The sequence below is a fragment of the Malaclemys terrapin genome, chromosome 9 (genome assembly GCF_027887155.1).
Source record: "Malaclemys terrapin pileata isolate rMalTer1 chromosome 9, rMalTer1.hap1, whole genome shotgun sequence".
NCBI lineage: Eukaryota > Metazoa > Chordata > Testudines > Emydidae > Malaclemys > Malaclemys terrapin.
In genome coordinates, this window is record NC_071513.1 from 90,132,329 (window position 1) to 90,276,507 (window position 144,179).

Genomic DNA, 144,179 nt, shown 5'->3' on the forward strand with positions numbered 1-144,179 from the left:
GGCCCATGCTCCCCCCAGATTCTGACTCTTCATCCAGGTCTCCATGTTTGTCTCATAATGGAAGGAAAGAGGAGCTGCATTGTATGTGTGGGGGAAGTAAGGAGGGGGTCTCTTTGGTGGAGGAGAAGCATCTCTGTGAGGAGGGCCCTGGAAGGGCTTCTGGGTACTTGTTGCCATGGGCAGTGGGGAGGGAGATGGGCTTTGTTTAGGAGTCAGAGGGAAGGTCACTGGGTGGGGAGGCTCTCTATGGTGAAGTAGGAATAGGCTCTCTGTGAAACAATGAGGGTCTTTGTGAAGGTGGACTGTCTGGAAGGAAACACCTGGGGGAAGGTCTCCCTGGGGGTGTGGATGAAGCTGTTGCTGGGAAGTGGGAGATCTGTGAGGTGAGTCTCTGGGTGGGGGAGGGTTGAGAGCTTCTCCGTGGGGTGAGGGGCCTCTGAGTGAGGATAGGGCTTGCTGTGGGAGAAGGGGGTCTCTGTGGAGGGAGGGGCTCACTGAGCAGTGGGAGGGCTGGGGTCTCTGGGTGAGGTGCTCTGGGAGCGAGGGGGCAGAAGGCCACTCTGGGGGATCGATTGACTGTGTGGCAGGAACCCCTTAGAGAGCCGTGAGGCATGAAGAGTCCCTGTGGGATGGGGGTTCCTCATAGTAAGGGGTGGGGCCTCTGGGGGGAGCATGGGGCTTTCTCATGGAAGGGGTGGGGGCTCTGCGAAGGAGGGGGAGGGTGCCTGGGCGAGCCTGGGGGTCTCGGAAGGGGGTGTGGTCCCTGTGAGGGGCAGGGGGGAACTTTCTGGGAAGGGGCGGGGTCACTCACGGAGGGGGGCTGGGTCTCTTTGAAGGAGGGGGGTAATCCGTGGCCCCTCACGGAAGTGGGGTGGGCCCTGGAGGAGCGTGGGGTTCTCTCAGGGAAGGGCCCAGGGGTCACGGAAGGGGGCGGGGGGTGCGTGTGGGGAAAGCGCTGCGCACTGGGACGGGAGCGCTCCGTGTGGAGACGAGGGAGGAGGGTCTCGCTACCTGACACCAGCTTTTCGCTGGGGGGGGGGAGGGGGAGCCGCTCGCAGCCGCCGCGGCGCTACCCCAGACAGTAGGCGGGGCTGGAGGCGGGGGCGCGCGCCCGCCGGGTTGGTGCCCGCGCGCCGCCGTCTCCGCAGTGAGGTCACGGGTGGGCGGTGCGTGCGCGGCTTCTGCTCCACTGTTGGGGTGTCGGAGACCCCACGATGCAGGGTGAGCAGCCGGGCGGCGGGGTGAGGGGACCTGCTACCGACGCGGCGGGCAGAGCGCCCCCGGGGGGGCGGGAGGGGGGCTAGGGGGAGTGCGCGCGGCGGAGAGGGGGAGGGGAGGTTAGTCGTGAGAGGGGTAGGAGTGTCTGGGGGGAAGGGGGCAAATCCAGGGGACTGTGTGGAGAGGAGCTGATTATGCCTGCGCTGGGGGAGTGTCTGTGGGGGATGGGGGTTTAGTCCATAGGCGTCTGTGGGGGAGGGAGCATTATCCCTAAGCTGGGGGAGTGTCTGTGGGGGATGGGGCTTAGTGGGGGAGGGAGGGGTGTTATTTCGTGGTCGGGTGTGCGTTCGGGGGAGGGGGACCCCATCAGGAGGGGGGGGTCATAATGTGGGGAGTGGCTGAATGAAGGGAATTATTCCTGGCTGGGAAGGGTGGGTTGTGTGTGTGTCCTGGGGGTGGGGTTGTAAAGAGTTGGGTGGTGGGGTTTGTGTGTGGATGGGGCCGAGGAGAAGTTGTGTGTGTGACGTGTGCCGCTGAGAGGTGGGAATCAGGGGGCTACACGAGAATTGTCAGTGGGTTGGAAGAGTCAGTGGTAGGTTTGAATGCGGGATCACTTCAGTATTTGGGGTGTCCGTGGAAGGAAGGAGGAAAGGGTAAATCCTGTGTTTGATGGAGTCCAGTCAGAGGAGAGCCTGGGTAATGGTTGAGTGAGTGATGTAGACTGAGGTGGAGGTGAGTCATGGGCGGGAGGGGCAGGCTAGTCTGGGTGGAGTGTGAGAGAGACGGGATGGTGGTGAGTGTTGGGGTTATTCCAGGAAGGGTCAGTGTGTCAGAGGAAAGCATGGGGGAGGGGACGTTAATCTCAGGGAAAATATAGCGCATGTGAGCTGTGGAAAATCACATAATAAGTATAGAGGTTGGCTGAGAGGAAGCAGTAGTGGTGAGTGTTGCATGGCGTCTGGTGTGGGAAAGGGTCTAGGCTGTTTCAGTTTAGTTATGTTGGATTTGTTTGGATGTAAAAAGTGTGAGAATTGAGGTTGGGCGAAAATACCTTCATTTCACGAACATATTCAAGGAAAGAGGGGCTGGCTAGTTGTCCCCTTTCCCTGTGTTAATCTTCTTTTATTTTGCAGTGCATGGAAGAGAGATGTGGTAATTCCTTTTTTTCTGGATTCTGTCCCTGGGCTTTATAGAGCATTGAATGGGGTGAGGGAATAGGTGATTCCCCTCTGTGTCCCCTTTGCCACATGTTTGCAGCACTCTGAGTTACATTGTTGCTGCAAGATTTATGCAGCTGCCATAATAGGGTTTATGATTTTAAATCAAAGCTCTCTCCAAATTAGTTAGTTATTTAGGGAATGTATTCCTACTTTACTATATTGAATCCATTTCAAAATTGAGAGACCGTTTTAGATAAAGATTGTACTCTTCAAATAAATTAGAATGATGATTACTGATCTTTTCTTCTTTTTACAGGTTATATAAAAGGATTGACAGAGATTTGTATTACTGGCCCCAAAAATGAATCTTGCTGATGGCCTGGATCTTATTTTCATTGCCAATAAGTTGGGGTTGGAAAACTGATACATGCTAGGGTAATTTTTACTGATGCTGACACTATAGGGATGTTTAGTTTCCACCAGCAACCCCGGATCAGCCTTTAATTTGTGGATTTATCACTGAATTACTATAATAAATTTCTCCACCACTGGAGGTGTGATTTAAATTTGGCTGCACAATAAATAAATAAAGCGACTAAGCTCTGTGCTGGATCCTGTGAGTTGAAAGGGATGTGCTGCATAAGTATACATACAACTGAAATTAACTTTTGGAAGATTTGCATTAACACCAGCACTGCTCAGTGAGAACAAGTGATAATTTTTGTATTTTAATACTTAAATGCAAGCATATAAGAAAAGCTAATATGTTTTTTAAAAGAAAAACTTAATCAATACCAGACTTTTTTTGCACCAAACCCCAATTTTTCTACTAGATTAATTCATTGGAATGATCTATAAATAATGGTGTAGGGGTATGAAATTATACCCTTTTGTATGTACATTGTGCTGTCCATTTAATAAAAGAGAACTGAACAAATATTTTTAAACCCAAAATAAAACTTTTGTTAACCCTTCCACCCTTGAATTTGATGCTGCTATATGCAGAACGGATTACATTTGTAGCTCTTGAGGTCTAAGGATTAAATCCTCACTTTAAGGAGGTGGCACAACATTTGCTGGGTGTGAGAGAATTAAAATAATTGGAAATTGGCGTGTTTTTAAGAAAAACAAAACAAACACACAACTAGGAAGATGCACATTTCAAATTTATTTATTTAAAATTCTGCAGTTCAGTGATGGAAAGTCCACAAACAGATTTCTCTGTAAGTCCAGGTTCTGAGCAAAAAGAGAGTGAGGTCCAAGAAGATGGCAGTCCACCAGTAAAAAAAGTAATGACAGAGAAGCATGTAAATAGCAAAGTACAAGCTGTAGTAAATAAGTTGCCAACAATAAAGAAGGAAAATGTGGATGAATATGAAGAAACTCCCATGGAGTCTGATGGAGAAAATGCCAAACCAAACAGTACTACATTATCGGAGTCTTTAAATTTAAATCCTGGTTTGCAACACACATTGGCACAGTTCCATTTAAGCAGCCAGAGTTCACTGGGTGGACCAGCAGCTTTTTCAGCTCGTTATTCCCAGGAAAGCATGTCACCCACTGTCTTCGTGCCTCTTCCATCACCACAGATACTTCCTAGTCCACTGCTCATTCCTTCAGACAGTTCCACTGAGCTCACTCAGAGTATACTAGAGGGAGAATCTATTTCTTGTTTTAAAGTTGGAGGGGAAAAGAGACTCTGTTTGCCTCAAGTGTTGAATTCAGTGCTCCGAGACTTTTCACTACAGCAAATTAATACAGTGTGCGATGAACTGTATATATACTGCTCGAGGTGCACTTCTGACCAGCTTCATATCCTAAAGGTTTTGGGAATCCTTCCGTTTAATGCCCCATCCTGTGGGTTGATCACACTGACTGATGCTCAAAGACTATGCAATGCTTTACTACGTCCTCGCACTTTTCCTCAAAATGGCACTCTGCTTCCTGCAAAAAACACATTGGTCCAATTGAAAGAGACTGGCAGTGCCTTTGAAGTAGAGCATGAATGCTTGGGCAAGTGCCAAGGTTTGTTTGCACCTCAATTTTATCTTCAGCCGGATGCTCCGTGTATCCAGTGTTTGGAGTGCTATGGAATGTTTTCACCCCAGACATTTGTGATGCATTCGCATAGATCTCCTGACAAGAGGACCTGCCACTGGGGCTTTGAATCAGCCAAATGGCATTGTTATCTTCATGTTAACCAAAAATATTTAGGCACTTCAGAGGAGAGAAAACTGAAGCATCTTTTGGAGGAAATGAAGGAGAAGTTTAGCATGAAAAATCAGAAGAGAATTCAATCCAAAGTAAGTTAAACTACCCTTGAAAAACTTGTGGATCAAAGATGAAATATTTATTTTTAGAAGTATGTTCATTTTTATCAATATGAATAGGTATCAGACCAAGTATAAGTTAAGTCCACTATAAATCTTCAACACAGATAATACAAAGCAGTAGTGAATATTCCTTTTGTGTTGGAGTTTTTATGGTGGTAGAAAACTTGCCAAAAAACATTTAGTCTAAAAGCTAGGTTTCTTTTTTTTTTAAACTGGCAAAAGCTAGGAACTTTAGAACCATCATGGAAACACTGTGCAACTTTTCTCATTTCAATTATCAATTTTGTGTGATATTCTATGTAGTGTGCGCGCCAAGGCTAAGCAAAGCAGGAGGGAGCCTAAGAATGGAGCGTCAGCTTTAATTCTGTTTTTGTCAGTTAAAGCGAGTTTATTAGCTTGCCAAACACCTGGTAGCATGCCATGATTTTTCAATTCATGTAATGGTACATTGATAAGATACTATTTAGAAATGGAAGACTCTGGTAATGTGTTTTCTTTTTTTTTTTTTTTTCTCATTAAACAGGTTATATATAATATAGATATGCCATACATGTTTTTTTAAGCACTCTAACTAACAGTTCTTTATGCTAGCAGATTGAGATACTATGGAGGGACTTGTAATAAAAATATGCAAATAGTATTGCTATAAATCTCTATATTGCTTCACAAACATAAAGCTTGTCCATGCCCAAAGAGCTCATAATCTGAAAAATAAGACAAATATTAGCCAAAACATTAAATAGTCCTAGTGAAGGAATTATTAGTGCTTGAATAAGTGGGTTATAAGAGATTTGGAGGAGAAGTGAGGGTAAGTGATGGGTGAAGACAGGAGATTGTTTTGAAGCACTGATTGCCTTGATGTTTGTGTGCAACTACATCTCTACCCTGATATAATGCGGTCCGATATAACGTGAATTCGGATATAACACAGTAAAGCAGCGCTCCAGGGGACGGGGCTGCTTTACCTCGTTATATCCGAATTCATGTTACTGCAAGCGGTTCGTCTGCGCCTCCCCTGTTACTTGCTGCGGCCCTCTCCGGGGCCTCCCACCCCAGCTCACCTCCACTCCGCCGCTTCCCACGAGTGCGCCGCAGCTCCGCTTCTTCCCCCTCCCTCCCAGGCTTGCCGTGCCAATCAGCTGTTTTGCACAGCAAGCTTGGGAGGGAGGAGAAGCAGAGCTGAGCAGCGTGCTCGTGGGAGGAGGAGGAGGAGGAGCAGGCGGAGCGGAGGTGAGCTGGAATGGGAAGTGGTTCCTCTGTGCTCCCCCCTTTACTTGCTGCGGCCCCCCGGCCCCAGCTTACCTCCACTCCGCCTCCTCCCGCGAGCGAGCGCGCCGCCGCTGCTCTGCTCTCCCCCCTCCCCCCATTCCAGGCTTGCCAGGCCAAACAGCTGATTGGCTTGGCAAGCTTGGGTTGGGGGGAGAAGCTGGGGCGGGGAGCAGTAAAAGTGGTTTCTCTCCCTATCCTGATGTAACGCGGTCTCACCTATAACACAGTGAGATTTTTTGGCTCCCGAGGACCGCATTATATCGGGGTAGAGGTGTATTAATTTTTCTGTAGGGAGAGTTTAAACTTTGAGGTTTTGAAATGCTTCCCTCTTCCTGTTGGGTTACATTGTGTTCTTTGAAGCATTTACCTGTCTACTTTCAAGCTACAGGCCTGATCACACACCCATTAAAATGGGTGCAAGTTTTTCCATCCAATTTAATGGGAGCAGCAGCTGACCATGAACGTTACTGGTAGTTGGCACCCCTTGGAATCAAGTCCTGAGAAACCATCAGTATAGGGACCCAGGGGCTGCCCACTTTACAACAATAATGTGAAAGTTATTCATAGGCCCATAGAGAATTTTGACATTTTAACATTATAGCATGCCTTTAGCACATCCTCCTTCCACGCATACAATTATTACTAGTGTGCACAGATGTTCATAGTATGGTTGCTGGTGTGCTTGCTCCTAGAATGATTAACTACTACATCGCTCTATCATTGCAGTGCCACACACTGGTATAGCAGCTGCAAAAGTACAAATATTCTTTCTGTGCTTTCTACCTCTCAGTGACAGTTTTGACAGTCTAAAGCACTGGCTCTGTCACTTCTCAAGCTGGTTGTATGCAGGCCCAAAAGTAACAAGGGCAATGTTCAGGTGGTCTCTGCTGGGTCTAGTCCATGAAACCCACCAGCTCAGAGCAGGTCTGAGGGCAGCAGCGGTAGTATTAAGTTTGTGTTGTCTTTTCTTGTTCACCCTTGCAGAACTCTTCTCCCCCTCCCCCCAGCAAAGGAGGACATGGAAATAGAATGATAAATACAATTTTATGATAATTTTGGACTGCCCCACTCCTATTTCTTGCTGCTAAAGGGAAACAAAAGAGAATGAAACATAAGGCACCTGCAGAACAGGAAAACAATAACACAAATTCAATTTTAAAAATTACTGAATAAAGAATTGAAAGTAATAAAATCAAGCTCCTTGAGCACTGTCACTTCCAGACCCCTAGTTGCCTGCCTCTTTTTTTTTTTTTTTTTTTGAAGTTTTCACTCTCCAGATTAATTCCCCTCACAATACAAGTATGCTTTGATCTCACCTATCTTAAAAAATAAAACACCCTTGACCCAAATGGTTTCACCGGCATTATTTCCCTTTTCCCCTTCACCTCCAAGCTAATTGAATTGACTGTCTACAGTTGATGTATTGACTTTCTCTCATTCAGCTCAGTTCTTGACTCTCAACAATCCAATTTCCATTCCATTGAAACTGCTCTCACTAAACTCTCTAATGATCTATTCAATGGCACGTCTACACTACAAGTGCTGCAGTAGCACAGCTGCGGTACAGCAGGTATGGTGCTGTAGCATAGATACTTGCTATAGCAATGGAAGGGGCCCTCCAAGATATATATTGGTACCAGTGCTGTTCAGCATAAATGATCTGGAAAAGGGGAAGAACAGTGAGGTGGTAAAATTTGCAGGTAATACAAAAAAATATTCAAGATTGATAAGTCAAAAGCTGACTGTAAAGAGTTACAAAGAGATCCCACTAAATTGGGTGACAAAAGGGCGGATGAAATTCAATGTTGATAAATGCAAAGTAATACACATCAGAAAAAATAATCCTAGCTATACATACAAAATGTTGAGCTCTAAATTAGCTGTTATCACTCATCAAAGAGATCTTGCAGTCATTGTGGATAGGTCCCTGAAAAGATCTGCTAAATGTGCAGTGGAAGTCAAGAAAGCTAACAGAATGTTAGGAAAGGGGTAGATAATAAGACAGAAAATATCATAATGCCACTACATAAATCCATGGTACACCCACTCCTTATATGTTGCTTGCAGTTTTGGTCCCCCATCTCAAAAAAGATATATTAGAAGTGGAAAAGTTTCAGAGATGAGCAATGAAAATGATTAGGGTATGGAACAGTTTCAATGTGAGGAGGGAGAAAAAAGACTGGGACGGTTCATCATAGAAAAGAGACAACTAAGGGGAGGTATGATAGAGGTCTATAAAATTATGAATGGTATGGAGAAAGTGATTAGGGACGTGTTATTTACCCTTTCACATAACACATGAAGTAGTGGTTGTCCAATGAAATTAATACAATTAAAAAAAAAAAGGAAATATTTCTTCACACAGTGTACAGTCAACTTGTGGAACTCATTGCAATGGGATGTTGTGAAGTCCAAAAGTATAACGGTTCAAAAAAGAATTAGATAAGTTAGTGGAGGATAGGTCCATCAGTGGCTATTAACCAAGATGGTCAGGAATGCAACCCCATGTTCCAGGTGTCCTTCAACCTCCAACTGCCACTGACCACTATCAGAGACAGGTTATTGGGCTAGATGGATCATTGGTCTGACCCAGTATGCCTGTTCTTCTGTTCATATGTAATCAAAACTGAGCTGGCATCTCCCCCAAACCATTACCTTCCTTTCCTTTCACGAAGGCCCAGGTAGCCTGAATGTCATCACAGCCCTATCTCTGGACCCACATATATAGGCAGTGTCTAAATCTTGCCGCTTTTTATGTACCAGTTCAAAGATCTAACAACTGTCTGTTCAGGCTGCTTAAACTCTTGCCCTGATCACTGTGATCTCCTCCTCCCTGGCCTTGACTGCTGCAGTCGTCTTCTCACCCACCCCCACTTTGGTCTCCCTTTAGTTTATTCAGAATGCTGGTAGGATCATTTTAGTAGAACATTGCTCTGACCACCCGACCTCTACCTCTTTGCATCCCTCCATTGATTATGCTTCTGATGAAGGATTTTAAATGTAAAGACTATTTAACCCCACCTTACCTAGATCTATTATCTTATATTGTTGACCTTCACCTTTGCTCTGTCCATGATCTCTGTTTTGATTGCCTTCTAGTCTGCTTTTCCCACAAGTGCCACCACACTGCTCAGTAGGTATGGGGAAAACTCCCAGTCACAATCTACAGTCAACAGTTTTTCTTTTGAATCTCTCCTTAAATCCTACCTCTGCAGTAGTTCTTAAAAACAAACCAACAAAAAACAACCAACCAACCAAAACCAAAAACCAAAAAAACCCCATACAAAACCCCTGTCAGCTGATAGTGGCTAAGCAGGTTATGAGCTGAAACCACTACCTACTATGCTCATTTAACTGATACCTTGTCTTCTCACTCCATTACATCACCATTTGTCTTTCATTCACGTGTTATGTCTTGTCTTACCTTGTGAGCTTTTTTGGGACAGAAAGGGTCTGAGTTACTTGTTTGTTCAGTACCTACCACAGTGATCTTCAGATCCCTGACTGAGGCCCTAGATGCTACCATGATACAAATATAAATACATTTCTTCATTTTATATTCATACTTTTATTAAGTTTTTGGCAATGACTTTTTTTTTTTTTTTTTTTTTTTTTTTAGAAAAGAGCCTGGAAGCATTTGTTTTATGTAAAAATGATTTTTATATAGCCTTTACAAACATGAGTAAAATGAGGTCAAATTTTAGGCTTACCAGCTTTGATAATGTCTTTTTATGTATAGTATATTTAAATATCTGTTAACTACTTAAAATCTGTGATTTGGTTGGAAATGCTTATATGTGCATATGCAGTCTATATTTAAATAGACACTTTCCCTCAGGGGCTGAAAATGTTATTAATAGTTTGGTTTAGAATGGCTGGACCTGGACAGTGAGTGAGAGAAAATGTTTTTAGGAAAACATTTCAATTATATATTTAAATGTATCTGCCAGAGGCTTTACCAAGTAACATTTTCATTGTATTTGGAATAATTCAGTTGTGAAATAGACACCGAAGGAGAACATGTGCATTAAAAAAACTGGTCTGATAGTATAGTAATGTATAACATAATTGTATAAAAGGTCATCTGTAAGTTAAAACATCTGATATAAAAGATAGAGATAATGTAATCCAGAAATGATAAAAGTAAAAATCATACTGTACAATAGCCATTATATAAGTAGAAGAATGAATATAAAGTATTTAAATTATCAGAATGACCTCACTAATAGACTGGAATCCAGCTTCTCAGGCCATTTGTGTGGAAGTTATGTGTTCTCTGTATTTCAAATCCTTTACATTTAAGGTAGTATTTATTGTCTTAAAAGCTTTTACCATTCTGGGACCTAGCTCCTTTGGGGCCTACATCTTCCCAGTGTCCTGTCCTGAGTTCAGTAGGGGGCATTCTTGATTTTAGTTCCTAAGATTGAACTTGGTAGACTGAAGATTCTGATTGGAAGGTTGTTGGCTACGAACTTGCTCTCTGTCACGGTCTGTTAGAGTTCAAGTTTGACTCTATAGGGTGAAGTGCAAGGTACGCTTATCTAATCAGGTATTCTCTCAACAGCTAAGGATGTAGTTATGAGAACTTATTTTTGGAATTCCTACTGCAAGGTTGTTATATACTGGTAGATATATGTGTGCACACTTTTAAAATTTTTTTTCATAGGTGTTAAAATATGTGTGTTGTTCATGTGTGTATCAGACTCTCTTGTGGTAATATTACTGCTTTTTGCACAGTGGAGCATTGAATATTGCCAGAAATTGATAAGGAATGTTTGCCAGGCTCCTTATTCTTGAAACAAAATGAACAAGAATTTCTATTCAAATATGAAATGAGGAAGCCTTTTAAGATGTCATTCCATAGCAATATCTAAAGTATGTCAGTATTTCAAGATAACAATGTTGTGTCATGTTATTGTGGTGAATCTGTCCCTCCTCTATAAACAGAAATCTATGACTCGTAAAATCCCCTAGTGTGTGATTGGAGTAATTTGCTGCTGCTTGTTTTTTTTTGTAGACTTCATTTTGCAATGAAGTATGTGACAACTGTGTAAAGTGAGGTGAACATTTCATTGTAGCATGGGCCCTGTCCTTGCCCCCATTAGCAGTCCTGGGTTCTACTTCCCTTTACTACATATAATTATAGTATGCTTCTGGCAGAAATTTGGAAAGCCTATGAAATCTTTGTATGGATTTTTAAGGAGTTTTCCAATGCAGTTCAGTATGAAGACTAGGCTCAGGGATAAAGTGCATATTACTACTTTTTCCCTCTTGCTTTCTAGATATAGCTAATATAGATATTGTTAAAGTTGAATTTATGTGTAACACAATACATTTCTAAAATAAATAAGCAGCATCTTTCTTTTTAATCAAGAAGTTAATATCTGTAGTTTTAAGGTATATATTTGCAGTGTAGACACCCATTCTGTCTTTTTGCATGCCATATTTCAATCTAAGAGTTATCAGTTACTGAGATGCCGTACTTGAAAAGTAATCCATTTGTGTTGTGTCTCTGAGCCAATTTTAAACTAGCATAGGTGAAAGTTCTATGTTTATATTTAATGCAGTTTCATCTTTACCCACAGTTAGATGGGACAAATTAGAGGTCATGCAGCTTTCCTTGCCCCACATTGCTGCTCTTCATTGGCCTATATTTCCTTTCTCCTCTCTCTGTTCCTCCATCCCCATCTGGCTTATGCTGCCCAGCTTGAAATAAAATGAGTTTATTGTATAAATGCCATTAATAATTGAATAACATTTTTACTAACTCTTTAGCAAAGCTGACTGGTTAGAAGTTGAAAAATGAGTAAAAACAACCCTAAATTGGTTTTATTTCTTTATTTTTATTTCAGGCAGATCCTCAGGAAAGCCTAGAATTGCAGCAATGGTATCCAGTTATAAAGCATGAAGCAGACCCTGTTACTCAATCACATTCATTCGTCCATCCCAGGTAACTGAACATCTTCTACAGAAATGTGTATGTTCAGTATAATAGTTCTTTAATGATTCAAAGATTATTTTAGGTTTTAAAATGTAATTATAACTTTACTTGTTAACTGAAATTTTATGGGAAAATTGCAGCATATTGCACAAGGATAAGTTAAGTCTACTGGATTTTTTTAGTGTAAGGTAGTGAAGTTGTCATGCTTAGTGCTAATAAACAAATGATTTATTTGTTTATTAATAATAACTTTGTTTTGCTTAATAGAGATGTTTGAGCATTGTTGAACTGGAAAAAATTGGAAAGTGCAATTACACTGAGTCACTTTTCAAAGTAAAAATGGCTTTGTGGTGGATGCTAAATTCTAATCTCTCTGTAACTTAATGTGTGTGTAGAAAGCCACACACCTCATTAATGCCATAATTGAAACATAATTTTCATATATAACTAGGACCAACTCTTTCCATAGTTTGTGTTCTACATTGAAGCAAGGTGGGACCTCCCCCTTCTGATGACATGTCTGTAAAATGCTGACTACTGCAGTTGATTAGTTGGTTTCCTGATTTCACAAACCAAGCACATTTCTTCAGTATAGCACTCACTTCATCCCTATAGCAGTCAGAAAAACAGTGTTTTTTCTTTGAGTATGTGTCAGTGTGGATTCCACTGTAAGTGCATGTGTGCCTCATGTGCGTGAGATAAGATTCCTTTGAATAGCCATGTTTATGGGGGCCACTCATGCACATCAATGCTCTTCCCCTCTGTCAGACACACTGTGTTATGGCTAGGTGAGGAGCTTTGCAGTGGTTGCCTCTTTTCATGGTAGACTAATCTGTCAGGTTCAAACCCTGCTTGTCCTGTGATGGCCTCATCCCACTTATGGATGGACACAGTCTATGCCTTTCCCACTTGGGAGAGAGCAACATCACAGACAGGTGCTCTATGTGCTGGTCTTTCCCCTCAAGGATTCACAAGTCCAGTGACGCTCGGCTCAGGTTACATCTGTTAGAGCAGTCCATGCAGGTCACTTATGACCCAGAGGAGATGCTAATGGCTCAACCTGAGCCAAAGAAATAATCTGCTAGCATTCCTCAAGCAGACACCATAATCTGGGGTTTCGAAAAGAAGAATACATTGAAGAAGGAGCCAAGAACATTGGTACTGATAACTTCAACGATGATGACTTCTACACCAACTACCTCGGGACCAACTCTGACAAGTTCAGCATGTGTGCCACTAACACCAAAGGGAGACTCTGAAAGGCAAGGCTGGATGGAGTGCAAACACTGTGCAAGCACCACATCGGACCACCTCACAAAAAGGACTCAAAACCCTACTTCTCCAAAGGTAAAGCTTCCAAATTTCTATGGCTCCCAAATTAGAGAAGAAAAGCCAGTCAACTGATGTAGCAAGTGGTAAGGAAGTCCTGGTGCTGGCCTCACCATTGACCTTAGGACTGGTAGCCAAACCTGTCAAGGGTTTGAGCTATACCTAAATGGAGGAACTGGAGACATCCACTGCTCCTAACAGCGACCAGCGCAGGCTCTCCTAGCACTTGGATCATGCCACTCTACAGCCCCACTGTTTGAGGAAGTATACTCCATTTACAAATCATTCTTGCCGATGTTGTATAGAGATCTCTCTCCCCTACTATTGGAGAGTGGCCCTAGGAAGAGTTCTGAAGGCCACCAATTCTGGGCCCCACCTCCAGCAAGCCATGAATGGCATTGGGACGACCATCCTTAACCTGGCCAGCACCCTTGTAGCGTGTCACCGAGGCCATTCTGGCTGTACTGGGGACCAGTGTCAGATACGTTCCGGAGCAGACGTCTCTCTCATACATTGAGGCAAAGGACATCTTACTTCCCAGTAGCATCATTAGCCAGGCAACTCACTCCAGAACCAGAGTGACAACTGAGGGACAGCAACAATCTCACTCTCCACCTAAGGAATCATTTCTGTCATCATATAAAGCAGTAGCACAGCAGTCAACTTTGAAGCTTTTTGGGACCTTCTGTCCCAGATCACAGAGATCCTGGACATTGAAACCACAGTCATCCAGGGGAAGTCCCACAAACTTTTTTATATACTGAGCTCTACAATTCCATCCAGGATCACTTACCTTTCAAAGAGGGTATAGCTGAGCTGGCAAAGGGACTTTGGCAAACACTGTCTACTTTTCGTCCCACATCTAAATGAGTGGAAAAGAGATACAAGGTGCCCCCAAACGGCTTTGAATCTTTCTATGCCCACCCAAACACAGGGCACAAAGGATACACCTAAAGGTAAAGACCCTAAGAAACTGGAATGCTCTGGGTTCGAAGTATACTCTTTTGCCTCACTGCAGTTCCAGGTTGCGAACTACCAGGCCCTGTTTGCAAAATAACTTCCTCACCTGGGAAGGGGTCACTCCCTTCCTAAGATCCCCAGGAGAATAGGGAAGAACTAAAAAAATCAAGTATCAGAGGGGTAGCCATGTTAGTTTAGATCTGTAAAAAGCAACAGAGGGTCCTGTGGCACCTTTAAGACTAACAAATATATTGGAGCATAAGCTTTCGTGGGTGAATGCCCACTTCGTCAGACGCATGTAATGGAAGTTTCCAGAGGCAGGTATAAATATACAGGCAAGAATCAGTATGGAGATAACGAGGTTAATTCAGTCAGGGAGGGTGAGGTCCTCTGCTAGCAGTTGAGGTGTGAACACCAAGGGAGGAGAAACTGCTTCTATAGTTGGATAGCCATTAACAGTCTTTGTTTAATCCTGATCTGATGGTATCAAATTTGCAAATGAACTGAAGCTCAGCAGTTTCTCTTTGGAGTCTGGTCCTGAAGTTTTTTTGCTGTAAGATGTAAGAAAAACAACATCACTTGCCTCATAACCTAAGTCATGCAGAACGCAATGCCATCCACAGCCTCAGAAACAACCCTGACATTATAATCAAAGAGGCTGATAAAGGAGGTGCTGTTGTCATCATGAACAGGTCTGACTACCAGAAGGAGGCTGCCAGACAACGCTCCAATACCAAATTCTACAGGCCGCTTTCCTCAGATCCCACTGAGGAATATACTAAGAAACTGCACCATCTACTCAGGACACTCCCTACACTAACACAGGAACAAATCAACATACCCTTAGAGCCCCGACCGGGGTTATTCTATCTACCTCCCAAGATCCACAAACCTGGAAATCCTGGACGCCCCATCATCTCTGGAATTGGCACTCTCACTGAAGGACTATCCGGATATGTGGACTCTCTGCTCAGACTCTATGTCACCAGCACTCCCAGCTATCTCCATGACACCATTGATTTCCTGAGAAAACTACAATGCATTGGTGACCTCCCAGAAAACACCATCCTAGCCACCATGGGTGTGGAGGCTCTCTACACAAACATCCCACACACAGATGGAATACAAGCTGTCAGGAACAGTATACCTGATGATGACACAGCACAACTTGTTGCTGAGCTCTGTGACTTTATCCTCACGCACAATTATTTCAAATTTGGTGACAATATATACCTCCAGACCAGTGGCACCGCCATGGTCACCCGCATAGCCCCACAATATGCCAACATTTTTATGGCTGACCTGGAACAATGCTTCCTCACCTCTCGTCCACTCATGCCCCTTCTCTACCTATGCTACATTGATGACATCTTCATCATCTGGACCCAGGGGAAGGAGACCCTGGAAGAATTCCACCACGATTTCAACAGCTTCCACCCCACCATCAAACTCAGCCTGGACCAATCTACACAGGAGGTCCACTTCCTAGACACCACAGTACAAATAAGCGATGGTCACATTAACCCTATACCGAAAACCCACCGACCGCTACGCCTACCTTCATGCCTCCAGCTTCCACCCTGGACACACCATACGATCCATCATCTACAGCCAAGCGCTGAGGTACAACGCATCTGCTCCAACCCCTCAGACAGAGACCAACACCTACAAGATCTTCACCAAGCATTCTCAAAACTACGATACCCACACAAGGAAATAAGGAAACAAATCAACAGAGCCAGACATGTACCCAGAAGCCTCCTGTTAGAAGACAAGCCCAAGAAAGAAACCAACAGAACTCCACTGGCCATCACCTACAGTCCTCAGCTTAAACCTCTCCAACACATCATCAGTGATCTACAACCCATCCTGGACAATGATCCCTCGCTTTCACAGACCTTGGGAGGCAGGCCAGTCCTCGCCCACAGACAACCCGCCAACCTTAAGCATATTCTCACCAGCAACCATGCACTGAACCATAACAACTCTAACTCAGGAACCAATCCATGCAACAAACCTCAATGCCAACTCTGCCCACATATCTACACCAGCAACACCATCACAGGAGCTAACCAGATCAACTACAACATCACCAGTTCATTCACCTGCACGTCCACCAATGTTATATATGCCATCATGTGCCAGCAATGCCCCTCTGCTATGTACATTGGCCAAACTGGACAGTCACCATGTAAGAGGATAAATGGACACAAGTCAGATATCAGGAATGGCAATATACAAAAACCTGTAGGAGAACACTTCAACCTCCCTGGCCACACAATAGCAGCTGTAAAGGTAGCCATCTTTCAGCAAAAAAACTTCAGGACGAGACTCCAAAGAGAAACTGCTGAGCTCCAGTTCATTTGCAAATTTGACACCATCAGATCAGGATTAAACAAAGACTGTGAATGGCTATCCAACTACAGAAGCAGTTTCTCCTCCCTTGGTGTTCACACCTCAGCTATTAGCAGAGGAACTCACCCTACCTGATTGAACTAACCTTTTATCTCTATAGTGATTCTTGCCTGCATATTTATACCTGCCTCTGGAAACTTCCATTACATGTGTCTGATGAAGTGGGCATTCACCCACGAAAGCTTATGCTCCAGTACATTTGTTAGTCTTAAAGGTGCCACAGGACCCTCTGTTGCTTTAAAAAAAAAATCAGTTAAGGGTCAAATGGTTGCTGGAATGGCATTGCAAGTGGCCATGGACACAGCTGATATCAGCATGGGGTGGGAGATCGATGGCCATGGCCATCATGATGAGGCGGTCCTCATGGCTTCTAGCATCCAGTGTACCTAAAGAGGTGTAAACTACCATAGGGAATATGCCTTTTAAAGGGTTGGAGCTCTTGAGTCACAGAACAAAGTGCTCCCTTTATCTGCGGTCCTTAGGGATTTAAACCCTGGCTCCCTCTTGAAAAACATAAATATCAGCCCCAGAAGTAGAGGACGCTGTACTATTCTTAAGCTTGACAACCTGAGTGCCTGCCAAGAGATACCTACCTACTCCAAGAGATGCCCATTGTCAACCTCTTTAGTCACACATCTGGCAGTCGTAGAGACAGCAGGTTTGATAGGAGTGTCGAGAATGACACTGGAGCCAATCCAGAGCTTGTTACTACCTTTGGGGACCCCTTGCGACTGGGCGTGGGATGCTATAACAGCCAACAAATGGGTGCTAGATATCATCACCCAAGGCTACCACATCCATTTCTACTCCTTGCCTCCACCCACCTTTCTTCCCCATCCCTCTGCAGGGACCCTTCTTGCGAGAAACTGGTACAAAAATAAGTGTCGTCGTTGTTTGTCTAGGAGCCACAAAGCTAAGTTTCCTGTAACTGTGCAGCTGCACAGCAGGCTATAAAGGGCTGTGCAGGCGAGGAGAGGCGCCCCTCCTCTGGCCCAGCCTAGGCCCATCGGAACTGCTGAGGCTGGGGAAGAGAAGCCCCTCCCCCAGGCCCGCTGGAGCTTCTGGGGAGAGGAGCCTCTCCCCCAGCCCAGCCCAGGCCCGCCAGAGCTGCCCGGAGGGAGGAGCCCCTCACCCGGCCCAGCCCAGCCCAGGCCCGCCAGAACTGCCGGGGTGAGGAGCACCTCACCTGGCCCAACCCCGGCCCACCGGAACTGCCCTGGCTGGGGAGAGGAGCCCGCACGCCAATCCCCTCATCTCCGGCCCTACCCCAGAGTCTGCACCCCCAGCCAGAGCCCTCACCCCCCTGCACCCCAACTCTCTGCCCCAGCCCTGAGCCCCCTCCACCTCCCTGAACACCTCGGCCCCACCTTCACCACACATAACCTCCATATTGGTGCACATAACAAAATTCATTTCTCACATGGACGTAAAAAATTAGAGGGAATACTGCCACGGAGGTACCACTTCTAGGATATAGGAGAAGAGGTTTCTACTCCCAATATTTTCATATCCCAAAGAAGAAAAGGGGTTGGTCTTTGTTCAGGATCCAGAGATCTAGAATTGAACAAATACATACATGGCCTCATATGCAAGATGGTAACACTTACCTCCGTCGTTCCATCTCTTCATGCGCTTTATTGGTTCATGGCTTTTGACTTACAGGACATGTACTTTCACATAGCCATCAGCCTGGCACACAGAAACTACTTAAGGTTCACAGTAGGGCCAGATCTCTACTAATACAAACTACTGCCATTCTGACTCAGCCTAACAGTGGTAGTGGCCAGGCGTGAAAGTAGAAATAGGGACTTACAGGTACGGGGCTGGGTTGGGGCGGGGGGGCCTTGAGTGGAAGGGGTGGTGATGGGGGTCAGAGCCAGTCCCGGCCTGCCCTGTACTGGTAAGTGCCTTCCCCTCCCCCGCCGGGGTAGCAGTGGCAGCCAAGGGCTCCGGCAGAAGTTTTGCCGGGCCCTGGGCTCGGTTACCGCTACCATCCTGGGCCCTTTAAACCGCTGCCGGAGTCCCCAGCTGCTGCTGCTACCCCAGGGCTCCGGCAGCGGGGCTCCAGGGACTATTTAAAGGGCCCAGGGCAGTAGAGGCAGCGGGAGCCATGGCCCTTTAAATAACCCCTGGAGCCCCACTGCTACCCCAGGGCTCCAGCAGCGGGGCTCTGGCGGTAATTTAAAGGGCCTGGGGCTCCAGCCGCTGCTGGGAGCCCCAGGCCCTTTAAATTGCTGCCTGGGGAAGCTGGGCCGCCCCAGTACGGCGCACCGGCTCTTGCCGGTATGCCATACCGGGGTGTACCAGCTTACTTTCACCTCTGGTAGTGGCGCACCAAGAAGACGGGTCATCCAAGTCTATCCTTATCTGGACTATTGGCTGATCAGAGACAGGTCCCAGCAGGAGATGATGCTAAACCTCAAATATGCACTCTCTGTTTGCTCAGATGAGCCTCCTAGTGAACTATTGAAAAATCATCTCATATTCTGTCACAGATGATAGTGTTCATGGAAATTATGGTCAATTACAGGTAAGAGAGAGTGCATCTTCTCGAGGACAGATTCCTGTCATTGCAATTACTACTACTCAAGATAAAAATCAAGCTTGGCTACAATGATACTGGCCTGCCATGGAGGGTTGGGCCATATGTCAACATGCACATACACGACGCTGCTTGTCTGACTACTTCTGTGGCTTCTATAACTCTGGCTTTTGTCAGTCTACTCTTTGGTGATATGCTGGATGGACAGGAAGATGGTGTTGCCATCTCATGTTGTTGCAGAACTAGGATGGTTGCTAGAACTCAGCAGAGGCTAGGGACCCCTCCCACACTCCAAACCCCTCGGCCCCACTCTTGCCACACATCACCTCCATATTGGTGCACATAACAAAATTCATTCCGCACATGGATATAAAAAATTAGAGGGAACATTGCACAGGACCTAATAGTTAAGATTGGTGGGAAGAAGTTTTCTTCTGAACTGAAAATATAATCATTTAATTATGATTCTTCGAAACTGTATGACTATAATGCTTTCCTTCTGTCTTTTTGCTGTCATCTAAGATGTGAATTCTTTCTGTGAAAAAATATATTTGCTGTGTGACTTATTGTATTGGTGATTAAATATAAATTTCTTTTTGGTACTGAATGAAGTAGGCTCTCAAAAATAATTTTCAGAGAAGAAATGACCCTTTTAACATCCCAGTTAGTTAACTGAGTAAGGAATATGATTAATCTCCGAGTGCAACTGCTGATTTCACCTTGGTAATGTTCTCTAACAACTTATTACAGTGACATACTGTTAATGAAAGAGTTGTAAGAGTTCTAAGGTGTCCTGTAACAATCTAGAGACTCTGAACCCAGTTTTTAAAAGAAGAATCTTTAATGGATGTCCATATCCAACATTTGAATCCTCAGATTAATACTTGAGAAACTAAAATGGTCATTTAACATGCATAAGTGCCTTTATATTTTTAATTTTATTTTTTGCATCCAAATGAGGAATTTGTATGTCATGTTAAAGCAATCAATTGAAAATTGGATTCCTCCACTTGATTTGGTTCTGAAGAGCCTAGATTATGTAATGACTGCATAAAGATTCAGTAGATAGCTATGCTTTCTATTATACAAGAACAATTTAAAAAGGGAAAATAAGAACGGCCATACTAGGTCAGACCAAGGGTCCATCTAGCCCAGTATCCCGTCTTCCAACAGCGGCCAATGCCAGGTGCCCCAGAGGGACTGAACAGAACAAGTGATCTATTCCTTGTCGCCCATTCCCAGCTTCTGGCAAACAGAGGCTAGGGACACCATCCCTGCCCATCCTGGCTAATAGCCATTGATGGACCTATCCTCCATGAATTTATCTAGTTCTTTTTTGAACCCTGTTTATAGTCTTGGCCTTTACAACATCCTCTGGCATTCATTTATTTTTTTTCTTGCAAATTTTTTATACTTCTAAAACATTTGATATTTGAAATCATCTTAAATATAACTTACTGCTGCTTTAATTCACTTCTGTTAAATCATAGTTTTTCTTGTTAATTTTGCTATTCTACTCTTTCAGCTATTACCTTTACATGTGTGATAAAGTGGTTGCTCCAAATGTATCCCTTACATTGCAATGTAAAGAAGCTACAAAAACAGCAGTCAAGATTTCAGAAGTAATTAAATCTTTACCTGGACAGTCACAGAAACAAGTCAATAGTGTTAAACACAAAAAAGCTGCCTCCTATCCAGAGCTCTCTCTTGAAGAGCAGGAAAAAATCGACTTAAAAACTAGCACAGAACTGCATAAAAGTGTGGGTGAGTAGATAATGAAATTTGAAACTTGCTTTCATGTTCTTTCAGTTTTTATACCCAATAATATCTATTTTAGTAAAGATGAAAGGTAAGCCAATTTTGTAATTTTCATATATTACTTCATTCTTTTTCAACATTCTTATGCATTTTACATAATCTTATAGGTTGCTTTGTATTTTTGCAATCTGGAATTTCAACGAACAAATTTCCACAAGTGTTTTGCTACCTTTTTGTCTTTTAAAGATCCACCCTTGTCAACTAATTCTACAAGAAGAGGGAAATCTGAACATGTCACTTCCAAAGCCACTGCAGAATCTAACCAGGTTGAAGTAGGCAATGGTGCACAAACCTCATCCCCAACTCCTATCAAGGACATCAATTGTGAAGATGACAAGGGAAGAATTATGGAGGAAGTAATGAAAACCTACCTTAAACAGCAAGAAAAACTGAATACTATTTTACAAAAGAAACAGCAGCTTCAAATGGTATGGTACCAACCTTTGATTTTATCACCAGAAAACTGTTGTTCCTGTTAGCTTGTTGGTCCTAGAATCAGTACTACTATTAAAAATAAAGCACAAGAGATACTTCATATTAGGAACATTCACTATATTGTCTTTCTAATGTAAGTTATGTTAACATTTTCAGTATAAACTATAAAACCATTTTTAATGGATTTTACTGAGTTTCAGATCTTGGTACATGTGTTTTGCCAAGATCACCCCTTGGGAGAAAAAAACCCCACATGCTTCACTTTCTAATTAATTTTTGGTGCTTATATATTTCTTTCAATGTGCATTACATATTTTAATAGAATTCTTGAAGTATAATTGTCAAAATCCACTTTTTAACCAAAATAATCCATAGGTCCTATATGTTGTTAATTTGTAGGTTTGGAGGCTAAATACTCAACTAGTATATGACCTTAATAATTAAAGTATAGCTTAATAGCTGACTGTATTCAAACCCTGTGTTTTTTCTATCACATGTCAGGTAGTTTAAGATCTTGCTGCTATCTAAACCATTACCGGAATAGAAACTTCCTTCCTTTGTCTAATATTGTTTTACTAGCAGTTGACATAATTTACTCTACATTTAACCATTTCAAATGAGCTGCAAGTTGCTAGCTACTTGAACAATAATTATTTGACTCTGTTTTGAGTAAAATTTAAGATCACCTCTCACATACTGTCAGATCATGTCTTAGGCTTTTGACCTATTAAGTAAAATTAACAAAAGGGAAGAATTCTTAATGGATAAAACTATACTTTGAGTTTATATCTGTGGTAGAAAAATTGAGGGGGTTTGGTCACTAGAAAAATCTCAACCTTCTACTAGCTATCATTGGCATTTAGGATTGACAGATAACAAAAGCTTTGCCTTTTATCTTTGCATGTGGTACAATATGGTACACTTACTTTTGAAATAATATAGCAATGCTGCATTCATTGATAGCTAAGATTTAATTCAGCAATAATAAAATGTCATTTCCAGAGTAGTGTAATAAGAACATAAGAAAGGCCATACCGGGTCAGACCAAAGGTCCATCTAGCCCAGTATCCTGTCTACCGACAGTGGCCAATGCCAGGTGCCCCAGAGGGAGTGAACCTAACAGGCAATGATCAAGTGATCTCTCTCCTGCCATCCATCTCCCTCTTCTTTAATATATTTTTAAAACACAGTTCAGGTACTGTACTTAAATTTCCTTTTCTTACAGGATATTTCTGTTGTTAACTAGAATTAAACAGCATTGGCATTACAAAAATAGTTACCTAATATTCTTGCTAAAGTTGTATTCACACAATTTTTATGCATGCACATTACATTTGTATACCAAATTTTACTCTAGGCCTTATGTACGTGAAAATATAATTTAATAGTAAATGAGACTGAAATTCAGCCCACTGCAGAGGTTAAGGGCTTGCATGGTGCCCAAGGCTTTGTGCAGACCCTCTGCAGTGGGGTGAATTTCATGCTTATTTAGTTTAGTATAAAATAAAGTTTTGTTGTTTGTATATACCTGAAGTTTGCATCTACATATGCACAAGGACCTTTTCTCTACTTGAGTCCCTCTTAAACCCTGCAATAAAGTTTAGCGCTGTCAATGGTGTATAGGTCCTGTTGACACTGTGGTAATCTTTACTCTGAGTGAATAAATATTAGCACTGATCCTGCAACTGGTTCAGTGTGTGCAGATCCTTGGTCCTACATGGAGTAAATTGCAAGTTCTGGGCTTAAGTAACTTCACTGTGTTAACTCTCTAGTTCAGTTAGCAGGTAAATACATTCTCCACAGCCATCTTCGCAGAATTACAGATGAAGGCCACAAAGAACCTTTATGATCACTTAGTCTGACAAAACATTGAACTTCACCCAGTAATTCCTGCCTTAAAGCCAATAATTTATGACTGAACTAGACCATATCTTTTAAGAAAACATCAAATCTTGATTTAAAGACTTAATGTAATGGAGAAAGCACACATTTGATAAGATGTTCCAGTGGTTAAGTAATTTCATTGTTTTTTCCTTAAAAGTGCATTATTTCCAGTTTGAATTTTTCTAGCTTGAACTTCTAGACTTTGGATCTTGTTATGCCTTTGCCTGCTAGATTAAAGAGCTCATTAGTACCAGGAGTCTTCTCCCTTTGTGTAGGAACTTACAGATAGTGATCAAGTAGCCTCTTAACCCTTACTTCAATAAAATAGATTGAGCTCTTTAAGAGATTGAGTCTCCCTCTGTAAAGCATGTCCGCCAAACCTTAAATTATTCTTGTAGCAATTCTCTGAACTTTTTTCAATTTTCAACGTCATCTCAAAGTGTGAACATCAAAACTGAACACACTGTTCAGCAGTAGTCCCACCCAGGCCATATAAAGAGATAATGACATCTTTTAATTTCTATTCGATATTCCTCTTTATACAGCCAAAAGGATTTTGTTAGCCTTTTACCAATGCATAACAATCGAAGCTCATGTCAGTTAGTTATCTACCCTGACCCCTAAATCCTTTTCAATGTCACTGCTTTCCAGGATACAGTCCCCCCCCCCCCCCATCCAGTAAATATGGCCTACATTCTTCCATCCTGGATGTAAGATCTTGCATTTGGCTGTATTAAAACTCAAGTTGTATGTTGTGCCTAGAATACCAAGTAATCTAGAGCAGTGCTTCTCAAAGTCAGGCCGCCACTTGTTCAGGGAAAGCCCCTGGCGGTCCGGGCCGGTTTGTTTACCTGCCGCGTCCGCAGGTTCGGCCGATCGCGGCTTCCACTGGCTGCGGTTTGCCGCTCCAGGCCAATGGAGGCTGCGGGAAGGGCGGCTAGCACATCCCTCGGTCCGTGCCACTTCCCGCAGCTTCCATTGGCCTGGGACAGCAAACCGCGGCCAGTGGGAGCCGCGATCGGCCGAACCTGTGGACGCGGCAGGTAAACAAACCAGCCCGGAGCACCAGGGTCTTCCCTGAACAAGCGGCAGACTGGCTTTGAGAAGCACTGATCTAGAGTGTTCTGTATAAATGATGTCATTTATGTCACTCCACCAATCTTTGTGCCGTTTGCAAACTCTATCAGCAGTGATTTTATCTTTCTTCCAGATCTTTAACAAAAATATATACTGAATAGTATAGTGCTAAGAATTAATCCCTGTAGAACCCTAGTAAAAACATGCCACTCATTGATGATTTCCTACTAACAATTGTGTTTTGACATCTGTCAGCCAGTTTTTAATCCATTTAATATGTGCTATAGTGATTTTTATAATGCTTGTTTTTTAATTAGAATGTGTGTTAATTTTAATCTTGATTTTTTTTCTTCAGCACCAAGAGTTAAAAAATAAACATTTGTCAAAAACTGTTGAATAGTGTTTCAAACCCCAGTAGGGTACAATCACTTCTCAGTAGGCAAGTCTCTCTTTTCAGGTGGATTGAGCACAGAATTCAGCAAAGGATTGAGTTGCTCTAGGTCATTGTTCATCTGTTATGATTTTGGTCTAGATTTTTGTGAAATTTATTCCAGGATTATTCATTTGTGGCTAAAAACACTGCAGTTGATTGTCCTGGGCTCCTCTTTGGCCTATATACTTTCTGTTCCTTTGTGCTCCAAACCATCAACTTTTCTGTTCAGTTGGTTGTGGTTTGGCTGATCCCATAAGATTTTTTACCACCATATGATAGCTTTTGAAATTTTGACTCTGATTCCATGCACCACAATATAGTTTTTCACCAGTCCTTCCCTCTAATGCCACATTTTGATAAATGTTTGATTTTTATAATGAGCACCAGCACCAGGTACAAGACTTGTTTCAGAGTTGCAGGGAAGTTTTATGGTTCAATGTTTAGGGCACCAGACTTGGAGTCAGGAGGTTTGGGTTCTGTCATCAGCTCTTTTACTGTCTCACTGTTACTTTGTGCAAGTCAGTTTACTTTTCCATATTTCAGTTTTTATATCTGTAAAATCAAGAAAAATGATAGTTATCTACCTTCGTAAAGTGCGTTGAGATCTGTGGATGAAAGATGCTACGTGTTGGTATTTAAACAAAAAAAAACTTTTTGTGAAAGTATAAATATTATTTTCCTCTTTGGTTCCATGTAGTACTTTAGTTTTCAGTTAACCACTTTTGCCAGCTTCAAATATGTTTATATTTACTGTTTAGGCTGCTTACAAGGATTTCCCTTTTATAGTAACTTTTTAACTAAATATTCCAGCTAGGTTTGTCTGTTTTTCCCCTTGCAGCAGAAAAATATGTCTCCCCTTGAAAGTATATTGTCATCACCAGTTTGGCTCTGCTTCTTTGTTAAACTCAAATCAAGGACAAATTAATTTAAATACAGAAGATTTCTTTCCCTTCTATTTGTGGTAGCAGAGACCTCTGCAGCTCTCCATAGCTAGCCTTAAAACCCTCTCTTCCATAGATACTTACCAGAGAAATTGTAGTACAAGGACTGAATTGAAGAAAAAGCTAAATATAATTATCGTAAGCGCTGATCACAAACTAACCTCTGCCCACTTGAGTCCTCAAAGCAAGATGCTACTTACATCAAATTGTTCATATCTTCATAATGTGATTCTCTCTCTTTCATGCATGCTTTGCATGCATTTATGTCAGTTGATCGGTGTCTTTGTTTCATGTGTTCTTTGACCAGCAATAAAGTAGTTAATTCCATTTTAACATTGGTATAATTAACTTCAGAATCAACACAACTGAGGTAAAATGGGACAACTCACGCCTCCCAAAGCTGCTATTTCAGGCTGCCTGCAGACTCTGGTATATATCATTAGTTTGATTACACCTGATTCAAAGACTTAGCTTTCATTTAAAAAAATATTAAAACTGCAGAGGAAAAGATGGCAATATCCAGAAAAAATACTGATTTGCTAAGTTGCCACAAGCCAGCCTGTTTTGATCTCTGCATTTTCATATAAAAGAACAAATGTAATGTTCTTATTATTTTAATTGGTTTACAAAATGAAATGGCTGCTCACATAGGTTCACTTTTGCGACCAGTGAGTTGGTTTCTGGAAGCTCTGGGTGTTTGACAATACCATTTTGTTATATTGCATAATTACTACAGAATTCAACACTCCTATTTACACAGCAGCAAAGTGGACAATCTGTTTGTTTCTTCTCAGTATTTCCAGATACCCATTTAAATTAATAGAAACAATGATTTTGATTGTAGTGATTTTAGAATCACTCTGTGTATAATCCTCATCCTTTCTTGACAGGAAGTGGAAATGTTAAGTAACTCTAAAGTTATGAAGGAACTAACTGAGGAGCAGCAGAATTTACAGAAAGAACTTGAATCTTTGCAAACTGAACATGCTCAAAGAATGGAAGAATTTTATGTTGAGCAGAGAGACTTGGAGAAAAAACTGGAACAGGTGATGAGGCAAAAGTGTACCTGTGACTCCAATTTAGAAAAGGACAAAGAAGCTGAATATGCAGCACAGGTAAGGAAAAAAATATTGTTTGAAATCTGTCTTGTGTTTTGTACAGCACTGTGACGGGTTGGATCACAGAAACCCCCTTGGGAGCTGCCACCCGATGTGCAAAGACTACCCCTGCTCCTGTTTTCCCTGCCAGCTCAGGACTCCAGCACCCTGTCTTGCTGAGCCAGACACTCCCGTCTGGCTCCAGACACAGACCCAGGGTCCGAATCACTTGTCCCAAAGCTGCAAGTTTACCTGAAAACAGCTCGTAGTAGCGTGCTTGTCTTTAGCACTCAGATGCCCAATTCCCAATGGGGTCTAAACCCAGATAAATCCGTTTTACCCTGTATAAAGCTTATGCAGGGCAAACTCATAAATTGTTCGCCCTCTATAACACTGATAGAGAGATATGCACAGTTGTTTGCTCCCCCAGGTATTAATACATACTCTGAGTAAATTACTAAATAAAAAGTGATTTTATTAAATACAGACAGTAGGATTTAAGTGGTTCAAAGTAGTAACAGACAGAACAAAGTAAGTCACCAAGCAAAATAAAATAAAATGCGCAAATCTATGCCTAATCAAACTAAATACAGATAATCTCACCCTCAGAGAGGCTTCAGTAAGTTTTTCTCAGACTGGACATCTTCCAGGCCTGGGCACAATCCTTTCCCCTGGTACAGCTCTTGTTGCAGCTCAGGTGGTAGCTAGGGGATTCTTCATGATGGCTCCTCTCCCTCTCTTTTCTCTTCCCCCCTTTATATATCTTTTGCATAAGGCGGGAACTCTTTGTCTCTCTGGGTTTCCACCCCCCCTCACTGGAAAAGCACCAGGTTAAAGATGGATTCCAGTTCAGGTGACATGATCACATGTCACTGCAAGACTTCATTACTCACTTGCCAGCACACACATATACAGGAAGACTCACAGGTAAATACAGCCATCTGCAGACAATGGGAGTCATCAAGATTCCAAACCATCATTAATGGTCCACACTTTACACAATTACAATAGGCCCTCAGAGTTACATTTTATATTTCTAGTTTTAGATACAAGAGTGGTACATTTATACAAATCAGATGATCATACTCAGTAGATTATAAGCTTTGTAATGATACCTTACAAGAGACCTTTTGCATGAAGCATATCCCAGTTACGTTACATTCACTTACCGTATTTTTTCTAAAACCAGCTCAGTTACATTATATTGACTTATTATCAAGTTTTTATAAAACCATATAGACTGCACAACGTCACAAGCACCACCTAGTTAATTATGAAATTTCCAAGTAAAGTTAACTGTACTAGGCTGTTGCTAGCTCAGCATCTCTCCTTAGAGGTTATGCAGTTCTCTTCTTTTTGGGGATGCCTGCATTAAACCGTACCACAGTAATTTAATAAAAACAAAACTTTTTAAAAATGAGGAGAAAATGCAATTAAAACAAAAATGGTTTGCTTAATACATTTAGATTTGCACTTGTAAACTAAAGAAAATAAAATATTCTCATTTTTAGCTGTAGAGAAAAAAATGCTTATATTTCTTGAAAGCAACCCCTTCTCTGGCCACACTTTGGTTAGACTGACAGCTTCCCTTGGTGTCAGAGTCCACTACAGTATCAGGTGAGGCCACCTCTACTTTTCATAGAAGCATTTGATTAAGAGTCCTTTTGGAGAGGAAGGCCACAGTCTGGGTTCCTCATCCCATGATTGTCTCCCGATTCATTACCTCTGGAAGTTCCCCCAGCTTTCCTGTCTCCAAGATTGCTATGTCAAAAGCTGTGGTGACTTTCACTTCTTTAGACTACATAACTTTTAATCTATATCATTGTTCTTTTCTATAGGAGTTAGCGTCTGTCATTCTGCTAGATACATCAGCAGGTAGCATGGATTCTGACTCTTCTAAATATTTTGTTTATTAATTTTGCTTACCATGAAACTTAAATTATTTTAGGTCTCAGTCCTTCTGTCATAGAGATCTAGTCATCCTAATTATTTAAAAACAAATTCTAGAACCCCAAATCAATAAGCTTTGTGGTCAACTCATCAATAAAATTATATTATATTTCCCTTTCTATACTTAAAGTACCACAAGATGAAAAGCAGCTACTGGCTTGTCACGTAGTCCCCGGGCGATGCTCTGGAACTGCTCCCTACGAAGCCAGTCAGGACTCTGGTGAAGTCTCCTCTCTGTGAGCAGACTGTCTTCAGGGCAAGAAGCTCACATGGCTTCACCTTCCTGGGGCTGACCTTGGAGCATTCAGCATTCTCTGCCCCTCCGTGCGCTTCCCACAGCGAGTCCGCCCAGGCGGGGTCCTGGGGAAGCCAGAGGGTCCTGCACCCCCACTTCACAGTCAGACGTGACTCTTAGCCAGTCAGTAAAACGGAGGTTTATTAGATGACAGGAACATCTAAAACAGAGCTTGTAGGTACAGAGAACAGGACCCCTCAGCCAGGTCCATTTTGGGGGGCAGTGAGCCAGACAACCACATCTGCACTTCACTCCACAGTCCCCAGCCAGCTCCAAACTAACTCACCCTCCAGCCCCTCCTCCTCTGGGCTTTGTCCCTTTCCCGGGCCAGGAAGTCACCTGATTCCTTTGTTCTCCAACACTGTTAGCTATCTCCTTGCAGTGGGTAAGGGCCCAGGCCATTAGTTGCCAGGAGACAGAGTGTCGGCCATTTAGATGCACTGGCCCTTTGGTCTGCAACAATTACACCCCCTTATCCCACCACTTAGCGACTTAAGAAATGCATAGGGGAAACTGAGGCACCACTACAGTATTCAGAGGAAACATTAAGAACAGTCCCACTTCGTCACATGGCTGAATGAAAAAGTATTTGGTTTAGGATCAGAAATCCTTTCTGTTGAGCTTAATTTCATGACATTCTGCTCAGTAGGATTCCTAACCTCTGCTGTCAGAAATAATCCTTTCTGTGTGTAGTCCGATTTACTAAACATCTGGTACAAGCCCCATTACTGCAGAAAACAGCATATTCTGACTTACGAAGATAATTATGTTCAATGTGTTTTTTGTATAGTGTACATTCTTTGGAGGGCACAAGCAGTAAATTATTCTCCAAAGGGTTTTTAAAAAAGTTAGATTTATGAGGGTAATCACATTTCTTTCACATAAAGTCCCAATTGTTTAGCTGTGTGGTTCAACTGGACAGTATAGCTTATTCAAGTGTTTTTCTCTAATTATTTCTGTTACTAGCAATTGATTTTGGCCATACCTGTCAGCATCAATCACAGCCACACCTGAGTGAAATATGATTCTTTTGAACAGTGATTTCTTCAGAGGCTGGATGTAGCATTCCAGAGATCCTCAGTTCACTGTTTCTATCATAGAAAGCATCTGCAGGCTCTGCTCTCTACCTCAGAGAGCTTTAAATTGTGAGAAATGCCGCTCTGCTGGGAAGCCAAGAAAAAGCAGACTTCAGAGCTAAACTGGATCACTGTTCTTCCTGCTGGACCAGCCTGAGGGTGTGGTGGGTGGAAGTCCCTTCTTCCTGGCTCCCTCAGTGAGTATAGCAAAATGGTCTAGTCTAATCTGCCATTTTACCACACTTGCCACCAGTTCCCTACAAAGTATGGTGGAGCAGTTTAGCCAGTGTCACTAGCCTGCCAACGGATCCTTCCAAATGGCTGGAATCCTGCAAGAAAGTGCAATCAGAGGCTCTCTTCCTGGCTCCTGCACTGCATACATCACAGTGGCATTATGCATATTATTTCATTGCACCGGTTACCTGCTCTCCACAGAAGCACAGTAGTAGAGTCAAGGAGTCCATGCTAACAGCCTGTCACTGTCAAAGGACCATCTAATTGGCCTCGATCATGAAGAAAGAGGTCAGTACTAAAGGAAAAAGTGCCCCAAATGTGGCTTGGTTCTAAATGCAAAGCAATTGGGTCTACCTGTGCCTGGCACACTTCAGAAAAAGTAGAAAATGTTTACGCCTGTGTAAGTGTCCAGCTATCTGAATCTCCTACTTTGCTAATCCTATTCTCCTTTATCCCTCCAAGACATTTTAGTCTGGGTGGGCTACCCATAGCTGTAGAGGTAGATGAGTTCTCCAGATTTCATAAGGCCCTTTTGCTATAGATAAATGATTGGATTATCAATATACATGAGTCACATAGGGAGCTGGAGTATAAGACTGCTTATTTGACTGCTTAAGGTACCCTTCTGAGAAAGCTGGCTGAGCTCCCACCAAAAAAAAAAAAAAAATCAGCAGGCTTCTCCAGTTCCCACTTCTCTCCTAAAAAGAGTTTTGTGGAAGGAGAGGAATGGAGGGGAGGAAAAATCTAGACTAAGACACTTGAATCCATGATAATTCCTTTTGGGGGGAAAAGGAGTTTGAATGTAAGAGACACTATAACCAAAACCCAAATAAATGTTATATTTATATTACAATTCTCTACTAGATGGCTTCAATATTTGATTTATTTCTCTCATTTCTCCTCTTTGTTTTTACTGCATTGGGCTTAATGTCACTTTTCAAAAATGCATCCATATCTGCTGTCCCCACCACCTTCTTAAAAAAGAACTGGGAGACTTAGGGATAAATTAGTTCAGTTCAGACTTGGGAAATCTTTTCAAACCAGTTTAGACTCATTAGGACACAGTGGATACATTTTCCTTTGTTCTTAAAATTTGAGCTCTTAGAGCCACCATCCGGCCAAAATTATGGTGCAAATGCTTGGTGTATGTATTTGTACAATTTTATCTGTACCTATGGATACTAAAGAGCTGCTTCAGAAAGTTTTGGTTTTACAGGCACTTGGTCTCATAGTCTCAGCAGAGTGGTCTTATTTGCTTCAGATATATTCCCTGTACTACTAGAAAAGAGAGAAATAGAAGAAATTTTAAAACATACTACATGTAAAGGTAATTTAATTCCAAGCCTTTAAAAAGCTGATTGGAAAATCATCTGGAAAATCCCTTGGGAAACCTATAGGAGTCCTCCAAACATCATAATTTGCTTCCAAAATGTAGGTCAGATATGTATATAAAACCCCTGCATAGGAATTAGACACGCTCCAGTGGCTGAAATGGATAATGAAACATTCGCCCTTTTAATGGTCCTTAAACCAATGGGGCAAACTTGTACATTTTTTTCTCCTTCTGAGTTGGTTCCACCTCAGAGAGATACACAATAGAAATTATATTAAAAAGTGGTACTTCATGGAAATTCAAGAGGTTTCTCCTCTTTTCTACTTTTTTGTCTTGTATATTAGCAGAGTTGCTTTTATATATAAATCTTTCCTTATCCAAGATCTTTAAGACATGCTGAACTGAATTTTCTGAAGTGACTGATGATTTTGGGTGCCTTAAAATTTGGATGCCTAACTTGCAATGTCTTAAAGGAGCCTGATTTTCAGAGGATGGGTGTTTAGCATTTTCTGATAATCAGGCTCCTTAAGGTATCTCAGGTTAGGTATCCATGAGTTAGAGCCCTGTATAAATCACATTTTTTTAAAATAGTGAATTCACAACAGTGTGAATGGCAAAGTATTGAATTTCCCAGAGTTTGCATTAAATGAGTTTTACAAATGCATTTAGTCAGTTTCAAGGATAGAATTAATTTTACAAGTGAGTTTAATCAATTCATTCTGTCCATGAAATTGACTAAATTTAGTTGTGAAACTTATCCTTGAAATTGACTAATATTCACAATTTGGGGGAATTTTTACAATTTTTGTGCTCTCTGAAATCATGATTTATGCAGGGCCCTACCTATAATCAGTAGTCACTTTTGATAATTTAGGCCATTAGCCACAATCCCTTTACTGACGTTGGTGCATCATTAGTCTTTCAAAACAATATTTCTTCATCTTCTTCCACGTCACCCATTGTACATGGAACACTGTTCTTTAGCAGATGGGGAAAAAAGGCCTTCAAAGGTCACCAATTACTAACTCTTCGGAAAATTGAAAACAATGCAAAAATGTCATGTTTTTGTCAAAATGTTCCAACCAGCTCTAACAGATCACCTCCTCAAGCTATTAGATCAACAAAATCTTCATCAGTGTCATTGCCAGAAAAGAATTCTACGAGAGAACTTGTAGCCTGGTATTATCGTATCATTTGCATAACTGGTCATCAGGTTCTTCAGTTTACCTTCAACATTAAGTAATAAAATATATTGAACATATTGAATGGACTGTTAAGGAGAGAAGTGTGCGTGTGTTCATGGCGATCAGGTTAACTGTGGGTATGAGTTTCCGGCATGATAGACATGTGACATTGAAATGAAAGTATATAATCCCAAGAGTATAGTGTATACATTAATCAGTTTGCTAAGAATGATTTGGTATTATGGGCGTCATTGTCTTTGCAACAATAGGTGACTTCATGTAGCAAATTAATTTAAATTCTCTATCACTGTAGTGAGTTTGAACTATAACTCTGAATTTCTTGGCTTTGGAGTATTTTACATTATATTTTTCATTTAGCATGGCTTTCTTAGTGAAGTAAGCACATTGATTTTATATTATTCAAACTATTTGTGCTATATGTATGCTCATGTTTTAACTTATACATATATATGTAGGTTTCAGAGTGGTAGCCGTGTTAGTCTGTATCAGCAAAAAGAACGAGGAGTACTTGTGGCACCTTAGAGACTAACACATTTATTAAATAGTCTTCTTCTCTTTAGTTTGCAGAGTTCTCTTTGGTTTGAACTAAAGGTAATCAACCATCCCATCATGTCTTATTCTGGTGACATCCTTCTATAGAGGCACATTAATGCCTACGGAATAAAGTAGCATTTTGTCAGGCAAGGCAAATAAACGGAGAGAACAAAAACTATGGGATATGAAAAGCATCTGGTATTGACCACTGGCAGGGACTTAATATCTGATTACATGTACTAATGATATGATGTGGTATGACAGTTTATATACTGATATGAAAACATATATAAGTACACCGCACCCTCGCTAGAACGCAAATTCGCGTATAACGCAGTCACGGCCATGGATCCCAAATTTAATTACTTTAATTGCAATTCATTTTAACGCAGTCCCCACATTAACGCAGTACCGCACATGGATCCCAAATCCCGCGTTATAGCGGGGGTCCGGTGTATACACAATGTGCGGATCTACTTGTATTGTACCACGGTGGGTATGCATGTATAGTATTACATTGTTGCCATTAAATAGTGTACCAGTACATGGCAACTTTTTGAAAAAGATTCTTTATTTTAAAAAAGTCTGTTTGAACTGGTCTGAGACACATTTGTTCATCTGAAATGTTTTTATCTGATACTTACAACATTAATCAGCTGGTTCATTAAATGAATACTTGGCCTTTACAAGTATATATGTTAAAATTAAAAAAAGAAAAATTGCTTTCTTTTTAATTATTTATGCAGTTGGCAGAACTAAGACAGAGACTGGATCATGCAGAGACAGATAGACAAGAGCTCCAAGATGAACTGAGACAAGAACGAGAAGCAAGAGAAAAGTTAGAGATGATGATTAAGGAACTGAAGCTTCAGATTTTGAAATCTTCAAAGAATGGAAAAGGAAAATAGAAGTTGGTAGAGGGAATCTCAGTTGTATCCTTCAAACTGGGTTGTTTGTAGTTGAATTGTGCGCAGTTTTGCCTGTATGATAAGACAAGGTATTTCTAGTTCCCAAAACAAAAACCATGGTGATGATATATATCTTGATATACATTTTTAGATTTTCTTAACTAATGAAAATCTGCATTTATTTGTACTGGTGTTTTTTCTCAGACAGCTATTAACAATATGAAACATTTTGTTTTAGAACAATTTCTGCCTATATTTCTAATGCAGGCTTGAGGACTCTGCACCTTTTTAAAGCAGCATTGTATGTTTAAAATATATTGTGGTCGTTTTTATTTTGCTACCTATTGCATATCCAGTTATAGAAATATATATTTTTTAATTTTGAATTTTTCAAAACCTAAAATAGAAAAACAGAATTTAGGTTACAGTGAGAAATTCAGTGACAATAAGGGCAGCTTTTCATTTGTAAATTAATGCTGCATGTTGGCATGCTGATAAAAGGAGATTGACCATCAGAAATTTAATAGGCAGAGTTTTTTTCCATAATTTCACCTGTATGAATTTTCAAACTGTTATTTTTAATAGTTGCTATTAAATGTCCATTATCAAAATGAAAGAATTTCAAAATCTAAGTTGCCGTATTCTGTTGGCACTTTGGAGGAGGATAACATTATTATGCATTTCAGTGTGAAAAGGAACAACTGAAATGGAATCCTGTGTATTTTAAAGTTTAAAAATCTCCCATCTCCCCTCTTTCTTTCCTCACCCCCAGCCTTTTCAGGTAACAGTGAAGAAAGTCTTTAAAAAAAAATTGGGGGCTATATTGTAGAAATCTTGAACATTTGGATTATTAACATTGTTTTGAAAATATTAATGCTGTGGAGAATAACGATTGTTATCATTCATATGTGTTAGTTATTTTGATATCCAAAAGTCTCTCTTCTCTGCAGATTTCTTTTAGTATGTAGAAACAGGCCTTATTGACATTTAGGTAATTAGTAAAAAGTTTAAAAAAAAAAAAAAAAAAAAAAAAGTGAGCTATGACACTTCGAAAGTCATTTTGATACTTTGTATGGTTAAATAACATGGCAAATATTACCATAATCTGCAAAAGTACTGCATGTTCAACCCATAATATTTAAAAATGGAAAGAAGTACAGAATCCCTATATTGGTGTACCTGACATTAATGTTGAAAAATTCTGGTCTCAAAGGGTTAGATTTAGAATGCCTTATTATTAGAATCCTGACATATTAAATGAATTATTACAAAATTGGGTGAAAAAATAGTCTTTTGCTTCTTTCCAAAAAGTCTGAAGGATCTCTAATGACAGACTTTAGTTGTTGATTAGAAATACTTTTAGTAGTTCCATGTTCTATAATCTGAATCCACTGTTAACTGAAATTGTTTTGCTATGGTGTTTGTGTCTTTGTTGTTCTCTCCAGGGTTAAACTAGTGTTAGATAAAACCATGAATAAAAATGTCTGCTTCCATTTTTGTTCTGAATGAGCTAAAATTAAAAACTTTGCATGCATTTTAATTTTTTCACAATCTATTTCAAAGAAATAGCAAATATTGTACGAAGAAAGATTAAGTTGGCATATGTGCCATATACTGCTTGTTCAAGTTTGGAGAGGTAAAATTAAGAATATGTGTTGGGCACCCTTTTAGAATTTTAATAAATTCTTAATATCCCATCTACACTGAGGATTAAAGCAGGTTAAATGAAGCAGTTTGAAACATTGTGTCCCTTGCCATTATGGATTACAGAGCACAAAATTTTCTCTCTGGTATCTTTGGATCATTCTTTTAAAAATAGGTATACCTATCTATACTGGGCAAGTCAAACTATTTAAAGGGGGCTACGGGGTGGGGACAAAAGTTCCTGTTTGCTCCTTATATGCTTTTGTATTCAACGTCATGTCCATTTGCTTTAAAGACAAAAAAAAGTCTTACTACTGTATACATAGTCAATACAGCTATGGGAGAGTGAGCTGTGTTCTAGTCTAGTTTACATACCAAAAAAAACTGTTGACCACATTCCAGCTGCAAAATCCTTATTCTTGGATGTTGGAGCCTGAAAGAACACAGCTTGGCTCTCAGCTCTCAGGTTGTGAGTGCTAGTTGACAGCTGGGAAAATACCCTATCTTCTGGTAAACTGAAAATGTTTGATCTGAATGTCATCGAGGCAGTAAAGAAGCCCATTATACCATTTTTACTTACATTTCAGAGCGTATCTTGCACTTCAAACGATGTTGGCTCACATAGTTTAATTGCCAGTGTAGATAGGGCCTAAAGGGGTTGTTTAATCGTCTTGAACTAGCTGATTTGCCACAGTATTTCATGTATTAGTAGTTGAATGGGTAGAGTCCTCACTGGATAGTTACAGTAGTAGTAATATATTCAATTTTCACTTTTAGACTCTGTCTACGCTAGGTGATTTCTGTAAAATATTCCCATTGTTGTTGCCGCTGGTTCAGCTCACCAGTGGTAACAACAGTGGGAGTCCAGTGCTACTGTAGGCAGGGCTCCATGGATCTGCCAACATTGTAATCACATGCTATCTAACTCTGTTCAAAACCTGACTATATGACACAGTGTTTAAAATGCTAGTGGCTACACTCTATACTAGTATTCCCATTACTGCAACCAGAGGTGGAGCTGTGGTAAGTTTTAGCAAAACAATTCCCATTGCAGATAAGGCCTCTTAATTATAAAATAATTGTCTCAAAAAGCCACTTAAAATTGATTAAAATCTTTTAAAAGGTAACTTTGTAAATATACCATTTAATTCTAAAATTACAATAGTTTTAAATTACTGTAATCCTCCTACATTTTAGGTTCTTTACATAACACAATTTCCACATGTGTAGACTTAATTTTATACAGATTTTAAGTAATAAAATATATACAAATGTGCCATAGATTTTGTGTCCATAGTCATTGAAAGATAGTTTTCTAGTAAATTGTAAATACTGTATAAGTTCTAGAATAAATAGTTTTATGTTGAGCTGTTTTACTGACTTAGAGTAATTATGATGAATTGCTTATTTGACAATGTATACAGAGACTTAGAATGCCCATTTAGAGAGACTGCTGGCAAAAGTTAATCTGTCAATATGAACTTAATCTCTTAGTCTTATGATGCTAATTTTATATACTAATAGTGAAGTTTGTTTTGATTCTAGTTTCTGTGTATTGGTCTTTTACATAGGAAGTTTGTTTCCCAGATTTTCCTAATATTAATTTTTTTAGAAAAAAACTAAAATATTCTTAATTTTAAAAGCTTCATTAATGAACACCTAGAAGCAAAGTTGCCTCGAGCACTTTTGGAAGAAAATAATTAATATTCAACACAAATACCTAGTTTATTAATATACATTTTAATTTAAAGGAAAACTTTCATATACTAGGTACACTCGACTCTGCAAGAATAATGTAATGACTTTAGAAGAGTAGTAAATCTTTTGTAATTTTGGAAGCTGTAAAATCACCCAGATTCACAAATGCAACCATTTAACACTAGATAAAGAGAGGTTAGCAAAATCTTGAAGTTAATTCAAAGAAACTTTGCTTTAGTTTTTGTTATCCTTTAGTTATCCTTTAACTTTAGTATCTGGCTAAATATAGTGGTTATGTTTTACATTCTTGAAGTAATTTTATTCTATATTTAATATATTAATAGCTTAGATGTAAAATTATTTGTATATAGTAAAGGTAAAATGCAATTAGTGAAGTAGGCAAAGTTAGAGGGCGTATAAAGCTACTGGTATGTTGGCCTGTCAGGCACTGCTCAGGCCCACCTTTTGAAAGTCATGAACAACTTTTTATTCATACATTCTTGGCTTTAGTTTGAAAAAAGCATTAAATTAAAATTGAAAAATTAAATTTTCAATTAACTATAATTATGGGATATGAAATTTTAGAAACATTTTTGTAGGATTAGTTGTGAAGTTGGCCTTGAAATACTTTCATAGTCAGCTTCCTAAAATTTACTTCTTGTTAGTAGGGTATATATTTTGACTAGACAGTAAAAATATTGACTTTGTATTTTTTCCCCTGCACTTAATCCATGTAATTAATCCACATGACAGAACTTTTTATAGTATGGTAAAGTTAACAAAATACTTAAATACACCTATCTATAATTCTGTGCTTGCAATGGTTAAGTAATTTTATCTAAGCTGTCAACAATAAAATATCTTAGTACAAAAAGCTGCAGATTTCAGTAATGTTACATTTGTTTGTTGCATTTTTAGTATGAGAGGCAGTCATACATTTTCCTTACTGGAATGTTGGTTCTAGTATTTTATATTTGTTACATTTCTCCTTTAGTTCAAAAGGACAGTCAGTTTTCTGCCTAGTAGTCACTTTTGTGAAAGTAAAGGTCACCACTTTACCAACTGCATGGTACATTTCATGATATGTCTCCATTATTATTAAGGATAGAAATTTTATTTTCTGTTGGGTTACTATTTCAGTTGGGAAAACTCTTGAAAAATTGGTGGGTTGAGACATTTCTTCATCAAGCACAGCAAATGAAAAGGTTTTAAAAATAAAGCAAAACACTTGAAAATCAGCTAAATGTAATAAAAATCTATTAAAATATTTTTCTTCAAATGTAGATACCTCACTTGAAAACAAGGAAAGCACAGTTGTACTGTATTTAAAATAATTCTAGGAAATATAAAAGTTTGTCTAAAAATGTTTTGCTGCGGTTATGTTGCCTTCCAGGGTTATAAGGTCTGTGATTGACTAAATCTATTTTTGTGTTTTCATGCTCACTGTTGGAAGTATTTATTGATGCTGACATGGCAGTATAATTAATCTTTCAAATACAAAGAATAACTGATAAAACATTGTAGAATCTATCTCTAATCAAGGCAACAAGTGGAATAACTATTCTGAAATTAGTAAAAAGCCTGAGATAAAATGATCAATGCATTCAACAATTTTTAATTTTCTGCCAATGATGTACAGTTTTATGGTTAGCATTGCTGTGGTTGCATTACATGACATGCAAAGCTGTCCTCTACCTCACGTGAGATTAACCAATATTTTATATGGTTTTAGTAAAACAAGATGCATCTATCTGGTCACTTAGTTTACAAATTTTGAATTATATTTATTGAAACATGACATACTGTGCTCTTAGCTTATACCTCAATTGTATTTTGTGCTGTTTTCCATTTTCATGCCTTGTAAATATTCTGTATAGATTGTGCATTCAAATACAAATAAAGAACTGTACTGTCAAAACACTTGTTTTCATGGTATTTATTTACTGTGCTGTGTGAACTTAACCTTTGTGCAAGGCCTTTCTGAGTATTACAGTTCTACACAGGACATTGGAACATTCAGGGCTTGTTTTCAAAAAAACACATAACCTTCCTGCTACAAAATACTTAGGTTGGTTTTTTTTGTTTGGTTGGGTTTTTTTGTTTTTTAATGCAAGGTCTGAAATCCAGGCCCCCATTAAAATAATAGCAAAATTCCCATTGACTATAGTGGGACCAGGATTTCATTCCTAAAACTTGTAGGTCCACTTTTCCGTAACTGTCGCTGCCCTTAGCATCAGTACATTACCTTGGAATTATGAAGCCAAGAGTCTATATACCTGGAAATACCGGTATTTGTATTTATGTAAATAAAACCTCCTTGTGTGCTTGGCAGATTCTGTCAGGAAAACAGGCCTTCCCCTAGCTAGCTACTGTAAAAATACAATGTACCGGTAGTCTCTCTTTGGGAAAGTGCAAACACCAGCAAATTTATTTTAAAAGAAAATTCCACCCCTCTCTTTACAACCTGAAAGTGCACAAGGTAAGCACATGTCATCATATGAAATATGTTGGTGAGAAAGGAATTTAAAATCACAGTTGGTATTTCTGAATCTTCTGATGCTGGGGAGCCATTCTGCTGAGTAATTATTTGTATCACTGTTAATGTGGGAGTTGTAGATCAGTTTTCAAAATGCTTTAAAAATAAAAATGTATAAGTTCTTTCTATTTTAAAACTAGTATTAACTATTAAAATTATTTTTAATTTCAAAATCATGTCTGATTATAGTCTGTGTTCTCATAAATCAGTGTCTCGAATGTCATTTTTCAGTCCCCAGCCGTCAGAAAGCTCAAATACAAGTAGGAAACTTTAACATCTTGGGACCTGTTCCTGCAAATCCGCTATGCCCAGTTCGCTCATTAAAGCTGAACGTACTCCTATTATAACATTTAGGGCCTGATTCACAGCTTGTTGAAATCAGTGGGACTCTTTCTGTTGACTTTAATGGGCTTTGGGTCAGGCCTTTTTATATACTACTGCAGTGACTGAAGTTTAAAACAAAGATTCTAGTAAAATGATTTTACTTTTTTTTTTTTTAGTTAAATAAAAATTGAATGTTTTCAGTTGACAAACTGGAGAATTTCTAGCTGATTTTGCTCACTTGCTGAGGAAATGTTAAAATATTTATGCTGTCTAATATTTTTGTTCTTGTTGAGAGAGGAAAAATGTTTTGTGATTATGGCACTGGACTAGAACTTGGCAGATCTTGACCATCACAAAATTTTAGTGTGATTGTGGGAAAGTCTCTTAATTTTTGATTGTAAAATGGGGTATTTCCTTATCTCATAGGGATAAATTCATTAATGTTTGTGAGGAGCTCTGACATCAGAGTAAAAAAAGTGAATAAATAGCTGTAGTTAGATTAATGCAACCAACAGAGTAAACCTGCTAGCACATATACTTTTGGGTATGTCTACACTACTCGCCAGATCAGCGGGCAGCAATCGATCCAGCGGGGGTCGGTTTATCGCGTCTAGTCCAAACGTAATAAATCGATCCCCGAGCGCTCTCACGTGGACTCCTGTACTCCGCCGCGAGAGGTGCAGGCAGAGTTGATGGGGGAGCAGCAGCAGTCAACTCACCGCGCTGAAGCCATCACGGTAAGTATTCACGTAGCTGAAGTTGCGTAACTTAGATCGATCCCCCAAACCCCCAGTGTAGACTAGGTTTGTGTTTTTGCATCTTGTGAGCAGTCAATATACCTGTTGTATGCTTTTGCTTTTGGTTTTTAAACCCCAAAGCCAGTCAACCTACTTTTCATCAGTGTTTCAATAGTAATGCTCAATATGTTTCTGTTGTATTCCTGGGTTAGTTATGAGCTCTCTTCAATGGCCAAAATAATATCTTGACATTTCCATAGATGCTGTGGCTGCCCTGGAGCAGTTGCAGAGTGATTGAGGGAAGGAGCTCGGGGCAGTTTTCCCCACACCCAGGCAGGAAGTAGGTAGAAGATGGACACAGTGTTTCTTGGAGCACTAGGTCTTTTGGCTAACTAATGTATCTTCCTTTGAAGGAATGTTTTGCAGGATTCCATAGAATTTTCCTGCTTTCTCCACGTAAGAGATCATTCTGTCCTCTGAAAGGACTCCTAGTTATCTTGCATCATGCTCTTCTATCAGTGGGAGTAAATGAAGGGATGTTAATAGCTACAGAAGATTGTCTTGTCAAAATCTTTAGAGATCTGCATATGGTAACCTGCAGCTGCTTCTTATAAAAGCAGGTTTGTGCTGCACCCAATAAGGGACTATGTTATGGACCTGGAATAGTATCAGATCTGGGTTCTACCCATGGCTGTGCCAATGACCTGCTATGTGACTGTGGGCAAGTCACTTCACCTCTCTGACTCTTTTCCCTCCCATCCTTTGTCTTTGTCTAATTAGATGGTAAATTCTTCCAAGATGGACTGTCTCTTACTATGCATTTATATGGTGTCTAGTGCAATGAGACACGGATCTCAGCTGGGGACTCTAGGTCATAATACACATAATAAGTGTTTCAATGCCAGAGCCTTGTCTATGTGAAAGCTACTTTAGAACGGGAAGTATGTTATCATTTCTTTACGATCTCAAAAGAAATTAAAAGGATGTCCTATAAAAAATGTCTTTGGTATCTCCTACCTTTTAACACACTTTAGGAGAATTTAAAGACAGCCCTGGGAAACTAAATAGGAAGGGCAAAAATCCAGAGAAATTAATCCTGTTAGCTATTGAGTCAGAAACGTGTTGGTCACTGAAGCTTCCATATTACCAGCCTTTCTCAGCAAGGTGACCACTGGCAACAGTAGTCTCAGAAATGACAACTACTCATACCAGGAAGGCTATATACACACTAAGGACCATATCCTGCAAATATTTACTAACGTGCAGTTCCTACCATGAGTACTCATGGGTCTACTCACTGAAGCTTTTGCAGGATCAGGGTATAAAGCTGTATTTTTATTATTGTCTGCAATTCTGGGCTGCTCATCTCCTAATGTGACTTTCCATTTTTTAGAGTTTACTTACTTTCATAACAGATCAAGGAAACCTATGCATGTTTTAATTGAAGTCTATAGTTTTCAGGTTAATTTTCCTGTAGTTTCACAAGTCCCATCTAATAAAGAGACCACCACCACACAAGGATTTCTTTTAGAAGGTGTGGTCTTCTTGTGCTCTGACTCCTTTGTAACCAACATTTTTTTCTCAAATCCTTAATTTTTTATTAAATCTACCACAAATTCTGGACAGCATACAAACAAGAATTCATACTTAGCCATGTCAAACTAAACAACACAGAAATCCATATGCAACAGCTTTGTTAATTTAAACATACCACAAAATATGTATTTTTACTAAGCCCCCCTCATTCTGAACCTTATATTATTGTTTATATAGTATCCACAATGTGCTAGCAGCTGTTTTACAGACAAAGCCCCTGACCCAATGAGCTTTAAATCTAAATAACATACAAATAGGAGCTGGAATGCAATAAAAAGTAAAGTGACTTGACAGGGGAAGGTTAGCATGTGTCTTGTTCTTGTGCTTTTGTGTAGTTCATTTGCTGAGGTGTAGGGCTGAAAGAACTTTTAGAAGAAGACTTGAAGTTCTAATATTTTTCAAAGCTGAAAAATAACTATATCTGACAGGGAAAACCTTTATGAATTATCAAATTCATGTTTTCTCTCTTTATACTTATTTCTAAGATTTGAAAAATGAAGAATTTGGAGGTGAGATTCTTGTTAGAAGTTGACTAGTTCATCTCTTTTTATAGCCACGGGGCATGATTTCTCACACTTTAACAAACTATGTGCCAAGTAAGACCTGCTCTGATCAATCTGAATTCATTAGATGACTCTGATTTCTCCACTGGAATGACTGTGATGAGCAGCCCATGGCTGCTATTTATTATCAGTATCTTAATGGTAGGGAGCAGCTTCCAATGCTTTCCTTTAACAGCTCTAAACACAAATTAAGAGGAGAAAGCATTTGATGTAGCCTTACTTCACATTAGATTCTTGGCTTACACAGTGCAATGGTAAAAGAATTCCACTAGTGGTCTCCACAAGCACATTTTATTTGTACAGACCCAAAGCATTGCGATTACACTCAAATCTTCTCTTTGACAGATTCCAAACATTGGATACTGCAGCACTATACAATTTTGCTAGAACTCTGCTGGAACTGGAAATACTTTATGCTTTTTTGCAAATAAGTATAAGAATAGGAAGATCTCCTGTCTCTCTCAACCCTTCTTTACCCTGGTTCAGACTAAGAAGGAAAAGTGAATTTTTATTTCTTTGACATTAAAAAAAATGTATTGCTCCTCTCTTTACAGAATAAATAACCTGAAATGTACAAACTTAAGTAATTATGAGAGGAAAATCCGTTATTCTGGGTCTCATGATTCAGAAGCAGAAATAATAAGATGCTGTACAGTGGATCAGTGAGTCATTTTGAGTCTGAATTACAAAGTACTTTGAGAACTGGGGCACAGTAGAGGTAGTGCAGGCACTTGTCTGTTCTTTCTTTCCATCTACAGAGAAGGCATCAGAAAAGATCCCAAGGAAAATATGACTGATCTTCACTGGGCTGCTTACTACAGACAGCTTTTGTTTTAGTAAGAGGGTCAATTTCTTCTTTCCAGTAACTTTATCTGCCGGCTCTATTCCCTCCCTCCCCACTCCATTCCACTGGGAGTGTCTTAGTGTGATGCCCTGTAGTCAGCCCCACAATGTTGCTTAACCTCCACTTTCTTCTGCATTTCCAATAGTCCAACTATTTGGTTTTTTTTTATTAAAGCTCTGGCCTTTCCTTTTATTAGTTCAGTTAGCGTGCGTGCGAGAGAGAATGTATTTATACAAATGCAAAGCCACACTCAACTCTATTACATTCTGATGGGTTTAGTTCTCTGACAAGAACATAGGACCCCCAAGGGAAGGTAATAGGAATGGGATAAGTCTACATCTCTGTACCCTTCTCTTCTCCACCCCTTCCTGCGCTCTGATTGGCTAGTTTGTTTTTCAGCTCCTTGATTAGCTGGAAGAAGTAGGGCTCCCTGTGTTACTCCTCCCCTCTCTGTCAGTGGTGCTGGCAGGAGTTCCAACCACTCCCAGAAGCTGAACTGATCAGAGGCATCCCTGCCACTAGAGCACCACTCAGGATCTGCTTACACCAAACTCCAGTGCTACCTGCTGACAGCTTAGGGCAGGTCCCAGCACTTGTTTTCTTCAGCATCAAGGCTGCTCCAGCTTACAAAGCTCAGTCATCCCCTTTACTCTTTACTTTTTGTGCTTTTCCTTTCAGCTGCCTGGCTTGACAGCTTAACATGGTTGCCACCTGCTTGCACCTAGTTGGATTTGTCTCTAGTTTTGTCGGCTGGATTGGTGTGATCGTGACAACAGCCACCAATGAGTGGGTCGTGACTTGTGGCTACACCATCACCACTTGCAGGAAGATGGACGAGCTGGGATCCAAAGGGCTGTGGGCAGATTGTGTCATGGCAACAGGGCTCTATCACTGCAAGCCACTAGTGGACATCCTCATATTGCCAGGTATGGGCTCCTCGCTGTCTCCCTTTTGATACAGAGATGAAGGGACAAGTCCTGCTCCAGAGTGAGACCATGGCAAAACTCCAATTGATTTCAACAGTGCAGGATCTCACCCACTAATTATAATACCCATAGAATTCAAAATTCTATTAGATTGATACTATCCTATAGTTACAGCTAATATTAAAGATAGATTATGGTTAATATGTTAATTATGTCTTAGGTATGGTTCTATTTTATTACACTGTCAATGATCTATTTTATTTTTTATTCTTATTTGTTATCATTCTTGATACACTAATTCTCTCTCTCGTGGTCTATAACTGAGTCTTCTGAGTGCTACTGCCATACAAACAATACATTATAATAATAGGATATGGCCTAGAGTTTTGAATTATACAATTATTTCTATTAATTTTATTATCTGAAGTCAAAAACTAAAGTTTTTTAAATAAATAAATAAATAAATAGGCTGCTCTTACAAATATAGATCTACTGTATTAACATATTGATGAGTATAATTAATTTTAATACTAGATTATTAACGACTGATTTTAATTTAGAAGACTAAGTCTTGATATTCAAGTGCTTTCTGCTCCTATTAAGACTATACAATATTGAACTTTTAATTATACAGTTATGCCTATTTGCTATATTTAATTACTGTTGATATTTGCTAATTGTGTAATTTGCTAAACTAATTTCACACTAAAGTCCAACTTAAACATGATGTATCACTAAGTTTGAATATGTCCCTTTGTGCTAACTAACCAAACTTCTGGACCTCAGCATATGGATTCTTCGTACAATCTTGGCATCTGTCAATAGTTTAGCTAGCTGGTAGCATTATCCATTTCCATCACCATCAATTTTGTAACACTTCTTTGTTGTTCTGTGACTTTGGCTGGATTGTGTGTAGCTACTCTCAGACACCTCCTCCCTACAATTCTGGAGGGGTAGGAGGAGGTCTGCCAGTCACTTTTCAGTGAATTGTTTTTCCTTATTTGTTCACATTTTTAAAAGGTGCTCTGAAGAGAGTTTCAGTGAAGGTGGAAAGGCTCTGGATTTGTTTCAGATATTGTCAGTCAGTCAGTCAATGTTGCAGAGCACTAAATTTTGTTGATCACAGGGTTTCTTGTAGTGTCCACCACCATAGTAACTAATTAGACTTAGCTTATATTTCTGTTTATTTTCTTGTGCCTTAGTTTTTAGTAAATTTTCCTTCTTGTTTATTGCTAGTATAGTGCCAAACTGCCAATATGCTTGCTGCTGTAGAAGACACTAAGAAAACCCCTGCCTTGAAGAAAAAAAGTTGTACAATTAAACTTTCATTTATAGGTAAATAAATCTTTTAGCAGCAGCAGCAGCAGAAAACAATGCCCCTCTTCAACAAAAATAACATATACTTCATAGACCAAAATACTTCTTGCAGCAACTTCTTAAATACCAGTGGGTATATATCAGGGACTAATTTATCCTGATTTGTCTAGTAGCTGAAATCCACACGGTACCTCTTACTGAATGAGTTGAAAGGATTTAAAATGAATGTGTGTGTATGTATGTTTAACTGGGATCGATTCTACTGAAATCACACAGGGCTTTTCAGTCTCATTTACCATGCACTTTTTAAAGAGTTTGTTTTCAAGCAGATGTTCAAACGTACACAGAATCTACATGTCCAAGAAGAGGAAAATGCTTGAACCCTGGTTTCTCATCTGCATGATAATTAATTCTGTGACTCTTGATTCAAGGCACTGTTTGCAGAGATACTGTGTGCTATAATCAGAGTTCCTGAACTCATGAATCCTCTCTCCTATGGCAGTGCTGTCATTTCCTTCTGTTGGACAGGATGGGAATGGGAGCTGGGAGTATATGTGCATTTCCCCTAGAACCTCCCTATCCCATTAAGACTGTGTCCGGAGCATAGGAGATTTCCCAACAATAGGAACAAACTTTGTACCAAAGCCAAACAGGTGACCCTTTTAACAAAAGCAAATTTTAGCATTATTATTATGTATGTAATTACTTCGTTAGTTATAATAGGAGCGTATGGCACTTCACAGACAAATATAAATGACAAGTGCCTTGTCCTGGGACGCTTACATTCACAAGAGCTCTGTGATCTCCTGCTGTCTTGTGTTGGGCTGTTGTTGCATAGGTGACAGGAAGCTCAGTAGAGGATATGGTTTACCTGCCTGCTGAAGTGACAGGGGGCTCAGCCTATTAAACCCTTGAATCCCCTGATATCTATATTGGCCTTAGGGATTTGTGGAATTCCTATTTGTTAGAACTGGTGCCCATCTCTCAATCCCCGATCTAGCCCGGCTGATCTAAGCCTCTGGAAGTTTGCCTCCACTGTGTGTGGGGGGCTTCAACAGCACTGGAATATTAAACAATGAAGTACAGAGTGGAGCTATCACTGAAGTTCCATTGATTTGGTGGGGGGTCAGTGCCTGTCCTCACTGCTGGAAGTCCAAACCCCCTAGATACCTCCTAGGAGAGGCTACCATAGGGTTATGAGAAAGAGGTTTGATGTTACAGAGTTGATCATTTCCTTACTTGATGCTCCCTTCAAGATCTATTGGGTTTTGTCCCATATATCAGCTATGTCGGGGTGGTTTTATATCCCTAAGTTATAAGAATATAAATGACCCTGAATGTGCTCATTTTGCAGACCACCCGGATGGGTTTTGTGGTGTGGACCATGGACCACTGTTTGAGAACCTCCATTTTAAATTTCTGCTGTTAAGCAGGTCATTTCTGTGGTAGGGATTGGGAACCTAGGAAAATTCCTCCCACACCAAATTCTTCCCTTGCTGTCCTCTCCTCTGCTCCCCAGCTTCTTGGTAGTTAGGTAGTTAGTTATATAGGAGTGTTTGGCTGAATATCTCCACCTGTTGTTTTTGTTTATTAATCGAGACTCTGCTTCCTGTCCTTGTCAACAGGCTATGTCCAGGCATGCCGAGCACTGATGATTGCTGCCACAGTGCTGGGCCTCCCTGCTGTTCTCTTGCTGCTGACTGTTCTGCCTTGTATTCGGATGGGCCATGAGCCTGGAGCTGCCAAGTACCGGCGTTCCCAGCTGGGAGGAATCCTGCTCATTCTCTTGGGTAAGGTGCACATCTGGCCCCTGGACATACTTCCCTTCTTTTGATTTAAGGATAACATGTTGTACAAACTGAATAGGCAGGAGATTACCTGATCCATCACTCAGAAGACATGGCTGTCTGGGCTTGGCCTAACCACAGTCTGGACAAGTGGACTAACTACATAGTCTGTTGGAGAAAACAAATGCATAAACACGAGGAGGAGAACAAATAAAAGAAGCAATGAATGATGGTGGTGGGAGGAGAAGGGTTTCTAAACCCTACTGTGCATTGTCTTAAGGAGTCCTTTGGCATCTTGCTCCAAGTAAAGCACCCAGCACAAGTCTACAGTAGGGTGATCCGTAGTGACAGATACACAGCTGCCCATGGGTGATTGATTTGGCTAGCTAGCCTGCAGTAGTGTTACTATGTTTGCGGGATAAGGGAGGGGAGAGAGGGGACATGAATTAGATTCTCATTGCCAGGGGTGCAGGAACTGGGGGTGCTGCCACACCCCCGGCTTCAAGTAGTAATAACAAACCTCAAATGCCTGGTTTTCATTATCAGTACCCCCACTATAAAAATTGTTCCAGCACCCCTGCCCATTGCCCCAAAGTTGCTTAGAGAAAAAGACTAGCCCCAAATTTCCTTGTCCTAGCTCAGTACCTGTGAAGCATCACAGGTGCAATCACATAAAAATAAGTTGAGGTGCAAGGGTGAGGAAAGCAGGATTAAGAAGGTGCAAGTCTTGCAGGCATACTGGCTTCAATAACAGGATAGTGTATAAAGTTGAGGGCAAGGACATGTGCCCGCATAACCTCAGCAGCTCTTTTCTACGTGCCCCATCAGTCTTGCCCTTTCCCCCTTGACTCTGAGTTACTCTCACAATTTCCACCCTTTCTCTGTAACTGAGTGGGAGATTGTTTTGACCAGAATTGGACTGTGAAGCTCATTGTCCCAAGTGTAACACCTGTGTATTATTGAGGCCTCGTCATCTCGACAACAGCCTTGGTGCCTTGTTTTTATCAGTTTGTTTAGCAGAGGAGGCGTGGCGAGGGAAAGTGGCCTCTTTGTGCAAGCTCTGCCTTGTCGTTGGCTTTCTCAGCGGGGCAGCCAGCACTGACATCATGCAGTTGTTGTTTTTTTTTTTAATTAAAGTGAACACTGGGTGTAGTTGCCACAGCAGAGGTAGTCAGTGCTGGGGCTTGGGAACTGATGAACGGCTGCAGCACATGCCAGGGCTGGGGATTCGAACACAAGGGTTAGTCAGTTAAAGAGGAGTGAGCACAGCAGAACAGCTCCAGTCACAGTCCCCTCCAGTTCTGAGTTTAGCCTTTAGTTTGCTGTTCATTTTGTAAATAGTTCCAGCAACTAAAAACTAAACAAAAACTAAGCACCTATAAAAACACCAGGTGACTTAATGTTTTTGAAGAGCACTCTGGAGAAGTCCATTTGAAGTCCTTGGAAGAGGGGCAGCTCCTTTCATCCCTGACCTGGAGGGAATCCCTTCCATGGAGACTGAGTCTCCATGCCTGCTCAGTCCTTGGGCTCTCTCCTGAGATTTCCAGCAAGGGTATGATGGTAGGTTTTGGCCCAGTGTGGCACACTGGGAACTGGGCTGAGTCCCCAGAGTGATTTAACAGGCCACTGGTCAGAGGATAATAATGTAATGTATAGTGAGACTGATTCCATGCCTGTGCTACTGGAGCCTATAGCAGTGCATCTGGATTTTAAAAGGATATTGTTGTGACTCGTGTCCCTAAAATCAGATATATAGGCCCTATGTGGGTTTGCCAGACCATCCCTATTGTAGGGAGTCAAAATAGAGGGTTAATGTAATGTGTGAACTTATCACTGACCACAGTCTAAAATCTTGAGCACCAAAATAGTCAAGCTTGGCAGAGGGGGATCCTGGTGGAGGAGAGGCAGAAGGGGGGAAATAGTCCTGGCTTGTGTGTCCCAGCTCTGTGGGGTACAGTGGTTGGTGAATCTGAGTAGAGATGGATCCGCTAGCCCTACCATAAAATCGGGACGAGAGAGGTCTGAATAATGGATTTTTCGGTTCACTACCAATTCCAAAAAGTCAGCACAAAAATTTGTTTGGGGTCAAGCAGATGTTTCCCTGACCTGAAACAAAATGTTTTGTTTAGATTTGGAACATTTTCTAATGTTTTTAGATTTTAAAAAATAAATTAAAGGAAAATCTCAAAACAAAAAGTCATTTTGTATTGAAAAATCAAAATGCTACATTTTGAAAATGCTAAAACAAAACATTTCTATTTTTTTCAGAATTTTTTTTTTTACCAAAACAATTTGGCAAAATTGACACAAAATTGTGAAATGTTTCAGTGTCACCAATCTGCATTTTTCACCTAAGAAGTTTTGGTTGAAAAATTTAGCCTCACTCTCATTGGGACACAGGAGTCCAAGCAGAGCTGGATGTGAATGATTGGGTAGGTTCCAGAAATCCTGTGGCTGCATCAGGGCCCTCTGGATCTGCAGATGATGAAAAAGGGTCTGGCTTATAATTCTTTTCTTCTTGAGATTTCAGTTACTTTCTCATTATTTGTGAGGAGTTTGTTCCAGCTGAGTAGCTTATGCCAGCTGACTGAGTGATAGTATTTCACTCAGAAAGCAGGGGACAGACAAACGGGTAACAAATTACAATGACAATGTTGTGTTAGCCTATGATGCAAAGAACTGAAATCTCTTATTGTAAACAGTGCTGTGCCATGTGCTTATAGGTAGGCTTCTTGGGCCCAGATCGCTACTCACTGATACTGGTTTTACATTGGTGTAATTCCACTTGATTCATACTAATATAAATGAGAGGAGAACCTGGCTCCTTAAATCCAGAGAAAAGCAAAATACATAGCCATAAAAGCACCCACCGCAATACCACACTCTGTCACAGTACGTAAGAGTATGTCTACACTGCAGCTGGGGGGTGGCTTCCAGCCAGGGTAGACAGACACAGACCAATTGTGTTGAGCTAGCGCTCTAACAATAACTGGATTTTGCAGCATGGGCAGTAGCACGGACGAGCCACCTGAACACAGACCCAGGGGGTGGGGTGGGCTTGTAGTCGGGTGACTAGCCTGTGCCATCACCTGTGCTGCATTGTCCTCTGGAGATTTTCATTACTTGCATCTGAAGAAGTGAGGTTCTGACCCACGAAAGCTTATGCTCCCAGTACTTCTGTTAGTCTCAAAGGTGCCACAGGACCCTCTGTTGCTTTTTACAGATTCAGACTAACACGGCTACTCCTCTGATACTATTGTCCACACTGCCATTTTTAAGCATGCTAGCTTGAGCTGAACTAGCATGTGTTATCTACCCTGTCTGGGATGTACACTCCCAGCTGCAGAGTAGACATACTGTAAATTTCCAACCTAGCAACTCCTTTGAGAAAAGAAAGTGTTAATGTTCAAATGACATGGACCAATTAATACTCATTAGGCATGATTCTGATCGCTCACTGGTTTTTCTCCATTGAGACCAATGGAATAACTCCTTATACACTCGTGTACATGAGATCAGAATCAGTCCCACTGTCTGTAAGGGCTCCGTCCTGCAAGGTGTTGACTACCCATGTCAATGGGAGTGGAGTGTGTTCAGGAGGATCAAGCCCTGAAGTGCCTAGCAGATGTTTGGTGCTGTATAAATAAAAATAAACAAATTTCCTAACCCATGTTACCAATAATACTGATTAAAACCATACATATTTGCTTTCTACTTCTCATGTTGTCTGCTCTAATTCCTTTGGCCCTAGTATAGCACCTTCCAGTACAACGTTGCTTACTCTGTGCATTTCACTGTTCCAACAATGAAAATATATTACTGTAGTCAGTTTTGCTTTTTATTCTAATCAGTTTCAAATCACTCTCACTTTCTGGCTCTCTTGCAGTAGCACAGTGCTGCAATGTTTCAATTGTGGGCATTGCAGGGAAATGCTTAAAATAAAGCTGCTTCAGTTAGATTACAAAAATCATGAATGCATCATAAGCTTTTTAAAATTAATTTTGACAACACCTAAATTTGGCCAGGCAGTGTCCTTGGAATGTGAGTATCGGACACCAGCACATGACTTTGGTACTACCGCAGCTTAATGATTTCTCCTCTGAAAAAAACAAATATGGTGTTGCCAGCCCATAGCATTCAACAGTCATGAGTCAGGCCCCAAAAATCATGAGCTTGGATTAAAATGCTTCTTTTTATTTGCTGTCGGATTATTGAACCTTTGTGGTTCATGTTTTCAAACTTTTTTGAACAACCATGAGGACTAAAAACTTACTTTTTTCTTACGTGAAGGCTGAAAAAAATCTCAGGCTTAAAGCCAAATATGGTGAAACTTGAGCTGAAATCACAAGAGTTGCCAACACTGTAAATATCCCTATTAATTTAAGAAATTGATGTGCGTTTAGCACTGAAATTGTTAAAAAGAAAAACAGAGGTTGTGATACACATTATGGAATTTAAAATAACTACTGAAAACTTGCCAGGAAAATAGTGGGCTCAGATATTCCATTGATTTAATGTCCACTGAAAATAGCAAGGCTGCAGTAAGAACAATTGTACATGTGCACACCTCTCTATCTTGCGTGCTGACGTACATTTTTATGTCTGCTTTAATCCCGTCTGTACTAGGGAATTGATCCTTGCTGCAAACAGCTGTCAGAAGTGATTCCCTCTGATTCAGTGCTGAAAACAGTTAAACTGCTAGTGTTGATGGAACAAAAAACAGACTAGCAGCCAAATTGTTGATACTTGTTTTCTGGGGACCCATTGCTGATAACAAAAGGTCAATTTCCTAGTGTAGTTTGGGTGGGGTCTGAAATAAAGGATGCTGAAAAAAACCCAAAACCTACTATTCTGATATTGAAAATTAAGACAACTGAAAACCACATTGGTTGTTTTATACGTTGAATAATGAAAAGTCTGCAAAAGATTAAATTGGGGTCAGCCAGTTCTCTCATAATAGCCCCATTCTTGGAAGTCTGATAGTTTTGAATGTTATAAAGTCACATTTAAAATAAAATTTTAAGAAGGAAAAATTGCCTTTTATTTTTTAATCTCAAATTTCTGCTAATCCTCTAAAGGAAAACTCCAGATTGTTTCCCCTTTGGGAATCCAGAATAATTTCATTTTGTTTTAAAAGACGTGTTTAATATAAAAAGAAACCCCAAAATTCTATTAGAGAACTGGGAAGCTGCCATTTGGGTAGAATGAGGATCATGGAAACTTGCTCTGTATAACTCTGAATAGGAGAGAACAGGAGACATATTGAGGCAGATTTCAAGGAAAATTCCCTGTGTAGTGACACTCTCCCTCCCCAAGTATAACACTGTTTTAATATACACTGTCTTTACTTATTTCTTCTGCGGATACTTTCCAGTGCTTTTAGAGTAAGGCAGATAGTGGGGACTCACTCCCCTGGACAATATGTCAAGCTAGATTCAAACTGCTCTATCCTCCACACCAGTCCCCAACCCCTTTTATGCTTCCTGTTTAGATGAATGTACCACCCAATTAAATTAAGTTTATAATGCAGAAGATTAAGAGTTTCAGTGCAGTGGTCTGAACCCCTGCAAGTACATGGCCAATCGACATATTAATGGCATGGTTGGGATTTAATGTGGAGGATATGACAATGTGAATTTACAATAGCATGATGGAGCAAGTATAAATGTATTGCGTGTCAGTGCCCAGTCTCATTTGTGAGGGGTCATGGGCTGGCTTAGTCAAAATCCTAGGCAGTATTAGCAGGAAAAGAGAAATAGGGGCAGTTTATATTCAGACAGCTTGTAGGGAAACCTATTTCAGTAAACCCTGAATCCTGCCTAAAAATTACCTACAAAAACTCCTGCCTTTTCCTTGCATTGCTATACAGACCAAGTTTTCTTGAATCCTACTCTCTGTCACTTCCAGAGTAAAATCAGAGCCCACTGACTTGTAGAAATATTGAAATTGTGGCATGTACTTTCCCAATATTTCTTGTGGGATTTAAATTGAAATGTTACCCATGCAAAGTGTTGCAAATCCAGCGGAGTTTGAGCACATCCCTCATCAGGATCAACAGACTCATTTAGAACTGGTGGCAGCTGGTGACAACCAAATGTGGGGAGGTGAAACTGACCCATAGAGTGTCTTTGATTGGCTTGTGTTGCACAGAGTTTCCCAACATTGTCAACATCAAAATAAGGTGGTTTGCACACAGTTTAGCCACATATACAAGAGATGTTATTGTTTCGATGACCCTGAGAGCTCTTCTCATATCAGAGCAAGTGTTTTCTTCTGTCCTGTGTTGTGGGGGAGAGGTCTGGAAGGATAAGGCTGTTATAGTCTATGGACATAAATATATATTTTTTTACCCAGTGCCGACAGAAAAGAAAAGATGATTGTACCCTTTGTGGGCAACAAAGAAGCTTTTTACATGAGCCATCAGATGGCTTTGCAGATTCTCAGTTGATACATTCATGTTTGAAAACATTAGAAGCTCATGGATTTTCTTGTTTGTAAGAATCAAATAAAGCTGACCTACATGCAGGACAAATTCCAGTTTTTTCCCCAAAAATGTCCTTTAAAATCCACTGGGCCTTTCTCTTTGGGGAGGCTCAAAATTATTATTGGCTTTATTAGCATCCTTCAAATGTTCCTCTCTTTTCCATAAACAAATATTTTCTCTAATAATAACTGCAGCGATTGGGGTTGCAATCTCTGCTTTCCTGGACAGAGTCACTCATTAGTTCTCTGTTTTAACCAAACAGTTTTCCTTTTTCTTTCCCCACCTTTCCCCTTGCAACTTTAATTTTTGACACAGCCTCAAGATATCTTTTAATACGGTTGGTGGAAACCTGTAACTCTGCCATAGTCTTGTTATTGTTTTGCTCTGATTCCCTGATAGCCACAAGGACTGAGTCCAGCACAGCTTGCTCCTGCAGGAAATAAAATATTAGCAGATTGATTCTTCTCAGATGTATGAGCCATAAAGAAGTATTGTTTTAGGGCCCAATCCTGTGAGTGCCTAGTACCCTCAACTCCTATTGCCTTCAATGGGTGTTAAGAGCACTCAATGTTTGCAGGATCAGTGATAGACCCTTAGTGAGGGTGATTATTATGAACTCATATAGCAATGAGCATGTTCAGAATGCAGGGGCATGTTTTCTCACTGCTTTCTCACTCACAACATGATCATATTATGCCAAACTGTATTTTTTGACCCTGGTTGACTATAAAGTGCTGCATTGTTTTTCAGTTGGTCACTACTGGCTTTTAAAGCCCTTAAGGGTGTGGCCTCTGGCTGTATGTGAAACTTCCTCTATAACCTGGGGACCTCTGTGTTCACACACCAACTGCTTCATAGGCATCACAATCACGCTGTAGACTGGAAAGCCATTGTACCATGCCTGCAACTTTATGAAGAAATCCTATAGAACTTCATTTAAAAAAACCCTCTGCAGTAGAATTTAATAGATTTCAATCCTTGTTATAGAATCCTACAAGATGGTTCAAAAGCCCAGAAAAAGGATCTCATTTTCTGTTTAATTCTATAGGTTTTTAGAGTAACTTCTATAGATCCCTGTTGGTTCTGTCCCTACTAAATTCTATAGATCTTCCCCCACAGGGAAGCGGAATTTGCTCCCCAGTTAAAATCTGTCTCACCTTTCTCTGACCCCTTAAAAAGAAGTCTGAGCTTTTTTCCCCCCAAGCTATTTTTTAACCTGAATATTGTTGTCCATCTCTCCTCTTATCTTTCCCATCTCCATTCCTTTTTTGACTTTCTCCCTTACAGCTGATTCCTTCTTGTTGCTTATTCTGAGTTTTCTGAGAGTGTTTTTAATTTGCCTATATTATGTTTATGTTGAAGTATGTTTTATGGTGCCCTGAGTGGTGAGGCACTTCCTAAATGCATATATTGCTAACCTTTCAAGGAAGAGTAGTTTAATAATAATGAGAAAGGGGCCCAAGTCTCTGCTCACTTACTCTGGGGTGACTCTATTGACGTCTCTGTAATTGCTCCTAGTACAAACAAGAAGAGAATCAGTCCTAACCTGCATAGTTTGTAATTAAGGAATAGGAATAAAAGGCGAGAGTTTTGTTAGGATTTTCTTCTTATGGGTCGGAGGCATATAGTTTTCATATGAATTGAAGTCAGTTAAGCTATGCTGATGATTTGGCTCATAAATCAGTGGAGCTATGTTGATTTATTTCAGCCGAGGATCTGACACATAAATTTTACTTGCCTACCAATAGATATTGCTTTTACGTTTGAACTGGAGATGGGTTTTCTCTGCCTCCTATGGAATTTGCCTTATTTTTGAATACCTTCAAATCATCCATTCCAGGGATGACTTTTATCCTTGGGCCATAACTATACTTAAGCTTTGCAGAATTTAATTTTTATTTTAAATCATTTTAATGGGTAAATCGATATTTATTTTTTAACATTCTTTTCCATTAAAATTTTCACCGTAGCTGGAAAATGGTGTGTTTTAAGCATTTTTTTTTCAATTTTTATCTATTTAAATGTTCACAGTTGTGGGAAATTATGGGAGGCTCAGACAATGTGGGGTCAGACAATAATTATTTAATAACTTTTTAAATCTCAAGGACTTGTTAAAGCTTTATAACTGTTAATACACAAATTGTCAACATCACATCAAAATATACAAAGTAAATATCCTTAAATCAAACTCTAATATGTTGTCAAGCAGCATTTTTCTTACTTTTCCTCAATTTGTGTATTTATGGTGAAACTGACATTTACCGATAAATACCTAATCCTTCCAGTTCTAATTAAACTTCTATATGTTGTCTTTGGAATGCATCAGATTGCACCAAATGGCAAGTGTTTTTTTGGTGTTCTTTAAATGCCCGTGAGGATATTCCTACTTTCTCTCTTCCACTCCGCTCAGATCTCTCCTAGAAAGCTTTTATCCTCCCACCTTCAGTTTCCCACCCCTTCGGCCGGTTACTTAGTTCAAATACTGAAGATAAGGTTCATGAGAACCCACAGAGGGACTGAAGGACAATGGGGAAGGGAGGGCACACTCACTGTTTTCTCAAGGAAAAATAGGCTGCACCCATCACATCTAAACTACACACATTGAATACACAGACAGTGCAAGTCTCTGGTTTCTGCAAAAACGAGGAGTCCTTGTGGCACCTTACAGACTAAAAAATTTATTTGGCATAAGCTTTCGTGGGCTAAAACCCACTTCATCAGACGCATGGAGTGAAAAATAGAGTAGGCGGGTATATATATTACAGCACGTGAAAAGACGGGAGTTCCTTACCAAGTCGGGGGTCAGTGCTAACGTGGCCAGTTCAATCAAGGTGAATGTGGCCTATTCCCAACAGTTGACAAGAAGGGGTGAATATCAACAGGTTTCTGTTATGCAAGTGCATAGTGCAAGTGCAAAATATTCCTTCTACTATGCAATATAAAAGGACTATGAAGTATCTGCATACTCTAACCTCTATGGTGCGTTTATGAAAAGGGCCCATTTAGCTTCTTTTCTAATCGGTAGCAGTGATTTTTAACATCTGTATATATCACAATAGCGTCATTTTGCATTCTGTGTGATCCTGCTCTCACTGAAGTCAATGGGAGTCTTTCCATGGACTTCATTGGGAGCTAGACCTTGGAAAGTAACTGAACTATTGAATGTGATCGTAGCCTTAGCTTGGAGTAGATAAATGGAGGGAAGCAAAAGGAGAATTAATTTGCCTACCTTGTCAATAGCCCATGGAGTCTACACACAAATGTATTCTATGTGCACTAACTGTAAAATATTCAGGCCAGTTACTCTTTATTTGTTGATATGGATAATAGTTTAGAAAATCATACTTATTTCCTAGCGATGATCCGCACCAATTGGAAACTCCCTGCATAATTTATAGCGTCATGTGCCTCAACTAGACCAATCCCAACTGGCTGTATTTTGGAAGGATGGTTTTCATGTCAGTAGTATTGCTAAATCTGCTGAGACACTAGGATTGGGATTGTGTATTTATTTACATCTGTGTAAAATGGGTGTCATTCTGATCTGGTAGCACTTTGCTCTGGTGTACATGAGCTGTGGGCAATGAGTGTCAGGCTCCAAGTGTTTTGCTATATTAAGTTCTGGTTGGATTGTCTATTGATATTATGCATTTTAATGCCATTTTACCAGTCAGATGCCAGTGCCTTTATTTGTTTTCTTCAGCACTAAAAGCAACAAAGTAAGGCCTCAAAAGCCATTCAAAGTATAACCACTCTCCTCTGCCCTCACCAGTCCAAAAGTTAACTTGGAAGAATGAGTAGTTCACTGCTTATCTTTAGCGGTTATTGGAGTCAATTGCAAGAAGTCATTAAAGTCAGAAGTCATTGACTTCTGTGGAGCCAGGATTTCATACCCACTGTTTCTTCCTCTCTTATTGTGCTTTTAAACTTACTGGCCAAGTGACTTTCATTAGTAGCACTGAATGGTTTGTAGATAGGCTTGAAAGGGCTGATAAATATTTAATATTTAACTTTGAGCTGATAAATATTGGCAATGTTCTCCCCCTCCCCCCCCCAACTGGATCATAGCCTGAGTTTCATTGTTACCCATCAAAATAGATAGAGGAAGCAGCATTAACTGATAGGAAGAGAGAGTGAGGACCTGACAAGGAATTTGCTATTCCATCCTGCTTAAAACTGAAATATTAAGAAGTGAATATTGTGAAATATTGTGATCTGTAAGTTTATTCCTGAATCTGTTGCACATCTTGATGTTCATTGAATGTTGAATGTTAAACAATGGTGAGTGACCCTCAGGTCTTAAGTCTCTTGCAAAAATGTGCCAATGGATAAAGGTCTAGCAGTAAAATCTACTGTGATCTGCCAGGTCCCTAAAGGACTGAAAACAGAATCCTTCCAAACTTGCAGTGAAGTGCCCAGTACCCTCCTGGAAGGTCACTGATGTCAGTGGAAGCTAAGGTCACTTTCTGTCTCCCAGGAGGTACCATGCAGGATCAAGACTCAGTGCTTGAACTGCTAAGTACATTGCCATTTTTATTGACTTTGGTGGGAATTGCATTTGCTCAGTCTGTCTTGTGATCAGGATAGCTGCAGAAGCCTGTGCCTCACATATGTTTAACATAGTTCACATGACTACATCTATGATTGGACTGGATTTATGTACTGCAATTACTGTTGTTTTTAATGTCTCCCCAGCATTGTGTGGTATCGTCGCAACTATCTGGTTCCCTGTGTCTGCTCACCGTGAGACTACAATTGTGAGTTTTGGATACTCCCTTTACACTGGCTGGATTGGGTCTGCCCTTTGCCTCTTCGGTGGCTCCGTCATCGTCTGTTGCTCAGGAGATGCTCAGTCGTTTGGTGAAAATCGTTTCTACTACGCGTCGGGATCCAGCTCTCCTACCCATGCTAAGAGTGCTCATGTATAAGCAATCTTGAGACTCCCAGAGCCTTCATCATCACATGCTTTTACTGGTGGACTTGGGTGCTTTGGGTTTGCTTGTACTGTCACACACCATTGCCAAGCTCCACAGTAGAGGATTTAAAAAAAACCCATCATGAATGCCTGATAAAGCATGAAACCCCCACTTTTCCCTTAAAAGAAACCTCTAGCAACTCAGACCAGACCATTCCCCATTTACTTCTTGCTGATTATCCATCCTAAGCTCTTGCATTCATGATGCTCTTGGATAGTTCCACGTTAGCTGGTGGTTGTTTAGTTATTCTTTTTTTCCAGCTCCCCTGATTATGGGAGTGTTGAAGAAAAGAGACACTTTCCCACTGTTAAAGTGACTCAGATAGCTTCTCTGAATGCATTACCATAGGCTTCTCCCCCACTCAAGGTCACTTCTTTGGCAAAGTTAGGATGGAAAGGGCAGGGACAGGGAGAGACTCTGTGCATTCCAGGCACACAAATGTTTCTCTTTTGTAAGATTGGGGGTGGAGGGAAGGTTGTTTGCCTTTCTCTGTAAATACTTCTTTTGGAATTTGATCATTTTAGTAACAATGTTTTTCTAAATTCATCAGTATGAAGGAAATGAAACCCAAAGGTTTGAATTACAAGGTAAATGGTGCATTTGTATATAGCTTTAAATGACATGAGGGGGCTCTAATTCCCACTATCCATTTATTTTTTTGGTACAGATCAGTTACTAAAAAAATGTATTTTTACATTGATTTTTTTAAACTTTATTTTCTTTATTCCAATTAATTTGTGTGCTGACTTGCATCCTTTTTTTTAACATGCAGTATAATGTACCAGTTACAAACACAGTAAATTCCAGTGAATACTGATGATGCCTTTGTACTTTAAATGAAAATTGTACAATAAACAACAAAGTATGTGCAAACACTGGCTTTTTTCTTCCTCTCTGTGTGTCTGCAAATATCTACTCCCTGTTATGTTTTTATTCAGTTTTCTCAGTGATTCTGAAGGATTTTCTTGGTGATTCAGGGAGAGTAATTCTACTCTGTAGTTGGTCTGTACTGCTCAGTATCATTCTGATGCTGTGTTATAATTATCAAAACTAAGTATCATACTGTGCAGGGGGTATTTACAGTACCGTTCATTCCTTGTATTAGCATTCCAAATGGTAGCTTGAGTCAGCATAATTATCAATAATCTTTTCTATGTCTGGAAAACATAGAAATCAATATTGTTAAAGTGATACAACACACTAGTGTGGACATAGTTATACCATTAGAAAAGTGCTTATACCGGTATGGTTTATAAGCTATACCAGTAGAAGCACATGTAGAACAGAGTAAGGGCATGAACTTGGGCCCATAGAAGTCAATGTTATAATAATAAATAATATAAAATAATATAACAGCTCTCATTGATTTAAATGATGCATGATTAAGCCCTAATTGTGTCCACACTGTAGGCTGAACTGATTTAACTATTTTGTTAAATCACATCCTTATCTGAAATAGTTGAAACAATTCAAAAACTGTGTAGACCAAATCTTGGAACTAGAAAAGGGAATAGCTCTGATGTTAGCAAAAGCAGTAGTGTGTTCTTAACTCAGATTATCTACCTTGAGTTAAAATGGTAGTGAAGACATGGCAACTCTGTTTTTAATTTAGGTTAGCAGCTCGAGTTCAATCCCAGCTCCACTATTGGCTTTAGCTTGAGCTGCTAACCTGAGTTAAAAGCCAAGTTGCTGTGTCTTCATGCCTGTTTTAACCAGAATTAAGAACATACCTTTTCTGCAGTGTGACATATCCTTAGTGATTGAGGGTCTGATCCAAAGCCCATTGAAGTTAACTCCAGTTAAGGCTCCCGTTGACTGCAATGAACTTTGGATGATGCCGTAGATAAAGACCTTGAGCTGGATTGTTTTCTTACACCCCAAAATGACTTCACTGATTTCAGCAAAGTTATTCCCAGTTCATCCCTGTGTCAGTAACAGGAGAATCTCTCCCCGTGTGTGTGTGTCTAAAAATTCCCTGAGGGCCTAATGCTGCGGTTCTTAGTGTGCTAAGGCACAATCCGGATTGAAATCAATGGAAGTTTTGACTGAGCGAAGATTAGAGAGTGTTGGCCCTTCGTGTTTTATTAATATACCCATTGGCAGCAACACCTTTCTTCATGTTCCTGAGACTCTAGTGCAAAGGAAATGCCTTTTTGAAGTACTCTGGGAAATCAGATCAAACGTTTTGGTTTTTTTTTCTGTTATGACTGCTATACATTAAACAGAACACGGAGAATTAAACTGAATTATTTTATTGAGGGAGAAGGAATCCTAACTATTTCAAGCAAATAGGTGAGAGCAATAAGAATTTTCTTAAGCATCACTTTACTCTAATATTTTTTACCAATAACTTTAAGATAATAACAAGCAACACTTTCCCAAGCCATTTATTTCATACCTGGTATAAGGCTAAACATTGATTGGAATGTTAACAATGTGAGGTGCCTTTCTTTTAGAACACACTGCTGATTTCTGTTTTGATCATTACTGGATAATCTGTGATTGCAGGTGATTTCACTTACTGCTCCCCTTTTACAGATCTGCATTCCTGACTCCAGCCTAGGTTGACTGACGTACACACTGCTAGAAATTTACTTCTGAAGAATGATGAGGAAGGACAAGTGCACTGTCTGGTCTATGCTGGCATTTGACTTGCTTGGGAAGACATTACAAATAGAAGGGAGGGGGTTGATCGGAGCACAGGTCGGGGAGCCAGGAACTCCTGAATTCCAATCCCTGTTCAGACCTTGCTTTCTTCATGGCTTTGGGTACGTCACTTAACCGCTCTACCTCAGTTTCCCTATGAAATGGGAATAATAATCCTTCCTCACAGAGTTGCTGTGAGGCTTAATTCATGTTTATGATACTCTGGCGTGAGGCACTGTATAAGTGCATATTATTACAGTAATTTATTTATTATTCACTAATGTTGACAGTGGAGATGGAAAGGCAACTGGTGCTTCCTTACTGACGTCAGGAACAGATCTGTCAATAGGGAAGAGCACTAAAGAAATCATGCTTGGTCTATATAGTAATGAAAACAAATGGTAGCTATTGGCAAAGGCAGTGAATGGGGACTACATATCTCCTGATACCTAAACACTGAATGGTCCTGGGGATGGAGTATGGATGAACTAAGGCACAACGCTTAGGATCCAGGCCCTGCAATTAGAGAAAGCAGAGCAGAAAGCAGTGGCTAATTTTGGCCAGTTGTCTGCACAGGTGGCGGTCAAAATGGCTGAACTTGTCTCAGTTGAAGACTCAAGAATGGGAGAAATTGGAGTGTCCATCTGGGGTGGGGAGGTTATATGACAGAATGGGGGAAGAATGTTCAGAGGAGGTAGGGTTGGAAGTGGGGAGGATTAGGAGGAAATGTTGTTCATGGGCTATTAACGTTTTGGTGGATCTGGGCCTTGTTGTGCCTTAATCCTTCTCTTCCAAGGTACTTAGAACAACACGGCTCACGAAGATGGGACACTGGCCTCTTCAGCTCTCTCTCCCCCTTCTCCTTTCTTGCAGAAAGCCATGCTGAGAGGCTTAAAGGGATTGAAAATGGGGCATGGCACAACCAGGTGAATGTACTGTTACCACTCTCAGACTTTAAATGTATTGATTAGAATGAGGCCGATGCCATGACACACAGGCTGGAGTGGAATTCCCACAAGCTTTGGGGTGGGGGAGGGGGGCGGGGGAGTTCAGATTCAGAGCTCTATTTTAGCCTCCTCTCCAGGGCTGACTCAACACAAATAGTGTTGGTACTGAGCTGCCTTTGGGGCCAAGCAGATCCAAATGTGGTTTTCTCTCACGGCATTTTGTTGTGTTGTATTGTTCTATACAATGTACACAATGTGAACTGTAACTCCCCAGTTCTTTGGCAGAACACTTGTGCTCATTACATCACAGGCCGGGTACAGTTAGTTGTTGTATACACTCAAGAGGAGCAATAAGTGCTGTCTTTGATATGTGGGCACCATGAAAGAATGTGTAACACACAGATGTGCAGCGTTGTGGAGACTGGCCTGCGATTGTGGATTGTGCGTTGGGGAATGCTGCTTTATGCTGAATAGCTCCTCTTCAGAGAGCCAAAGGAGGTGATTGCCTCTTGGAGAATTCCCACAGCAAAGGCTGGTGGAACACCAACCTACAAACCAGGTAAACCCAGAGACCTGTTGATTCCCAAAGCTTTAACCAAGCTCCCATTCAAATTGTATTTTTTCTGTGAATAAAAATGTGTCTCAAGTTGTTGAAAAGTAAATTGAGGATTAGAACACAGGGTTACGCAGCTACATCCCGGGGCAGGAGGGGTGTATCTCTATTAGGTGGCACAAATTGCAGCACAAATATGAACAGTGAAATGTAAAAGCTAAATAGGGACATTCAGCAAGAGCTTCCCATTGAGGGCTCGGCTTATCATTCCAGGTGGAGCGCTGAGAGGCATGGTTCCTCACAGCAAGGACCGCCCAGTGTCTTGAGTGGGGGGGACATTAGCTGCTTTTCTGTTCCTCCACAGCCAGCTACCAGTGTTGAATTGCAACTGTCCTTGTGCTCAGGGTCTGCAATTTCAGCTGCCCCCGTGTGGGTGGCACAAGGGCATGGGGAGGATGCATGTGTCTCATTGCTCACTCACACGGGCTGGTCATAGTCTGGCATGAAATGTCTTTGTTTGGATTGGAGCTCAGTCAGTGACCTCACTTTGCTTCATCCTCCACATTAACCCTTGCCACACCTTCGCTGCTCCTTTTTTATAGGCACCTGCGTAAGGCACAAACTGGCGACAGTTTTATGCTGTAGCCAATTGTGGTCCAGGATAGTGGGTGCAGCTGTCTGACGGTCAAGAGATCCAGGTTCTATTCCTGGCCTTGCTACTAGCTCATTGTTTGAACCTGCACAAAATCCCTTGCCTGTAAGTTGGAGAGAATGTAAGGTGTGGATGAAAAGTATAAAGTGCTAGGTATCTTTAGTCCATTAGAGTACAGGGCATCTCTTCAGTTCAGTTTTGTCTTGGCCTTTGTTTTTAGTAAACCTAAATGCATGTCATTAGTACAACAACAGTTTGCTTTGAAAAGCGCCTGTGCATTTCATCTACTCTAATTTTTCACAAGATAGAGCCAAACCAGCAGTGGAAAATGAGACTTGTTCCTTGCAAATCTCAGAATCAGAAATACCCTGCATGCAAAGGATGGGAGAGATAGCTCAGTGGTTTGAGCATTGGCCTGCTAAAACTAGGGTTGTGAATTCAATCCTTGAGGGGGCCACTTAGGCATTTGGGGCAAAATCAGTACTTGGTCCTCCTAGTGAAGGCAGGGGGCTGGACTCAATGACCTTTTGGGGTCCCTTCCAGTTCTAGGAGATAGGACATCTCCATTAATTAATTTATTTATTTTTATTTATGGCCCTCAGCCAGTGCTAATCTAATTTAGTGGCTGTTGAATGTTGTCCAGCTTTCTTTGCTTATACTAGACTATAAGTCAATTAGTAACACCTTCTTAGTGCTCTTAGTAAAATATACAGCAGACCCATGCAGTCAAATGGCTCCCCTGAACCCTCCTTGCTCTCACTGGTGTGATCTGCATACCCTGTAAGTCTCTGCTTCGCAGAAATGCAAGTGTCATTTCTGCTTTGGGCTTCAGTTCAGCTGAAGGCTTCAGTCTCTCATCTGCCTGAACTGCTCAAAGGCAACTATTCCATGATAGTCCCAGACTGCAAAGTGCAAAAATGTTATCGGTCACAGCATAAAAGTGGATCAATATTTATTTTCACGAATCCTGCCTCACATATCTTTACCTTTCTTTCTTTTTACCTTGCGTTCATCATGTGCAGTGAGAGGGAGCAGCTCAGGCTTTTAACTTCCATTGCAGTTTAGAACTGTTAAAGGGATGATTTCAATTAAAAGATGTTTCTTGGTTGATGGATGCTTAAGTTTACTTTGGAACATCAGGATTTTAAATCCAGAATTTTTGATTTGAGTGATTGCTGAGCTGGAGCAAAACCTCTAGATCTGGATTTGGATTTTGAATCCCGCAGCTGCAGAGTTTGGAGCTGTCTGGATCCAGATTTTTGGGTGTGGCTATTTCCATTACGGCTGTGTAAAACTTTCATACTCAAAGCACAGACCATCTGGTTTGGTTTCAAGTTTTATTACAAACACAAATGTCAGGCCATATTCACCAGCTGCACAAACCTTTCTAGGCCGAGTTTCAGGGAAAGCCTTCACTGAGTTTTAGAGTGAATTGGAGAGCTGGAAAGGGATGAGTTTGGAGATGAGTTGGGTCCAGTTTCAAGTGTTGAAGGCCAATTTACGGTTTGGGGTGGAAACCATGAAACACTCTGCTGTTTCATCTGAGTTTGACGTTAAGAATTGGGTTAATTCAAACACAAACTCACAGTAAAACTTGGAGTCAGTTCCTCTGGTGGTGGTAGCATACAGTAGATGTACCCTAGCTAGTGAATCAACAGGTACCAGAATGGAAAGAGAAGGTCACGCAAAGCAGAACTACTGTCCTCTTTCCAGCTCTCTGAGAGGCACATGCCAGTCATTGCAAAAGGCTGTATTTGCATTTTCTTGGTTTATAGGTTCATGGTGTTTGATCCCAAATCAAATCCATAGAAACCCTAGGAAGACAGTTCTGAGGCAGGAATAAAGTTTACTACAATGAAGAAACAGACATAGTCAAAGCAAAAAATATGAATCTCTGTAAACTCCAGTGTCCTGCCAAGTGGTTGGCAGGATATTAGCATTGGCTGAGGTAAAGGGATAGCTATTGGAGGCACCACAAAGAATCAGAGCACAAATACCTGTTTTTCACACTTCCAAAGCCTCCCTCTGTCCTGGCAGGATCTCCAGCTCCTACATACCTCTGGGCTGCATGGGCCAAAGATTGCCTTTAAGAAACATTCTCATCTCTTAGGTCAGTAAATAAGAGCCAACACCTAACATATCATTTTGCTGGGTGGAAGAAGAGCTCCATATTGGGTGTAACATCAGCTCTAAGAGCTAGGCAGTTGTGTTATTCACTTGGTCGAGACTGCCCTAATCACACAAGTAATGATTCTCAGTGCAGCTGGGAGGTCAGAGATGCAGTATGACCTACACAGCAAGAATCTCTCTCTGCTGAACACAAAACTCCAGGCCAGGGTTTCTCTGTAACTGTGCCAGATGCAAACCATTACCTATTGGGTATGTCTCCCGGCCTGAGTAGAGTGACTCACGCTAGCAGGGCTTGAGTTAGCATGCTAAAAATAGCAGTGTGGATATTGTGGCTCAGGCTGGAGCTCAGGGCATGGTGGGATTGACAGCCTGAGCTACAAGGCTATTTTTAGTGCACTAGCTTGAACCCAACTAGTGTGACTATGTCAGTGCAGGCTGGAGCAATAAACGGTAGAGATGACAAACCCAAGTAGGGGAGCATGTCCTAAAAAGAACAGACATGCAGTTACCAGTCTAGAAAGTGGATGCAAGGACGAGTGGAAGGAAATCTTTCTAACTCTCAGCTGAGGCACCCGCTGAAATGAAAAAGTGACAGAAGGCTCAGGTACATAGCAGAGCTTGGGCAGGTTGGAAAACCAGTGAGATATTTCAGGAACATTTTATGAATTTAGGTTTAAGATATTGATGAAGTTTTCAATTTCGACAAATTCCAGTCAGCTCTAGAGCTGCTTCAGAACAAAAACTGCTTGATTCTAGGAATGTTCAGGGGTTTGTCTTTATTTTTGTTAAAATGAAATGAGAAAAATGGGGACTGATTCTGGGCAGAACCATTCAAAAGTAGAGCATGGCCCCATGGCCTGCAGGAGCACTTAATCCACAAGATCTGAATCTGTGGGTCGTGACCACCCGGGGGCATCATGAGCAGATTTCAGCAGCCATCCTTATGGCTAGAGGGGAGTGAAACATTTTTTCTATTGTAACATGGGGTCACAGAATGGAAAAGACTGAGGCTAGGTCTACACTGGGGGGGGGAGGGGGGATCGATTTAAGATACGCAAATTCAGCTACGCAAATAGCGTAGCTGAATTCGACGTATCCTATTCGACTTACCCCGCTGTGAGGACGGCGGCAAATCGACTGCCGCAGCTCCCCCGTTGACAGCGCTTACTCCTCCTGACGAGGTGGGAGTACGCGCGTCGATTCGGGGATCAATTTATCTGTCTAGATGAGACGCGATAAATCGATCCCCGAGAGATCAATTTCTACCCACCGATCCTGGCGGGTAGTGTAGACTAGCCCTGAGAATCAGCGGCCCTTTGGGCCTTTTACACCCACCTCTTATTAATACAACAGCTAGGGTGACCAGATGTCCTGATTTTATAGGGACAGTCCCGATTTTTGGGTCTTTTTCTTATATAGGCTCCTATTACTCCCTACCCCCTGTCCTGATTTTTCACATTTGCTGTCTGGTCACCCTAGTTCTCCCCCGGCGGGTGAGGTGGGGTCTCAGCAAGGGGGGAGGTCTCGGGGTGGGAGGGGTCTCTCCCCTGGAGGGTGAGGTGGGGTCTCGGGGTGAGCCTGCGGTTCTCAACAGCCCAGGCCCCAAGTACCTTGACAAGGCCTTTATCTGAGCTTGGCACTGTGAATCTGCTGATAGCATATGGTTTGAAAGGGAGGCAGAATGGAAAGAGACAGACACTATAAACTCAGTGAGCAAAGGGCAAAACACTCAGAGAGGCTTTTTGTCTATCCTCTAATCCTGCATGCTCCCAGCTGTGAAGAGGAAGGGGTGGGACCCACAATTGCCACTTTGAATTTACTGGTCTGAATCAGGGCTGATGCAATTGGTCTTGGTTGCTGGAGGGGAGGGTAAAAGAACTTGTCTAAGAGGCAGAATATGACACTGACTGTTTGATACTTAAAACTTTAATAGTCAACCTGTTGTCATTTTCTTAGGTTTTTATTGTGTAAACTAATAATCATTTTTCACAACAATGCAAGTAAATTCCAAAATCAGCCCATTTAAATGTTTCTTCTACAAAGGAAATTTTGGAGCACTTAAGGCAAAGTTTGTCTATATTTAACTTCAATTTAGCATTGAAAAAATATCAGACCTTCAGATACTGATCAGTTTAACAAAATTTATATGGGATTTTTTTTCTTTCCTTTTTTGGTGTAGTCTTTCATTTAAAAGCTTTACATTATTATGGAAATTTATACTAAGACACAGTTTTCTCTGGCTTCCTTTATAAATTCATTTTTTAAATTTAAAGGCACACAATAAAGCTTTATGCATTTATTAAAATATACACATTTTGGTAAATTTAGATTTCTTTTCTTAGTATTTTGATAAGTCTATATATATAATATATATATATATATTAGTATCAACAACACTCATTTGAAAATAAAAATCACTCCATAACACATCTGCATATTTTTTTTCTTTCTTCATGACACACCACAAGTTCCCATTGTACAGTGCATCAATGGGGTTTTGGAAACCACAAATAAAATAAAATAAGAATATAACAAACTTGTTAACAAATACATCAATTCATACCAGAACTGTAGAGAATTGTTACACCAGAAAATACCATCTGCATAAAAGCAAGTTATACATCATAAGACCAAACAAAAGGAAAAAAAGTAACGATCATTTACAAGCTGAATTTATAACATCTGATGTCAGTGTGTGATTTATTTTCTGCAGTGAGGATGCTAGAATGCTGGGTCTTGTAATCAAATTGTTGTAACCACATGCTGCGAAAAAGTTGCAGAGGGACTAAAATCTGAAGTGGGCCAAAAAAAGTTGAAGAATTTATGCTTCATCAGTATAATATTCTGGTTCCTTTGCAAGGGAGGGGTTATGATTATCAGGATGGAGTCACTTGAACAGAGGGAATGAAGTGTGTAACTTCCATTAATGTTAATTGGAATTATAGGGTATGTATAGGCTTGCATTTTCTAAAAGTGCCCATTAAGTTTGGATGCCCCCATTTCTGAGGGTCCAATCTGAGACACTGAACATGGAATTATGGAGGTGCTGGACACCCACATCTCCCATTGACTTCACATATGCTCAGAACCCCAGAAAGTTAGGACCTTTAAGTACCTTAAATTGGCCACCCAAAAATGGAGGCACCCAGAATTAGTGGAGACTTCAGAATATTTTGGCCTTGATTTTCTCCCTGCACATCAAAGAGCCCCAAGATTCTGTTACTAGGGGAAACGTTGATGACCTGCAACCAGAGATGGACCTGGACCCCAACTTTCAGGGGTTCTGAACTTCCTCCAAATTCATGGTAGTTGGATCTAGGGTTTTCATTGAGGCCCATCTCTGCTGCAAATTGGTAATTTTCACACTTGCTTATACACCTATCCATTGGTAGTTTTAATTCTTTGAATAAGGGAAAATATTATAAACCATAGGCTAATATCTGGAGTGTTTTCGGCTTGACATTGGACTATGCTAATTGTTTCTTAATCTACTCCTAGGAGTTATCAAGGAGATTATAAATTATATTAATCTCTGCAATATCTTTAGAAAGAGCCTATTCTTATGGAACACAGCCCTCCAGTTCTTTCATTACAGTTTTATATGTGTTTTATGCTTTCCATACACATAAATACGGCTTCATTATCCCTAATGCTACCAAAGTCAATACTGCAGCACAAATTTTCCTCCTGCATAGGCTCTTTTCTTTTCTTTTCTTTGTTTTTTTAGATGAGAGTAGAGTGGATGATTCCCTCTAATAGCCCATGACATAAGAGGTGATTGTGAACAAAATGTTCAGAATTTACAGAAATCCACAAATCTGCCTGGAAAAAGAAGGGATGGGTGGATATAGAAATGCTAGGGTCAAGTATAGAGATATTAATAGCCACAGGGTTGTATCCAATGGGCCCTGGATCAGTTAAACAAGTATTATTAGTGATTGCATGATAACAGGTATTGTTACTGGTGACTACTCTGGTTCAAGCTATTTAGACTGCATGGGAATATAGGCCTTGATTCAGCAAGGAACTTTGGCATGTGTTTATGGCTAGGCACATGCTTAAGTACCTTGCAGAACTGGGGTTACAATGACTATTTTAAAATATTATCTAGTACAGGAGCTGGTAGGAAAATAAGGCATATTCTTTCTCCCTGAAAATGTTGGGATAGGCCTGCCATCTATTTTGTCTTAGGTATTTCAAACACATTTATCACCATGATATCTAAGCACCAGATTTCAGTGAGAGATGATCTTTTCAGGAGATGCTCAGCACAGTTCAGGATCAGACCCACAGAGAAGATATCAGCGCTGATTAAATAGACAAACACATTGAAAATACAGATTCTCGGTGGGTGAGAGCCCAGGATTCCTTCTTGTAAATTGTAATATATGTATATATATATATATATCTAAAAAGTGGGTACCTGATGTAGATTTATGGGGTTGTATTTTCAAAGGCACCTCAAACTGCACCTGCAAAATATACCGCCCACCCCACCATGCATCTGAGCCGCATCTGCAAATACAAACCCTGATTAGGTGCTCATGCAACAGGCACCAACAGTGGCACGTGCACGTTGCATGCATGCAAAAAGGTGCATGTGAAAATTCTGTCTCAGATCCTGTGATCTTTATTAAGGGCAAAACTCCCATTGGGATGTTTGCCTATGTAAGGGCTGCACTTTGTGGGTGCTCTATACGAAGGCCCTTTGGAAATGTACTCAGATTTTCTTTTGGACAGGGAAGAACATTTGTGGAAGATCAAACAAACACAAATACATTAAATTAATGAGGTAAAGAGTTGAATAAAAATGTGAGTTTATATTAAGGATGTGATTTTGTTGATACTTCACTTTTTAAAAAAATACACCCAACCAGTATATATTCTGAGGCTGTTTTTATCACAGGACTCTGATGACATACAAATCATGCAAGCTTTGCTCTTGCTTATATTCAAATCAGAAATCCTGGATGAAGATACAGCCTTATATCATTTAAGAAGAGTATATAGTCTCTCTCCCTGTCTCTCTAATAGACTATACTAGTTATATGCATGTACAGATGCACACAGTAACTCATACAGAATTTTAAGAGCATGGTAAAAACCAAGTAAAAGCTAGGAGATTCAGAGCCTACATCCTTCCTCCCAAATCTAAATCTAAATGTGCTTGAGTCTAGCTGAGGTCACATTGGGGCTAGATCCACTCTTGGATACAGCTTTGCAACTCCTGTTAAAGTCAATGGGTATCTGTAGGTAAAACTGGGGCCACTTTGACTTACCTCAACAGATGAAATTGTACACAGAACATTCTATCCTTCATTTCCTTGCTTTTCCTATTTATTTCTCATAAATTGAAGGTTCTTTTAAATTTTCTGTATGAACTCAGGTGTTTGTAAAATCAATTAGAATTAAATACATTCTATTGAACCCAATCCTCTAATAATTAGTTACATGAGTAATTCTCACTCACATAAGCAATTCTGTTGACATTGAAGAGCTAGATTCTTATTGCAGCTACACCAGTATGTAACTTAACTGACAGGAACTCTACTGAGATCACTGACGTTATTCTGGATATTTACTGGTGTAACTGAAAGCAGATTCTGGCTCCCAGGGACTGCTCATGTGAGCAAGAACATAAGAAAGGCCATACTGGGTCAGACCAAAAGTCCATCTAGCCCAGTATCCTGTCTTCTGACCGTGGCCAATGCCAGGTGCCCCAGAGGGAATGAACAGAACAGGCAATCATCAAGTGATCCATCCCCTGTATCAGGGATGTAAGGATTGCAGGATTGGGCCCATTGGTTTAATTGAGGAAGCTGTTGTGAATGAATGTGTATGTGTGTATTAAAACATGGCTCCCATGCACTTCGAGTGCATGTATCCAAAATCCATCAGAGTTTTTATATGAATTTTTTACAGTGCATATACAGCAACTTTTAATTGCGCAGGTGAATTTGGTACAGGATACAGCACTGAACTGAGCCTGGCATAGTATGGGCAAGTGCTATGCCGCCTTCACACAAATCTGCCTTTGAACCTCAATTCTGCTCTACAACCCCCTGTCCTGGCATTCTAGCTCTGGGACCCTCTCTCCAGCAGTTTGCTAGTTGGGCTGTGGACAGATGCTGAACAGGGACTTGGATGAGGCCACAACATTCACTTTCATTTGTTACCTATCCCAGGATTTTAACCTAGGTCTCAGGAGGATAAAGGCTAGAATATAAGATTGGCCATATTGGGTCAGACCAATGGTCCGTCTAGTCCAATATCCTGTCTCTGACAGTGGCCTGTGCCAAATGCTTTAAAGAGAATGAACAGAACAGGGCAATTGTCAAGTGATCCATCCCCTGTCATCCATTCCCAGCATCTGGCAGTCAGTGGCTCAGGGACACTCAGAACATGGGGTTGCATCACTGACTATCTTGGCTAATAGTCATTGAGGACCTATCCTCCAAGAACTTATCTAATTCTCTTTTGAACTCAGTTATAGTTTTGGCCTTTGCAACGTCCCCTGACAATGAGTTTCCCAGGCTGACAGGGCATTGTGTGAAGGCTAATGCATTAATCCACCGCACCATTTCAATCTTTCTGACATACACACTCTCTCTCCTCCACTAACTATGATTTAAAGAACATCACCACCACTGCAGTGTGGTTACTCAAAGGCACTAACCCACATTATGGCAGGAGTATCAAAATCTGTATCTGGAATTCAGCTATTCCACCAAGGCTTTGTCACTCACCAGGTAGTTGAAATTGACAAGTTGATGGTAAGAGCCTGTTATATTGGAAAATCTCATGCTTTATTAATTTTTAAAGGCCTCTTTGGTGAAAAGTTTTAAAGTGTGAGTAAAAGTTTTGAAAAGATCCGTTAGCCAGTTTTGCCCCCAGATTTTTTTTTTTTGCTAAAAAGTAGTAAAGCAACTAAAAGAAAGAAAAGAAAAATAACTACTGTGCCCCAGAGATGCCACCCAGAGACATTTTTATGATCAATTATTGAAATAGGGGATTAACACAGAAGCTGTAACATTCAAATTCCACCCAAATTTGAAGATATTTGGACACTGAAGGAATTTGGTTGAAGTCCGTCTCTGACAGAACCTTTCATGGCGCTAGTGAGCTCAGCTATGCAATTGTAACAGTAACATTGGAGGCATATTTGGGCATCTAAAGTTAGAATTTGGCCTTTCAAATAAGTTCCTTGTCCCAGCTACCTTTTTCAGTGAGCTCTTTTCACTTACTAACTACAGCCAAGTGCATTGTTGATTTTTTTCAGTTTGGTGACCAAACTGAAACATTTGAAAAAAAAATCAGTTTTTAGTGTAGCTCAATTTACTTCATTTAGTTTTTAGGGTTTTTCTTAATTATTTTGGGGGTGTTCTTGTTTTTTAAATAACTAGCTAAATTTCTAAATGAAATGGAAAATCCAAACATCATTTTGAAAATGTTGAAACAAAATGTTTTGACTTTAAAATTCCATTTTTGCGGCCCAAACTATTCACGTAGTTCAGCCCAAATTTGTGAATCAATTTGGTTGACCCAAAGCCGCATTTTTCAGTGAAAAAACTATTTGCTTGAAAAATTTTACCCAGCTCTACTCCCTACTGTTTGATCAGCCACTTATAACGAATGGACCAAACCCTGAAGACCTTCCTTAGTTCTCATTAAGTCCTTATGCCAAGAAAACTCCCACTGACATCAGTGTTTTTTCTCTGTGTAAACTAAGGGACATAAACCTCCCTTCCTCTTTCCTTGACCTTGTGGAAGCCAGTGGGTGTTCTGCAGGGTTCCAGCTCCACAGAGTTTATTATTACAGTATATAAATTGTTTGTCTAGCACCCTGAACACATTGGCTGGGAGTCACATTATAAATAAATGTGTTCTTGTTTATGGAGAATTCTAGTGTTATTTAATTTATTGTGCAGCCATCAGGAAAGGATCTATTCCTCTTTGCAGTTTCTTGCCATGTGTCTTAAGTTTTTAAATGTGATGGCCGGTGGCATTCCAAGGTGTCCCATTTAAATTTCAGCTTAGCTGTGTGCTGATGTTAGAAAGTCATAATGGTGACTACAATCTGTGTCCAGCTGGGCTTTCATCTCAGAGGGAGAAGACAGATAATTATTGCAGTTTAACCTGGAGGAGTGGAAGCAAACCACATGCTCCACAAGAGAAAAATTCAAGGAGGACAAGTGTGACTAGTTAGCTGTCTAAGGTCTATCAGGAATGGGTTTAGTGTTTGTGCCATACAGTTGCTGAACAAGAACTTTTGTGATCTGTGCTGCATTGAGACTGTGCCGCCCTATTGCATTGCATGGAACCTGTCATTTATTCTTGTGTTGGTAGCTGAGACAAGTGGTGTAAATCTAGCTCCAGGATTTGCTGAGTGATCATAGCAATTCCTCTGCCTCTGTCTAGAACTCCATCTTCCTTGACAGGAAAAGGGGCTAGTTTTAGTGTCCAGATTTTACAATGTTCCTTTTTTTCCTGCATGTGTAATTTTTTGAGGGGGGGGATACTCTAATTAGACCCTTCCTCTGGCTTTTCCAAGTGTTCTGTGTTGTCCATCTTTTCCAACTGCACACTTTCTGGGGCAGGGACTATGTCTCATACAGTGCTGAGCACAGCTGGTCCTCAACAAATCAATGATACTAACCAGCATGAAAATGGTAAGGAATAGTATTTAAAGTCCTATAATAAGTAGAAAAAACCTTCACAGCTGCATATGTATTTAGACAGTAAGCTATTTAGGGTATGGATTTTGTTCTGCGTTTGTACAGTGCCTAGCACCGTAGAGTCCTGCTCCATAAGATGCTATGGCAATACTACTAATAAATAATAGTGCAAAGGCTACTAATACTGGCCCAGATCCTAGATACTTCTCTCTCCTTCAAGGGAGATCTGCCCTGGCTTAGGTCTGGGAGACCAGGCATGAGGAGCAGCTGATACATGGTTTGGAGCCCTGGAGCCACCAACCCCCACAAATGAGTTCTACCCATTATCTCTCACTGGTCACTTGTGGATCTTTTATCTCCCCTGCACATGGTCCGCAGGTCCTGCTGCAGGCCTGGGTCTGCAAAATGGTCTGTACCAGTGAAAGAGAGGAGGGCTCAGTCAGACCTCTTGAGCTACTGGGTGTGGGGATGAAGGGCTCTGTGCTGCCTCCTGCCCTCCTCTTCCCCCCCACCACCACCTGGGGGAATATTTTGGGTTCTTTTTGCTGATGGGCACCCTTCCCTTTTGGAGATGTCAGCCATCTCCTGTATGTGGGTGGAGGTGGGGGGGTGCTTAGTGCCCTCTGGCTGAGCTCCTCAATTGTTGGTCAGCAAGCGAGACCTGCCCCTTATGCAAGGACATAGCCTCTTCCTGGCACCCTTACTGCCTTACATGGCAGGAGGGCCATGGAGTCACAGAAGGAGAGGGTGGAACTGGGCACAGCTTTATCTTGATTCAGAGGGTGCTGTGGTTGCAGGTTCAGACCAAGCTTCACACAATCAGGATCTGGTGCAGTATATTCGCTGGGCATAAAATCACCACTACTGGAGGGCCTGCTCCTAACCTCACCCCAGGAACCTCCCTGATTTCCATGGAACTACCCATGTAAGTAAAGACTATTCACACATGTGTTGTGGTATCAGTTGTCTGAATTACTGTATCTCTCAAGCCCCAGCATTATTTACTCTGAGTCCACGTGAGCAAAAACTCGCTAAATGCACTACGTTCATGATAATGTAGTGCAAACGTCTTCCTATTCAAATGACAAAGTGACAAGTAAATTTCACTTGAATATGCACCATGGAGTCTGACTTTGCTAAGCATTGGTAGGGAATGTCTGGGGGAACTGTGGTCCTGATTCTATTCTTGATTACACCAGTGTACATCTGGAGCAATGCCAATGAGGTCAGTGGAGTTCGCTGGATTACCCTGGTGCAACTGAGAGGGCAGAAATTAGCCCTGTAGCTTTCAAGCAGAGACTAGTCGTTCTCATGTATTTGATGTGATCTCTGTTCATTAAAAATAGGTTTTGGATAAAAATCTTTTTTTCATGTATTGCAATAATTTAAAACCAGATCTGCTATATGGGCCATTGAGCTAAGAATGGATGATCTGTGTGGAAGTTGCTGATCAATAATTTACACTAGAGATGCCACCCCATGCTCTGAGTGTCACAAGCCTGTTTGCCAGCAGCTGAGAGTGGATGACAGGGGATGGGTCACTCTGTGATTGACTGTGCTGTTCATTCCCTCTGAGGCACCTGGCATTGGCCACTGTAGGAAGACAGGACCAATTGGTCTGATCCAATATGGCCGTTCTTATGTAAATACGTGATAAGAACCATAACAGGTGTTTTTTAAAGGGAAGAGACAATAAAACATTTCTCCTTGGCTCTGAAAGTTAGAATCCAAATGTGCTCTGAAGAAGACATTAGTCCTATATGGTATGGGTGTGAGCTACATCAGAGACAAATGGGTGAAATCCTAGCTCCATTGAAGTCAATGGCAATGCTCCCATTGAGTTCAATGGGGCCAGGATGTTCAACCAGACTCTCTGCTTCTGCATTCCAAAACTCAAAGTCAGCCAGGACGCTCCAGGTGATAGTTTTGTAATTCAGGGGGCTGGTGGCAGACTGTTCTCAGAAAGGGGGCTCTGAGCCCTGGAATGTACCCCTCTGTTGGTCTAGTACAGGGCTTGGCAACATTGGCACGCGGCTCGCCAGGGTAAGCACCCTAGCAGGCCAGGCCAGTTTATTTACCTGCTGACGTGGCAGGTTCGGCCGATCGCGGCCCCCACTGGCCGAGGTTCGCCGTCCCGGGCCAATGGGGGCGGTGAGAAGCGGTGTGGGCGAGAGATGTGCTGGCCGCGGCTTCCTGCTGCCCCCATTGGCCCGGGACGGTGAATCGCGGCCAGTAGGGGCCGCGATCAGCCGAACCTGCCATGTCAGCAGGTAAATAAACTGGCCCGGCCCGCCAGGGTGCTTACCCTGGCAAGCCGCGTGCCAAACGTTGCCGACCCCTGGTCTAGTAGAACCCAAGTGTGCTAGCTATCAGGTCAGGCTGCAAGGCCTGCTATATACCCTCTCTGAGATTTTCAAATCTGCCTAAGGGATTGAGAGACACAGCCTATTAACTTTAATATGATTTGTGCATCTAAATCCCAAAGGCTGCTTTGAAAATCTTTATTTCCGGCTTTGTCCTGGTGAGGTGAGCGCCAATTTGGGCGGGTGGTGTTCCACGATGACTCTGTATCGCTTTAGGGTTTAATGTGATGGAATATTCTGTACATGTGCCCAGTAGTGTTGATAGGTGCATTTAGCATATTGCAATTACGTTACTAAATAAACAAAAACACGGATTGGAGAAAGTGACTCAGAAATGTTCAATTTCTTTATCCGGCCAATTCCTACCAGAGTTTAGTTAACTATGTTTCTTTTATATATTGGAAGGAAAAGACATAGCAGGCCAAAGTCATCCCTGGCATAACTCTACTGGCTTCAGTGGAGTTACACCACAGGTGAGTTTGGCCCAGAATGCTTGTGATTAGATATGTGGAGGCTGTGTTGTTCTGATCCTGCAGTCCTCACTCAGGCAAAACTCCCATTCACATCGCTGGGAGTTTTGCTCAGGTGAGAGTGGGAGGATTGGGCCAGTTCTCTACTAGTAGCCAGTGGATTAACTATCAATAAACATTCATTGCCTAAGAATCCCTGCCTTGTGTTACATGAACTCCCAGCTCCCTTTGCCTATTCCATTTGGTTTCAAAGTGAGGTGCGATACTATGGAATTTCATTAACTACAGTAGCTAGTTGCACTTCAGTATTTTTCATAGTAGCACCCAACAGTCCAGTGGTTAAATATCTCAAAAACATATACAAGGTAAGGATCCTTAATACAAAATATAGTTTATGGCAAGGAATGAGATTTCAGTGGCCTGGTTATCTACACTTGCCACAAATATTGTCCAGTGACGACCTAAAGTTAATGACCCACGTGACATGAAGTAATAAATAGAAACTTCATCTGAAGAACTGAAATCTGAATGACAATCTGGACTGTGCCCAGTGGGAATTATTATGGACCAGTGAATCAGTAGAAGACACACAATGATGGAAATGGGAGTCCAAGCCTTGGTACCTATGGTACCAAGAGAAATGGAGTTTGATATTTATGAGTATTTATAGAGGAATGAATTAAGCCTAGATGAGGAGTGACCCTCATCATGATTAAGGATGGGCCCAAACCAGAAAGCTTAGATCCAGAGATGAGAAATTCAGATGTGCTGGGATCTGAAGTTTTGATTTGGTCTGTCCTAGAGCATGGTGCAAGCCATGAAGATTGCATTTTAATCCCAAAGCTTGGAGTGTTTGGATTCAGGAAGTTTGGTTCAGGCCCATCTCTAGACACGGTGTTTGCAGTGAGTGCCATGGTGATGAAATGGAGGATGAAAATGTTGCTCTGTGAGATCAAGATCCCTGGATCCCCTTTCAATCTACTCCTGAGATTCCCTTGGGAAATGTTTTACTGCTTCAGTATGCTTCCACCTAGCTAGCAAAGGTTTTCTTTCTATAAGTTCAAGGAAAAAATATACTTGCTAAGAAAATGCCAAATATGTTGCTTCACACCAGTATAGTCATGGGGTAAATATTCTCTATGGAAAGCACAGAGAATATGTCTCATGCCCCCACCAATTCAGCTGGTCATGTAACTGCTCACATGAAACCCACCCTATTTGGCACTTGTCTCATTTAAATCACATTGTCAGTGCTGCCAAAAGAGGTCAATAGGATGCTTAATAGACATAGAAAGAATCTGCCAGTCAGCCAATCCATCCATGTGCTGGCCCACTTGGTAACATGCACCAAGACAGGCCATGCTGGTGGACTCCAAATGGGTCACTTGCTTGTTTTGTTCAATGTGACAATCTCAGAATTCAGGATAAACTTTTTTATAGAACTATCCTGAAGAGTAAAAAAGTGAGTGAGTAAGTGACGTGATTCTGGGCACTGAAATTTTAGGAAAGATGGAATTTAAAATGAGAGCCAAAGAAGCCTTCACATTCTAGCCCAAGGGTTAGGTTAGTGAGAAATAGCATTGTGGTTTTGTTTGTGTTATGCCTATTCTGGTGAGTAGTCGAGCTCATCATTTGCAATCAGGGCCTCGAAGTTCTGTTTGTGTTTGCCTTTGCTTTTCGATTTGCTACTCGTCCGACTGCTTTCCTTTGCCGCCGCCATCTGCTGGTAAGAGAAACCTTTGTCTTCTGAAGGCCCCCAGTCCTGGTAGTTGTCACTCTCATTAGCGTAGGAAAAGCCTTCTTCGACTGAGAACGGGTCAACATCCACATCGTAGCGCTGGTATGTGCTCTGATGAAGGACCTCTTCCCGGGCGCTGATCTCAAGTGTGCTGTTCCACATGCCGTAGCCAAAGTAAATGAGCAAGCCTGAGAGGGAGATGGGGGGGAGACATTGAGGGGTACAACTGTTAACTATCTGAGAAAGGAAACACTTTGGAATAAAAAAATGGCGTGGTCTGTTAGTCAAAGATTAAACAGTTAATCACAATGATCTTATAAAATCGATACGGTGATGTTACTGCACAGCTGTTTGTCTCTCTATTAGCTATAAGGAATACATATATTTTAGAGTGGCGGGAAGAGAAGAATAAGAAATACGGCATAGTTGTAAAGACACAGTTACTGGAGTTAGGCACCACTGCTCCCAGCTGGGATATATGGGTCACATATTTGGGCCAGATCCCCAGCTAGTGTAAATCAGTCTACCTGAAGGAACGTCATTGAAGTCAATGGAATTACACTGATTTGCACCAGCTGAAGATCTGGTCTATGCAATATCAGACCTTCAAAATCATAAGATGGGTTTATAAATCATCATGAGATTTTAAAATAATACAATTTGGATTCTTTTCATTTGCCTTCTGGTTTTTGAACCTTTGGGGTTCACGTTTTCAAGTTTCTCTCTGCAAACACAAGGGCTAGAACTATACTTATTGTTTTAAATGCAAGGTGAAATTCTCACATAAACACATGACTCCAGGATCTGGGACTTGAAGAAAAACATCAAATATCATTAGACTCATGATAAAATCCCCAAACTGCATTTTCATACCTTTCTCCTCCTCAACTACCATTTCTCTTCAGTCTGTTCGGTGTTCCCTACACTCCCACTCTCTCTCTCATACCATTCGTTGCACAGAGCCAATGTGCTTCACAGTCATAAGGTTAAATATGTTTGATGCTAAAATGATACAGAAATCCTGCCTTCCTGTTGCTGTTAGTTTCTTTTCAAGCTTTTCTTTCTCACTCTCTTCTCATGTGACAGTACACAATCTCTCCCTCCCACCTACCAGGAATGTTTTTTTCCAGAAGCCAAGGTATATGGAGATTTAAGATCCTTAATTGGTAATGGATTCCAGAATCCATCTACTGCAGATGTGTTCCTGCAGGAATTTCATTGGCTCGGGTCTGTCTCAGCTCTGGCAGTGGTTGACATCATCATGTGAGATAACAGAGAATTCACACACCACTACTGCAAGTCTCACACAACAGCAAAGGTAAAACAAACTGTACCCACTTCAGCTCTTTACCACAGAAGCTGCAGGGGAAATAATTAAATTTAAGAGAAGCTTCCTTTAGTAATTGCCTGTGGCTGGTAACTGAACTGATGCCATGTAAGCCACAGGGGAAAGTTAATTAAACCTAGCAGACTTTGTTGCTGTTTTGAAGTCACCCTTGATTTAAAGCTGCAGGAGGAAGTCATTATATTTGACTGGAGCCGCAGCTTCCTAAGTGACAGCGTACAGTGTATGGCTATTTCTCCTGAGAGTCAACAAACATTTGTGTGTGTGACCTCCAGCCTCAAAATCATGTGTAGCAGCTACTGCAAACGAGCTATATTTTGTAAAACAGGCTCCTCCGAGATAGACGTCTCATGCTCCAGGGTGTGAACTGCCTGCAAAGGTCAGGAATAAATGAGCTCCCATGAACAACTGAATATGATCACAGACTTTCTGAAGCAACTGGCTGTTGGCCACTGCCAGAAGTAAAGTACAGTAGACAGGGCCGGTTCCAGGCACCAGCCGAGCAAGCTTGTGCTTGGGGCGGCAGCTTGTAGGAGGTGGCATTCTGCCCAATCCTAGGGCGGCACGGTTTTTTTTTTTTTTTTTTTTTTTGTGTTGTTACGCTCCAGCCGCCCTGTAGGGGACAGTGGCACGGAGGACAGGAGCGCCCTGCAGCAAGCCTGGCAGGGCAGCCCGCGTCCTTCCCTCCCAGCCAACTGGAGCGGCGCAGAGCCCTCCTGGCAGGTGGCGGGGCGGGAGGGCGCGCGTGGCAGCGCCCCGCTGAAGCCCTGGCCGCCCCCCTTCTCTCTTCCTCCCGCTCCCTCCCCCTCCCCCCTGGCTCCAGCCGCGCTGCAGGTTTGTGGGTTTTTTTTTTGTTTTTTGTTTTTTGCTTTGCTGTTCTGGCCGCCCCGTTTTTTTTTTTTTTTTTTTCGCTTGGGGCGGCCAAAAAGCCAGAGCTGGCCCTGACAGTAGAGTAGAGGATTGCCAATCATAAGTGTTCAGAAACAAGGAGTCAGGTCCACAAAAAAAGAAAAGAGAAGAAATCATACGCTTGACAAACATCACTAGACTTAAAAAAGAATAATTTGGGGGTTCTTTTTATTTGCCTTTTACCTTATAATTTTTGAATCTTTAGGTGTCATATTTTCAAGCTTTTCTCTGCAACTCAGGCTAGAATCATAAGTCTTGTGATATTTAGTGTTCCTGGAGTCAGGTGATTATGTGAAAAGCTCAGTTTTCACTTAAAAAAAAGCAAGTTTTTAGCCATGACTGTGGAGGGAAGCTTAAAAATGTGAACCCTAAAGGCTCCAGCACTAACAGCAGGGGTGAAAGTAATAATAAATTCTTACTGGTACGGGGGCTGGCACTTTGGGTGGAAGGGGCGGGGCCTTGGGCAGAAGGGGCGGGGCTGGGGGGGTCAGCCTCCCCCAGCCAGCCCATCCGAGCTGCCCGGGGCTCCGGCCACTGCCACGGTGGCGGTGGCCAGGAGCCCTGGGCCCTTTTAAATCGCCAGCCCCGGGGCAGCTGCCCCTTTTACTCCTCCCCCATTGGTGGCCCTGCTGGTAGGGTCCCTGCTGGTAGGGTCCCTATCGGCAGGGCTGCCGACAGGGGGAAGGGGCAGCAATGTTAAAGCCCTGCCGCGGCAAAGGACCCTCCTTAAAGCGCTGCCCCGGGCCGGTAACGGCTTCTTACTGGTATGCTGTACTAGCCCATACCGGCCCACTTTCACCCCTGACTAGAAGGCAACTAAAAAGAGCCCAGAATATAATTTTCTTAAATCTCATGGTTTTCAAGCCAATCTCATAATTTTAGGGGGCCTGACTCATGATTTTTGAATGCTTGGGGTTGGAAATACTTAAAATACTGAAAACTCCACTTAAAAAATTGACTCCTGCTTGCATAAGCTCAGAATTTGGCTGTTTTTACTAAAATGCTCACATGAAGCAATAAGGCTTTCTGTTCCTGCCACTGAGTTCCTCATCCCCAGTCAGCCTGGAGTACTAAAAAATAGATGAGCCAGGGTCCTAGATATCTCCTGATATGGTTAAAAATTATGGATCCTGCACCACCAGATGGTCTGTCTGTTCATAGAAATTTAATGAAGCTGCAGTTCTGAGCCTTGGGAAGTGCTAGTCTGCACTCAGTCCAATTAAATCCTAAAAATACATCTTGTGAAGCCCTCTGCTTACTTTACTGCTCAGCTGCGTAGGGCTGCTTTGAAATAAAAAAGCCAAAGCAAAACAAATTAAATTGTTTACCACTATTTAGATTCTGGGTGAGTGCTGTGGAGCTACAGAATGTACTTAGTGCACTATTTCTGGAGTGCAACAATTACGCAAGTGTGCCTGATTGGGAAGTAGGGAGAAAGAAAGCACCTTTGGGACAGGACTGCTTGGTTCTCAGGGCTCTCAGGACTCAGGGGACCTCTGAGATTGTACATAATTGACCTCTTTTCCAAAGATTCTGCATAGTTCCCCCTTTCTGAAGAGTACAGAGCAAGAGGGCGCTCTCTCTGCACAATACACTCCAGAGCCTTAGGAAAATGTTGAGGTTTTAGGATTGTCACCTACCCTCTTTTCGGCTTTAAAGCTGAGGTCTTTTTTTTTAAACCAGAGCTCAGCTGGAATTCCCATCCAGAAGCTGAGAGCACGGGTCAATGCTCCATTGGCTCTGCTGGGCCTGAGGAAGATTGACACATCCTCATCTGATGCCAGATGCATTGAGAGAACCAACTTCATCCAGTGAAAGTGAATAAAGTCTCACATTGCAATTAGGAACATAGAAGACACAGGCACTGCCATATTGGATAAGATGAGTGGTCCTTGTATTCCATTAGAGATGCTTCAGAGGAAGGTGCAAGATACCCCATTACAGACAAATCATGGAATAACGTGCACATAGGAGAAGTATCAGAGTAGCAGCCGTGTTAGTCTGTATCCGCAAAAAGAACAGGAGTACATTTGTTAGTCTCTAAGGTGCCACAAGTACTCCTGATCTTTTTATAGGAGAAGTACTTTGCAAGCCCTGGGCAGTTAATGGGTGTGTTATGCCCTAGAGCATAAGGAGTTATATCCCTTATGCTTATTTTATTTTAACGTAAGGTAAATGTGGCTGTTCTTGTTATTCATACCGATGTCTCATTCTTTTTAGATACTGTTAAGTTCTTGGCTTCGGTTATGCACTGTGTAAAGCAAAACAAGTATTTCCTTTCCTGGTTTTAAATGTGTTGCCAATTATTTCATTGGTGTCCCCTTGTTTTAGTGTTATGCAGGGGCAAATAGGAAGCATCTAATGCCCTTCTCTGCATCACTCGTTAAACACTTCCATCACGTTACCTTTTATTTGTCTGCTTTCTAAACTACAACGCTGCATGTGGAGGTCTTTCTATTCCTCTAGCCATTTCTGCTGCACTTCTCTGTACCCCTCCTGTTTCTGTTATAACCTTTTAGAAATGAGTGACCAGAACAGAACACAGCATTTTCCTATACCAAGAGCAGAAGGGCTTGTCTTCATTGCAGAGGTAATTTGAGTTGTAAGTTGAACGGAATGTTACTCCTCACTCGAGTCCTGTCCACACACAAAACCCCTTAGATCGAGTGTGGTGATGCTTTCAGTTCTAGCTGGCTGGCCTGTCAGCGGGTATAGGCTAAAATGTCTTACTGCTAACTTGACTCCTTTATAGCCTGGATGCAGCTTAGCTCCACTTGAGTGCTGCTGGTCCTCCAATGCCTTCCAACAAGTTCTTCCCTGATTCACCAGGAAAGGCTCAGGTTCCTGCAGAACCATGGGATGTGTCCCCAGGAGTCTTAGTGCCACGCACAAGTGATTGCAGCGTCAGTGAAAACACAGCAGCATGAGCGTTATTTTGCACTGTGGCTGCGCTCCCGTGAGCCAGGCTAACTCAAGAGGAGAGACTCGAGCGTAGCTATGTCCCGTTAACTCTGCAAGACGTACCCTAAATGGTGAAGTTAGCATGAAGTCTGGCCTGAGACAAGGACTGTTCAATCAACTCCTGATAGCCTGGGAGTGGCACAATATGCTATTGCTGAAGCTCATTCTTTGGCTTGCTACTTGGACCTTTTGGAAAAATTGAACCCAAGTCTGGGTTCAGTAACTCTTGTGCTGACTATGCTGATCCTGCAATTTGACACACACGATCCCTTGTGCCTATGGAGAGTCCCACTGAAATCAATAGGACTTTGCAGGCGCACAGGGGCCAATTCATGTGGAGTGAGAACTATGACTGGAAATGAGCTGTTACACTAAGTAACACAAGCTTATCACTTCTGCTATGTGAGTTACCCAGCTAGTCTGCAATGAAGAGATCAGGACAGTGCTTAGAGCCAGTTTAATTTGGCTGGGCCCTTCAGCAGCTATGGAAGGGAGAATAATTCATTTCACTGAATAAACCCATTTATCTTTAGCCATCTCTCTGGTGCTCTTCTCCTGGAGGACATCCCATCAAACAACTTCCGGGTTCATTTACGAGAAACCAAAATTTGAACAGGTACCCAAATTAGTTATGGAAAAAAAACTATTAAAAACTGGATTTAGTGCAATGTCTAACTCATAAAACAGGCAATTTACTTGCTAGGGAAAGCAGCCCCCAAACTATGCAGTGCAGGTGAAAGAGCAGCTGCTGAAATCTGCCCTGGCCCTGCAGTTCTGTGATGACAGATAAGGGAGTGAGACCCAAGCAGCTTTCATGGTGGGTGGGACAACCAGTCCCTCTGGATTCTTTTATAAACAGGAAAACCTGCCTGCTGCTGATAACATATATGGAGGGGTTTTTTCCTTGTTGATTGTTTTTCACTTTTAGTCAAATGGAGTAAATGTCTACCAATAAGAGCCGTTGATAAGGCCAGACTTTGCAGCTGCCAGTTGGAATGGAAATGTTCGAGTGGAACCCAGCAGCATCACTGTGGTAAATGCGGAGCTGCTCTTGTCTCCCATCCCCACCCCTGGTAGGGATGAGGATGATGAGAAGAAGACTGCTTGAATTTGGATCAGGCTGACACATGGCGGACAAGCTGTCAGCTCAGATGTCAATCATTGTTCCTCTTTAAAAAAGGCTTAATCTTGTAAGCAGAATAACACTGAGCATACAGCTTCCCCACTCTCACCCTGTGCCATGCGGCCACAGTTGCAATCAATGGAGGATCCTGAGCCCTGGTTGGATTGGGAAGGGGGCTGTTGGCAGGACATTTGGGGCAGGAACAGGCTTTTTGTTCTGAGTCTGTACAGCACCCTAGCACTATGGGGTCCATGACTGGGTCGCCTAGGTCCTACCATGATACAAATAATAATATTCCCCATGAGGGGTCCTTGACTCTGGCATTCTCGTCCTGCTTTGGTTCTCTATGGCCCAGATTTGTTAATCTTCTGGACATGGGACAAGGCCCATTTTTTCCTTGTCCATTTGGAGAGGGTGGGTTGGTAGATGTGGGACTGTTATTATGATTGTGATGTTAATGGGGAGTAGTTGGGGGGGGGGGTGAGAAATGTAAATATTTCAGTGGTGGGAGAGGAGTTTATTGCAGAGATAATCATTTTAATGTTGATACCGACTCTCTGAATGTTTGTAGACGTGCCCGGACAGCAGGGTGGGAGATGGAAAAAAGTAACCATAAATAAATACATACATACATAAACATGAATGCTAACCGTTAAGCACTGGCTTTAAGAGACGGTGTTGTATGATCGTTAACATGGGAGACTGTGAACCAGGTTTCCTGCCTTCTAGTCCCCAGCCTGACACTGGCTCACCCTACAGCCTGCGTAACTGGAGTTTCAGTATGGTTGGCTGAATAGATGGTCAGATTGCAAGTAAGACCTGGATTCTATTCCTGATTGTGCCTCAGCCCTGCCGGGTGACCATGGGCAAGGCACTTCACCCCTCTGTCCTTCAGTGTCTCCATTTGCAATGTGAGGATAATGATGCTAGGCCACTTCCCAGGGGTGCTGAATTAATCTGAGTTTTTAAAAGTGCTTTGGGATTACAGCTGAAGATGCTGCAGAAGGGAGAAGGATTGTGATATACCCTCGCTGACAACTCGGACTGGTTAGAGTGACTGCATGGTCCAATTGTTCTAATTAATAAAGTTCCCCCGTCCCCCCTTTTTTGGAATTTATATTAAAAAAAACTCCCCCAAATAAGGGGAGAACATGGAAAAAAGAAAAAAAAGGGGCAGAAGAACAGAAGGTAAAGAAAAGGAGGGGAGGGGCAGGAAGTGGGGGAGGGAGGAAAAAGGAGAGTGACATCTAGGTTTCCATCTGCTAGAGAAGTTACTTTTACAACAGACTCACTTAAAAAATCTAAGACTTACCCACGAAACACCAGACAGCAAATCGGACCCATGTGATCGTGGAGAGCTTCAGCATGAGATAAATATTCACCAACATGGCAAATGCAGGGACGAAAGGGAGACAAGGTGCCATATATGGCAGCTTTTTGGGGTTTTCTGGCTGTTGCAAGATCACAAATACCAATGCAATGATGAGCAGGACCATCAAAACCATCAGGAGAATAGCCCACCAGCTCTTGTCATAGATATAGTCTGCACCGAAAATTATGAAAGAGCAGAAGATGAACATCAGGACGAAAAGCAGGAGCACACAGGTGGTGACAGTGCGGCCAGTAGCTGCCGTTGGGCGATCCATTTTCCCTGGCAGGCCCAGGTGAATCCTCATTGTGTAATAACGTGGCCCTATTAACTTCTTCAGCTTGATGAGGTAAATGTTTTCAGACTCATCTGCCTCGATTCCTGAGGTCATGTCGACTGTGCCATAGTTGGGGTGGTTGATGTTGTAGGTGGGTTTATCTGCTTTCCCAATTAGCATCTCATTGTCACCCAGTGACGGCAGATTTTTTGCACCGCACGTGTTGGTGAGTGGGCCAGTAAACTCCTCCCCTTCACTCACTGGAGAGCAAACCTCCTTCTCACAGTCAGCTAGAATCCCTTCCTTCTTCTTGGTGTGTTCCTCAGAGAGGAATTTGACAAAGCCGTCAATGTCACTCTCTGGCTGGTATCGGAGAAGCAAGACACAAACAGAGACCAAAGTGTAGGCCAGGAGTGTGCCGATGGACATCATTTCTATCAGGTCCCGTAGGCTGACCAGCAAGGAGAGCAGTGCTGCTAGAAATCCTGAGACAATACAAGCCACCACTGGAGTCTCCGTGTAAGAACTCACATGGGACAAGAATCTAGAGTGTGAAACAGTCACAGAACGTTAAAACTGCACCCAGTGGAGGCTCCCTGTGACAGTAACACTTACCTGGATGCAAAGCCGCGGTACTAGGGTTTGGAGCTAGACTAAGCTCTAGTATAATTGCTTCTCTGGGTAAAACTCCAGTGCCTGACCTTCCCAAAGAAATGACTATAATGACAAGGGAGCCTACCCTGAATTTTGGGTAGCTTGTAGCTCCAGGCATCTCAGTATGGTCTGAAGTGCACATCAGATCATTTAGGGTGAAAGTCCCATTGACTTCAATTAGAGCAGAGTTGGGCCAATGATGAGTGTTTTTGAACATCCCCCCCCATAGGACTTGATCGTGCATTCTTTGCACACCCCAAACTCCTATTAGTTCACTAGAAGCTTTAGGTGCACATAGAACAGAGGAGAGAGCTCATAGTCATACCGACTATGGTTATACCTACTATTGAGTTTGCTAATATGGGTAGCCTCATTGACCACAGCTGGGATTCTCATGGTAGAACCCACCGAGCTTGGTAATGTTTGTAGGATTGGGCCTTTTACAAACACATTTACAAACATATCCATATGTGTTTAACATGCCAAGGCCTACACCTGTCTGTCGGCCTATGGTATTTATATAGAACCACAATATGCAGGCCCTGGATCTCCAGGAGTTAATAGTCTAAAAGCCTGATCCAAAACTCACTGAGGTCAATGGAAGAACTCCCATTGACTTCACTGAGATTTGGATTGGGCCCTAACTACTTGTAAATTCAAAGTGGTAATTCAAAGCTCTGCAGTGCAAGTGTTTTACAGTAACGGTGCTTTTGGAGTATATTTAATTCTAAGGGTATGTCTACACTACCCACCGGATCGGCGGGTAGCGATTGATATATCAGGGATCGACTTATTGCATGTAGTGTAGACGTGATAAATCGATCCCCGATCGCTCTTCCGACTGCTGAACTCCAGCAGTGCGATAGGTGGAAGCAAAGTCGACAGGATAGCTGCGGCCGTCGATCCTGCGACGCGAGGACGCGAAGTAGTAATTTTAATTCGATCTAAGATACGTCGACTTTAGCTACGCTATTCTCGTAGCTGAAGTTGCGTATCTTAGATCAATCCCGCCCCCTAATGTAGACCAGGCCTAAGTTACAGTAGTAGTATTACTCCTTTTCTTTTATAAAACAAGCAAACACGAAGTTCAGTAGGTTTTACAATCTAGATATGAGTTTATTCTAGGGAAAATATTTAGATTTAATTTCTGTACAATTCTGGCTGTTTCTTTTACTCGCTTTTCTATGAAAAAAACCAGAGTGCATTTCTCAGTGGGGAAAAGTATCTGTAATGATGTTGGTATAATTTAGGTCGCTGTGCTGAGTAATGAACCAGGAACATCTCAGGCAATTTTAAAAATGACTTTTTGGAAAAAACAAAAGTCTTAAACCAAAGTGTGACTTTGGCCTTGATATTTTTACTTTGAGAGGTGTGTGTTTGGGCTTTTTTTTTTTTTTTGATAGGTGGGTTATTGCACATTTACTCCTCTATGCCTGAACAGGATGTGATTATTTTGAAAGACATAGGCATGAGTTACTTTTATTTAGACTATTCACCTCGCCCTCAGATATGCAGACACACATTCCCTGTGTAAACTCTGACATCAGCTACTGCTCTTGTAGATCCCTCCTGATTTCCCAGATTATAAGTTCTGATTTGTGCTCGCATTCCCAGTTGCTGATTTTTAAGCTAAGCTCCCATTGCCCCCGTGTTCCAACCAATGGCAGGATATGGCTCTCAGAGTCTGGTGAAGTGTGGAGAGAGGGTATCCCACATGTTTCCCTTCCTCTTTTAGAACTTCTGAGGATTCCTAGCAGACCTGTGCTGTTGTGAAGCCTTCTCAAGGTATCACTGCTCCCCTGACTTTGCAGTTCTCGGCTATTTGATCACATACGTGCTAAAAGAGAAATGCAGCCATTAAACTGAAAGGTTTCCATAGAGAAGATGAAATGACTGACTTTGCATCAACCATTTTTACCTTGAACTCAAGTCACAAAGCATCAGGGGGCAAAAATAAATGACAGCAAAAGCATGACTCACCTGAAGAGCAGCCCATCACCAGCCATGGCATAAATGATTCTTGGCATTGGGAAAAGGGAGCCCAGCAAGCTCACTGTCAATCCTGCTACAGATCCGATGGCAACGATGAATTTAGCGGCATAGAATCCGTGGGCTACAAACATTTCCATCAAAGGGGATTCAGAATCAATGGCAGAGTATGGCACCATCAGAGTTAAGATTACACTCACCTATCAAAGACAAAAGAAGACACCGAGGTAGGAGTGGAGGAGCACAGAGGGTTGTTCTTGACTGCAGCATATATTTCTGCCAAGGACCCACAGTGGACGAGATCAGTTTCTCAGTGATGAAAGTCAGAAATATTTAAAATGTGGTTTCAGAAATGGCCACATGTCCTAAGTTTCTTATATAACATACTTAAACCATTATTTGCAAAGGACAAAATATGGTCTTCACAGCAGAACAATTATCTAAATGAAAAATAAATGAAGGGACTTGGCTGGTAACTGCCATGATTAAAGAAAGAGGATAGCCTGATGGCCTCTGGATAGGTTTTGGGTAAAACAGTCAGAACAACATTTCCCCCCTATGACTCACTCAATTTTGTTCCATTACCCTGAAGACAGATGTGTGTTTATTTGGATGCAGAGAAGCAGAACAATGCTTCTGCCAATTCTATGCTTGCCACCACACCTGTTACTGCCTATGAGCTATGATCTGAGCTCGGGAAATGTGTCCTTCATCTCTGGTGCTCTTCTTTGTTTTGCTGCAGTCTTAAACACTGACCTCCCCTTTGGATCGGAGGATGTAGATTATGCATGGGGAAAAGACAGGCTGTCACATGCTGTCACATGCTCCATGTAGCTGGCCCAGGAAATGGGATCCCCATCAGAATGAAACTATCTGAGTCCTCCGCCTGGAAACAACAGACTGGGAGGTCAAAGGGCAGCCACAGAAAGACATTGATGTAGTCAAACACATCCACAGCTGATGTAGTCGTGCACATCCGCCAGAGAAGGAAACATTTGTTACATGATCTCACTGGCACATTATCTCACTAAAGAGAGCAGCACAGAAGCTACAGTAGAGAAACGTTGTATGTATTTGGTACTTACAGATACATATGCCGTCAGGCACGTGACCAATGAAGCCGTGATCGCATAGGGAATGGAGGTGTTGGGGCTCTTAGCTTCTTCTCCTGTGGTGGCGATTATGTCAAAGCCAATGAAGGCATAGAAACAAGTAGCTGCGCCTTTTAGCACCTGCACAAATAATTGACTCAATCAGATCCATGAAGGAAAACTAGTAGAATGAGAGATGCCGCCTTGTATTCCCCTGCCCCACCCCCATCAAGGGCTGGAAGATCCACTTTACTTTTACATGGGGGTGAGGAGAGAAGGGGCACCACGGCCGTGGAGGCCTCCAGTAGCCACCACAGAGAAGTTCCATTACCAACCCAGTGGCCTAAAGGTAGGCTTTCCCTTAATACTACACAGTTTCCCAGTGCCGAGCCGAATTATTCCTGCTGGGGAGTGGATTTTGGCTTGTGTGAGACCATTGAAATCAGTGCCTATTGGACCAAATCCTACCCCCCTTTAACGTGAGTGGAAGTCAATAAACCTATGTAAAGCAAGGCAGCTGTGGCTCAGAGTGTATCTAAGTTTTCAAACACGGATGCTTAAGCTAGGGAACCCGGTTCCATTTCAACTGGACTTTTGGACACATAAAGGCTGATCTGAGTGCCCAAACTGAGCATTCTGATTTGGGGCCTGCACCTGGGAGAACCAAGAATCCAATGATTTAATCTAGTGCTTCTATTTCAACATGCCACTTGAACATCATGCCATACAATGAAATATCTAGAAATCGAAGAGCATTCAATAACATTAAAACAAAAAAGTTAAACCAAGGCTAGGAGATCCATTGGATTAGAGCAGGGGTCGGCAATGTTTGGCACTCGGCTCGCCAGGGTAAGCACCCTAGCGGGCCAGGCCAGTTTATTTACCTGCTGACGTGGCAGGTTCGGCCGATCGCGGCCCCCACTGGCCATGGTTCACCATCTCGGGCCAATGGGGGCGGCGGGAAGCCGCAGCCAGCACATCCCTCGCCCGCACCACTTCCCGCCGCCCCCATTGGCCCGGGACGGCGAACCGCGGCCAGTGGGGGCCGCGATTGGCCGAACCTGCCGCGTCAACAGGTAAATAAACTGGCCCGGCCCGCTAGGGTGCTTACCCTGGTGAGCCACGTGCCAAACGTTGCCAACCCCTGGATTAGAGAATACTCAGCTTGTACTCCACCCTTTGAGGCAGGAGGCCCTGTGTCATTTGCAGGCTGGTGGGGATTGGGTTTTCACTACAAGAGGGTCATTTGCAACTTACTAATGCTTGACAAAGATCTGTAGTTACGCAGCCCCTGAATCTGTTGACAGATCCTGACAGTGACAGATAAGACAATTAACCAGTTTTATATAGTCACTTGCTTTCACGCTATTAGAATCCAAATCTGATTAAATTAATAGGGATTTGTAACATTTTCACACATTTCATATTAGCAAACTTTTTAACGTGATAGCAAAATGTGCTAATAGACAGACCAGAATACATATAATCAGATGTGTGGAGCTTTCAAAATAACTTCTGTTTTGTATGGAAACTGCAGATGGGCTAGCAACACTCACTGGGAACCCTTGGATGAAGAATTATTTGTACTGTTTAAATATTTTATTGTGTTTATTTTCTTTAAATATACAATATTATCAAGGACAGTTATCAAACTGAGGAAACAAACACTGAAGCATGTGCTATGGCTGAAAATTACATAAATGACAAGTTGCGAGTCAAACTGAAAGCAATTCTTTATTTAAATACAGAGGCGGAAAGAATTGGCCTTGGCTTTCTGTAAGGTATTTTATGCAAGACAGACAAAAAAGGTAGTGATTTTAAAGTGTTGGTATCTCAGATAGATACAAGAAGTGGGTTAGTTTGCAGTGTGTGTGTATGTATGTATAATATTAATCTGTATAATCTGTCTATTTAGCAGTGCACTAGAGGGTAAAATTCACCTCTGTGCAGAGGGCCTCTGCACCACTTAAGCCTCATTTAAATCCTATTTTAAAGGACTTAACTGGTGCAGAGGCCTCATGGTGGCCCTCTGCACAAGAGTGAGTTTCACCCTAAACACAGCGACTGCATGGCTATTTTTACAAAAGCTAAATTTTGGGGCCAAATTTAAGTTGATCCAAAACCCATTTAAATTAATGGGAAGGCTCCCATTGACTTCAATGGGCTTAGCTCAAGCCCCTTATCCCTTTAAATTCTGTACTTTTGCATTGAGTCTTTTGTAGGTTTGGATACAAGAGAAATGGCTGTTTTTTTTCTATTTCTCTCTGTTTATTGTTCCTAATATGTGGCATAAAAAGGCCAAGCAGCTTCAAAAGATAAATGCAATATATGCTCTCGAGGGGGCTGCTTTCTTCTCTTTAGGTTTTATCTAGCAGAAAATATTGATTTATTTAAGAGAATTGGGAGGGAAAACATCAGACAGCCCAGGATCCGCTCTGATAACCAAGAATCTTGGTTTACTTTACTTTCCTGCTTATTTTTCTGTACAAAACCTTATGGAGTTGAGCAGTGTAAATCTGAGAAATTATCTTGGCCTTAGTCCAGCCGAGATATTTTCAGTCTCTGCTCATCCTTGGATAAAAACCAGTTCAAGCAGGCTGAAAAAGCCAAATCTGTCCAAATTCTCAGTAAGCTGTGAGCTAACATCCATAAAATAAGCACTGGCAGGTGGCATTATGAAGTGCACAAAACAAACAGTTTAGAACATTTTTACTGAAGACCAACCAAAACAAATATCAGTATGTTTCCCCCTCTTTATAGAAAGTGCACTAGCCCTCCCTTAACTCCTTTTCTATCCATGGCTACTGTATTTTGGTATAACGTTATAACAACATATCACTTCAAATGGTTGGCTCTCGAGCTCAGAGTTATGAAAAAGTTCGAAGCTTATTCTGATGGAGTGGGGGAAGACTGGACCACAAGTGACTTTTTCAAAGACGAGCAAAGGTTGTCATTTGGGATTTGGCTATGCAGATGCAAAGAGGGTTTGGATCTAGATCCCAATATAACCCAACTCACCACGTTCAGCTGGGAGAGAGCAGGGCTCCAGTAAATCACCTTGGGTAAAAGGTTTAAAAGCACTTAAGTCACTCAGGAGCCTGATTTCCATTGAAAAATCAATGGGATTTAAGTTCCTAAATCACGTAGGCACTTTAGAAAATCTTACTCTTCAGCTTATTGTTGTCAGTCTAGTTGTTTGCGGTGGGTCAGGGTTTGGTCTCTGGATCAGAGCTGGGACCTGGATTCTGTATGGTTTGGACTCCCGCGGTTTGAGGGAGTTTGGAAGAATGGTGCCAGTTTTGGCTCATCTTTACTCTTGTTGAAAGTCCTTCAGTTATTGCCCATAAATCTGTCTCTGGGAGTTCAGTATACAGCAGCGCTGGCCCTCCCTTTAGAGAGCTCAGACAGCTCCTTCCCCACCGCTGACCAGACTTCCCCTCTTTCTCAGATGTACCCGCAGTTCACAGAAACTACCTCAACTGCTCCTGTTTACCTGTGCTCCACCCCCTCCGGCTGTGGTGGCCTTCCCCAGACACCCCTGTTTATCAGGCTCTGTGACCTCTCTACATGGCCCAAGGAGTCAGGAAACCAAAGTGGTGCTTTCTAAGAAGGAAGCAGGGGAGGGGAGGGTGGCTAAAGACTACAATTGTTACATAGCCTGAGGGGCAATATGGGCCAGTGACTAGGGCCCTAGACTAGTTGTCAGGACACCTGGGTTCTGTTCCCAGTTCTGCCACTGACCTGTGGTGTGTGACCTCGGACAAGTTGCTTCACCTCAGTTTCCTCTCCCACCCTTTGTCTGTTATGTTTTGTTAGTCCCTGCTGAGAAGAGCGGATAGTCTATCTCTTACAGACAGTCTAGCACACTGGGGGCTCTGATCTCAGTTGGGGCTTCAATGTGCTATGTAATACAAATAAATAATGATGACCCTGCTAGCACAGCAGATGGGAATTGGAGTGGTGCGGCTTATATGATGTGGGCCCTATGTGACCAGCTAGGATGCTTCAGCTGAAGGCTGCTGCTGCCCATAGCATACTAGATTGTGTGTAAGACACTTACCCCAGACCATCCAAATGGCAAGAACTGCCCTTCAGACCAGTTGTCGCCATTGACAAAGAAAAGCCCAGCAATCATGATGAAGATCCACACTACCAGGTTAATTGCATTGAGCACGTTGTTAAATCCCACAGAGTTCTTCACCCCCATGGCCACAATGATGGTTACAATGACAGCAATAACAAGAGCGAGAAGATCTGGATATGATTCCTCTCCATTCCCTGGACAAACAAAACAAAATACATGTGTAACTTTTCACGCAGAGCGAGAGACAGAGAGGACCTCAGAAAAATCCCCTCCCCTGCCTTCTGGATTCTGGAGCAATATAAAAATTTATAGCGCTGCTCTGATCCTAATGCAAAGGATCAATGGTTATCAATAGTTAATGTGCAGCAGGCCCCAGTTTAGGAGGCACAAATCCAAGCACCTCTGCTTACATTAGCTATGATACATTTCAAAGATGTTCACCCCCAGGCTTTAAGGCATAAAATGATTACTAGCTAGGGTCAGGAAGACATTTACCCCCATTTCATAGAATGGCACAACAACCAGGTGCCTTGCAATGTTTTAGCACTTTCCTTGTAAGAACCAGGATACTGGACTATTGGTCTCTTCTAAGTACGGCATTTCCCAGTGCTTTCAGTTGTGTGTCAAATTCAGGGCCGGCGCAACCCGTTAGGCAACCTAGGCGGTCACCTAGGTCACTACAATTTGGGAGGCGGTGACAGTGGCGGTATTTCGGCGGCGGGACCTTCCGCCACCTCTGTGGGGGGTGGCATTTCAGGGCGGGACCTTCCGCCGCCTAAGGCGGCAGAAAATCTGGCGGTGCTCCTGGTCAAATTATTTACTGTGAATGGATTACCATTTTTCATTCAGGATAAAGAACCCACCCTCCATTCCTTGCCCTGAAGTCAAAGGAAATTTTGGATGAGCAAAGAACGAAAGATCAGGTCCTAAACTGTATGACATGCCTCCATTTTCCAAAATCACCTAGTCATCCACTCTGCCAGCCTCAAATTAAAAATGAATCAAACATTAATTTTGTATGAAACATTTATCAGAACTGTGATCTATTGCTACTCATTAGCATCAGCCACAGAGTAGTATGGGGGCTGCTAGACAAATAGGGAAATCACAGAAATTAGCAAGCAGTTACTAGATGTTTGTGCTCCAGGCAGCTGGTTGGTCCCTGTAGAAGGAAATCTAGACGGTAATGATTAAAAGTGGCTCTGCAGCACGGTGCCTGTCTGTAGAAGCCATGTTGCTGAATTCCTGACCCCTGAAAGCCCTCCACTGGCTCACGGACTGCCATCTGCGTCTGGCGAGTCGCTCGGCATTGATGATAATGGGGGAATGTAAAATTAAACAGCATAATGTATATATTATAATTTGGCTCTAAAACTGCCATTGGCTGGGTGCTCAGAAATGTTTGTTTTTATTACATTACAGATGCAGCCCATCTGATTAACCGGGAATTGGGGTCTGGCGAAGTTGCTTTGATTGCCAGTCTACTAACACAGCATCCGTGCATGCACTTTCTCACCTGCTGTTGTACTAGAGTGGAAGCACACTGCTTCAGCTTGCAGTTATTGTCATCAACATGTGTGTATGTGTGATAAGCACCCCCCTGAAACCATGTAGTGTCCTTATACCTCAGTAGCCAGAGAGAACTTTAGCAAACGCAGAGAATAAAACACAGGTTGTTTTCCATGTGAGGGGTATAAATTAGAGATGGGCTCTGACAGAAGCCCCAGACCTGTTCCCCGCCCAAATTGCAGGGAAGTTCCACTACAGATGCAATTCCCAGCTTCACCCCTTGAGCCTGTCTCTAAACCAAGTCGAACTAGAACACTGGATTGGAACAAGCCAAGCTTTGAGACTGTTTGCATTTGAAGCAAAACATACTGCTTCAAATCCATTGCTAGCACCACTAAAATGATTTATTCTGGCCCCTCTGACTGCATCAAAGAATGCTCCCTCCAGCCAATGAATGTTTTCCAGTTGTGTCACCAGACGGAGAACTCCTCAGCAGTGAGTGAGCCTGCTACAAATTCTGTCACTAGCACAGGGCAAAGCAGCCTACAAAATGCTGTGGAAAGAGTGGAACGGTGAGCACTGCAAACATCAGCTATTGATCAAACGGGGCAGTGAGAAAGATCCAGGATGAGTGGCACTTGGATTGTGTGTTGTGTATCTCAGTGGGTTTGATCATGAGAGTGCAGCGCAGTGCCTGCCTGTGAGTCAAGAGGTCCTTTGCTATAGTCAGCCTGAGCCTGTGAATTCCCTGGAGGCATCTTCCTCAGTTTGTCCACCTCTCCTTTTAATCTTTAGTTTTCTGGGAGTGTTTGCAGCTGGAATCACTGGCGACCGCCCCCCCCCCCCCCGCCTCCTACCAACACTAGGCCCTTTTGAGAGGACCCCAGATTGTGTGGCTTTTTAAATACTGTCTCCACTTTTACACTGCGTTTTGTGAGTTTTTAAACTGCCCTGTGTCTGAGCAGCATGGAGAGAGTCACTGTGTGAATGAAGGAATTAGCAGCAGTATTTTGACATAGTCACTCACAAAGGTCTTTAACTCATGGATTAAGGGCTGGTCTACACTAGGGGGGGGATTGATCCAAGATACGCAACTTCAGCTACGTGAATAGCATAGCTGAACTCGAAGTATCTTGGATCGAATTACCTGGGGTCCAGATGGCGCGGGATCGATGGCCGCGGCTCCCTCGTCGACTGCGCTACCGCCGCTCACTCTGGTGGAGTTCCGGAGTCGACGGTGAGCGCGTTCGGGGATCGATATATCGCGTCTTAACGAGACGTGATATATCGATCCCGGATAAATCGATTGCTACCCGCTGATACGGCAGGTAGTGAAGACATACCCTAAGGTTCCTCCATCATGAGCCAGTGAGGAAACAACAGGCTCCCACTTCCACCTGTGTATCTGCATTAATCAGTACGGGCCTGATCTTGCAAAGTGCAGATTTCAGTGGAAGTTGAGGGAGCTCAACACCATGCAGGATTAGGCCTTAGGTGAGGAGGGAGCACTCACCAGGATTGGCTGGCAGTTTCAGACATCCCTCCTGAAAACCCACCTGTCACATCTCATCTAGAAGCAAAACCAGGCATGGATAAGGCATGGGCCAATGTCAGGCTCAGGCTCAGACTCAGGCCCCATCTATGCCTGGTTTTTCTCCTAGGTGACTATATGCTACAGCAAGGCCTGATGGGAAGGGTGAGACAGGAGAAAAGACAAGCCCACCTTCCTGGTGTAAAGCGGGAATGGGACTTGGGTGGCTCCCCTGTAGTTAGGGCCTGGTGGTCCCCGGCTGATAGGAAGGTGAGGAGAGTCAAAGGAAGGACAGCAGTGGGGTAAGGAAGCTCTCCAAGGCTGGAGGCCTGGTCAGCGCTGGTGTCATTCCCTGCTGAGAAGAAGCTGGGAAGGGAGTCCAGGAAAGATTCTAAGAAGGTTCAGGGTGAGGTAGGGGAAGTTGGATGGAAGAAGCACTGGGAATTGTGAGCAGGGCAGTTTGGAGCGGACAGGCAGACAGCCGCTGCATGGTACAGGGTCAGAGGGCCTGAGTCTGGAGTAGTGGAGGGCCTGGGCTCCCTTACAGTGCCCTTGGGGTGATGGGAAGTCCCTGAAATGAAGGGAAAGGATTCAGAGAGAAGTCATGGCCTCGTGAGAATGAAGGATGGGTTGGCCCCTGGTACAAGAGGTGAAAGTGATGCCTGTAATCAAGGAACAGAACTTGCAGGTCGCACAGACCCTAGGCAGAGGGCTGCTGCCCAAGGAGGGGGCGGGACTTGTTTTGGGCACCTATTAACTGGGCTTTCTTTTGAAAGACTTGTGCTTTAGCTACAGGACCAAAAGCCCAAAAACAACCAGAGCAGGGCTTCCTTCAGAGGAGAGAACCAGAACCACAGAAGGAGGGAACCTTGGGTATGGCAGCACACCTGATGTCAGAGAGGTAAGCTGCTGCCTCACTCCAACTCTACTGGGATGCCTGCAAGTAACTACATGGCAAGACTGCTATTGGCAGAGGTGACTGGGTGGTAAATAGTGAACAGAGCATGCCATCCTTGTCTGATTTCCAAGGAAGTTCCAGTTGCCTCTCAGGCCCCCATTAACACATGTAACTACACATTACATGACAAGAGTATTAATCTAATTCTCACCCAGTCCATTTAATGTTCCAACACTGTCAACCATCCAGTGGCTGATGGTATGATTTGCCAGGGAGTCAAACATGCTGCTCAGGGCACTTGCGCCAGCTGCTGTGCCAATCAGGTACTCCAGGATCAGGTTCCAGCCAATGAAGAATGCCACAAACTCTCCAACTGTCACATAGCTGTAGGTGTAGGCAGAGCCTGTGGTTTTTGGGACACGCACTCCGAACTCAGCATAACAAACACCTGTTTAGAAAGCACAAATGGCCATGAGAAAATGCAGAGTGCTGGACAAAAAGGAGAAAGCTAACTATGGGCTGGGCTGTGTCTGGCTCTTACATGGGTGTTCAGTGTAGGGGAGGCAATGAGCTTTCCTCACATTGCATGGCCTGCATAAAGACCCTGGGCGCAGTCACAGTCCCTCTGCTCTGGGGAGTGCAGGGACTACTCCTTCTCTAATCCCCTTAGGTGCAGAAAGGAGTGGGAAGGAGGTTGGGCCACAGCTGCTGGCCTGCAGCGCACTACCACACGCTACTAATATAACAGAAATAATTATCCTAGGCAGCTCAGCCTGGCCTCCGAAAGGGTTAGGTGGAATTTTGTGTGCACACTCTCCGCAGGCTTTAAGGCCAGAAAGGACCATCCAACCTGACCTGCTCCAAACAAAGGCCAGAGATCTCCACCCAGCTATTCATGATCTCAGGGGCACACGAATGTGGATTTGTGTGGACAAAGCAGGAGGCTGGCTAGCAAATGAACACCTGCAAATGCAATCTGTGCATACATATCCCGCATGTGTGTGTACATGCCAAACGTGGCCTCTCTGAGAGGGTGTGGCAACCCCTGGGAACTCAGAACGGAGTCCATCCATGAGTACTGCTGGTAAACACACAGCATGGAGGGCCAGGGTCTTTGGTTGGCTCCTGAGATAGATAAATATTTCCACGCATGTTATTCAACCAGGCAAAATTAAATTAAAAAAAAGAGAGGAAATCCAATCTGCTTCTCCCTTTATCTGTGGGCTACCATAGCTCTGAGAGCTGGGTAGTAATTTACTATGCTGTCTATTGCTTGTACTGAGAATGAATATCTGGGATACAGGTCTGAGGAACTGTCGTCCATACCTACTATCTGCGAGGAGCTGAAAGAGGATATGGAAAGTCAGACATTTCCCAAGCCCAGGTCTTGACTGCTGCTGTTAGAGTAATAATAGCCTTAGGCTTTTTAAGTAAGATGCTTCTCATGCAGCTTTGGATATAACAGGGATCTGTCAGTCAAACATTTCTTGCTGTGTCTCAAGAGGACTAATAATTATGTTGTAAATAAGAGACAGACGGTGGGGGGAAGAGGGCAGTGAGAGCGACCGAGCCAGTCATGCTAGAACTGAATGACAGTGTATTCCCGTTATTTATTGAGTGATGACTGCGTGCTAGCCCTGTACAAAACCAGCAGAGGACAGTGTCCCTGCCCAGGAGCTTCCAGTCTAAGGGGGCCTGATCCTCAGAAGTGCCGAGCACCTCGGGCCTGATGACGTCAATAGGGCTGGGCTCCCTGCGAAGCAGCTGTGACTCCCTTTGTGCTTGTTTATGAGCATCTGTAAAAAACAATGAGTGAGAATAAGGAACCATTTTACTCGCTTTCCATGCAGCTCCTGTGGTGAGGATGGCACTGCAGGGACAGGCTCTTTAAGAGAGTCCTTGCCCTTACCCCCAACTACCTGTATTCAGCCAGGATGGTGTAACAGAGACAAGGAAAGACTGTCTCCAAGGGGTGTAAGCATTTTTACTTGAAAATCCATTTTCCTTTTTTTTTTTTTAAAGGGGGAGGGAAATTCAATGGCAAATTTTCAGCCAGCCCGCATAAACAGTTCAAAACACCATCAGCAAACCCATAGACTCCTCCCCAAGCACATGACGCATGCACACATGCTGCCAGACTTTGATCACGTGGCATTTTCTGCATATTACTAACCTTAGCAATATACTGCAATGCCACTAGTACCTGTGGGCCTTAGATGTGTGCATAAATACTAGTCAAGCTAATCGGTGTCCTGTTTGTGCATAGGAGGGCAGAAATGGTTTATTTGTATTTCTTACAGGCCCTGACCACCACAGTATTGGGGGTGCCTTGTGCACGGTTAAACAGAGACCCAGGCCTTAGACAGATCAATATCCCATGAGAATCAGCATCCGCTTCAGAAGGAGGAAGAGGAATGCCATTGCCAGCAGGCTAGGTGAGAGGGGAGGCAGATTCAGAAATTATGAAAAAGCCTGAACAAAGCAGTGCACTTTATGGTTCTATCTGAAAGTGGCCAGGTTTGGGCTCAGGGCCGTTTCTGAAGGGAGCAAATTCCAGGGAAGAGGGCTTGCTGCTGAGAACGCCCTAGCCCCATCCAGACAAACACAGGTTGAGTGGCGGTCTCTGATATTTAGGGCTTTGTAGATGGTGACCAGAACCTTGAATATCAACGGAGGGGTTTAACTGTCAGCCACCGATGGAACTCTGAGCACAGACACCCCCCTCAAATACGTGTACAGGCAGACACAGAGGGTGCACGTGCGTTCTCTATGGCAGCAGATTACTGATGCTATCACTGATTCAGTGCTATTCTCTCTCTGTTACGATGGACAAGCTGTTATTAACCCCACTTAGACTAGCAGCACTGGTGCCACTCTTGCTGTCAGAACCTTATTGCTGCAGAACATGCTTCCAACTCTACTGTTTTATTCCAGTGTTTACTGTTTCAGAAGCAGTTACACGCCCCTGGCGAAATCCTGGCCAGGCTGTCTGACACAGGGTACTCTCCGTAGCACCTGGGGCACTGGAGAGGCTGCAATACTGGGAAGATTGCAAGCTTGAGTGAAATTAATTGACCAGTTTTTCTTGGCATTGCTGACACCTGGGTGATAGTTGCTGGGCTAATGAGACAACTAACTCAGTAATTGGGAGAAGATATAACTGGAAGGAACAGGTAGTAAAGGGGGATATTCAGAGGAAAGAAAGTTGTATGGCAGGTTCCTCTTGCTTGGAAACTAAGGATTAAAGGTACCTATGGTAGAAAAGCAAGTGTGTGCTTGTAACAGGCTAGGCAGTGCTCCTCAATGGGGAGCTGATGAGATAGCACCATACTTTGGGCACCTGCCAGAGACCCCAGCCACTGGAAAGTCAGCATGGGGACAGAGGCTGGGATAGTCAAAAGTGCCTAAGTGAGTTAGGAGCACAAATCTTATTTCAATGGCATGCAGGCTGTCTTGAGACTCCCACCCAGCAGCTTTCTGCTCCACTTCTGAGTTTTCTCCAAGCCTACAGAAAGGCCAGGCCAAAGAGTGCTCTGTAGTGGGAGCCAGAGGAGAGAGGCTGAGATTAGGGAGCTCAGTGTATGACCTTGTGTATGTCAAGGACCTGGCAATAACCACTGTGTGCCGCACACTCAGGCAGGCAATTATTCCTATTTGGAGCAAGAATCTGATCAGGCAAGAGCTGTGTGTGAGATGGGTGTACAATAATGCTGCTTTTGCAGGGTTGTGTTCTGTTGTGCTTCATGCTAGAATTAAAGATAGTTGCTAATGGTTCGGAGATTGCTTAAGTATCCCAGGGTGAATTTTGTCAGGCCCTCCTGAGTTGAATGCATCTAACTTATCTAAATAATAACATTCTTTAACCTGTTCTTTCCCTGCTTTAGCTTGTTCCTTCCTCCTCATTAATATTATCATTTTACCTCTCTCTGCTTTTGTTCCCCTCCTCCCCCAATCTGTTATGTCTATTTTGACTTTCTGCTCTTCTGGGTAGGGACTGTCTGTGTGTTTATACAGTGCCTAATGGAAATGGATCCCAATCTCAGCTGGACCTTCTAATGCTATACTACAACTAATAGTAATAACTAGACCCTTAGCAGGGCATTTGCATGAGTGTTCAAGTCTGACACAACCGTAGTTAAGATCAGTGAACAAAGGTCTCCCAAGTGCACCAAAGCTACACCCACTAGGGAAAAAAAAAATCCCCATTCCCCACAGACCAGAATCTGGTGGATTGTCTGAAGGACTGACCTGTGTAGTCCTTAGAATGGCTAAGGTGGCTGGATGCTGATTAGTGGGAACTCTCTTCAGCATCTTCCCAAAGTGTCTAGACACCATTTATTATTTTATTTATACTACTGTTCTGCCCTCTGTTCAATGGGAGTGGCATGGTTGTGTCAAGGGCCAGGGTCAGACTCCAGTGCAGTGGGGGCCTTTTCCAATGATCAGGTGGAATTTTCCTGCAATTTACAACTTCCCCCCAAAGTAATTCGTACCAACTTAACATTTGAGCTATGACTTTATTTCTATTTAGCATGAACTTTCCTACATAGACCCTGCCAGGTGTGCTGCTGCTTCTTCCAGCAGTGATTCATTTGAAAGAAATGTCTTGGAAGGAATATTTTATCACTTTCATTCATCACCTCTGTGAATGGAAACAGGGCTACCTCCATACAGAGTAATAGAATTTAAAGCCAGAAAGGCACAGGTGCTGGAACTAGGGGTGCTGGGGGTGTTGCTGCACCCCATGGTTTGAAGTGGTTTCCATCATATACAAGATTTACAGTTTGGTTCAATGGCTTTCAGCACTCCCAGTATACAAACTGTTCCAGCACCACAGCAGAAAGGACAACTAGATCTAGTTGGACCTCCTATATATCACGGGTCATTAAATACTACCCCTGCATGCAGCCTCTCAACCAGAATTTTAGAGTAAAATATTGCAGCTCTCAGGAGATTAAACTAGTGTGTGCCACAGGCAGAGAACAGGAGGGACGAAGGTGCATCATTGCCTGAGGCCTCCATAATGCCAGGGAGCTGAATAATTTTTGGCTAAGGCCAGTTGCATAAAGGGGCATGTGGAACTGTTGGCAAATCAAGTGCAAGTAGTCTGCTTTTAATAAGGGATGAATTTCCAAGTCCACCCCCTAGAACAGCTCACCACATTCTGCATATCCAATGACCGCCCAATCTTGCAAGCCCTCAGGTCAAACATTTCTTGTTGACTAGAATTGGAGTGCTCAGGGCTTATAGGATCAGGCCCCAAATGCCCATCCAAACTACACAGAATCATTTTAGGGCTTTCTCGTGTCGCTTTAATGTCACATGTGTGATGTGATACTGTGGGCTCTGGAAGGTTCCATAAGAGTGGTAGGGCCTAGGGGCTTTTTGTCTGACCTGGTGCTGAGACAGCTGGAATGCCTTTGTTGGCATAGGAGAACCACTATTAAAACGAGAGGTTAACACCTTTCACAGGAAGGTCCATAGTCCAAAAGTTGGTACAGATGGGAACACTGTCTTCCCTGAGGGCAGCTTGGCTTCACTCCCACTACGAGCATTAGGAGCCAGTGGCCATTGTGAAAGAGGGCAGTTGTGTTTTCCACAGAAGAACATTATCTGTTAACAGAGGCTGAAGAACAATAAGCTTTCAGTTATGAAAAATAACCGTGACAAATGGCCATTAATCACAAAAAGCGCCCAAAAAAAGTCTTCAAATGTAGTCAGCGTGGGAGACTTCAGTGAGCTTTCACGTACTCTTCAAGCTTCCCATATTATTGTTACATTAAGATCATTGGGGACCAAAGAAAAGAGGCCTGATCCAGGGTGCTAAACTTTGTAAAGAACTCCTTTAAAATTTTGTAACTCTAATTAACAGATTTACTTGTAAATTCTTAGAACATTCATTCTGTACTCAGCATAAGTGTTGTGATTTTGGGAGGGATATGCTGTATTCTTCATATTTAACAAACCGAGTTGCTGCTTTAAATGTAAAATTCATCTTCCCACTTAACTGTGTAACTGCCATCTGTGCTTCCATAATAACCATAGTACCATGTTTTCCTTGAGGGGTTTAACAAGTAAAACATGACTTATAGCCATTATTGAGCATTGTGTAGGAAAATGTATTTAATGTTTTACCAGTAATTACTTTTCTTTGCAAATTCAGAACAGTGTTTTGTTTTTAATCAGTTTGGTATCTGAAGGAAAGTGAATTTGTAATTTTATAAAGCCAATGCTCTATAAGAAGTGCAGCTTTTAAACATTCAGTGTAAACGGAAAACTGTTGAATCTTTACGTTAAATGCAATGGCACTTGTGTTCTTGTTTACTGGAGTTTTTGTATGTTTCACACACTTTTTAACTTGCAGAGATAATAGTGCTTTTGAAAATAACACTTGAGTTTTTCTGACATGCAGTCCAAGCTGCAAGAGCAACAAGAAACCCTAATCATCTATCCACATATAAAAAGTCGTTATTCAAAGCTGATTAAAAATGCATGCAATCAGCAAACATAAGACATTAAGAGATTACTACATGCCTGAAAGGTTTATGAAACAGATGACTTAATGGGGGCAGGTATTCTGTTTCACACTCTGCTGGCTTTAAAAATCATCATCCTTCTTTGAGGTTAGCCAATGAAAAGACAAAGTTCAAAGAAGATTGTGCCAGTTTGCGTATGTATCAACAAGAGTGATGACTTATTAATAAGTCTAGATGATCTGAGGTTTTAATTATTCCACTAGAGTTGCCATATGGAATGATAATATATTCTTCTATGCATTGGTTGTATGCATCATAGATATACTGCCATTCATAAATACACCCCCGCACACACACAATCATTGATTTCAGTGGGAGCAGGACTGGGCCTATGTTTGTAGTATATGATCTAGCAGATAAAGTAGTGGAATGGGATACAAGACTTGGCTTCGCTATTGGCTTTCTGGGTGATCTTAGGAAATTCCCTCACTGCTCTGTGCTTCAGTTTCTCTGTATATAAAATAAGGCAAATGATATATTTACTGCCTTTATATAGTGCTCTGAAATCAGTGGAGGAAAAGAACTAACTTTCTATTATGATTTTGTGCCTCTACCTTCTACTGGATAGAATTGGAACGGATCAAGCAGGCATCAAAAGCCCGAGGCTGCTCTTTGGCTTGAGAGGTAGAATCCTGTGCGTTTGGAGCAGGATGGTCTGAGCTCTAACTCTGGTGTGCAGCAGACTGGAAATGTCAAACTCCTGAGTGGGTACAGAATGTCAGCTCTTCAAAGCTCACCTAGTAGGTGGATGAGGCAGCATCAGAGTGATCTGTTGGCTATTGCCAACCACAAGAGATCAAAAATCACGAGTCAGGCCCCCTAAAATCATGATTTTAGCCCAAAGAATTAAGACTTTTTTTTTAAAGATCATACTTTTCTTTTGGTGTTTTTTTTTTTTTTTTTTGGAAACTTCCTCCCTGGCCCTGCCATCCCCAGCATCTGTGTGACCATTAGTATTGCCCACTCTCCCAAATCTATGGGATAAAGTGCCTTTGGCCCCTGATGCAGAAGCTCTCACCTTCACATCTGTCCATCCACCTGCCCAGGAATTAATCCTGTCCCCCCGCAACCCTCAAAAGTTCAGCCCCCACCTCTACTCTTCCTGGGGTTCTTCATACCCTCTCTGAGGCTGGGGGAGGAGTTGCAGCGTAGTCCCCTCTCCCTTTGTAGATTGGGGGTGGCAGTTCCGGGGGCACTTCATCCCCCTCTGCCCCCATCCAAGGCAGATGTGGGAGGGGGGAGGAGCAGCAGAGGTGCCCTGTCGCTGTTGCTCACAGGAGGGGAAGGAGAGAGCAGAGCTGCGCTGGGCTCTTTGCTTCCTCTCCCTGTGAGAACGGTGACTGAAGGGGAGATGAGTGCTGGCTTCCAGCAGGGCTCAACTTTGTGATGGGCATGGAGCATCTCGCGTCATTGCCAGATGAGCTCCAGCACCCTCTGAAACCCCGTTACTCATGGAAAACATCACAACAGTTGGCAATACTGTGTGTCACCTGATGCACAGATAGGTGTCAGCAGCAAAGTGGCTAATATGTTTGACCATATCTGAAATATATGAAAAATGATGGGGAACACAATATGTACATGACTCCAAACACACTGTTCTTGCCACTAGAATGTAGGGTGTGAGCACTGGTTGTTCCAGACAGGGCCGTCTCCAGGGTTTTGGCCGCCCCAAACAGCCAAACAAAAACAAACAAAAAGCCGCGATCTGTGGCGGCAATTCGGCGGGAGGTCCTTCGCTCCGAGCAGGAGTGAGGGACCGTCCGACGAATTGCCGCCGAACAGCTGGACGTGTCGCCCCTCTCCAAAGTGGCCGCCCCAAGCACCTGCTTGGTAAGCTGGTGCCTGGAGCCGGCCCTGGTTCCAGAGGAAGTGGAACTAGTGCACAGGGGAACCTTTGTGGTTGTGGCTGGAGTGAGGGGAACCCATGAAAGCTGCTGTGCTCTAGAAGAGGCTGGTTGCAATGACTGTTTAAGGAGTGGCCTGACTGGGGACCAGCTAATAAAATGGTTTCTAATAAGCTTCTCAAGAGAAGTGCTGTGCAAAAGTCCTTAACGCCCACATCAGTTTAGTTTCCATTAGGAAAGAGCAACTGTGAAAACCATGCTCCTCTACAGATTCTCCTGCCCCCTTCCAATGATGCCCTGGGGAGATGGGGTCACAGTAGGCTTCCCTGTTGGCTCCCTCAGCAGATGGAGTGGGTCAGTTGGCCACCTCCAGAAGATCTTGGCAGGAAAGGATTCAAGTCATAGGCAACCCAGAAGACAGCAACAGGTAAGCGAAAGGCTTTGAGGTTTGACAAGAAGATCAGGAGGTGAGGGGAAGAAAAGGATGAGGAAGCCAAATCAGGGAATATCACCAGGTTTGTTAGGAATTATTGGGGTTCTCATCCCTCTAAATCTCCCTCCCCTCTGAGTCTCCCAGTGACCGTAAAGAGCTGAGAAGTTAAGTGACCCAAAGCTGCTACTTCAGCTTTGCAAAATCTATGCAAGCAGAAGTGTTTTACATAGGAGCTGTGTCTGCCAGTTAAACACCGTGCAGTGGTGTTCTTCCCCCAGTGTAAATCAAGAGCAACACTTCTGAAGCTAGTTGAATTACACTGGTGCAAAAATGGTGTACGAGGAGATTGGTTCCTCAACTTCCCCTAGTGGTGCTCTCTCATTTTGCGTGAGGTCATGAATGTTGTGTTAGAAGCATTCGATCAGGACAACTTAAGCCGAACACTTCAGTTTTGTAAAATCAGGGTCTCGTAATCATTAAAGTATTTGTAGAAGTTATGTTGGGTGTGTGTTGTACTTAACCTAGACATTGCAACATCTTTCTAATGCTGGAGACCCAGAAAGTGCAACTAACTAGAAACAAAAATCCTTTTAGATCATGTTTTCCATAAATATAGTCAAAAAGAGAGGATCACTTATGCCCCAATCCTCCAGACAGTTGGCATATGGTTAACTTTACTTGCGTGAATAGCCCCATTGAAACCAATAGGACTCTTAAAACTGATTCCCAAGTGTAAGTGTTTGAAGGATTGGGACCTTGTTGTTTGGCTTTTGTTTTGATTTACAAAAATTACTCGGTTACTAAAATAAAAAAACTGCCCTTTGCAAAACACCTCCCTGAAAGCAACCTACTATCTCCATTAAATGCTGTTTACCTTCTCATTGCTAAACAAGTTTCTGAGGGGTTCCCAGTACTTGTGGATTATAGACTTTCCACAGAATCCAATTATTTTGCCCCACGCCATTCTGTGTACATGGCAGGAATACAGTTCTTCATTTAGTGATGTAGGAAACATGCAGATGAAGTCGTGCTCCAAATTTGTAAATGGAGTGTTTGCAAACAGAAGACACGGTACATCTCCCTGCAATGTTCCTTTGAATTCTGAATTAGATTTTTTTCCAATGGGGGGTGATTGCTGGCTTTCTACAGAAAACATACCCACAAAACAGCTGTTTGGGAGAACAATCTTTTTCAGTTTCAGAGTAACAGCCGTGTTAGTCTGTATCCGCAAAAAGAAGAACAGGAGTACTTGTGGCACCTTATCATTTTTCTTCCATCCATTTTTTGCCCCCCTTGAATCTCAGCTGCAGCTTGTAATTAGTATAACAATCATTACGCTGGTTTAATTATATTGTTACTGATATTATTCAGGAGCAAAAAACCCAAACCACTCAGCTGTGTTTTCAGCAGACAGGCTGTTTAAATAGTTGGGAACTATTTTATAGCTTTATTTAAATCTCCATTCTTTGACTTCTTGTTTGGGCTAAACCTTACATGAGGCAGCCAGCAGCTTCACATCGAGCATCCGAAGTATCCTGCCTTGCAGTAAACAGTGGCTCAGGGTGGATCTGAGCGTCTTGAGTAACAGGTGGCATCCTGCTTTGAGATGTTGGGTCACTGGCACAAGTGACTTCCCGCTTTGCAGCACAGAATGGCTCAGGATGGGTTGTCTCAGCACCCTAAGGTGCTTTCCTGCTTCTCTGATTTAGAGCAGTTTGACAACAGCTTCTGTTGCTAGCTATTCCATGTGACTGCTGGAAACAGGTGTTTAGCTGGCTTGTGGGCTACGCAAGCAGATGATGCCCATGGATCCTGCTGCCTTTGGAATGTGTTGTCCTCCTTCCTTGCTTTCATATGGGGGATGGCCTGAGACAATTTGAGTTAAACATTCATTGAGATCTAAGCATGCTGAAGAAGTCACCAAATAGCTTTGCTTGAAATAGAGCCTAGCATCCTCAACGTGGAGAATGTCGGGATTTATTGTACAGCTTCCTGGGTGGTTGGGATATATTGTTTACAAGATATAAGTGAGGACATAGGGATAAGCCACTCATCAGCTATCTCACCTCTCTGCATGACAAAAGATGCATCGTAACTGAGACTAGCCTGAATTTAACTGGTATGGATGCTGAGGGCTGAATGCTAAATAGAAATTAGGAGCCTAATTCCTTTTGAGTTTTTTAGCTTGCTTATTAGCAGGTGGTGGCCTCTGTTGGTGCTAGTTAAGGGGTGTGTGTGTGTGTGTGTGTGTGTGTGTGTGTGTGTACACACTTTCTAGGTGATGTCCATACTAGGGGATTTTATATACACACAAATCCCATGGAAGCTATTACTGCTTCAGCTGATCCCATGTTAACATTGGTGGGAGCCCTAGGAGTAGAAGAGGCTCCTGGCTTCCATGAGACCATGGCAAAAATATCTAAGCTCTGAATATACCAGTACTTATCTGGTTGCTACCGTCCGTGTAGCTGCACCATTGCTGATGGTGGCTGTGATGCGAGTACTAATTTTTCTAGTGTACAGAAAACTTAAGACAAACAAACGCATTAGCTCTGAGGCAGGGCGCTGACTACTTTGATATGAAGAAAGCGATGTTTTGGACAGTGTTGGGCATGTGAACGCTCTTAGAACTTCTGCTTTTGCTCACCTGACCCTTACTCACCTTGACAAATGGGAATACCAGCCACAGACACTCATGGTTCAGTATGAATTTCTTACCAGCAGTGATGGAGGAAGCACTCAGGGCAGGCTCCAGGCACCAGCTAAAGAAGCAGGTGCTTGGGGCGGCCAATACCCAGGGGCAGCACTCTGGCCGCTATTGGGGCGGCACGTCCAGGTCTTCGCTGGCAATTCAGCGGCGGGTCCCTCAGTCCCTCTCTGAGCGAAGGACTTGCCGCTGAAGAGTGGAGTGGTGCAATCGTGCTGCTGCGGCTTGCTTTCTTTCTTTCTTTTTTTTTTTTTTTTTGCTGCTTGGGGCAGCAGAAAACCTGGAACCGGCCCTGGAAGCACTAAATCATTTATGCTACAATATTTGTGGTGTAATTGGTATGTCTTTTCATCAAGCGAATGCAATCCTGGTGCATATGGCTGGCTAGATATTTAATTCCTGCCGTAAGGATCCACTCGAGTGATTCCTAGCTTACTCCTATCCAAATGGTCACTGCACTCGGATTCCCAAGAGGGAACTCTATAAATAAGTACATGCATAGAAGAGAGGTCTCTGTCCTGCAAAGACAGGACAAGTGTTGCTAGGCATATTGACACCAATGCAGGTCAGTCGGATAACTGGCTCTAACAGGCTGGATCGTGCTTTACCTGCAGGTAAAGTGGCACTCGGGAAGTATGGAACTCTTCCTTACTTCTGAACACAGCAGAGTACCCAGCTGTGTGTTGAAGCAACACTGGCTGTTAGAAGTCTTTGCATTATGCAGCTTTATGATGGGTTTGCTTTTATGGGGATACAGGGTAGGAACCTGCATAGTGGGGGAGGACTTTAATATGACACAGTGACTGCAGCTGCAATAAAATAATCCCGCTCAGCTTTTTAAAAACTAAGGCCTTGAAGAGAATAATTGATGCTATTTTTTTAAGTGCAATTGAACTTTGAGCTAAATTCTACTCTCCCTTATATTCTTGACTCAAGTCACACCGGCGTAACTCCTGTGAACAGAGAAGTTTCACCCTATATTGTAAGGTGTTCCTAGAACCACCAGAGAGGAATAGCAGACTTGGGTTCTGGCTTCTTAGCATCATTAGAACCAAATTCTGCTCTGTTCCCCTGGTTTAAATCCACAGTAACACAGGTGATGTTGATACATTTACTTCTAACGTACTTACCAGTCAGTGGTGGTGGGGGGGATGTCTTCTTTTGTATAAGCAAAAGGCTGAACCAATTGCCATAGCAGGCTTTGCAAACTAAGGGCTAGTCTAAACTAGAGATTGTTGCACAAGTGCAGCCGCACTAATATAGACGCCTAGTGTAGGTGCACGGCATTGGTGAAAAATAGGCCTGGCATTGGTGTGACTTATTTTAGTAAGGGAGAACCTGCACCTGTTGTCACAGGACTGGGTTATAACTTGGGTTCCTGTTGGCTATAGGAAGCCATTTAGCATCTCTTGGAAACAAATACACTGAAAACCCAGCAGGGAGCAGCCTGCTGACTAGAGGATGAAGTCCTGTTCATTGCTGAGCCAGCTGATCCACTTCACTAGCACACACCATGTTTGTGAAGTGCCTTAAGGTACCTGGATAATACTGCTACATAAGGGCAAAATACTACTCTAATTTATCTGTCACCCATGAACTTTAGGAGTTCTGCTAGATGGGACTGGGTTCAAACCAAATCCCCTCTTTATCTAGAGAGACCTCAACCAAATCCCTTGTATCTGAGGTGACCAGCGTCCGCCTCTGGAAAAGTTCAGATTCTACCATTGGCCCATTCTGAAGCTGAACCAATGATTTTGTAATAAGTGGAACTACACTGATTATGGAAGACTTCAAGGACTTTGGAAGGGAGCTGAAGAAGAAGAGCCCATGAGATATTTTCAGAGATCCTTCCAGTCCCATGAGCAAGAGAGAGGAAAGCAGAAAATACTGGCGATGAACCATTGGCTGTATGACTGGCGTAAGGCTGAAGGTTTTGGTTTTGTGGAGCATTAGGCCCCTTTCCAATGGGGGAGAAGGCTTTTTTTGGTCAGCCAGAAGGGTATTAAACTAACAATACAAGGGGAGGGTGCTAAGAAGACACCTGCAGTTCAAACTCGGCGTGTTAAAGGCAAATTGAATCAATGTGACAGAGTGTGAAAAGAAGTTTGTTGCTTATTTACCACTACTAGGAGACAAGAAGAGTGGACAGTCTCATTGATGAGAAGAAATCTGAGATGACTGGCATTACTGAAACCTGATAGGACAATTTGCATGATTGAAATGTTAAAATCATTGATTATAACCAAGGCTGGGCTCCAGCTTTTTTGCTGCCCCAAGCGGCGGGGGGGGGGGGAGGAAATGATAAAGCCGCGATTGGTGGCACTTTGGGGGCAGGATCCAAGAGGGACCCGCCGCCCAAGACCTGGACGTGCCACCCCTTTGCATTGGCTGCCCCAAGCACTTGCTTCCTGCGCTGGTGCCTGGCGCTGGTTATAACCAGTCCAGGAAGGATAGAGTGCATACAGAGGGTGAGTGTGTGTGTGTGTGGGCCACTCTGCATTAGAGTACCTCTTCTAGAGTTTCTGATAACTCAAAAGTGCAGGATCTTGAATGCACATGGATCAATGTACTGACTAACAAAGCCCAGGAGGAGTACTAATGGTGTTCTGCTACAGATCACCTAATCAAGGATGAGTTGTTACTTAGACACGTGTCCGTAAGGGGTGGAAAGAAAAACTGTTATAGGGGGCTTCCGTTTAGGAGACCTATGCTGGAGGCCTCATGCAGCCCCTACTAAAATATCAGAGTTTCTACAAAGTATAGATAATTTTCTAGCACAAAAGGTTGTACATCCAACATGAGGTAGCTATTTTAGACCTTATGATGGATAAAGATGAATTAATCACTGGACTGGAAGTTAGTGGCTGCTTAGGGACCAGTGATCAGGACCTCCTGACATTCAATAAGGGCAAAGAGGTCAGTTCCAACAGTAATATATTTGGTGCATCAAAAAGGGCTAACTTCTCCAAGCAGAGGAAAAATTTCAACAGAAAACGTGAACAAAAATTGGCAGCTCTTTAAAAAGAGTTGTAGATAGTCAGTCAAAAAGCCACAATTCCAAAATCACACAGGACAACTTTGGCTTAAAGCCCATCTTGATTCAGTAGTGAAGTGAAGGCAGCAGTTAGAAAAAAGTAATATATAACAAAGGGGGAAATAGATAGCCGTTTAACTTTCTGCGCTTAACTTGAAACTTATAAGGGAAGCTAAAGACATCAGGGGAGAAAAAATCTATAGCTAGCATGGCTAAGGACAAGAAGAAAGCTTAAGTATATTAGGAACAAAAGAAATCCTAGCAATGGTATAGGCCTTATTAGATTGAAATGACAAAATTGTTAATGATGCAGAAAAGAGAGCTGTATTAATGTTTCCGTTCTGCATTTGGAAAGAAGCAGGAAGGATGTATTTGTATCCTATGAGGAAACGCTATTTCACTAGGAGGGTGGTGAAGCACTGGAATGGGTTACCTAGGAAGGTGGTGGAATCTCCATCCTTAGAGGTTTTTAAGGCCTGGCTTGACACAGCCCTAGCTGTGATGATTTAGTTGGTATTGGTCCTGTTTTCAGCAGGGGGTTCTAATTATCTAATTATGGAGATATACCTATCTCATAGAACTGGAAGGGACCTTGAAAGGTCATCAAGTCCAGCCCCCTGCCTTCACTAGCAGGACCAAGTACTGATTTTTGCCCCAGATCACCAAGTGGCCCCCTCAAGGACTGAGCTCACAGCCCTGGGTTTAGCAGGCCAATGCTCAAACCACTGAGCTATCCCTCCCCCTAATATTAAGGGTTGGACTAGATGACCTCCTGAGGTCTCTTCCAACCCTAATATTCTATGATGAAGTGCATGCGGGTCAACTGGTAACTGAGGCGGATCTACATTAAACCTTTTAAAATCAACATGTCCAGATAACTTGTGCCAAAGAGTCCTAAGAGTTAGCTGAGAGAGTTCTGACCTACTGATAATTTTGAATAAATCTTGGAATATTTGGAAAGTTCCAGAAGACTGGAGGAGTGGTAATATTCAAAAAGGGCAAGCAAGATCACCCAGGTAACTATAGCCCATTTAACCTGACATCGATTCTGGATAAAATAATGAAAAAACTGATATGGGAGTCTGTTAATAAAGAATTAAAGGATAGGAATATAAATAGTTAACTGAAAACTAAACACCAATGTCTGAAGTACCGTATATGTTTAGAGCACTGCTAAATGTTAAGTGAAAAATCAACCAAGATAACCAGCTACATGTACAGCCCTTTCTGGCTCCTTCACCCTGATGCAGTTTGACTTTCCAAGATTGTGTTTGTTATAAATAACAGAACTGTCAACAATCAAACAAGGAAATGGCTAAAGAGTCTATCAAAACAGATTCATATTCTTAGGAAAATGTTTTTCCAGGGCTACAAAAGCAAGAAGAACAGTAAATATGTCAGACTACATGTAAATAATATTAAGGTTAAGACATAATCCCACAGAAAGTTGCAAGACACAGCACTCTTGTACCTAGGGGAGAAAACCCACTTTGAAGCAAGCATGCTTCACTCTCCAAACAGACTTATTTCAAGCTCTCCAGGCTTTTAAGTTTACTGTGGCTGAGGCTGCATGATTGGAAAAAGTCTGAAGAAGAAAATATGGACATCAGGAAATAATAAAAATACCAAATGCTAGCTGCTATCTCTGAGAAAAATAGGCAGTTAAGCTTGTTGTTTCATTGTGGTGGTGGGGAATCTGAGTCTTTTTTTGGTCTCAGATAAACATTCAAATCTGCCAAGCAAAAAGCCTGCATTTAATCATGTCTAGTTTATTTGTTCTAGGATCCCACTTTTTTTTTTTTTTTTTTGGTCCCAGCTTTGTTTGTAAGGGAAGAGGGAATGGTAACTTCCAGAAAATACTGCACTTGAATGGAAAGTTTTTATTCACGTTAGTATCTTGTAACTTTCTATCATCTCCTTGTCTGTCAACAGAAACAAAATCTGCATTGATGCTATGAGATGACTGACTTCAGTGCAGTTCCTAGTGGGACAGAGTCTCCCACATTAAATATCTCCACTGCAAATGGCCTTAAGGCTAGACTTTCAAAAGAGCTCAGCCTGGTGGTGCTGAGCTCTTGAAAATCTAGCTTCAACTATGGATATAAGGCATTTGAAAATCTGTTCCCTACAGGGCATGCTTGTTAGCAGTCTCAGTATTGAGGCCAAGAAATGGAGGAAGTATGAAAACTGAAGAAAGGGGGCACTTACAGTGGTAGTGCTGATTAGGACTGATGGGGGAGATATTGCAGGAAGTTCCCATGTGGCTGTCCTTCAGTTCAGGACTGCCAAGCCAACACTCTTCACGAGCACTAAATCCACACACAATTTAATACTGAAAAATATTTGTTACATTTCCATGACTGGTAAGAGTTCAATTTTATGGTTCTTATTTTAGAGTGTGTGTGTGTGTGTGTACACACACGCATCCACACCACTCCCCCCTGCAAGATGGAATTGCATCTGCTAAGTGTGCGTGATTGTTGCCTGCTTAGATTCACAAGGGGGACTTAGGTGTTGCAATGCCTAGCTTTTAGGCTCCCAACACTTGGTGGCATTCATAACCCCAAGTTAGGCACCCAGGTTCTCCACATGCTGTGTGTGCCTAACAAAGAGACTCTCAGAAGCCAGCGTGCTGAGTATGGTTAGCTTAGGCAGCTCCCCAAAGAAATACTGAAGAGAGCTGCAGCCAAAGCCCCACTCCTGAGAAGGACTTAACATCTAAATTAAATAGAGGCGACTCTCTCTAGTCAGGGTTCACAGCTGTGAGTCCTCTTCTAGAGATAGACATGGAGGTATATCCTGCAGAGGCCTGCAAGTTCCGGTGTAATTTACATTTACTGCTGATTTACCCCAGTGTCTCTGTTACTGTGGATTTTAACCAGGGTGACAGAGCAGAACTTGGCTGTAATGTTAAGAAGCCAGAACTCTCATCTGCTATTCCTCTATAATGGTTCCAGGAATGCCTGACAATCTAGGGTGACATTCTCTCCAACACTGGTGTAACACCTGTGGCCTTCAGTGGGAGCTGAAGTCTTATAAGGAAGAGGAAAATTTAGCTCAATGTGTGGTCGCAATGGAAGAGAATAAAGCTACTATTATATTTTCTAAGGCTTTAGTTTTAGAAGCTGAGTGAGACACTTGACCGTAACTGTGTAAGTACAAGAAGCCTTTGCCACTTCTCACCATTTTTTTACCCAACACCCATGTAAAAACAAGCCCATCAATATCCGAATCTGCTATAGCAGAGGTCTTAAACTCAAATGGCCACGAGGGCCACGTGAGGACTAGTTCATTGGCCCAAGGGCCGCATTACTGACACCTCCCCCCGCTGCCCTCGGCTCCGCCCCCACTCCACCCTTTCCATGAAGCCCTGCCTCTTCCCACCCCTTCCCTGCCCCCATTCCAACCCCTTCCCCGAAATCCCCACCCCAACTCTGCCCCCTCCGTGCCCCCAGGGGGTGCCGGAGGGTGTGGGGTTTGGTGGGGGCTCAGGGCAGGGAGTTGGGGTGTGGGGTACAGGAGGGGGTCAGGGTGTGGTGGGGCTTGGGATGCAGGAGGGGTGCAGGGTGAGGCAGGGGGTCAGGATGCAGCATGTAGCAGGGGAGTTGGTGCAGGAGGGGTGCAGGGTATGGCAGGGGGTTGCGGTGCAGGAGGGGTGCGGCATGGGGCTCAGGGCAGTGGGTTGGGATGTAGGAGGGGTGCAGGGTTCAGCAGGGGGCTCAGGGCAGGGGGTCAGGGTGCAGGAGGGGTGCGGCATGGGGCTCAGGGCAGTGGGTTGGGATGTAGGAGGGGTGCAGGGTTCAGCAGGGGGCTCAGGGCAGGGGGTCAGGGTGCAGGGTTCAGCAGGGGGCTCAGGGCAGGGGGTTTGGCTGCAGGAGAGGTTCGGGGGCAGGATCTGGCCTGGCGCGTACCGGGAGCAGGGCAGGCTGCCTGTCTGTCTGTCTGTCCTGCACCGCTCCGGAAAGTGGCTGGAACGTGGAGAAGGGGGGGCGGAGGGGCACAGGCATGTGTGTTGCTGTTGCTTCAGGCAGCACCCTCAGCAGCTCCCTTTGGTCGGGAATGGGGAACCGCGGCCAATGGGAGCTGCTGGGGGCACTGCCTGAAGCAACAGCAACACCTACCCCTCCGCCCCACATTCTAGTCTCTTCCCGGAAAGGAAGCCTGCCCTGTCCCCAGTGCACGTCCGGCTAGAGGTAAACACTGGGGGAGGGCGGGGGGGGGGGCTGCGAGGGGCTTGCGGGCCACAGAAAATAACCCCAAGGGCCGCGTATTTGAGACCCCTGTGCTATATAATGCAGAGACTTCTCTTAACAGCCAGTGTTAGAACATCTTTACAGTTCAGTGGTAGTGAACAGAAAGGACAAATACCAAAAATAATGAGATAATGTGGAAAGCACAAATCAATCCATATACTTGGCTGTATTCATTCACTTCTCTTTCTCCTTGAAAGTATCCAACCTTCTTTAGAAGTGTTTAAATGACTTGTGACAGGTTTATGGGGCTGCTTCGTCATTAGTCTGTGCCTGGTTTATGAATTAAGACATGTAAAATTCCAGCTGGTCTTTTAAGTGTAATGGCTGAGGACTTCAAGTCTACCGTATACAGGCCACCAGGCACGTATCAAAAGGAAACTAAGTTTGGTCGCTACCATCTTATTCAGGATACACCCCAGCAACCTAGAGATTAGATGAGAGGCTTTATCTCCTCCTTGCAATTCCCCTAGCTCTTCAGCCACTCTAAAATACTTTCAGCTCAAAAGTCTGTTTATTACTGAAAAAGTCTAAACACAATGGCTAGTATTTGTTGTTTTCATGTGGTTCTTGTCACACACATGGTGAGACAATGGACGTTTTCTGCATGCCTAATTTGCATGCACACCTGAGGTAAATGGGCATGCAGATACACCCCCAAACAACCCATAGGTTTGTGCAGTTGCCAAGATGGGCCCCCACTCATAGCAGCTGCACAGACAAATGCATGGAAACGGTTTCCCCTCCCCCCTGTATGAATTCTGACAATCGGGGTCTTTGTCTGTTGGTGACCTGATCCTACAAGGTGAGATGGATGCCCTCATTTGCCAGTGGCTTCAGTGAGAGTTGCCTATGCTCAGCACCTTGCAAGCTTAGACCCTTGGTTATTAAAAATAATTGCATCTTTAATGCAGAAGGCAAAACATACACCATTAAATTAGGGGCTCAGCTCTCCCTGACTGACTTCAGTGGGCTATACACAAGAGTAAGGGCTGCAGGATAAAGTCCTAAGTAGAAGCTAACATTTATTTTTATCTCTTACAACTGATCTGAACGACTCACCTGACAAAATGGAGGCAACTGCTGCAATGATGAAGGAAACAATAACCCCAGGCCCAGCCATCTCCTTAGCAACCAGCCCAGATACTACATACATTCCAGTGCCTACACAGCTTCCAACTCCAAGGGAAACCAGGTCCATTGTAGTGAGCACCTGGGCTAGCTTGGTCCCATGAGAGGTGGTGGTGCCCGTCCCCTCCAGCATTGACTCCACAGGTTTGGTGCGTAGGATTCTGGAGTGCATGGCGTACCATGTGGCACCCCACTGGATCCTCCTGGGGTCCAAATAGGAGAAGAAGCTCATTGTAACGATGGGGTATTGAGACAAGACAGGAGACTTCAGCAGAGTTCAACAACAAACTTCAACAGCATCAACTTCGGCTAACAGCCCTTTTCAGAGAAGGTGTAGCACAACTTGAAGCCACATTCTTGCATACAAAACTTTTAGTTCGCTTTTTGGGTCTGTAAAAGAGAAGAAACATGTACTCACACACGTTTAGGGGCGCTTATAGGAAAAACAATAGGATCAGCCTTCACTAGGAGTCAGATTGGGACTCGAAGTCATGGTTCAACTGGAAGCTGTGCTATAGATTTCCTCTGTGACCTGAGGAAAGTCATTTAGAGGGGGATTTCAGATGTGCTCAGTGTTAGCCTAACTGTGCTCCCATGGAACTCAATGGGAATTTTACAATTGACTTTCATGGGAGGAGAGTTAAATCAACACTGAGCATTTCTACAAATTCTACCCTTAATGCCTTTGTCTTGGTTTCCCTAATTGTAAATGCTACCCCCTTTATCTGCCCTGTCTATTTAGATTGTACGCTCTTACTGTATGTTTGCAATGCACCTAATGCAATGGGGCATTGATCTCATTTGGGACCTCTAACTGCAACTGTAATACACACTAGTCAGTGCCTGAGAATATATTTGTGTACCTCTGCCTTCCAGTGGATGGAAAAAGAACGGCTCAGTTGTGTTTCCTAGATCCAGTTCTGCTAATAGCTAATGGAGAGTCTCTTTTAGCTAAAGAGGTAGAGGCCTGTGCTTTTGCAGCAGGTGTTTTCATCTGTGTAGTCACTGTGGAAATTCCCAGCAGCCACAGAATGGAGCAAAGTGATAACCGAGACTGTGTAGCTGGCCATGGATTTGGTACACCATTCACCAGGTGGTGAAGAGGATTAATAAATGCTGAATCTGAACATTATGCTGTTGTCTTTGGCCATCTTATGGGGTGTGATTCAATATCATGTGCTCATGACCCTGTAAGACTGGAGATGGGCAGGGGGTATCTTTGTTCCACGTATGCCATATTTTATACTGATATGTGACTGGCTGAAGCTTAGTAATATGTGTCTGAGCCTTAAATGGACAGAACATGATTTTGTTTCCCTTTAAAATAAGGAACTGCTCCTCGAGGTCGGACCTCTACCCAGGCATGAGAATTCTTGTATGGTCAGCTTCACTCAGATTTGCCTGCTGCAGCATCCTTACTGAGCCTAAGAAGAAAATATTTTAAGTGGACACTGCTGGATCAGTTTGGGCCCAAAATTTAGGTTTTGTAAAACAAGTTTTTACAAAATCTGTCACTTGTTTCCATGTCTTTTAAAAACCTCTTACTAGAAACAAGTTTCAGAGTAACAGCCGTGTTAGTCTGTATCCGCAAAAAGAAGAACAGGAGTACTTGTGGCACCTTAGAGACTAACAAATTTATTAGAGCATAAGCTTTCGTGGACTATAGCCCACTTCTTCGGATGCATATAGAATGGAACATATAATGAGGAGATATATATACACACATACAGAGAGCATAAACAGGTGGGAGTTGTCACAAATCTGACATCAGGAATCAAAATACTCAAAAACCAGTGGGAGAACACTTTAACCTGTCTGGTCATTCAGTGACAGACCTGCGGGTGGCTATATTACAACAGAAAAACTTCAAAAACAGACTCCAAAGAGAGACTGCAGAGCTAGAATTGATATGCAAACTAGACACAATTAACTCCGGTTTGAATAAGGACTGGGAATGGCTGAGCCATTACAAACGTTGACTATCTCCCCTTGTAAGTACTCTCACACTTCTTATCACACTGTCTGTACTCGGCTAGCTTGATTATCACTTCAAAAGTTTTTTTTTTTTTTCTCTTAATTAATTGGCCTCTCAGAGTTAGTAAGACAACTCCCACCTGTTTATGCTCTCTGTATGTGTGTATATATATCTCCTCATTATATGTTCCATTCTATATGCATCCGAAGAAGTGGGCTGTAGTCCACGAAAGCTTATGCTCTAATAAATTTGTTAGTCTCTAAGGTGCCACAAGTACTCCTGTTCTTCTTTTTACTAGAAACAGTTTATTTTTTAAAAAGGGATAGTGTTCCCTTGCCAACACAAAGATTGCAGCATACTGCATATGAGAATCTGAAAATGAAACGGAATCTAAACAAAAGTGAAATTAACTAGACTAGTTCTGCTGTCCAGTCTGAGAGTAAGCAAAGAGCACCAATGATGAATGATGGCTAATTACATTTTTAAAACTGCGCTGTGTTGCCAACCCCAGGTGCTCAAAACTCATGAGTCAGGCTTCTAGTTTCTGAGCCTCGGGTTGCAATTTAAAGCTCTTTTCTGTGTGTGTGTGTGTGTGTGTGTGTATGTGTATGTGTATGTATAATTTTTTTTTTTTTTTTTTTTGGGAAAGCTGAGATTCGCATGCAATCTCAATTCTAAAAGCTTGGACTTTCAGAAAAACACAAGTCATGAGGCTCATGATAAACTTGTGAGTGTTGGCAACTAGGTTTAGTAATCTAAGGTGTGGTAGGAAATCTTTTTATAAATTTGAATTTGATAGTGTCCTTAAATGTGCTTGGCAGACAAAGCAATTGTTTTCATCTACATATCCAAAATAAACTTTTTCTTTAGACAGCCTACTTAATAACACCACGTGGCTTATTTAATAAATTTAACCCAGCAGTCATTTTAGTTTTTGGTTGATCAAAATTCTGAATTTCCTCAAATTTTCCCTCCAAGAAATAGTGACATGAAAAGAACTCTGCACAATCTAAATAAAAAATATTTAAAAAAGCACCCCTCCCCCACTTGAGGAAATTTGTGTTTTTGGGAGGGGAGTTAAAATTGAGGTTCTGGCCCTGGTCATTAAAGAAGTTGTCCGCTACTCTGTGTGGGGCAGATTCCAGGCTAGCTAATTACATTCTATCTGAATTCCCCCTTCAGTTTCAGTTGGAAATGACGGGACAGATCCTCAGCTGGTGTAAGTCAGCATAGCTCCATTGACTTCACTGAAGCTAGATGGATTCAAACAGCTGAGGATCAGGAATAGTTTTCTTCTTTCCTTGTTGTCCCATGGTTTAATCCTGAAACTGCTGAGAACCTTCAGGTCTTCTCTCAGGACTGGGCTCCTGAACTAAAATGTTGCTGTGTGCCATGGAACAGCTGCTGTGTTCCACCAGGCCTGCATTTCAGTGATGGGTGAAATTATTCCTGTTAATACAGTAATCGCTGTTTAAAAAAATCATTTATCAAAAATCACCACTCAGCTTTCTCAGAGACACAGCAGTAATAGCCTATAAGTACAGCAATATATAGCACCATCTCGGATACTGGCATGGTAGGAAACACCCTGACTTGTTAATTACAACTACAGTCTGTAGCTTGTACAGTGCTTCTCCCAGGATTTACCATGTCTGCCTGGCACAAGCTGCAGAAGCAAGTCCTGTAGCCCTGTCTTGTCTCCACCCAGAGCCAATTTTTCTCATGCTCCTTCTTCCCATGGTTCTTTGTTTCACACTGCCTCCCTATGCCCTGATTTTGCCGTCTCCTTCCAATTTTTGTTAGACAGCAGTGGACCCACCATTTTTGCTGCTCTCCATTCACTTTGTCCCATATTCTGCTTTCTTCTCCACTCTGCCCCCTTACCATGTCATTGTTTCTCAGGAGCATGGAGGCTGCTCAGGGGTCCTTGCACTGTCTTACATAGCACTTCCACTCACTAGTTTCACTCTGAGATGCTAGCTGGACCTGCTGCTGAAGTTGGTACACAGTGATTGTTGCTTCTGCACATAGGCAAACACAGCCCAGGCATGCTGCAACTCAGACCCACTATAGAGGCCTTTGCCTCCAAGTTTTCCCATCAGGCTCAGGAACAATGTCCTGTAATGTCCCACCCTGTTAGCCCCGTCTTTAGAGCCATCTGGGCTCCTTTGGGCTTATAGACTCATTGGTTTTAAGGCCAGAAGAGACCATTAGATCATTTAGTTCAGGGGTCTCAAACACATGGCCCGCGGGGTTACTTTCTGCAGCCCGTGAGCTCCTCACGGCCCCCCGCCCTTCCCACTTCCAGCCAATGGGAGTTGCTGGGGGTGGTTCCTGAAGAAACAGCCACACACTCCCCTTTGCCCCTCCTCCCAGGTTTCAGCTGCTTCCTGGTGCGGCGCGGGGGCAGGGCAGGCAGGCAGGCAGGGATCCTGCCCTGCCCCCGGTGCGGGTTGGGCTGGAGCCCACACCCTGAACATCTCCTGCAGCCGAACCCCCTGCCCTGAGCCCCCACCACACCCCGACCCCCTGCCCTGAAACCCCTGCTGCACCCCGCATTCCTCCTGCACACCAACCCCCTGCCCTGAAACCCCTGCTACACCCCGCACCCCTCCTGCACCCCAAACCCCTGCCCAGAGTCCCCTGCTGCACCCTGCACCCCACACCCCAACTCCCTGCCCTGAGCCCCTGCCACACCCCACACCCCTCCTGCACCCCCTGGGGGCAGGGACAGGGCGGAGTTGGGGTGGGGATTTTTGGGAAGGGGTTGGAATGGGAAGAGGTGGGAAGAGGCGGGGCCTCATGGAAGGGGTGGAGTGGGGGTGGGGCTGAGGGTGGCGGCGGGGAGGTGTCAGTAAATGCGGCCCTCGGTACTAGTGCTCATGTGGCCCTCGTGGTCATTTGAGTTTGAGGACCCTCATTTAGTCTGACTTCCTGTATAATGCAGGCCATACAATTTCACCCAGTTATCCCTGTACTGAACCCAGTAACTTGTGTAAGAACACTGCATACATCTAAGTTATGATGTTTATGTAAGTTTTCCTGGCCACAGACATTTGAATGCTGCTCTTGGCTCAGAATAAATGCCATGTGCCACCCCAGAAATTGCTGCACTTGTATGGTGTGAGGGAAGTGACATCTAGTTGAAGTGCTTTGGGATCCCCATGGTGGAAAAGTGTTATTATAAATGTATACACAGATGGATCTTAAATCCAGTTATACCATCAGGTATTTTTTTCTGCACTTCTCTTCCCCCATTGTCGCTGTTTATCAAGCTATTTTTGTATAAATGGAGGCTTTGTTTTATATACCCAGCCGCTGCCACCTCATGCCTGACTTGAGGCCCAGCCATGCAGAATGCTGAGCACTCTTGGTATCTATTGAAGCAAGAGGGGTTGAGGTCACTCAGCACCTCACAGGCGCTCATCACTCCACTGGATGAGGCCCCATGTTGTAATCCGCGATGCCAGGGTTGACTGTGTTGCAGTTGGGAGAATCCGTGTCCTCTGCACTGTGAAGCATCCCCATATTTTAGAAAGAGAACCTGGGGAACTACAGACTGGTCAGCCTCACTTCAGTCCCCAGCAAAATCCTGAAGCAGGTCCTCAAAGAATCTATTTGATGGGATGGATTGTACCTTCAGCAAGTTCGCAGATGACACTAAGCTGGGAGGAGAGGTAGATACGCTGGAGGGTAGGGATAGGGTCCAGAGTGACCTAGACAAATTGGAGAACTGGGCCAAAAGAAATCTGATGAGGTTCAACAAGGACAAGTGCAGCGTCCTGCACTTAGGAAGGAAGAATCCCATGCACCGCTACAGGCTGGGGACCGACTGGCTAAGCAGCAGTTCTGCAGAAAAGGACCTGAGGATTACAGTGGACAAGAAGTTGGATATGAGTCAGTAGTGTGCCCTTGTTGCCAAGAAGGCTAATGGCATAGTGGGCTGTATTAGTAGAAGCATTGCCAGCAGATCAAGGGAAGTTATTATTCCCCTCTATTTGGCACTGGTGAGGCCACACCTGGAGTATTAGGTCTAGTTTTGGTTCCCCCACTACAGAAGGGATGTGGACAAATTGGAGAGAGTCCAGCAGAGGGCAACGAAAATGACTAGGGGGCTGGGACACATGACTTATGAGGAGAGGCTGAGGGAACTGGGCTTGTTTACTCTGCAGAAGAGAAGAATGAGGGGGGATTTGATAGCAGACTTCACTACCTGAAGGGGAGTTCCAAAGAGGATAGGGCTTGGCTGTTCTCAGTGGTGGCAGACGACAGAACAAGAAGCAGTGGTCTCAAGTTGCAGTGGGGGAGGTCTAGGTTGGATATTAGGAAAAACTATTTCAGTAGGAGGGTGGTGAAGCACGGGAATGGGTTACCTAGGGAGGTGGTGGAATCTCCATCCTTAGAGGTTTTTAAGGCCTGTCTTGACAAAGCCCTGGCTGGGATGGTTTAGTTGGGGCTGGTTCTGCTTTGAGCAGAGGATTGGACAAGATGACCTCCTGAGGTCTCTTCCAACCCAAATATTCTATGTCTCTTTGTTTATTTGTACTGCTGTGAGTGCTAAAGTGGGCTTCTAGTCTTCAGGTAGCTTTTAAAATCTGAACTGGGTATTTGTCTCTTTCTTCAAATGAATCTTCTGGTGGTTTTCATACAGCTCATTCAGTCCACTGCTCTCCAAGCCTTTTATTCAAATTCAAATAGTTCTGAGTTGGTTTTCAAACTGGTGCAAACCCTCCTGTGGACAACTGTATTTTAGCTTAAGAGTGGCTTATTTTGGTTTAGTTATGCCTGTTCCTAATTAGCTTAAGCTATACTGAAAAAGAGCCACTCTTAAACTGAAATAAGGGTGTTCACACAGGGTTTTAGATTGGTTTAAATCTGTCCTTTAGGTTAAACTGATGCAATTTTCTCAGGTGGACAAGCCCTCAGCCTCAAAAAATCCCCTCTGGGTAAGTAAATACTGCTGTGCCCATTTTACAGAGAGGCAGAATGAAACACAGAATGGTTATATTTTCAAAAGTGATCACTCATTCTGTGTCACTCTGTTTTGGGCATCAATTTAGAAGTTTCCCAAGTTGGGTACTCAGAAATGAAGCCATTTAAAATCAAAGGCCACTTTTGAACTGCTTGGCCAAAGTGACTTGGCTCAAGGATGTACTTCAAATCAGTGGCAGAGGAGGGAGTAGAACCCAGGAGGTAGGCTTCTATATCCCTCGCCTTAATAATCAAAAGCACGGTTAACAATAGAAAAACAATGAATTGCTCAAAATACATAGATTCTGCATGTGAATTGTTTGAAGAATATCTTTCAAAGGGTTGGGTTGTTTTTCGGGTTTTTTTGGAAACACAAAGGTTTAGTAAGAAAATCAGTGAAAAGGAGAATCAATAGTAATTGATTTGTTTCCTTTTTATAGCAATATAATTGGGTTTAGTTGCCAAAGTGGCTGTTTTTAATATTTCTGCAAAAGTCTTCCTTCTCAATGGTTTATAAATCTTCACGTAGACCTTAATTTTGACTTCCTTTTGCCCATGAGAGATTAGTTCCTTTACAGGACACAAATTTGGTTCTCCATGAAGGAGCAACTGTCTCTGTGCCCTGATTATTTAATTTTCTGCTGGATAAATATTTTTTTCCCCCTTAATGCACAGTTTGGATTTCCAATCCATATGCTTTAGCAGCCTTCTAGAGGGGGGGAAAAATGAGGAATAATTAGCTCATGAATTTTTAAAGTCAACAAGCACTGCCTCCAGCTCTAGTTAAATTTAGTTTTCTCTTTCCCTAATGCCTTGCTGCTTTCATGCTATAGCCTACGTTGAAGCCAAAGAGACTATAGGGATATTCAATTATAGACTGGGAAAGTACAGTTGGGTCTGAACTAAAGTTTTGGATCTGAGCCCCATCCTGTAAAACTCTGAGGAAGTTTGGATCCAACCTGAGAGTCAGACGGTGCAGCTCTTATTCATGTTGAGTGGCACCTTGCTCCATGAGGAGTCCCATTGACTTCAGAAGAAGGTGCTATCCAGCATGAGTAAGGATGGCAGAATCTTGCCCTTAGTGGCTGACCTTCTCTTTCTCTCGCGGGCTGAATGAAACCCCTGAGACAATATCTTCAATTTGTAGGAAAGTTTGGATCTTGATCCCAACTTGCAGACAGGCCAATCATTACCTGAAGGTAAAATACAGGCGAGACTGATTCAAGGTCATAGAACTTACTGGGATACACTGAGAAGGGATTGCACAATGACTTGGACAAAAATTGGAGAGGGTGAAGAGAAGAGCCACAAAAAAAAATCTGAGGGCTGGAAAAAATGTCGCACTGTGAGAGTTCAATCTGGGGAGGTAATCAAAAAGAGGATGGAGGTGTGACTTGACCACAGTATAAAGTACCTTCACCAGGAGAAGATATCAGCAGAGAAAGGCATAAACAAGAACTAGTAACTGGAAGTTAAAGCCAGTCAAATTCAAACAGGAAACAAGGTGCACATTTTTAACAGTGAGGGTATTAACCATTGGAATGAAGTACCAAGCGAAGTGGTGGTTTCTTCATCCCTTGATGTTTTCAGATCAAGACTGGAGGCCTTTCTGGAAGAAATACTTTAGTCAAACACAAGTTATAGGGCTCAATACAGAGATAACTGGGTGAAGTTGTGTGGCCTGTCTTGTACAGGAGGTCAGATGATCTAATGTTCCCTTCTGGCCTTAACATTTCTGAATGTTAGAGTGTATCTGTTTGGGCTGCCCAAAGCCCCTAAGCTGCATAGACTGCTCTTCATTCTAAGGTGCAAGTACCCCCTTTCTAACAGACACAAAATGCCAGTTTTGGTATCTCCTGGCTGCCTGAATCTACCTCCTTGTTTGGCCGGGACAGAATCACAGACCTCATCCCAGACACCGTATATTGCAAATGGGTTCTTGGGAATGTCCATGGGGACATAGTGAGCATGCTCCTAATGTTAGAGGCAGGTCCTTCCGTGGCTGAGAATTTTAAGAGGGCTGTGATTGAATAAGGCTGTAGGTAGTCCCTTTCATACTCAAGGTATGTCAAAGAGAATTACAAAGAAATTTGTTACATAGTAATGTTGCAATGATCTCCTAGGTGGAGACAGTGGCCTTGTCCAGTAAGTGTTTTATGTTACTATAATGAAAGTCCTGATAAAATTATATTCAAGTGATATAATATACAGACACTGTAATTAACTCTCTAGTGTATCTATGTTGTGTTTGAATGTCTACCCCTGGCTTTTCCTGGGTGGAATTAGAACTTCTCCACTGTGTTTCATAGGCACCATAGTGATTTCAGCTAATAGAGATTCTCCTAAATTCTATCATTGCTATTACTAAGTGTCAGCCATGAAGTTCTACGCAACATCAGATTTTTTTATAATCCTTTTAAGAATCATTAAGGAAGAAAGTCTCAAAGTACTAAAATGCACTAACTTTTGATAACTGCAGTTATGATATTGAAACATCTGGAAGCATTTCAGATAAGCACTTTAATTAAACTATATCAGTACATTGTTTCTTTTGCAGACTTAAAAGCTTCCCTTTGTCCCACTTGAAAGCCTAGAAAAAAATCTCATGGACATAAAACACTATATGAAGCAGTGACAAATCGCTCATTTCTGCTCTGCTCCACTAATTTCTTATAGCCTGCTATACACAGTTAAAATAACAGACAGTCTGGGAAGGTTTGTTTTGCTCTGTGTTGTGCTTTGATCATTTCTGACTGGCAGAATCTCCTACCTCCAAATAAGGCAGATCAGCATACTGTATATCTTGGGTATATAAAGCTGTAGGCCTCAAGAGACTTCTCTTCAACCAGAGCCAATAAGAAAGATGCTCAGATGGCAGGATTTTACTCCTGGCTATCATCCTCTCTTTTAATTATAAAACCTGAAAGCTCAGGAGAGTCTCTTTCAGTGTCAACACCAATAACTTGCAGCAGAAAGCAAACTCTCATTCGGTGAGTTCTAACTGGATTGCCAAGCCATACACCATTAAGCAGAATGTCTGCATTGCCAGCCAGTCTGAGTCAATTCTTCCAACCTGCATTCTTATGAGCTAACATTTACTGCTGCAACCACACGCTTATTAGCAAGTGGTGTTTGTACTGCAACACTCTTCTTCATTAGGGTAAATTGACTAAAACAGCAATCAAATCAGCGCTATCGGTCTAGGAATTTACAGGCACAAATCTTCTTTACCTCATGGATACATTTTCTGAATTATTCATAATGCAAACCTCATTGATACCCTCATTCACTGTCTTGTCTGTAATTTTAAACCATTTTGAGCTTACCAATGGGGTGGATTGTGCCCCTGTGGGCCCCATCTACATAGGTCTGCCCCATACCAACACCCCTCCATTGGAGCTCTGTGCAGACAGAGTTCCTGACAGTTCAGAGGATGGGGTGAAGGAGTATGGGGTGTTTCAGGGGAGGCTGCTCTTTTTGAAGGCCCCCTGTATTTGTGCATGAAAATCAGGTGGTAGCTGTAGAATCTCCCACTAGGTCCCTTCTGGAGCTGGTATTGCGCAGGATCAAGGTGACCCATCCAATGGTAGCAGTCTGCTGAAAGGGACTCTAGTGCCAATGAGCAGAGGAGGCAGCAGCAGCCATCCTTGTGGGGGGGCCTCTTGTTACAGCATGGAAGGGGTTTTCCTTCCTCATAGATCCCCTACATTCACAGGGCTGGGATGTGGAGAAGCCACCAAAACCTGCAGCCTCAAACCTCTCCCACCAGAGAGGATGCTTTAAGGACAATGCCAGGAGCTGAAACTTGGAGTCTTCCTCTTTCCATGGCCCTGGCCCCATGCATTTTGCTTGTGGGAGGGGAATCAGTCTGATCCTGTGTAGCGAACAGTTTCAAAGGAATTGGTTACAGAATGAGGCTAAAAAGGAGAAACTCAACAGCAATAAAAACGTTGAAAGGGCAAATCATAGGGGCCTTACTCAAGTTTTTTACACTGAAGCCAATTTTGAGTTTGCCTGAGTAATGTTAGAAGGTGGGTTTATTTTCCTCCCTGTCGCTTCCATGAATGGAAGGGATACTCTGCACATCTCTCCTCCCAGTCCTGTGCAGAAGTGGGACTCAGTTACCTCCAAGGCACCTTCCCCTCTACTCCTCTCTTCCCCTGCAAACCCCATGGAGGGTGCTCTGGGATCTGTCCTGTGGGATGAGGTGGAGATGAGTTGGGGGCAGGGATGCATATTCTCTATATGGCCCTTTGGAGATTCCCAGGAAAGATAATGAAGCCTGGGGCTCTATTTCTTTTGTTCTGGGCTTCTTCCCAGGGTATGTCCACACTAGGAAAAAGGGTGGGTTTTTTCACCACCCTGATAACTCTCATGAGGTAAAAAGCAACAGAGGGTCCTGTGGCACCTTTAAGACTAACAGAAGTATTGGGAGCATAAGCTTTCGTGGGTAAGAACCTCACTTCTTCAGATGCAAGATAATACCTTTACCTCATGAGACTAACATGTGCTAAAGGTCGATGTAAAGACTGGAGCAGGGCGAGGGGAGCCTGGGGTTTGCCTCAACCAGCTAATGCATGTGAAAACTACAACTGCCTTGTCCACACGAGGATTTTACCATGTGGTAAAAATCCAGCTTTCTTCCTAGTGAAGACAAGGCTCGAGTGGCCTTGTAGACAGTAGTGGCCAAGGAAGAGCACATGGTAGCCTGGCTCCATTTGAATCCCATTGTGGGGGGCAGAGGGGAACCACAAGGGGCTAGAGCCAGTGCGGATATATGAGGTCAAGTGCTATGTCAGCCCTGGCATCCCACAGATTTTGGGAGAATGCTGAGTGTTAAAGTCCCCAGCGAGTTCAAATGGACCCTCAAATAACTATTCTGGTGGAGTCCTATAGAATGTGGTAGAAAATGGTAACCGTCCTGTAGAATTTTTTGAATCACCTACTGCATTTAATAAAGAGATTTTTTTTTATCCCTGCTATAGAATTCTTGAGGATGGTTCAATAGTTGAATAGAAAGGATATCATTCACTAATGATTTCATCTTTATTAAATTATAGCTCTTTTTATCCTTGATTCTCTGTCTCCTGCTGTCAGTTGGGAATGACTGGGGCATATTCAGCACTTGTGAGAGCTAGCTTCCATAGCCCCACACAGTGCTGAACGCTGGCCTGTGGAGATAATTAGGAAATGGTTGTGTCTCAGGCACTGAAAGAGGCTTGGGCTTCCAGCCATGAGCTGCTTGGTGCAGACAGACACTGTTCCGGAAAAAAACATGTCCACTTCCCTGCCCAAGAGCAGACCAAGCCGCTCAACCAGGAAAAGCCATTGCTTTCTGCCATGCTTTACGTCAGCTACTCAGTCTGTGAATAGTCACAATAAAACCAACTTGCTTCCCTCACCGGGGGAATGTCTGCTGATATACAGCTCAATATATTGTAAGTGCTCAGCTTGATTATTCGTATCCTCCACTTGTTTGTGATTCCAGAGGAGGGGAAACAGCACCGTAGAGACTTAGACCATAGCAGGGCAATAAATATGTTCTCACAGCGTGGCTGGGGCGGGGGTTGGATCACTATTCAGGCCCCAATCCTACAATGGGCTCCAGATGGACAGACTGCCATTGTTTCCATATGGGGCAGTGACCCTACTCATGGAACCCATCGCAGGACCAGGGCCTTTAAATTACTAAGACAAGAGGCAGGCTGTACTTATATTGTTTTTTCAAATCTGAATTCCCTGCCTCTCCCTTCATGCTGGTGATTCAAGGAAAGTAGAACGTGGATCCAAATTGTCTGGTTCTGGTTTTTCAAAACTACCTGCTAGCCTCTCTCTGACCCTATTAGCCCTGCCACATCTGCTGCTATTATAGTAGTGGCTCGAACAGTGGTTTCTCAGGTGGAAGTGCCGAAAAGAAAGTTCTTGTGTGACCTTGAGCCTCAAGACGACATCTAAATATGAGGCAATTGAGAAAGTCTTCAGTGCCTCACTGCTGGTTAATAGCAAGAGACTGATGAAAGCTCTTTAAGGCTGGGTCTCTGCTGGTATTTTACTTAAACTCTCCCACTGTTGCACTAGTATTGGTGCAGCACCACCAGTGGTAGCATTGGTGGGAGCACTATATAGATCAGGCCCTGGCATTTTTAGCATCAGGTCATCTAAGCCTCCCCTCAGCAGGTTTAAACGCCACAGCCCATCTACACTAGCGCTTCCTTTGTTATTAACATCAATGGAGCTGCAACAAGGGGAGATTTTAAGGGGGAAAAAGAATAGTGCAGACAAGGTTTGTCTGGTTAATGATTCCCATTAGTTCCAGTTACAACAGGTGCTGAAGTAAAGGGGCTTTAAGAGGACATTTTTTTGTTTTGTTTTTTAAGTGAAAAGTATCAGGGATGCAAAAACAAAGCACCAAAAAGAAACCCACTGATGATAAACTACAACTGACAACTCCCACTGCGATTTCCCCACTAATACTAGCAGGGAGCCAACCAGGGGCTCTCCTTAAGCTAAAACGGGTCGGATTTCCCCTGGTTTTGCACAATCAATCGTGTTATTACAAAAGTAATTATAAAAATCCCAATTACACTACACTGTAGCGTGATAATCACCACACACGCTGAGTGCTTTTTTTAAAGAGACAGCTATGCCACAAATATTACCTGTAGTCTTCAGACTACTGAGCATCAGAGAGAGATGTACTCAGCACCATGGCATGTTTTAAATAAATGCCATTTTGTCATGTGTGGGGGTTTGCAAAACTAATCTAAAAAATTCAGAAAGGCAGCTCTGAAGAATTTGCACAAAACACCATGTCAGTATCTGAGGGCTATTTTGATCTCCGGTGCTAGCAGCAGCTGACCGCATTTGGATGAAGCAGATGGTGCAGCATTAAGACACAATAGACCCCAGTTGCTACGAAAGCACTAGTCCTGAAATGAGGCGCATCAGAACACAGCAAATGGAATTAGCTGGAGACGATAATCATAGACTCTGGGCGTGCCCCTAACAGCCTGACATGGGGAAAACACTCCCTCCTGCCAATGGACGTTTTGCCTGCTTTAGGACTATAGGAGCAAGGCAGATGCTTTTCCCAACCTGCTCTCAGACACAGCCTACACAGTTTGTTGAATTCAACCTTGTCCTTTTCCTGGACCCTAGTTTTATTAACAGAGATTAACACTAAAATAACAAAGCTGGGAGTTGACACTGGCTAGGGACTGTCCATAAATTACATAACACATACATTTTTTTGGTGATTTTTCAAGACCAACCCCTTGTCAAATTTAAGTAATGGAGGACCCACCCACCCCTAATACATTATGTAATTTATGGACTGCCCCTTAGCACCTGGCAGGATTGCAAAAATGGAACTGCTGAGAGGTATTAGTACCCTGATCACTTTGCTTGTATGTTGCAACATTACACCACCCTTTGTCTCTTTAGATTGTAAGCTCTTTGGGACAAGACCTTTCCTTTAGCATTGTAGTGCCTGTCAGCTTGTCTAGGTACCTAGCACATTTTGGGTGCTACTATAATATAAATATTAATAAGGGCTTTATTTTTCCCTTGAAGAATGATTTGCTCTCATGGATGTCCCTTACAGCGTTATCTCGTGTTTTTTTTTTTTTTTTTTGGACCATTGACTGCACAAGGAATGAGGTACCATGTCTTTAAAATGCGAGCTTGAAATATTAAACCAGACTAGAATGGACTACGACTGCTTGCTGAGTTAGCACAGCTAGGACCTGAGATGAAAGACAAGAGAAACAGAGAGGAAGAAATGCACCAGCTAGGCTTCTCTCCTCTTTATTAATTATTAGCCTGGTGATTGTGATGCAGGCTGGTTTGAATGAATAGAAGCTATTGATTTTAATACATCTCCTAAAGCAGGGAAAGTAATGACGTCAGTAATGCAATTCAGTTTGCCTACAATAGAATTAAGTGAGTCTCACAGCAGTTATGAGCCACTGTAGATAAGGTGGAATGCTTCTGGTGAAGATGCTCATCAAGTTAGTATTTTCCCTTCTTACGCACCTTTTAAATGTAATCTGATTTGGGGTTTAATATGTTTGTTTTTTACTATGTCAGTGCCTCGCTGTGATACAACAATAAAAGTAGTGTCATTGTTTCCATTATAAATCTGTTAAATTAAGGCAGTGGTTTTCAACCTGTGGTCCATGGACCCCTGCGGGTCTGCAGACTATGTCTAAGATTTCCAAAGGGGCCCACACCTCTATTTGAAATATTTTAGGGGTCCACAAATGGAAAAAAGGTTGAAAACCACTGAATTAAGGGATTTATCACCCAAGGACACATCCTTGAAATCAATGGGGCTCCAGGCAAGTGCAGGGCTCCACCCATACAGTTCCAGTTTCAGGATCTGGCCCTGAGTGCTTACCATTGAAGTGGGGCTGAATTTTGACATATGAATTCTCAGACTGAGTGGAGTTGTTTGTTTTTAAAATACAAATTTTAGTTGAAATCAAGCTAGTGATTTATTTTAACCTTAGTCAAGTTTTGTTCTCCAGCAACTAAAACTTTTTCTTTTTGTTAATAGTAAAATGAAATATTGGGGGATTTAACAGCACTTTGTGCTTCTATAGCACCTTTCATTTCAGTACCTTTGTGTTTTACCAGTGTTAATGCTGCTGTAAGGTGGATGAGTATTATCCCCATTTACAGATGTTGAAACTGAGGCACCGAGGGCTTCAGTGACATGACCAGAGTCACAAGGCAAGTCAGCAGCAGAACCAGAAATAGAACCCAGGAGTCCTCAAAACCTGTACTGTATTTCATTAGTAGTCAAAATAACACGCATGAATTGTTAACTGTAGCAGATTCTTTTCCCTCTCTCTCTCTGTCACTTACTTTTCCCTCCACACCCCACCAGTGGGTTGCCTGGATTAATCATTATTGTGTTTGAAGGAAGCTGGGTTAACTAATTAAGGCAGATTTTTTTTAAAAAAAAGCAGTTTCAGACACCTCAGTACTAAAATGAGCACTAGGATGGGGAATTTGGGCAACTAATTACAATGTCCGAGATTAAAACTGGCGTTCTCCGTAAGGTGCTTGGTGGTGAAGGCCATTAAGTACCTACATCGATTGCTGGTTTAAGCTTTCATGCAATTAGACGCTGCCCAAGTCACAATTTGTCCAGCCTACATTGGTCCTTTACAATAGTCTGCATTATTGCTAGAATAAAAATAAGATGTCAGAAAGAGTGTAGGCATTGTGACATTCTGACGGAAGAGGCCAGAGCTCCTGGAAGCAGTGAAAGTTGGATCCTTCAACCATGTGGGCTGAAGTCTCTGGGACCTGATTATAGGTTAGAAATTGCTTGAGGCCAGGATTGCAATCTGTTAAGCTTTAGACACCAGAAAGTGTGTTTTATTTTTTTATTTGTAACCATACCTGTCTTCCCCTCCCATTGCTTAGTATCACTTAAATCTCTGTTCTTTATTAATAAACTTATTCTTAGTTTTATTATAAACGGTGTCAGTGCTGCTTTGTTGAAGTGACGTGTGAGGCTGCAGCTAACCTAATGGGCTGGTATATGCACATTGTATCTTTGGAGGCAGCAAACTTAACAATTTCTGTGAGGGTCCAGTGAGAGGGTCTGGACACTACAGAGAGAGGTCTCTGGGAAACTGGGGTTCACTGACTGTTGCCTTGAAGGCAAGGTAAAGACTGGCAGAATCTCAAGGAGTTTGCGGGTGAGGTGGGGTGGAAGGGAGCTGACAGTCTAATCTCCAGCCAAACTCTCCTATTGAGGCAAAGGAATAGCTCTCAGTGGCTCTCAGTTCTGGTGTCCCGAGTAGATCATCATAGGCATGAATATTGGTATACGGTGGTATCTGCACAGAAAACTCTGTCAAAGAGCCAATGGCACATTCTCCAGCTCATATATATTAACCACCGCTGACACTTAAGAAAAAGCAGCTCACAGAATTGGGCTGACAGACAATTTGCTTGATGTATTCTGAGGTATCAGTAACTAATAGCTCTTACTACATCTGCCCAATAATATAAATTGACATTTTATTAGAAGCACTTCTGTGATGCTCATTCAAATAGTATCTTTACCTCCCAGTAAAACACATCCCATATAACTCTAAGCACCAGATTCTCTATTATCCTGTGCATTGCATAGTCATTTACACTTGTGGAAAGCTTGTTTAAAATTCTGATTTGATTGCATTTTACACCGGGGTTCACACCCCCTTTGCACAGGTATAAATGACTACACAAAGTGTAGAGCGGTGCAGAACCGCGCATAGTGTACTTAAGATAGACTTAAAAGATTGTCTGAAGACTGAATATGTTCTAAGAAATGCAGTATGCTTAAAACATTCTATTTGAATTTGCAACAGAATATTTAGTGACAAAAAAGGAATCAGAATGGCAGATACAGTGATAGTCAATTTACACATTTGTTAAAAAGGTCTAATATGTCATTGGTGTCTGAGGTTGCAAAATAAAAGCCTTAAAAGAATAATAGTCCTGCTAATGAACATACATAAAATAGCACTAGAATAGTGGTTGGAGTTTAGAATTGGGAACCAGGAACTTCTCAGTGCTACCTCTGATACAGAGTCCCTCTTTGATCATAGGCAAGTCACTTAACCTTTCAGCCTCAGTTTTGCCATCTGTACAATGGAGACAATTTTTATCTTGCAGAGGTGCAGTTAGGATTAATTAGCTAGTGTTTGCAGAGGAAGTTGAAGCATCTCAATACCCTATCAAAGACTGTAAGGCTTTACCACTTATACTACATTCTATTTAGGAAATAATTATAACAATTTTTTATACTTTCCAATTTTCATTTGCCGCAGTTGAGTGAATTTGTATTCCACATGTAAACATACTATAATTGACAACTGTCAAATACTGCAGTCCTATACTTCTCTGTGGTTAGGGGTTATAAAAAGAATAACATTTAAACAAACTGGTCAAGATTTTCAAAAGAACTAGTGATTTTGAGTACCTCAAGTTTGGTGCCCAATGTGAGATACCTTAAAGGGGCCTGATTTCCAGAAAGTGTTAATGGCAAGATTTTCAAAGGTATTTAGACACCTATCTCCCATTGATTTCCTTTAAAAATCTGGCTCTAAGTGCTAAAGAGATGGGATTTTCAGAGTTAAAGTTATCACATGTGGGTCACCCAAATTCTGAGGCACTAGACTCAAATGATAGGTTTACACTTTGAACCCGCCAGCTCTACTTGGGGCATTAGAGATTCTGTACCCTGTAATGCAGAGACATCTGAAAAAATCAATGTGTAATATTTTCTCATATGAAGTATCTTCATAATAAGCTGTCTGTTTTCAATTAAATGTGTGTATGATTTTAGTGGCACAATTCCAATTAGTGTTAATTAGGGATGAGCAGCTAGAGCTTTGTGTGTTTGGAACTGTGGGCCCTTTGCTATTTGTCAGGTTATACTTGTAGTAATTATTGTCTTGGTGAGAGCTAATTTTATATAACACATCTCACTATGCCATGGTGGTCAGGCTGCCATTTGGTAGCACTGATCCAATCATTTTAATAGTAAGAAATAATTACTAAGACATAAGTGTTCATTTTTTAAAAATAAGTGTATTTCCTTTAATAATATGCAGCATGAAGGCTTTATAATTACTTTGCTGCTCTTTTCTTTGCAGATCCTTTTTTTTTTTCTCCTCATCTTCAAATGAAAACCATTACAGTTTACTTGAGGCTAATCATGAGAGCTGTTTCATTTGACATAATTCACAAAAGTTTATTTATTAATGTGTGAAGCATTCTAATTATATGGGGTGCATTTCTACTTTTACAAAGTCTGTATTGGCAGTGCTGGCTGATACATCATAATGACAGCTTATTTCTTTCCTGGATATAGCCAATTTCAGTGGCAACAACACAGTTTATCTTGTTCAGGAAAGAACTGGCATGATGACACTTTGACATTACACCTTCCAAACAAGAAAAGTAATGATCAGCATTTAAAACACAGGTCTGATATCAAGAGGGACCAAATACCTACAATACCCATTGAAATGAATGAGATTTGCAAGTGCACAGCACCTTTTAGAATCTGGTCTATACGACCAGTTTTCCCCCGCCCTCCCCGGCTTATGCTGACCTCACTCTTCGAGTAGCTTTATTGAAATTAATAGCCCGCAGTTATGGCCGGATATAATACGAAATACCCAGTGTTGCCAACTCTTGTGATTTATGAGTGATTTTTCATGAGCCTTGAAATATTTGGTCTATTTCTTAAAGCCCCAGCTCCTGGAATCATGTGATTATGTGAAAAATCTCAGCTTTCTGTTTTTAAGAAAGTGAGTTTTTAGTTCTTGTGGCTGTGAGGAGAAGCTTGAAAATGTGACTCACCTGCATCCAAAAGCCTCAACCCAGAAGGCAAATAAAAAGAACCCCAAATGTATTATCTTGAAAAAGCTCCTTTATTTTAAGCCAATCTCATGATTTGGGGTGCCTGACTCATGATTTTTGAACAACCGGGGTTGGCAATACTGTGTATCTATGGCCTTCTGGGCAATACAAGCTCTAGAAGACCAAGAATGCTGGAGACAGGCAGAATTATTCAAGGGAAAGGTTGACCTGTTGTGGATTATTCCATCCTGAATAACCCCACAATGGTGATGCGTAGAAAAAGCACATGCAAACCTGCTCCTTGCATTCAGGAGTTATCTGCAATTAGTGAAAGGGAAAAATGCCATTCTCCTTTACCTTAGTGGTGTTTACCTCTTGCAGCTTTTGTGCTTGAGAGGGCCTGTCTGCCTCACTCAAACTGTCAGTGTCCTGAGTGGGCCTTTTGCTTCCCTCTGACTCTTTATCATTAGTGTGCAGGGCCGGTACAAGGAAGTTTCGCACCCTAGGCGAAACTTCCACCTTGCGCTCCCCACCCCCCCCCCAGCCCTGCGAGCAGCTCCCCTCCCTGCCTCCGCCCTGAGGCGCCCCCCCGGGGCAGCTCCCCCTCCCGGGGAGCTGTGCGGCAACTCCCCACCCCAGCTCACCTCTGCTCCGCCTCCTCCCTGAGCACGCCGCCCCTGCTCTAATTCTCCTCCCCTCCCAGGCTTGCGGTGCCAAACAACTGATTGGCGCCGCAAGCCTGGGAGGCGGGAGAAGTGGAGCGGCGACCGCGTGCTCGGGGACGGGGCATAGCAGAGAACGCTGTAAAAAAAAAATTGGGGGCACTGCTTTTTGGCGCCCCCAAATCTTGGCGCCCTAGGCAACCACCTAGTTTGCCTTAATGGTAGCACCGGCCCTGTTGGTGTGCAAACCATAACTTCTGCAAATAGTCCTTACTCCCATATGTAGTTTAATTAGCTTTCATGGGACTTCTTGTGAGAGTACGGACCTCAGGCAGGAATAAAAGTTGTGCGATAAGGCTGAAGATGCTAGAACAGCTGAAGTTGTTGCTGTTTAACAAAGATAATCATGTCAGTTTCAGAACACACTAAGAAATTGTTATTTGCAAAAGGGAAAGGAGTGGAGCTGCTTCAGACTGTAGACCTTTCATCTCTAGGTCACCAGTTCAAAACCTGTACTGGCCTGTATTACCGGAAATTCATTATCGTGAGATTATGGCTTACAGTACATGTGATCTCTGGAGAAAGCAATCTGTGCTCCAAGAGTTGAAGACATTATAGTAGTGTTGGCAGGCTGTTGAAATATGACTATTCAACAGAAAGATTCAATCGTCTAAAAATTGAAAGAAACCAGTTATTCTGAAAACTCACCATCTCCTGTTTAAGCCCCATGCTATACTCTGAAAATTTTTGTTTAAAAAACCTGTGACTCTCTCTTCTTGAGGTTAAGTATTTTGTTTTCTTCCTTGCTTGACAAAGGCTCCCACTTTCCAGTAGCTTTTCACCATCTCTGTTAAGCCCCCCCTGCTCAGTAAATGATTTTCTGAATCTTCTCAAACTGTGAATACATTAGCCTTTCAAAAGTGGTTCTGTTCTTTCAGTTTTCACATGCATTAGTCTTTTTTTGTGCACGCGTGGGGCTTGATTAATTGGTTATGTTCTATCATTGGTTATACAACTGTAATTGATTATGCCTTGCTGCCCTATTTCCATGCTTTTGCTAATCAACTAATTAATGCAAGAGATGGCTGAAGAAAGGAAATTACTGAAAACATAATAAGAAAATGCACTTTTTCATGTATAGCCTATTAATTTCTCCAAAGCAGCCATATAATACATGCTATATTGCTGATGGTTATGCATTTCATACAAGAAAGAGCAAGCCTGTCGCTATCCCTGTCTCTGTTTCTATTCTGCCATTCTGCAAGGACATGGCTGTTGGCCATGATATGCCAGATTGACACTGGGCCGGCAGCACTGGACATGAGTATATGAACGGCCACCGCAAAAGGATGTCACAACACTAGTCATGGCAAGTCAGCAGGAACTGTAGGTGTAAGTGTTTTCTTCTGGAGGCAGGCAGATCTTCTTGCAGGACGTGTACATTGCTTATTTGCGCCTATTGGAACCATTGTCAGCCTTGTGTGCAGCAGGTAGTTTTCATCCGTCATAGCTCTCTATGCAGTTTTAAGGGTAATGGCATCTCAGTGAAGTTTTGAAGGAGCTATATGAGCCAACACGTATCAATTAGACATTAGTGTGTGGATAAGGCAACCACTAATGATACAGGTGGTAGTGTTTAGCTCTGAGTCAATGAGATGCATATGCTGACTTCTTCCCAAAGTTCAGCACAACATTCTTCTGGAGTGAATACCTGCCCTAGGACTGAGGTTTGCAAAACATTCACCTCCGTTCCCCAGCAGGTTCCCACTTGCTTCTGGACGAAGGCAATCCGAGAGGTGATCGTTTTCTTTAAGTGTTCTAGATGGGACCGGTATGTTAGACTGCAATACAGTTTGACTCCTAAATAAGTGACAGCTGGCTGGAAAAGAACTGGAGGATCCTCAACACAGATTGTAAGTGGTTAATTGGCCAGGTGATTGTTCAGATGGAAGGTTGTGGCTGCTGTCTTAGACTCACTTAATGAAAATGACCTATGTCAGTGCATATTTTCATTAAGTGGCCTGAGCACTCGTGTCCTGGCTAAGTGACCCTTCAATATTGCTTCGAGAGTGCTGCAGGCACACCTCCAGATTGCAGTGTAGACATACTCTGAATAGCAAACCTCCCACCGGGAGAATGGGAGAAGGATTGGGTCCAAGAGCTTGTATTATATGTCTGCAGGCTTAACCAAATCCCCCTTGCCCACTCACCTAGTCTCAGTGGTTTCAATGTAACTATTCACATGAATACTGTGAACAGGAGTTGGCCAAAGATGATGACTGATAGTACATTATCTGTGTGTTAGTCATTTATCTTCATAAGTTAAGGGATGGATACCTACGTAGTATGTAGCATGAGTAACACCAGGCAGTAGCATGAGTGTGTTGTGACATCTCCCAGTAAATAAATTATGAATGCATATCTAAGACTAGGATGTTTCTACAATAGCATTGTTGGTCAAAAGACAATACCACAAAAAGTAGTAGCAATATTGTTTTCTTGAAACCATGCAAGCAACCCCCAGGGAGAGTTCTAGGTGTGGAAAGAGGACCATCTATAGCTCTAAGTATGATAAAGAATATTGCTGCTGAAATATGACTTAAAGGTTCTTGCTTCTGGTGGAACTTTCAGCCAAATGAACTTACAAAATCCTGCTGTTAGATTATGATCTGTTATCTTATGTTCCCCTGTTATGTTATTACATATATGATTATGTAATTGGTTGTTCAAAACTGAAGATCTCATGGCCCCCACTGCTCTCCATATTGCACTTCCTTGCTTGTATTACCAAACCCCCCTCCTTGTTCTATTAAAGCTGAAAGAATCTTGCCACAGAGGGCAGGATAAGAAGCAATGGGTTCAAACTACAGCATAGCAGATTTAGATTAAATTTTAGGAAAAAATTTCTAACGGTAAGAGCTTCAGACAGCTATGTTACTTTTCATTCAGACTTTGTTTCCTTTTTGCATTTCATTAGACTCTGACAACTCAATTAGATGACCCAGTTTCACTGTTGTTTCTAATTAATTTCACTTTCATGCACTGAGATGTTTGCAAACACTGCTGGGAGAGATTAAGGGGGTATGTGCGTGTTTCTATTTGCATTTTTAAAAAATCATGGAAGCATTTTCATTGGTCTAAAGTTTATTTTTACATAGCTTAAGAAATGGGCTAAACTCAACCCCAAATTGTTTCTTTAAGACATACAAAATCTTCACTGAAATTCTATACGGGGTTTTGAAAGGAATGTCCAGTGATACACAAAGTGTTGAATAAATGTTTGCTTGACCACTTTCTGCACCAGCCATCTATTCTGCTCGTATGGGATTCAGCAGTTACAGGTACAATTATTCATCATTGTGTGTCTGGCTGAGACAATCAATGACAAAACATGCACTGACTTTAATGGGAGCAGAAGAATGGCCCAGGTATTGTAAATACCTTATTCAGTAGCAACCAGTTGTCTGTCTCTCTGTCTGTACAGCAACTACTTCTAAAGTTTTAGGGCTAAATTCATTGCTGATGCAAATAGGGAAAACTCTACTGAAGTCAAAGGAGCTGCATTCATTTACAACAGCAGGAAATTCAGCAGCTGAACGGATTACTGAACAAGGAAGGCATCATCTGAATTACCCATTGGCAATATTGTAGGAGAGATTTCTTTGACTGATGTAAGAACTAGTACTTAGCAGGCTCTTTAACAAACAGGACTTCAGTGCACAAAGTGAACTGAAGTCCATAGTATCGTATGACAGCTGAATTATCTCCGATTATCTCAATCCCATCATACAGTACTGAGCTGATTCTGGAACTGAGGCAGAGGGTCAAATATAAGGGCTTGTCCACATGGGGAAGTTGCCCATAATAGCTATCGCAGTCATTACTGAATAGAAGCAATGGGCTTAAATTGCAGCAAGGGCGGTTTAGGTTGGACATTAGGAAAAAGTTCTTAACTGTCAGGGTGGTTAAGCACTGGAATAAATTGCCTACGGAGGTTGTGGAATCTCCATCATTGGGGATTTTTAAGAGCAGGTTGGACAAACACCTGTCAGGGATGGTCTAGATCTAGATAATACTTAGTCCTGCCTTGAGTGCAGGGGACTGGACTAGATAACCTCTTGAGGTCCCTCCCAGTTCTATGATTCCATAAGAGGCTAAAGAGCTGTGCTGAACCATGATCCAAACCCTGGCCAGCAAGATTGCTGATTAGTGCCTAAGGGGTGGTGATATGGTACTGGGAACAGGACTGAGACCGTCAATTTATTTCATATTGGCCACTAAACACGGCAACACATTGCAGTCACTGCCAGAACAGGCTGTATTCAAACTGGTAACCTAGAAATAAGAGGCTTTATATACCCTATTACTCACTTCCTGAGCAAATTTAATACACGTAGGGATCATTTTGCAGTCTTTACTCTGGCAATAATCCTTTTGAATCTAGTGGAAGTTTTGACTCCATTAAGGATAGCAGGATTTAGCCTTGCTTTCAATTTAATATTTTATTCAAATTCAGAATGCCACAGAG

The 144,179-nt window shown here is 42.5% G+C and overlaps 3 protein-coding genes across 3 annotated transcripts; 2 read left to right on the top strand and 1 right to left on the bottom strand.

Moving 5' to 3' along the window:
* The first annotated feature begins 1,135 nt into the window (after positions 1 to 1,135).
* Positions 1,136 to 39,647, top strand: SKIL (SKI like proto-oncogene). The gene is made up of 7 exons (XM_054040335.1): positions 1,136 to 1,221; positions 2,695 to 4,681; positions 11,833 to 11,930; positions 20,693 to 20,931; positions 21,172 to 21,413; positions 26,646 to 26,870; positions 34,226 to 39,647. Exons 2-7 carry the CDS (start codon positions 3,575 to 3,577, stop codon positions 34,385 to 34,387), a joined length of 2,073 nt encoding a protein of 690 aa, XP_053896310.1. The 5' UTR covers positions 1,136 to 1,221; positions 2,695 to 3,574; the 3' UTR covers positions 34,388 to 39,647.
* Positions 39,648 to 44,833: 5,186 nt separating this feature from the next.
* Positions 44,834 to 60,692, top strand: CLDN11 (claudin 11). The gene is made up of 3 exons (XM_054039807.1): positions 44,834 to 45,255; positions 48,198 to 48,362; positions 59,539 to 60,692. Exons 1-3 carry the CDS (start codon positions 45,030 to 45,032, stop codon positions 59,769 to 59,771), a joined length of 624 nt encoding a protein of 207 aa, XP_053895782.1. The 5' UTR covers positions 44,834 to 45,029; the 3' UTR covers positions 59,772 to 60,692.
* An 18,809-nt stretch (positions 60,693 to 79,501) lies between these two features.
* On the bottom strand, positions 79,502 to 119,903 carry SLC7A14 (solute carrier family 7 member 14). The gene is made up of 7 exons (XM_054040238.1): positions 119,603 to 119,903; positions 99,945 to 100,181; positions 95,772 to 95,989; positions 91,706 to 91,852; positions 90,612 to 90,820; positions 87,644 to 88,521; positions 79,502 to 80,181 (listed from the first exon to the last, which is right to left on the bottom strand). The coding sequence occupies exons 1-7, from the start codon at positions 119,901 to 119,903 to the stop codon at positions 79,859 to 79,861; spliced, it is 2,313 nt and encodes a 770-aa protein (XP_053896213.1). The 3' UTR covers positions 79,502 to 79,858.
* Positions 119,904 to 144,179: the final 24,276 nt, after the last annotated feature.

Bases quoted from the DNA above. Each gene is read 5' to 3' on its own strand.
- SKIL (XM_054040335.1), top strand. From the start codon at position 3,575: ATGGAAAGTCCACAAACAGATTTCTCTGTAAGTCCAGGTTCTGAGCAA. The intron at 4,682-11,832 runs GTAAGTTAAACT...TTTTTATTTCAG, and splicing joins AGAAGAGAATTCAATCCAAA to GCAGATCCTCAGGAAAGCCT. The intron at 26,871-34,225 runs GTAAGGAAAAAA...TTATTTATGCAG, and splicing joins AAGCTGAATATGCAGCACAG to TTGGCAGAACTAAGACAGAG.
- CLDN11 (XM_054039807.1), top strand. From the start codon at position 45,030: ATGGTTGCCACCTGCTTGCACCTAGTTGGATTTGTCTCTAGTTTTGTC. The intron at 45,256-48,197 runs GTATGGGCTCCT...CCTTGTCAACAG, and splicing joins GGACATCCTCATATTGCCAG to GCTATGTCCAGGCATGCCGA. The intron at 48,363-59,538 runs GTAAGGTGCACA...ATGTCTCCCCAG, and splicing joins AATCCTGCTCATTCTCTTGG to CATTGTGTGGTATCGTCGCA.
- SLC7A14 (XM_054040238.1), bottom strand. From the start codon at position 119,903: ATGAGCTTCTTCTCCTATTTGGACCCCAGGAGGATCCAGTGGGGTGCC. The intron at 95,990-99,944 runs GTGAGAATTAGA...TTGTTTGTCCAG, and splicing joins TGGAACATTAAATGGACTGG to GGAATGGAGAGGAATCATAT. The intron at 80,182-87,643 runs GTAAGTCTTAGA...TCTCCCTCTCAG, and splicing joins TGCTGTCTGGTGTTTCGTGG to GCTTGCTCATTTACTTTGGC.